Source organism: Lampetra fluviatilis, chromosome 57, assembly GCF_964198595.1.
Source record: "Lampetra fluviatilis chromosome 57, kcLamFluv1.1, whole genome shotgun sequence".
In the NCBI taxonomy this organism is placed as follows: Eukaryota; Metazoa; Chordata; class Hyperoartia; order Petromyzontiformes; family Petromyzontidae; genus Lampetra; species Lampetra fluviatilis.
Window position 1 is genome coordinate 8,776,011 of NC_136331.1, and position 121,896 is coordinate 8,897,906.

A 121,896-nucleotide genomic window follows, 5' to 3' on the forward strand; every position below is an offset into this window, starting at 1 on the left:
AGTTCTCCGCGTTGCGAATCGGCCGGTGGTAAACGTTGCGCCTTGCGACCATTTCGATGAAAGTTTTCACGATAAACTTTTGCCCTTTTGACGTCATCGCGAACGCAACGTTCGCCGTCGTTTCGCGACACGAAGAATCCGCCCGGATTTCGCGGAGCAGCGCAGACCGCCTGTTGGAGGTTGTCCCGCGGAAGTGGATGTCGCAGAACTGCCACTGAGATCCCTTCTCCAAGTGACATTTGGTTCATACTCTGCCGCTGAGAGCAATGCGCATCGCGTCACAAACTGCTGTTTTTCATTCTCAGAGCTGGACTTTAGCCAAGTTAAGTGCAGAACCCAATTTAACGCGATTTGGTTTTTTTTTATGCAGTCATCGGTGACCGGGGTGAGAACATCAACTCACTAGACTTGAAGAATCTGGTTTAATCACAGGCAGCTGCATGACATCGATCCCAGGACCTCAGCGGAAACTCGTGTTCGACTCCCTGCCACGGCCAACATCAATGGTGAATTCTAGATTTGAAGCTTTCGTGACTGCAATGATTCATATTCTCAGGTTTTTTCGGTAAAGTCACGTAGGTAAAAACATTAAAATTAATGAAAGTAAAATAAAACAAAACAAAATAAAATTCACGACGTTTCGGAGGCAACACAAGTCTCCGTCATCAGGTGGGACCGTCACAGCCGAATTAGCTGCATCAAGTGAAGCAATGATTCAAGATGTAATCCCTTATAAGCAAGTTGAAGGGAGGTGGAGGGGGGGGGGAGAGCTTATCAGGCTGTGGTAGCCAATGAATGGAAACGTATCGGGAGGGAGGAGGAGCGGTGATCAAAGACTGCACGCAGTGCTCAACACAATGAATGGAGACGTGTCGGGACGGAGGGCGAGCGGCGATCAAAGACTGCACGCAGTGCTCAACACAATGAATGGAGACGCGCCGGGACGGAGGGCGAGCGGTGATCAAAGACATCACGTAGTGCTCAACACAATGAATGGAAACGTGGCGAGCGGTGATCAAAGAACAATGAAGAGATTACTGTTAAACACTGTGGATGTTAACACTCGGTGAAGTAAATTAAAAACTCAGTAATCACTGGAAAGATGTTATTAACCACGCAAAAAAGACTTAATTACACTTTTTGGACCATCTTATCTGACAGGCACTATTTTAATTTACTTCACCGAGTGTTAACATCCACAGTGTTTAACAGTAATCTCTTCATTGTTCTTTGATCACCGCTCGCCACGTTTCCATTCATTGTGTTGAGCACTACGTGATGTCTTTGATCACCGCTCGCCCTCCGTCCCGGCGCGTCTCCATTCATTGTGTTGAGCACTGCGTGCAGTCTTTGATCGCCGCTCGCCCTCCGTCCCGACACGTCTCCATTCATTGTGTTGAGCACTGCGTGCAGTCTTTGATCACCGCTCCTCCTCCCTCCCGATACGTTTCCATTCATTGGCTACCACAGCCTGATAAGCTCTCCCCCCCCCTCCACCTCCCTTCAACTTGCTTATAAGGGATTACATCTTGAATCATTGCTTCACTTGATGCAGCTAATTCGGCTGTGACGGTCCCACCTGATGACGGAGACTTGTGTTGCCTCCGAAACGTCGTGAATTTTATTTTGTTTTGTTTTATTTTACTTTCATTAATTTTAATGTTTTTACCTACGTGACTTTACCGAAAAAACCTGAGAATATCAATGGTGAATTATATCTGGAACGGTCCTACGCTCATTCCTTTCACCAACCCGCAGTGACCAGCGTGGTGAAATATGGTCAAACAACCCCCTTGGTCGATGGGGCAAACAGAGGTCTTCATCCACCTCGGATTATCACGGTTGGCTACGTAAGGTGCGAAAGAAGTTCAACAAACATACATCCAGCAGTAGATCGACGAAGGTTTGTGAATCATTGGCGTGATCTTATTTACGACGTCCTTCTGAATCACAATGCACAGACGCATTGCACCACTCTGATGCATGCTTTGGGACGACCTTAACCCACTAGTGGATTTATAATGGGCTCTACATTAGTTTAAAATGCACTTTTGACCCCTGTATGTTAAAGCAAGTGTTGGGTGCGTCTTATCATCCGGTATGTGTGTGTGTCAGTGTGTGCACGTGTGCTGTGCTGGCCTTAATAGGTGCTCACTAACAGCACTTGCCCCGACAGTCTGTTTAAGGTTACATGGGGGATCGCTGTGTGTGTGTGACCTGTGTGTGTGTGTGAGACCAGATCTGGTTTGGGGTGCGTCTAACTTTCCGGAGCGTCCCATAATCCGGAGAATTGCGGCAAATATTTCATTGCCAATGCACAGATGCAAACACCATCGCAACGGCAAACAAAAAAGTTAAATAATTTAAACTTGTATGTACGGAACGCAGCTGGCACAAGCAAGAAATCTGCAAACAATTATGTGTAGCTGGAGTTTAAAATATATATATAATGTTCTCGTGAATTTGTTAGCCACTGGCCATCTGGAAGATCTGGAGTGGCTCTGTGCTCCACGTGGACCCGGAGTGGGGTTTTTCCTGTCCATTGCTGGGTGACAATGGCATCTGGAAGTGGGAATTGTTTGTGCATGGTGGGTTTTTCAAACGTTGCTATGTCCTATTTGTTGACAGGGCTGAGCGTTCACCGCTGAGATCCTTGGGGTTCGATTCCGGGCAACCGCCGTTGGATTAAAACCGGGTTTTATAAAGTGTAGTTTAATTGGATGCTCTAAGCCCAATCGCCAATGAATACACAAACAAAAAGCATCATGTAAAATGTGCAGCTCTGAGAATTAAAAGAAATACGTCAGTTTGTGCTGCGATAAACATTGCTCTTAGTGGCAGAGCGGCTGTGAAAGTGCTGCCCCCTTCTGTGCGTGGACCAGAGGTCACTTGAAGAATGGATCTCGGGCGTAGTTCTGTGATATCCGCTTCCACGGGCCATTCTCCCACACGAGGGGGGATGTCGCACTGCTCTGCGATATTCCAAAACTGGATTCTTTTTGTCTCGTGGCGATGCGATCTGAAAAAAACTTGTCAAAAACGTAGACCTGATTGTCAATTGGAGAAATAATCGTCACGCTGTTCATGCCTCTCAAATGAAGCAAACAGCTGACGGATGGGAGGGTTGGTGCCCAGGACGAACAGCGCCTGCCTTTTGGTTTGTATATGTATATACTGTATATATATGTGTGTGTGTTTGTATATTTATATACTGTATATATGTGTGTGTTTGTATATTTATATGCTGTATATATATGTGTGTGTATTTATATACTGTATATATATGTGTGTGTTTTTTTAGCGCTGGTGACGTTGGCAAGCCGGAGTATTCCCAGCGTAGGCAGCAAACGTTGAAGAATGCATGACCTCATCATAGGAACCACTCGGATAATGATTACTGACCCCCACTGCATGCAGTGCTCACCAGAGGGGGACCATCACTGCGCGGCTGTGCGTGTCAAGGATGTCAGGCGTGATGCACGCATTGCAATGGACCCGCGGGGGAGTTCATCACGAGTCGTGTTTAATCAGGACCTGAATAAATGGATGTTTAATTATTTTTGTAAACATGTTTTTTAAACCTCAATTATTTCTATTATTGCGCAAGATGGAAGCAGCAGCAGCAGCAGCGCTGTGAGTCGTGAGCTCCACACTCATGTTGGGGTCTCCTGCTGTGAGTCGTGAGCTCCACACTCATGTTGAGGTCTCCTGCTGTGAGTCGTGAGCTCCACACTCATGTTGAGGTCTCCTGCTGTGAGTCGTGAGCTCCACACTCATGTTGAGGTCTCCTGCTGTGAGCCGTGAGCTCCACACTCATGTTGAGGTCTCCTGCTGTGAGCCGTGAGCTCCACACTCATGTTGAGGTCTCCTGCTGTGAGCCGTGAGCTCCACACTCATGTTGAGGTCTCCTGCTGTGGGTCGTGAGCTCCACACTCATGTTGAGGTCTCCTGCTGTGGGTCGTGAGCTCCACACTCATGTTGAGGTCTCCTCGTGTGAGTCGTGAGCTCCACACTCATGTTGAGGTCTCCTGCTGTGAGTCGTGAGCTCCACACTCATGTTGAGGTCTCCTGCTGTGAGTCGTGAGCTCCACACTCATGTTGAGGTCTCCTGCTGTGAGTCGTGAGCTCCACACTCATGTTGAGGTCTCCTCGTGTGAGTCGTGAGCTCCACACTCATGTTGAGGTCTCCTGCTGTGAGTCGTGAGCTCCACACTCATGTTGGGGTCTCCTGCTGTGAGTCGTGAGCTCCACACTCATGTTGAGGTCTCCTGCTGTGAGTCGTGAGCTCCACACTCATGTTGAGGTCTCCTGCTGTGAGCCGTGAGCTCCACACTCATGTTGAGGTCTCCTGCTGTGGGTCGTGAGCTCCACACTCATGTTGAGGTCTCCTGCTGTGAGCCGTGAGCTCCACACTCATGTTGGGGTCTCCTGCTGTGAGTCGTGAGCTCCACACTCATGTTGAGGTCTCCTGCTGTGAGTCGTGAGCTCCACACTCATGTTGAGGTCTCCTGCTGTGAGTCGTGAGCTCCACACTCATGTTGAGGTCTCCTGCTGTGAGTCGTGAGCTCCACACTCATGTTGAGGTCTCCTGCTGTGAGTCGTGAGCTCCACACTCATGTTGAGGTCTCCTGCTGTGAGTCGTGAGCTCCACACTCATGTTGGGGTCTCCTGCTGTGAGTCGTGAGCTCCACACTCATGTTGAGGTCTCCTCGTGTGAGTCGTGAGCTCCACACTCATGTTGAGGTCTCCTGCTGTGAGTCGTGAGCTCCACACTCATGTTGAGGTCTCCTGCTGTGAGTCGTGAGCTCCACACTCATGTTGAGGTCTCCTGCTGTGAGTCGTGAGCTCCACACTCATGTTGGGGTCTCCTGCTGTGGGTCGTGAGCTCCACACTCATGTTGAGGTCTCCTGCTGTGAGTCGTGAGCTCCACACTCATGTTGAGGTCTCCTGCTGTGAGTCGTGAGCTCCACACTCATGTTGAGGTCTCCTGCTGTGAGTCGTGAGCTCCACACTCATGTTGAGGTCTCCTCGTGTGAGTCGTGAGCTCCACACTCATGTTGAGGTCTCCTGCTGTGAGTCGTGAGCTCCACACTCATGTTGAGGTCTCCTCGTGTGAGTCGTGAGCTCCACACTCATGTTGAGGTCTCCTGCTGTGAGTCGTGAGCTCCACACTCATGTTGAGGTCTCCTCGTGTGAGTCGTGAGCTCCACACTCATGTTGAGGTCTCCTGCTGTGAGTCGTGAGCTCCACACTCATGTTGAGGTCTCCTGCTGTGAGTCGTGAGCTCCACACTCATGTTGAGGTCTCCTGCTGTGAGTCGTGAGCTCCACACTCATGTTGAGGTCTCCTCGTGTGAGTCGTGAGCTCCACACTCATGTTGAGGTCTCCTGCTGTGAGTCGTGAGCTCCACACTCATGTTGAGGTCTCCTGCTGTGAGTCGTGAGCTCCACACTCATGTTGAGGTCTCCTCGTGTGAGTCGTGAGCTCCACACTCATGTTGAGGTCTCCTGCTGTGAGTCGTGAGCTCCACACTCATGTTGAGGTCTCCTCCTGCTGCTGCTACCACGAGGACGAGAGGCTTCAGCAGACAGAGAGTTCTCGTCGTGTTGCCATTCATCGTCAACACAGTGGTTTACTACATAGAGCGCAGTCTACCACAGTAGGTTTACTGCACTACGTATCGCTACGTGTGTTCATGGATTTATTGTGTAGTCCATTGTTTGGGTTGCATGTCCAGAATTGCACGACTGTGGCTTGTGTCTTTCATGTGTCTCTATATCGGTCTTCCCCACGTATCTCTGTGTATCACGATTGGTCTCCATACATCTCCACGTGTCTCTGTGTATCACGGTTGGTCTCCATACATCTCCACGTGTCTCTGTGTATCACGATACGGTGAGCGCTGCACTACAACCCTAGCGACCCGGGTTCGACTTCCGCTCACGGCCAATAACAGTGACGATTATCTGAACCGGTTCTGGGCCTCCCCTAGGTCGACTCAGCCTCAAACGAGTACCTGGTGCGGTGCGTGAAAACATCGCCACTAGGGAGACAAAGGCGGCCGCCCGTGGTGCTGGTCACCCATCTCCTCACGTGCCGTTCTGGCTTTCATAGGTGCTCGCTAACAGAACTTGCCCCTACAGTCTGTTAAGGCTATACGGGGGATCTTTGTCTTTTTTTACTAGACCGTCCACAGTTTGAACATCTCGTTTGCAAGGCGTTCCAGGGTGTCAGGCGACACACGCAAAGCAAACGCGTAATGAACACGTGTACACACATGTTCATTCTACAACTCATACAGTCGACGTTTATAGAATGTAAACCAAAACAACGATGCACAGCCGAGGGCATGAATCAGACAGCGAGGGGGCAATGACCTGAACACTGCCCAGCGGTCACACGCACGGACGGGCGGTGCACAGTGCACGGAGTTGCAGGGGGCTGACGGCGGTGGCTACCCCAGGGTTGGTGGACCACGCACAGATGTCGTGGAACTCCCAAATCGCACACGGGCCTCGAGGGGGCGGGGTCCCCTGGCTGGCCAAGAAGGTGGCACAGCGAAGTGCGGACGACGACTCCAGCTCCGACTGTCCCTTCTGTCATGGAATCGAGTGTTGCGCCTCGCGTCCTTGGGCTTTCACCCAAAACATCAAATCATCAACTGGCTGAAAACAATGTTCCTCCCTGCGCACCTTCAACTTAAACATTTGACCAAGTAAGGCCCCCTGAGCTATATAGCTCGTTTTCAGAAGCGACCTGGCGATTACAAATGATAGCCCAACGAAGTGGCTTACCATGTGGACATTTATAGCAGCCAAATACTCTAAACGCGTGATGTTGATTCTAAATGTGAAGGGAACAACCGGAGGACCCTGAGAAAAATGCACGCGACCACGGAGAGAGAGAAACATCGCAAACTCCAAATATACAGCAGCAGGCGTCAGGGTCCAGGGTCGCACCCACGACCTTCTGCATACCAGGCGAGGTAGTTAACATCTCCTAGCCACCTTGATGTTGATGAGAGAGAGACACACACACTCCAAATATACAGCAGCAGGCGTCAGGGTTGGGATCGCACCCACGACCTCCTGTGTACCAGGCGAGGCAGTTAACATCTCCTAGCCACCGTCGCGCAACCCTCGTGTGTTGCGGATTGTGCCTGCTGTGCGACGTGGTGAGCATCAAGGCTGCTGCTGCTGCATAACACTTCACAATAATAATAATGATGCTGTAGTTGTGTTGTGCAAGGGCGTGTTCACGCAAGTCACAATCAAGTTGAAACTGGCGGCATGCTTCATCACGCGGGACTCATGATTTGTATTTAACTGTAATTCAGCTTAGCGGGTATAGGGTGTCCTATGGATGGACTGGTCTCCTTGGTATGGGAATGTGTAATCTGCACCGCTGACTCACGCTCGCCCGATGGGGGTGATTTGAGTTTGATTGGGCGGTGGCGTGGCCATGGCCACGCCTTGGCGGCCGCCTTTGTCTTCCCCGGCAGTGCTGATTGTGTGCTCAAATTGCCCCTTGGGACTCATTTCAGGCTGAGTTGACCTAGGGGAGCCCAAAAACGCATTCAAATTCCGGCTGCCACTGTTGATGTGTGCTACGGTTCAGGGATACGTTCCAGGCGAACGCCACACACGCACAGACACACACACAGACACACACACACACAGACACACACACACAGACACATACACACGGGTGGATACTCACGAATAGACACACATTCCCACAGACACACTGACACAAACACACATACTGACACACACACTGACACACACAGACACACACACAGACACATACACACGGGTGGATACTCACGAATAGATACACATTCCTACAGACACACTGACACACACACACATACTGACACACACACTGACACACACAGACACACACACAGACACACACACAGACACACACACTGACACACACAGACACACACACAGACACACACACACGGGTGGATACTCACGAATTGACACACATTCCCACAGACACACAGACACACACACAGACACACACGCAGACACACACGGGTGGATACTCATTAATAGACACACTGACACACACACAGACACACACGCAGACACACACGGGTGGATACTCATTAATAGACACACTGACACACACACAGACACACACACAGACACACACACACAGACACACAGACACACACACACAGACACACACGCAGACACACACGGGTGGATACTCATTAATAGACACACTGACACACACACTGACACACACACAGACACACACACAGACACACACGGGTGGATACTCATGAATAGACACACATTCCCACAGACACACTGACACAGACACACACAGACACACTGACACACACACAGACACACACAGACACACTGACACACAGACACACACAGACACACACACGGGTGGATACTCATGAATAGACACATTCCCACAGACACACTGACACACGCACACACGAGGGTTTATATACACGCACATAACACGGACACATGCATGCATGCACGCATACAACATAAAAGTAAGACAGAGATTCTCAATATTGCCTTTAGCAGACTGCTGTGCCAAGTGTTGTTAGCGGGACACGTGGTGCATAGTCATAACCACTGCACCACCACTCCCCGCATGCATACAGGCAGAAATCCTCCTTAAATAGTCTTACACAGACTACACACAAACACACACATACCTACACAAACGTGCATACTTACAAACGCACACTGCTACATATACATTCAGACTCACACACACACACGGAGGCACACACACACACGTACACACTATGGGGCAAGTTTGATGACATACATGCATAAAGACCGACACACACACGGCAGAGTTCACGCACATCCGCAGCGCGCCTCTCCCGAGACTGCGCGCGCTGCACTCACTCGGCGTGCTCCACAGGGCGACTTACCTCGCCTGAACCAGAGTTCACATCTCACGAGTTCTTTCCCATGGAAATACATAAAAACACACAAATCCTTGAACGCTGCGTTCCTCTACAAGCCGAGTGGTGGTGCCTCGAGCCTGGGTTCAGCCCCGGGACTGGTGGTCTTGCTTCAATAGACAAAGATAAAGACAAAAAACCCCCGTATAGCCTTAACATACAGTTGGGGCAAGTGCTGTTAGCGAGCACCTGTGAAGGCCAGAACGGCACACGAGGGGGTGGGTGGTCAGCACCACGCCCGGCCGCCTTTGTCTCCCCAGCGGCGATGTTTTTACGCACCGCACCAGGTGCTCATTTGAGGCCGAGTTAACCTAGGGGAGGCCCAGGACGGGTTCACATAATCGTCACTGATGTTGGCCGTGAATCGAACTCGGGTCGCCGCGTTCGTAGCGCGGCGAAGCGCTGGCCACTAGACAGACACGACGCCTCCTGCACGCGTCTGCAGCTACACGTGAACCTTGACAAGCACCGTGCAGTGCACTCTGTGCTGTACATCTCACCAGGCCACGGGGCCTCCTGGGAGTGCAACGTTCAACATCAGCAGAACTCATAACACAGGTGTCTTGGGTTAATATGTCAATGTGTCGTTAAACCCGCCACCACCCGACACAGCCAAGATTGTAAATGTTGTGGCTTTGCTCTCCAACACACTACCGTTGTTGCTGTACTAATAACGAATTGCCACGTTCTGTTTTCGTGACAAACCTTACTCATTGACTGTGTCGGGTGGTGTCGGATTAACGACACATTTATATATGTATGCGATCTAACCCAAAAATAAAACTGTATTATAGATGACATTGGTCGCGAAAGACTTCGTGTTAAAATTAGCAGAACTCTGGACCGGTTTTGACGTACGGAGTCTCATCGGCATTCAGTCAGAAGATGTATTTATACTGCAGGAGGAATCCGATGAGCTATAAAGCTTTTTTTCACAGATGTCCAGTCGGGGCACGGGGTAAGAACGTTACAACAACAACAACACGATATGAGTGCAAAGTACAAGAAAGGTGAACAAATGACCCAAACACAACACAAAACTAAACCATCCCCATCCTATTTAGTTCTTTTGGTAAAGTCACGTGGGTATAAAATAAAAGAAATCACGACGTTTCGGGCGCAACACAAGCGTCCGTCACCAGGTGGGAAGGCGTGGCCTGCTGCTGAGGCAGACTGTGTTAAAACTGTTGCGCCCGAAACGTCGTGATTGATTTTATTTCATACCTACGTGACTTTACTGAAAGAACTAAAGAGTATGGATTCCTGCAGTCACGAAAGCTTCAAATCAAGATCATCCCCATCCTACCAGGCAAAGCCCACCGAGGTATTCACTTGTTGTTCAGAAGCGACCTGGCCACAAGTGATAGCTCAACAAAGTGGCCCATCATGTGGACATTTATAGCAGCAGATTAATCTAAATAATCTCAATGCATGTTTCTAAACCAATCACTGGCGGTGAATTGCCAGATGTTTACGGTATAAGCAAGGACCCTCTCGGTCAGATGTGTGTCTAAGTTAAGTCGTTGTGGAAAATATTGGTTGATCGTAAAAATATCATCAGAAAACTGGCCTCCTTCACGTATCTCTGCAGGGATACATGTGGAGGTGGCGTGTGGTCTGTGTCGCCTGATGACTTGCAGGAGAACACTCTAAATGTGCTCTGTCTCGCACTCGGAAATAAAAATGAAAAGGACACGCTTTTTGCATTTTGTAGGCACGGCTTTGAAATAGCAGAGCACGACTTAACGCGTGGCCTCGGGGTGCCCAGGGCTCATGGTGACTACTCGCCACTGTACCAGGCAAGGCCCTCTCTCTCTCTCTCGTTTAAGATATTCATTATGGTCGTGTCTGAGATATACTGAGCCAGCACGGCTGACAGACGTGGGATCAAACCCTGGGACTGGGTGTTTGTCTCTCTCTCTATATATTTATTTATTGGAGGGTTCGTGAATGGCCGTGACACCGCTCGCTTGTGCTGCCAAATCCCGGCCACGTCGCTAACACAACCAGCATTGATGATGGCCTTGATGATGATGAGTTCTGAGTATTTGTCCGCTATAAATGTCCACATGATGAGCCACCTCGCCGAGCTGTAATTGTTGATGGCCAGGTCGCGTCTGAAACAGAGCGACAGAGCTCAGTGGAAAAATAAAATAAATAGTTTAAATGGTTATAAAGTCTGAGTTAACCGTGGCTCGATTTCAAAATTCGAGCTCCCAACAGTCAACGTTTGCTGTTCAAACAGTAACATGGATATTTTAAGTGTCCTCTTTTGTTTATTTTCAGAATTCCAACTCTGTACAGCATCCTTTAAAAACAACACAACAAAACTGCACTGGCTCTGTGATAATTTAAACTGTAGAAGAAAAAAATTCCAAACGGGAACTTTCTGAATTTTTTTGTGTGTTAGCCCCCGACGCTAATGAGGCCCAATTGGGTTACTAACAATCCCCTGCAGCACGCGCTCACTGGGGGAGGGCCCGCCTTGACCACAGTTCACCTCGTTCCCTTGGACGGTGTGTTTGTAACCACGTCTTCTAGACTCATTATTTTTTGCAACACGAAACCCTTTGCTCTTGTTTATCCTGAATGCGGCTCGTTTGTTTGTTTACGAAAGTGTCAAAAAACACACCGTGAAGGCCACGGTGTGATTTTTTCTAAATGTTAAGGGTTAGCACGGAGACGTGCAAAGGGTTAGCATGGGGACGAAAAAAATCCATCGTCAGAGAATGGTACAGAATGAACCCACGATTCGTAAACAATAAAACAAAGACAAAGATCCCCCCCTCCGTATAGCCTTAACAGACTGTGGGCGCAAGTGCTGTTAGCGAGCACCTATAAAGGCCGGCACTGCACACGAGGGGGTGGGTGGCCAGCACCACGCCCGGCCGCCTTTGTCTCCCTAGTGGCGATGTTTACTACACCGCACCAGGTACTCATTTGAGACTGAGTCGACCTAGGGGAGGCCCACGACCGACTCAGATAATCGTCACACTGGTGTTCGCCGTGAGCGGGAATCGAACCCGGGCCCCCAGATGCATAGCGCAGCGCGCACACCTCTACACCACCGCTCCCCACAACAACACACACACACACAGGCACACACACACGCACAGGCATACACACACACAGGCACACAAACACACAGGCACACACAGACACACACACACACAGGCACATAAACACACAGGCACACACACACACAGACAACAACAACAACCGCCATTCGCCACTAGGTGGCGGTGACGTCACCACGACGCTTGTGCCAGGCCATGTGCACCTTGAGGCCACGTGAAGTGTCGAACGCCCGCTGGCAGGAGGTCACGGGGCAGACCCAGGTGCCACGGGTCGACTGACCGAGATGACCGAGATGACTGGCTGATGCACCACCTGTGCCCCCTACTGTACCAACTTGTTGTGCTTTATCCACCCGGCACTCCGCTCGTTGTTGTGAGCGTCGCGCCTCCGCCCTCCGTTGTTGTTGGAGGGCGACTGCCTCCAACTGCCCAGTAGCGTCCTTCACGAGCCTCCTCCACTGAGGCCGATCTTGACACCGCTGGTACCAGTCATCGGCAAGTCCACTCAGCTCCACGTCCTCCTGGAGGGCGCACACACACACACAGGCACACACACACACAGGCACACAGGCCAAACGATGCGCAGTTCCTGCAGAAGTGTATCGCCGCACCTTGCCTTAGGTAACCATCAAAATAAGTTTGAACAGATGTGACCGGCTGACAGCAGCGGTGATTCAGTGAGAAGACAAATGTGGACCGGTTTCGATGTCATTTTGACTCATCAGGTTTTGCGTATGCACTGCGGTTGTGTGTGTGTCCGTGTTTCGCTGTGCTGTTGTTGTTCACAACCAGCACGTGTTTACACTGCAGGAGGAGGAATCCGATGAGCTGTGAAGCTCTTTTTCACAGATGTCCAGTCGGGGCGGTTAAGAACGTTACAACAACAAAGAACATGGAAAAAACACGATAGGAGTGCAAAGCACACACAAATAAAACTCAACTTTCCCCTGATCACACATGATAGCTCAACAAAGTGGCCCCTCATTTGGGCATTTATAGCACCAAAATAATCTAAATAATCTCAATGTATGTGTCTAAATGTGGAGGGAAACCCTAGAGGACCCGGAGAAAAATCCGCGCGATCACAGGGAGAACACGCAGACTCCAAATATACAGCAGCAGCACGCGTTAGGGTCGGGATCGAACCCACGACCTCCTGTGTACCAGGCGAGGTAGTTAACATCTCCTAGCCTTCAGGGGGGAGGGGGCACCGGTTATTAAAACACCGGATAATTGCTCATCATTATTTAAAATAACTCATTTTTGCACATTCTTGTATGACATGTTTTTTGGTGTTATGTATATTTTGTATGAAATTGTTATACGTAAACATACAAATAGACAAAAATCAATATCCCACTCGAAGAAGTTACTGTATTTTCTGTACCGTACTTTCCTCTCCGATCTCGAAGACTCTACATGGGGTGTTGTGTATGCACGTGCAGTATTTTAATTAGGTTGTAAGTTGTGTATAATGTACCGTATACAATATTTTACACTGCAATAAAGCATAGCTACTGGTTGTTTGTCACGCATGTGGTGCCTGCCGATCGCCGGACTGGTTACGGCCTTTGGAGCGATTTTGCCGGGGCCGCCGGATAATGTTGGAATCGGGATAATCGCACAGTGACGGATAATCGATGATCAACTGGACTGTATATGTACAGACAGTCCCCGGGTTGCGGAAGACCCGACTTTGGGAAATCTGGCCTTACGGAAACGCTCCCATAAATCATGTTACAAAAAATTAAATACGCGGAAACGTTTGCGTTAGTTACGTTAATCGCAGCGCGGTGAGGTTGCGGGTGATTACTGCACAGCAGGCGTAAGGCGGGCAGCCTTACGCTTTGCTCGAGCTTCACTAGGGGGGGGGAAATGTTCAGTTTCCGACATACGGAAAATTCGGGTTACGCATCGTTCTAGGGAACCTAACCATTCCGTAACCCGGGGACTGCCCGTTTCGGGTTGCGCGATGACGTCAACGCGTTCGAAAAGAAACATCGACGTCATGACGTCACCGCGGTATACGCACATCGCGGTGACGTCAGTCCGCGCACAGAATAACAACAAGAAGCGGTGTAAAATGGCGAAAGCGGGCGCTGTGGTCCTGTTCGCCGTCTTCGCGAACGCGGCATTCGTTGGCGTCAGCGCAGAGGTGAGAACGCGTGAGACGTCAGTCGTTAAAATGGATAATCATCAGCCTTGGTTTGTTTTATTTGTTTCCCTCCCCGTCCCCGCGCTGAAATGCGCTGCCGCGTACCGTTGGACCGGCTGCGGCCTAGCGAGACCACGCTCTGGCCTGAAATGTCGGCCGGGGTTGAGGGCGACCTTAGCCGGTTAAGAGCACGGAGGCACCGGGCTTTGAGGTGGTAGCTTTTTACCTTTTAAAATGTTGCAATTTACCTTTTTAGCAATTGCGTGGTTTAAAAAAACCCCACTTATTAGGATTATAACTACGCGTGCAATGTGGTATTTGCGTGGATGTGTCACTGTGTGTGTGCGTGATTTTGGGAGCGGTGGTGTAGTGGTTAGCGCTGCGCTACGAACCCGGCGACCCGAGTTCGATTCCCGCTCGCGGCCAATACCGCTGACGATTGTCTGAACCGGTCCTGGGCCTCCCTTAAGTCGACTCGGCCTCAAATGAGAAACCTGGTGTGGTGCGTCAAAACATCACTGGGGAGACAAAGGCGGCCGGGTGTGGTGCTGGCCACCCACCCCCCTCGAGTTTGTGCCGGCCTTCATAGGTGCTCGCTAACAGCACTTGCCCCAACAGTCTGTTAGAGGCTATAGTGGGGGTGGGGTGAGGGGGTCTTGATTCGTTGATGAACGTTAAAGGATTCTACATCTCGTGCCGAAAAGCGTCAACAATGTGCCCTTGCCATCCTCGCCTCGTCCCGCAAAGCCAAGCAGGCGCTGGGGTCATCGCAGGCTTCGTGGAGGATTGCTCTGCCTGCTGTGCCTTGTACCTCGATGCCGCCCAACTGATGCTATTGCTTCATCAACCCACCCCCACTGACAGGCATTGGTATGGGTTTAAGAAAAAAAAACAATCTCTCACGGCATCAGAAGGTCCTCTCGTCCAGCAGTGAATTATGAAAGGGGATGCGGCGGCATGTGCGTGTGTTGGTGTACTGCGGGTTCTGCTCAAGCGCGATGTGCAGTGCCCGCTACGCGTTTGGTGATGTGCGCGATTCGTGTTACCGGTTGGCCATTATTTAACCATGGGGAGTGTGCACTTGTGAGATTGTCTCCTCCTTTAATCAGGCGAGTGCCCAGCGACGTTCAATTGTCTCTTGAATCTAATATTAAAGTCCTCGATTAAAACTCGCCGGAGCACATTGAGATCCTGCGTGTGGCGTTATTAACGCCCGCTACTCAACCGGCTGAGAATACATTGCAATCTTAGTGTGTTTTTTAATTCGTGTTATTTGATTGACTGGGTGGGATCACGTTGAGTTTTTGTGTTCTCTTGTGATTCATCATTCGATTTTCTTTATTATAGCCGGGTGAGTGGCATAAAGCATAGCTATCGTCGAATAATGTGTTGGTGTTATTCATGTAACCAGGTAAGATTATATTAAAATGCATTATCTTCCAGAGTTGACATCTTTATATAACCGTCTAAGAGTTTTGATGTCGTGGTCTATTGAACTGAGAGTACACGAGCAGGTCCTCATCATCATCGGCCATGGCAATCAACAGCTGGATGAACGCCTCCCCACCACGATCCTCGGAATAAATATCCAACGAAGCGCCTGCACACAAACTGATTTGACCACTCCATCTCCTCGATGATCTTGCTCTTAGGAATCGTTCCATCCTTGGCTGTTTACCGCAATTGCTTCCGAATAAATGTTCCTACTTTATTTAACCAGGTGGGCAGGTCATTGAAATTCATGAAGCTCTTACGTTGATTGACAACCTTTATTTAGCCACGTGAGAAGAGCGATTTGAGATTGATTTCTGAAATCAATGGCATCCTCAATTTAATCAGAGGTATGAACCCACGCAGACTCACTCACGTGTTGTGATTGATAGCATATTAAACAGGTGAGAGGCATATTGAGATTTATCTCAATAATTTGTGGAAATAATTGGTGTGTTTTAACCAGGTAAGAGCCCAACGAGCATCGATGTGCTCTGATTGATATCACTGGGTGAAGACTTAATTGAGATATAAACTTAAGTAATTAAATTTATCTCATCTCTTCGATGATTGATGACCATTATTTAACTCGATGAGAAGCCGTTATTAGTTCTGTTATGTCGTCCGTGTCCTTTGAGTTGAATTATTTCCAGGATGAATAACGGTACATTGAGATTCATTATCTCAAAAAATATTTACTTTACTTGACCACGAGACCCCATCTGGATTCGTATTTTTGCGATTGTGGTCTATTTTGTAAACAGGTGAAAGGTCATTGAGGTTAATTGTCTCTGTTGATTGAAGTCATTGATTTAGCCAGGTGAGAGATTATTGAGAAGCATTACCTCTCGTGATTCATGTCCTGCATTCAGCAATGTGAGAGGGCATTGTCTGTCGTGATATTATTACTACAGCGTAATCACTTTTTTGGCAACTGCGGGCTTGGGCAGGACACGTCGTTAGAAGGGATGATGCGCCAGCAGGCGAGAACAATGACGGAGTGGCAGCGAAGAGAGGCAACGATGCCCCAGGGGTGTTGTGGCGATGGAGCGATGAAATCAGTTGTTGTGTGCGGTTGCTTGGTGGGATCTCACATCACAGGCCCCATGGCTCTCGCCTCGGGGAGCCTTCATCAAGCAGTGGATTCATCATGGCTGGTGGCCAGGAGATGTTGACTACCTCGCCTGGTACACAGGAGGTCGTGGGTTCGATCCCGACCCTGACGCCTGCTGCTGTATATTTGGAGTTTGCGTGTCTCTCTCCCCGTGGTCGCGCTGATTTTTTTTCCGGGTCCTGTTTTTCCCTCCGCATTTAGAATCAACATGCGTTTATAGTGTTTGACTGATGTAAATTTGCACACAATAAGCCATTTCGTTGAGCTATCATTTATAGCCAGGTTGATTCTCAAAAGAGCTATAAATCTCAGTATGTTTTAATTGGTAAATGAAAAAAAATTGTAGTTAAAATGTGAGAGCCTATTAAGAGTCAGTAGCTTTTAAATGAGTGATGGTTTTTTAAGCAGGTGATAATCCATCATCTCTTAAATAATTATAATCGGCATCCTTAATTTAACCATGCATAAGCCAATTGAGATCCATTGTCCCTTTTGTAAGCAAGGTCTGTGCAAACCCTTTGATAGTGGCATAAATTGAATTCTCTCTGGTAGCTTGCAACGACTATTGTGTGCCAATGATGATGTCACACGCTCTTTAACAGCCTCATCACATCAGACTCAACAGCTGTGAACTGCGCAAATTGCCAAAATGGTTCGCCGTGTAATACTGTGCCCTCTTAATATTTTGCACGCAATGCATTGAAGTGAAATTCCTTGTTGGGCATCGTCTTAGTCCATCATCGTTGCTTTGCATTGGATAAAATGAGTCCTGTCACCAGCGAGGTCGCCATAAATGCACCCAATCTCATCAGATCTCAGACTGCAAACGGGGTTGACCCTGGTTAAGTGTGTACGTATGTCAACCGTGCTCATCGGAAGTACGGGTTGAATGTCCACCAGAGCTTGGCAAGTGTTGTAGGCTGCGAGCTTCTTTGGAAGTGGTGAGAGTCTTGAGTGTTTTCCCCTCGTATGCATGGGTGTTCTTCGGCCTCGTCAAGTCTGGAAATGTATTGGGTGGATGACCACCAGTAAACGTACCCGGTGTCGTAGGCGTGGGCCTGTGAGCTGATCCGAGATGGCAGTACAGCAACGAGTTTGGTCCGCAGATAGATTTAGTGCACTCGCTACTGTGAGTCTGTGGATTAAATTTATCTGTATGGAGCTTTGAGCATCGCCCCCGCCTCGTGTGTGTGTGGTCCGTTTCCTCCCACATGGAGCCAAACGCTCATTCATGACGTTTATCAAACGTTACAATTCTGGACTCTCTTGAGAACGAGTTTTGCGACTTAATTGGAATATATAATCAGCCTACTACTTATCATTATTACTACTGTGAGTCTTATATAAAACTTGCCATCCGATGGAAAGGCCAGCCACGTCACGGGAGTCACGGGAATGTGGCCACCGCAGCGTTGTCAACATTGGCGCTCACGAGACTACATTTGATGACAACACTTGGAAGTGTTTGGATAAACTTGACCCACCGCGGTTAATGATTACAATTTCCATTGCTGGCTCGGGATCAGCAGTGGAAAGTCAATGACACCCTGAGGTCATTCGTGGGGCATGGCGACACTGAAAAGCCTTGTTTTTTTTGCGCGTATTCATAATGCTTACGATCACATCAACTGGAATACGCCCGGCCTCATCATCGAAACAGCTCAGCAGGTTTGGGCCGCGATAGTACTTGGGATGAGCGACCACCGTACCAAAAAAAACGGGTACTATTGGCTGCTGCAGGTCTCTGTTGTCAGCAGGGGATAGTGCAGAAAACAATCATTCTATTGTATCTCTTGTCCCACACTTATGCCCCCCCCCACCTTCACCAAACCCAACACTGCCCGGCGTGCTGAAGTATGACAATAAACCCCCATGACCCACTCGGCGTGGGGAAGTCATCTTCCTGCAGTGGGTTGACAGGCTGACTATACATGTAGTGGTGTATGTGCGTACGTCACCGCGTGCCTGTATTACGCGATTGCTTTCAAATGATTTTGGTCTGTAGGAAGTTGTGCAAGTGCGTTTGTCTGCTCATCTCATGCACTTACAGGGGGCTTCAGGGTTCCTGCAATTATTCGCGAAAACAGCATTCTGTGCCAGACATGGGCTTTAGTGTGAAAATGTGTCAGCGTGTAGCCCTAATCAAATTAAGCATTATAATAAGAGAGAATACTTTGGCCCTCCTAGCTATTGAAAGTGCGCTGGGCGTTTGTTGTTGTCAGGTATGGTCATGGTCAAATAATCGCCCTCTACCTGCATGGGGTTGTGAGGCCCTCGTCCATAGTGACAAAAGGGTTCAACCTCAAGGTCGTGAGTTCAAATCCCAGTTCAGGATCGACTCAGTCCATCATCCATTCCTCCTGGATGTGTAAAATTAGAACCGCTTTGTGGGATTTCAGCAGTCGTTCTCTTATGGAGAGGATGGTCCCTGACATGGTATTGTGTAATTTCTACTTCTGGCTCCTCTGAGCAGGGAAACACTGAGATTGATTGTGGGATGATGATGATAATGGTGATATTAATCAATGTGATGATGGAAATGTTTGGAAAGATTGCAGCTGATTTGATCTTGTTGATTGTGATGGTAATACCATTAATAGTGGTGGTAATAATGATAACAATGCTTGTCATGTTCATGATGAAATATTTTACATTTACATGACAACAATATACATGAATATGATGATGATAATTGTTAATACATTTATGATGCTGATTATGAAGGCGATGGGAATGATGCAGTGATGATAACAATGGTAGGGGTTTAAAAATGATTGTATAACGTACATTCACATGATATTGACTGACGTGAAATTATGATGCTGATAATGGTAATCGTGAGGATAATTTAATGATGATTTCACTCTTGTTGTTGTTACAGAGCAATGCTCAAATCAACGTGCTGGTACAATCGCTCAACCAGTCCCGGCAGTTTGAGGTGAGACCACTCTTCATTGCGTTTAATTAACACTGGCACAGTTGGTGTGTCACACTCTTCATCCACCTCCATCCCAATTAGCCAGCCACCACCCACAGGCACACGGCAAAGCAGAACAAAAACACCAAGGTGCCTCTGCTCTGCCTTCTAGACTGTTGGGGGCAAGTGGTGTTAGTGGGCGTATATTAAGTCTGGTCGAGCACGTTGGTTAGGGGTTGTGGTGTGGCCAGCAACACAACAACAATAACCACCAACAACAATAACCACAGTTGCGTGACCTACAGGAGGCTTGAGCTGTTCGATGGGGATATTTGTTTTGACGATTGCTCCCAATGACTGTGTCACAGACACAGAACCAGCGACCACTGATTCCTTGGTTCAAGCTGCCGAGTGTCTCTCTCAACCCTTTGCCGTTCCGATGACGTACGTGCACTTCATCAATTTTCCTTTTGCTTCCCTTCCGACGACGTACGTGCACATCATAAAACTGAAACCGGAAGAAAAATCAAATAACTTTAATCGGTGCCGAGGCTCCCACAAGACCATGCGGGAGGGCGTGTGGCAAAGTTTGGCACCGGCTATCGTAGAATGGCGGCGGTCGTGTCGCTTCGGTTCTCTGTGGTGAGCCGCGTCTTAAAAAACAACTGCGCTACTACGCTTCTTGCACAGGTCTGAGAACAGGAAAGGAGTTGAGCGATTTGTAACGGTCAGGTCAGAGCCTCTAAGTCACTGGGGGACATTGCTCATTCTCATGACAGGCTCCATTTTATTAAAAAAAAATTATATGTAGAATGACCACTACCAGTGTATGACTACTGGTCTATTGCTGTAGTCAGAAGGTTATAGATTCAAATCCAAGTCGATGATCAAGTTGATCTATCATTCATACGTAATAATGAAAATAAATTCTAGATTTGAAGCTTTCGTGACTGCAAGGAATCATATTTTTAGGTTTTTTCGGTAAAGTCACGTAGGTAAAACATCAAAATTAATGAAAATAAAATAAAATAAAAACAAAAATCACGACGTTTCGGAGGCAACACTGATGACGGAGACTTGTGTTGCCTCCGAAACGTCGTGATTTTTGTTTTTATTTTATTTTCATTAATTTTGATGTTTTACCTACGTGACTTTACCGAAAAAACCTAAAAATATGAAAATAAATTTCAGCCCTTTGTCAATACATTGCTGAGTGAAGGCCTTCCTATGCTGTAGGAATTAAACTCGGGCTGCTAGGGTTGGGGGGTGCTAACCACTGCAGCACCACTCCTTCAATCATTCCTTGGGGATAGAAAAATATAGTACCACAATACACAGTGGGGATTGTCCTGACAAGTTATAGATTAAAAAACTTCAAGTCGGCTTTCATCCCTACTCATTTTTATTTGTTGCTCCGTAGTGAAAATTCAATATTCCTATAGCAGAGGACACGATATCAACAAAAAACCCTCGCTGACTTCCTGAAAACGGGCGCCTCCTCATATCAAACCTAAAAGGACGATGACGACGATGATTTTGAACAGCACGATGAAGGTGACGGGGTATCTTGAGTCCCCAACCAGGATTTGTCTTCTCTGCCGATTGTGAGTCAAGCTCTTTCAACTCAATGACTGTCTGGGCTGAACATTTTTTTTATCACATTTGAAAAAGAAAAATAATGGCTTCTCACGTGTTTTTGTTCCCGCAAGTCACTTAATCCAGTCAGCGTGGGTACCTGGCAGCGCCCGAGCGAACGCATTCACGTGGGGCTGTCAACGCGTTTTGAAACGTTAATACCGAATTTTTAAAAATGTAATTGCAAATTTATTTATTTTTCCCCGCCACTTGGGGTTGAGAGACAACACCTGGGGCTGTGAGGCACGTACAAAGACAAAGATCCCCCATATGGCATTAACAGACTGTTGGGGCAAGTGCTATTAGTGAGTAGCACCGATGAAGACCGGCAAGGCACACGAGGGGGTGGGTGGCCAGCACCGCACCCGGCCGCCTTTGTCTACTTCGTGGTGACGTTTACTCGTTGAAGGCCGAGTCGACCTAGGAGAGGGCCAGGACCAGTTCAGATAATCATCACTGGTGTTGGCCACGAGCGGGAATCGAACTCGGGCCGTCAAGTTCGTAGCGCGGCGCGCTGACCGCTACACTACCGCTCCCCAGGGAGGCACGCGCACACACACACACGTGTATATCGCAGCTCGGAATAAGAATAGACGATGAGAAAACGGCTCCCGTTCAGCAGTGGAATGCACTTAAATATTGTCCTTGGCACAATCAATTTGTGTCCATTAGTGTAGTTCATTGGTTATAAATTAGCAGGACATCTCATGGTGTTGGCTCACAGTGTTATGCTGAGTTTATTTACGTGTGGTGAATACCTCTTTGTGTGTGTTTGCATCTCTGTGGGTGGCCAGAAAGCCTTAGCAGCCTCCTTTAACTTGCAAACAAAAGTTGGATCCCGTCGTGCAATCAGGTCGTAAAGTAAGGATGTTGTTCCCAATATTTGGATTAAAACGAACAAAAAGTTTCCCGGCTTTAAAATTTCAGATAATGCAAATTTTTAATTGCTTCTGATCGAAAGGAAAATGTGATGTCACGGGAAGCAACGCCACTCTAATGCTGTCACTTTTGTGCTTTTCTTGCTGATGGAGGAGTCGCATGGCCATCACAGTTGTTCGCACGAAGATGTTCTAAACGATGGCGCAGCGAAACGTTTTAATCTCAAACTCATCCCTCGTGTTGAGTGCTTTTTATTTTTTGCGAAAGCAATTTGATTCCTATCGTGCTACCAGCATCCTGTCCCGAGAAGAGGTGTTTATTTAGCAGAGCAGTGCATCACCCCAGGTTGGAGATTCACTGGAGGAAGGTGATATCACGGGAGTACTCCTCAGACTCTTTTATCCACACTTTTCATTTGGCCCATAGTAAAATACTATTTTTAGAACTCGAATTTTGCCAGGTTAACGCTTTCCCGTTCCGAAGGCGTACGTACGCACGTACCCGCATTCGAACCCAGGCTCTCAGTAGTGGTCTCTCCGAGACTGTAATCGCTCAGCCACTTGGCCACCTCTGTACCGTTGGCTAAAAGGACCCTGTGATGTCATTAGCTAGTTTAACGAGAGAACATTGTGTGTGACTGGTGGCAGATTGTAAAATTTTGCAGCAAATTTGTAAATGGGGAGCGGTGGCGCAGCGGTTCACGCACTTCGCTATAAACCCAACAGCCCAAATTGGATTCCCAACCGTGACAACCATCAGCGAGGAATTATATCGGAACCATTTCCTGAGCTCCCCACTTCACCGTCGCATGCTGGCCTGCATGGCGTAAAGTTACGGTCAAACAATCCCCGTGGCCGACAAAGCGTTGGAGGCCTTCATCCATTCAAGCATATTAACGAAGGGCGCTTCGTTAATAAAGGCACTTGTGCATCATTCTTATGTCATCTGGCCGGCGGGCGCCAGTGGTCAGAGCACTCGACTTGCAATCCAAAGGTCAAAAGTTTAATTCCTGCTCGGACCCAGCTCTGCCCGACATCATAATTTTCCTTTCTTTCTCTTCTCTTTGATCTTGTGGGCTGTTGAGGCGTAACCATTGCCAACAACCGGATGTCTCAAACTTCTGCTCTGCCCTTTGCTTCATCTTTCAATTGCGGGACCGCTTCCATCCCATCCGGCGTTTGATGTCTGACGTCCATTTAGATTGTGGCCTTTCTCTTCCCCTGCCACCTCCCAAGTGTTGCCTGCGATCACCAGCCCTCCACACCCGCCTTCCATTCATCCCAAATATCAGCAGGCCTTGATTATTTATCTCTGCGAACGCAATTTTATTCCTATTGTGCTACCAGCATTCGTTCCCGAGAAGAGGTGTTTATTTATCAGAGCAGTGCATCACCCAACGTTTGCGATTCCCTGGAGGAAGGTGATATAACGGGAGTACTCCTCAGATCCTTTCAATTGTCGTCTTATCCACACTTTTCATGTGGCCCATAGTAAAATAAAAAATTTTGAACTCTAATTTTGCCAGGTTAGGCATGGACGAGTCCCCACCATAGGAACGTGGACTTGTCACAGCTGGAACAAGGCTGCTTAACGTAAGATGGCTCCATTCGAGCAGGGAGTCGGCACGAGACGCCGGTTTCCCTCGTTGCAGGCCCGGTGGACGCACGAGTGATTTCATCGGGGACACATGAGTACAGTAGTCCCCCCGGCTAACGTTTCTATTCCGCTTTACACGAAAACTCCTGTTCACCGAAATATCTGTTCACTGAATATAGGAATTAGCTGTAAAACGCATTAATTCGTTCCGAGACCATTTGACACGTAGGCACTTGCGACAGGATATTTATGATAACGTTTTTATTTTGATTAGATCGCGTAAGTATAAATGTGTCGTGAACCCACCACTACCCGACACAACCCAATTTAGTCAGGTTTGTCACATTAACGGAATGTGCCAATAGGTTACCGATTCAGCACATCGGTGTGTGTTGGAGAGTAATTCCACAACATTTACAATTTTAGTACCGTGACATTTCGCTGGTAATTGCATCCAACGTCACAGTACTCGAATTGTAAATGTTGTGGATTTACTTTTCAACACAGCGGTGGGCTGAAGTCGTCACTAATTGGCACGTGTTGTTTACGTGACTAACCTTGTTGTAAGCGGCTGTGTCGGGTGTTGACGGGTTAATGACACGTTGATATTTACACGATCTAACCCAGATTTAAAAAACGTTCGAAAACGATCGTGAGTTGACCTGTTTGAACCCAAAAAAATAGTTTCTAACATTTAAACACTCATTAATCATAAATTAACATTACAAGAACATACTGATGGATTAATATTATTAGAAACATCGTTAATTAATGAATAAATAGAGCATAACAGTTACTGTCTTGTTCTAAGAAGTTGGCTGGCTTAATGGGGTTGCAGGATACATTGAGGTAGGAGAAGATGTATTTTTGGAAGGAGAGTCTCCTTCCATTCGAACCTCTGGAGGTCCAGAACTGCTGGCTCCAGATATCGATGGCTCCAATCTTGGCCTCTTTCTCAAGAAACCGTCAAGATTTGTCTGCTGTGCCTCCTTCGCTCCTCTCCATTCACAACTTTTTGAAGGAGGGCATCAATTGGCGTCGCCGATTGGCTGAGGGATTGGCCGAAATTGGCGACCCGCGTGCATAACGTAAACATTCCACTAGACAAAATGTTATCGTCAGTCGAAACCATAGGGGTTCCTATGGGAGGCGAAACGTTGACCGACAAACCATTAACCGATGTCACTCGTTAACCGCGGGACTACTGTACATTGAAGGACTTAGCAGAGCCAGCGGTGAATGTTCCAGAGATTGAATAACGGCAGCGGGGAGAAGGAAGAGGGAGGCCACAGGAGCGTCACGAGAATTTCAGTCTCGTTTCTAAAATTGGCTCTGAAAGTGCAGTTAAGTTGCTCGCTCCTTCCTGGGAGTCTAAATTGTCAAAACTCAGGCTCAAGCGAGCGTGGGCTCACGTGCGCTGAGCCAAACGTTGACATTTTTACATTCTGCCAGCGGTCTTCAGCATTGCGACAAACACCAGCGTACCTTTTACAACATAACGATCACCAAGGTCATCATCGCTATCATCAACTCCCCACGAGAACATGTTAATCACCACTCTGGCCATAACGACAACGTGTTATCACCACTGCTATCATCTTCACCACTGAAAGCAGACTGGCCCTTTTCTTTGTGCACAAGGTAAGGTCTTTATTCCACGGCACGGGTCCACACTCTGGTTCTCGCTCTCTCCCGCAACGTCCCGAACTCCGCCTCCCGCTCCCTCTTTTTAACCTCCTCCTGGCTCCGCACTTCCTCGCCCTCCGTCTCCACCAATCATCCCTCTCTTACCCTCACCTGGCCTAACCGTCCCACCTGACGCTCACCCAACCCTCCAGCTCTTTTCCATTTTTAACATTCCGACCAATCCTTTTGCCGCCCGTGCCCTAACCGATGGGAGCGTGGAGTGTTTGCTCCGCCCTTCTTGATTACTCTGGTCCCAGGGATCGTGTGGGACAATCACCACACCACAACAATGCGGCAAAAAGTCATTGTCGTGCTGCAATGTTACGCTCCCAAGCCTCTGCTCCCCGTCTTCACCAATCCATACCAGCCTGGCGCACCGTGGGAAAATAACTCCCCGAGGCCCTCATCCAGAATTAGGGCTGTGTGCACCACTCTCCAAAGTGTTATTCGGGTTGCACCACACTACTACGTGTTGACTTGCGCGATGCCCGACGTTTCGCCCCACGTGCTGGGAGCCTCTTCAAGATTCGTGTGTATGTGTGTACATCCCCGTGCAGCATCTGAGAACGGCACTTCTGGCTCTAGAACGCACTCAAGCATAATGAGTTCAGTGTCTTCTCGTGACAAATTACAGCGGTAAATATTTGAGCCGGTCCCGAGCCTCGCCGCGGTCGACCCAACCTTAAATGAGTACCTGGAGCGGGGTGTATAAACATCGGCGCACGGGGGAGACAAAGGCAGCAAAGGTGTGTTGTTACCACCCGCCCACGAGTGTGTCCCGTCGGCCTTCATGGGCGCTTGCTCGCAGCGCTTGGCCCAACAATCTGTTAACGACGGAGCTTTACCGGGGGGGGGATCTTTGTGTGTTTGTGTGCGCGCACGCAGGTTCGTTTGGACGTGACGGTGAGCGAGGGTAAAGTCTCTGTGAACACGCATCCCGTGGGCAGCAATGTGGTGACTCGTGTGGATTGCCAGGCTGACGTGGGTATGCACGCGCACGCGCACACTCGGTGTGTGCTGAGACACCGCACTGAAGGTCGCAACGTCTCTCTTGCTACGTATTTCCCTCGCACTTGCTCCACTTGAATTCCCTCCCCATCATCATCGTCTCTTCTCCAAAGCTTCACGTTTTGGGTCTTTGGGGCTCTGCTCAGCAAATTGGTTTCAAAAAACACATGCAGGCAAAGGTCCCCCATGTAGCCTTCAACAGACGGTTGGGGCAAATGTATGTGCATCTGCAAGTGGTGTTGTGTGTATGTGTGTGTGTGTATTATATCCTCTAAATATGTATGTTTCTGCTAGAGGATCTGTATGTTATAGTGTATTACATTATCCGTATGTGGGTGTCTTGTGCGAGAGGATCTTTGTGTTCTAGTTTATTACATCGTTCGTGTGTGTGTGTCTGTGATAGATGATCTGCATGTTATAGTGTATTATATCATCTTTGTGTGTGTCTGCGACAAATGTCCAAATGATGGGCCACTTTGTTGAGCTATCATTTGTGGCCAGGTCGCTGTTGAAAAACAAGTTAATACCTCAGTAGGCTTTGTCTGGTAGGATGGGGTGAATTTCGATTTAAAGCTTTCGTGACTGCAGGGATTCATTGTCTTGGTTCTTTCGGTAAAGTCACGTAGAAGGGAAACAATAAAATAATAAAAATAGAAAATAAAATTCTCACGACGTTTCGACTGCAACACAAGCAATAACACCTGATGATGATTGCTTGTGTTGCAGTCGAAACGTCGTGAGAATTGTATTGTTTTATATTTTTATTATTTTATGATTTCCCTTCTACGTGACTTTACCGAAAGAACCAAGAATAGTATGGGGATGGTTTAGTTGTATTTGTACGCGTTTGTTTTATTTACCTTTCTTGTACTTTGCACTCCTATCGTGTTTTTGTCCTGTTTGTTGTGACGTTCTTACCCCGTGCCCCGACTGGACATCTGTGAAAAATAACTTTATAGCTCATCGGATTCCTCCAGTATAAATACATCTTCTGATTCTGATTTATGTTATAGCTTATTATATCGTTCGTCTGTGTGTGTGTGTGTCTGTGTACTAGCGGAGCTGGCCACTGATGGAGTGTCGGTGCTGCAGCAGTGGTCGTCCCCCGTGAGTCTCCGTGTGCTCGTGCTCGAGTCTCCCATCTCGGGGCAGCCAGGCCGGCCAGGCATCGTGGCCCAGCTGCAGGTGACGGACATCGACTCGACGCAGGTGAGACTGTGCGTGCGTGTTTGTGTGCGTGTGTGGTAGAATAGCGGCTCGCGCGCTGCGCTACGAACCCAGCAACCCGGGTTGGATTACCGTTCATGGCCACCAACATCACTGAGGAATATCTAAACCTGGTCCTGGCCGTCCCCTAGGTCGACTTAGCTTAAAATTTGTACCTGGCCCGGTGTATAAACATTGCCACTGGGGAGACAAAGGCGGCCGGGCGTGGTGCTGGCCACCCGCTCCCTCGTGTGCCTTGCAGGCCTTCATAGGTGCTCGCTCATAGCACTTGTCTAGCAGTTTGTGAAGGCTACACGGGGGACCTTTGTCTTTGTATGCTCGCTCACTTTCACACTCGCACACATTCACTCGCTGGCACCCCGACCCTGTTGCTCGCCTGATGGCGTCGGTCGGAACGCTGTGAGGACACCGCATCTCCTGCACGCGTCTCGACTCGCTCATTGCGGGAGACGTCACTCGGTTCTTAGAGTGAGGACACAGCATCACTTTGTGTCCAAGAATGACCCCCAGAACGTGACGTTACAGAACTACTTTTGAGTTTCTTACATTGACCGCCTTATCCACACGGGGTTGCCTTTCTATTGATTTCCAACGAAGGTTCGGAGTGTGAATTTCACGAGCCCTGTGTCTATCTGTGTCTTATTTGTCGGTCTAAAATAGAGGGGCACTTTCCCTGGCAAAAAACAACCAATTTTTTTTCAAAGGGTTGCCCGCAAACTTTGAAAACAGAAAACAGCGCTAAAAGGGCACAGACACCTACGGCACATTGCCTAACACACCGGGTAAAGGTGTGTGTGAGTATGTGGTGTGTGCGAGTATGTGGTGTGTGTGTGTGCATGCGTGGTATATTTACAAACCATGCCACCTGGGTCTGTCCCGTGACTTCCTGTTAACGAGCCTTCGACAATTCACGTGGCCTCAAAGTGCACCTGGCCTGGCACAAGCGCAGTGGTGACGTCACCGCCACTTAGTGGCGAATGGTGGCTGTCGAATGGTGGCTGTTGTCGCGTGTGCAGTGGTTAGCGCACTGTGTTACGAACCTGGCGATCCGAGTTCGATTCCTACTTACGGCCATCACCAGTGACGAATATCTGAACCGTAAATTAACAACTCGTGGATTTTGCCTTAAGCCTAAATTAATAGTCTTAGACCAGTGGCATATTGTTATTCTTGGAAATGTTTATTACAAGTCACGTGCTTAAACCGAACAAATATGTGCTCCGGTTAATGCGAAATCCACGTGATCACCCTACAGTCCAGTAGTTGCCTTATCTTTACAACAGTCGGCGGAGTTTGATTGACGTTGATTGATGTTGATTGGTGTGGCTCTGCTGTCCACATAGTTGGCCGAGTCTTCTGCGTGGGAGCAGCAAAGTTGTTATCATAGAGCACGCCCATCGAGCGGTAGATCGTTAGTATTTGTTTTAAATCGAAAGGTTAACAATCGAAATCGTCAGTTGTCCTTTAAAAACACACACAAATTTACACCCTATGTTTGGCAAAGAGATCCGCGTATTTTTTTCGCGCGAGGAAACTGAAGTCCCCGAAGAAACCCGCCACACGTCGTGTTACATTCCATCTCGCCATCATCCGGCTGGCTGCGTTTATTTTTTATTTTTACGCTTTTAGATGTTTTATCCACCAGACTCGGCATGCATACAGATTTCCACGTCCCCTCTCGAGAGATGTCGCCTTCATTTATTAACGCGCCCGAGTTGGCGAACGGCAATGGGAATGAGTCAAGCGCTCCCCCACGAATTAAATTGCTTCCCCCATGAGCCGTATGAAGGCTGGGAATTTAATACATTTGATCTTTTCCCTCTTTCCATTTTCACGTGTAAAAAAAAATGCACAACGTCCGCCCCCACCGCGAAGCTGCCGTGATACAATAGTGAGCAGCGTGCTGAACTTGCGATCCCGGTGGTCACCGATTCGATCTCCCGCCGAGGCAGTTTAAACAACGGGGGGTGAGTTTCTTAAATCTCTCCCCGCCACTGTTCGCCCAGCCGTGCGCAGTCGCCCCGCGTTTTACGCGGGTTTACGTGACGCGATTTGTTGAAATGGCGCGTTAGGTTAATTTACGCTTGTTTTTTTTGTTATGCGCGCGCTGTCATCGAAGCGACGGGCTCCAGTGCCGTGGGGCTGCGGTGTCACAGAATGTGCTGCGAGCTCATTGTTAGTGGGGGCAGCAAAGCTGAGTGGCGACGCTGCCTCGGGTGCAGCAGCAGTACGACCACCACCACAAGCGCGGACAGCAGCACCAGTCAGCATCTCCTTCTCGCGCGCCTTTCGCAAGATCTTGTCTTGTGCACGCATCTTGCTTGACGTGTTTAAAAAGCTTCTCGTTTTCCCAATTTTTTTTTGTAAATAGGCTGTTACTTTATTGAATACATGTATGGTAGTATTGTAAATATAATATGTTACCGTAATCAGTTCAATACGTAGGCGTAAGAGTGAGGTTTGATAGCTCTCCCTAACCCCAACCATTTCCTTTATTTATTATGGGGAAAATTACATTTTACTTCACGCGATTTTGAGCTACGTGCCGTTTTTCAAGAACAGAACCTCCCACGTAAAACGAGAGGTGGTCGTATAACTGGGTACCCCGCGGAGAGTTGATCGGCAGCTCACGGGTGGTGGGGTAAAGCGTGGGTGCATCTGGCCAGCATTGGTAGAGTAAAGATTTATATTCTTTGGGTTTTTCGGTAGTAGAGATTTTATTATGAGAGGCTATCTGGAACTTACGTGGTCAGCGGTGACCACGGCGAGCGACTGCAGGGATCCACCTTCGCCTACTTTCCTCCTGTTTTATATTCGCACCTCTGGGTGTGCGGCAGCGGCTGCTGTCGAGATTGTGGCTCGATTGCGTTCACGTGCAGCAGGCGGTTTGTGCGGTGAATAGCCCAACCAACAATAGATATCCGTGGTAATTTATATGGATGCCTTAATCCCCCCTCTCTCTGGTCTTTATTTGGCACGTTTTGTTCATCATCATCATCGTCGTTTAGTTGTCATTGTTGTCATCATCATTGTCGTCGTAGTTGTCATTGTTGTCATCGCTGTTGTTGGTGTGGGACCCCGGTGAGTTGGTTCCGGGCGCTGAGTTCTCTCTTGCACGTGACCTGCCCCAGGCGCGCTCTAGTTGGCACACACACACGCGCACACACACACACACGCACGTACGTACGTACGTACGGCCGCCTGAACAGGCACGGAACAATCTCGCGGATACGCTGGAAATGTGCCGCCAGTCTCGACTTACCTTACACCCTTTCATGAATACTCGTGCAACATTTACAACCGATGCAGCTGGAGAAACATTCCGTCTGAAGCGGCAGCGTGCACCACTTATCTGTGTGTTTGGCTGTGTCTGATTATCCGTGTCGTCTTGGCTGGCTGTCTCGTAAACGTTTGGCATTCTATAAACGTGCACTGCTTGAGTCGTGTGTATTATGAACGTGTGAGTGTGTGTACAACGTGTCACTGCTTGAGTCGTGTGTATTATTAACGTGTGTGTGTATGCAACTTGTCACTGCGGTTTTTTTTTCGGCGCGTGTCACTTGAAACCCTTGTCAGTGACGAGATGATCCATCTCAAGGGATTATTATTATCCAAGTGAAATATTTGATAACAGAAAGCCACTTGGCCCTTGATCAGCATTTTATTCGAGTTTATTTCTAAAGAGTCTTGAGATGCAATTGCATTTAGATGCTGTGTACACACAAAGACACAAATCCCTCGTTCAGCCTGAACACACTGTTGGGTCAAGTGCTGTTAGCGAGCACCGATGAAGGCCGGCACGGCGCACCAGGGGGTGGGTGGCCAGCACCACACCCAGCTTCCTTTGTCTCCCGAGTGACAATGTTTACACACCGCACCAGGTACTCATTTGAGAATGAGTCGACCTAGGGGAAGCCCAGGACCGGTTAAAATAATCGTCACTCGTGTTGGCCATGAGCGGGAATCGAACTTGGGTCGCCGGGTTCGTAGCGCAGTGCGTTAACTGCTACACGACCGCTCTCCTACGTGTGTGTGTGTGTGTACATACACGTATGCACTGACATTGCTGTTGTTAGCAAGCTGTGCCCACACTGAGCAATCGGTTGCGCAATCATTAGCCCTCAATCACTGCTCGACCAGGGCTCTAAGTGTCCTGGACTTGCAGTGTCTTTGTGCTGTTCGCCTTTTGGCATTCTCTGGTCTGACACTGGTGCTGAGACTTGGCCATGAAGAAGGCTGCTGCTGTCTCTCGTGTGTAGGCCAATCAGTTTCAAAGACAACGCATAACATAATTATTATTGTCAGAGCATGTTTGTTTGCGTGTTTTGCCACACGTATGTGTGGTTAATGCAGACTTCATGCCTTGCAAAAGGTATCTATTGGGTGTGTGAACATTTTAACACCTGTTTTATTGCCCGAAAGGGTAAAACCCATTTATATTTTTCATCTTGTTTGATACCGACAAAAAGGCCCCACAAATACAACTTATTCACAGCCTGCCACTGCTCTGTCACACGTCTGAGCGAGTAAATGCGAAACGAGGAAATTAAACCGACCGATCAGCCTCCTTCACGAGTGCAACACGGCGTGGGAGACGAATGAAATCCGTCGCTACAGATCGCCAAGCAGGCTCGGTACTCAAACACCGAGTCCGATTCCGTTGCGCGACTTCGGCCAACCGGTTGCAGAGAGAGATGTCCCTACACTTGCAACTCGGGTTGCATGCAACCAAGTTGGTCAGAGGTTGGTAGACTCGACTCGATGGATGGGATCGTGATGCGAGGGTTTCTAAGTCGAGGTTCCTGCCAAAGATGGGTGTCTCTCCCTCCCTCCCCGCCGCGTCGCCCAGGTGACCCAGGCGTTGGTGCCGATGCTGGAGGTGACGTTTGGAATGTCGCAGAACGAAGTGCGGCGCGCAACGTGGAGCGTGCCCATGGAGGAGAGCATGCTGTACAGCATGCCACGTGACGCGGACACCTATGGCACACTGCCCAACACGCCGGGGAAAGGTGCGTGTGAGTATGTGGCGTACGTGCATGTGTGGTATGCGTGCAAACCCACGGCGCCTGGGTCTGTCCCGTGACCTCCTGTCGGTGAGCCTTCGACACTTCACGTGGCCTCAAAGTGTGTGTATATGTATGTAGAACTTATTTCGCACTGTACGTAGGGAAACGTGCTAATCAGAGGTGCGGGGGAAGGACAACAAACTGAAGTGCACCTGAGTTTAACACGTCGGCTTTCACGAACAATCTTATCCATCATAGAGGTTTTTGGGTTAAAAGTGCAGCACCTGGCCTGGCACAAGCGCCATGGTGTCTTGAGGCCGGGTGTCAGAATCGGTGTCTTGAGACGGGGTGATAAGATCAGTGTCTTGAGCCGGGGTGATAAGATCAGTGTCTTGAGACTGGGTGATAAGATCAGTGTCTTGAGACGGGGTGATAAGATCAGTGTCTTGAGATGGAGTTTCAGGATCAGTGTCTTTAAAATCTGCTCCAGACCGCTGGTCTCTCTGTATTTAAACATACAACGTAACATCTTCACATCACCATAAATAGTCAACGGTTTAAAGCGGTGACATTTCTAATTTGATGCAGTATCGCTCTTACCGGACCGCTGAAAGAAAATTTTAACTGCAGTACGAATCTCACAAGGTTAATGCAAAATCCCGGATTAACTGTAATGACAGCAGCATACGAAGGCAGGTGATGTGAATTAAGATTTATGAGATGATTTGTGCACTACCTTAGCCATTTGCCACGGTAGGAAGAGTCACGGCTGATTAACATAAACACACAATCTGCTGCATTACATTATTCAAACATCAAGCACCTCACCATGTTTCCATGTTTTTATGCTACGGAGGATTTGCAAAAAGGCATAAACATCGTTTAATTAAATGGAGTGGTGACTGTACGGGTGTTTTAACAAAGATTTAATTGCCTGTAAGGGGTGTGTTGATTTAAATGACATGTCTGAGATCAAACAGTGAGTTTTCTGAGCATTAGGGTGGCATCTCAATAGAAGAGTGTGTGTGCTGCAAATTTATCTCAAACATTTCGAACACAATTAGTGTGAATGCATGCACACAGCAGGTTGCACTTTGAGTGAAAGTTGAAACATGGACTCCTTGAGCCGAGTCTCAAGACACTGAGCCTCGAACCCGGTCTGGAGACACCTGTGGCTCCATCAGAATCCGTGACAATTTCGCGGAACTCGGTTGCGCGTGTGCTGGGCGGCATCAAGTTGTAACTCGGGGCCCACCCCGCGCTCAAACGTAACGGAGAACCCCCCCCCCAACCCCTCGCGCGCAGAGCTGCCCGCGGGACCCCTGCAGACGACCAGCCACTACCCGATGGGTCAAGCAGAGACCACTCTGGAGGAAGCGGCCGCTCCGGGGAAGCTCCCGGAGACACCGCTGCGCGCCGAGCCCCCTTCCTCGTACAAGGTGAGAGAGGCGGGGGGGGGGAGGCGGGGGGGCGGGGGGGCGGGGGGGGCGGGCAGCGCACGCAGTCCACTCCGTAAAAAAAAAATGTTTGGGGTTAGATCGCGAAAATATGTATGTGGTCGTTATAAACCCACCACCCTCCCGACACAGGCAGTTAGTAAGGTTTGTCACTTAAACAAAACATGCCAATTTGTTACGGGTAGTGTGTTGGAGAGTAAACCCACAACGTTTACCATTCGAGTACGACACACGCACCGGCGTGCTGAACTCGTAGCGAATTGGCACGTTTTGTTTCCGTGACAAACCTTACTAATTGGCTGTGTCGGGTGATGGTGGGTGTAACAGCAATTTATATTTACGCGATCTAACCAAAAAAACTTCTTATTATTCATCATTATCGATAATATGGATAATATTGGTCGCGAACTAGCGCAGTCCACTACCAGTTTCGGACACCCGTCCTCAGTGCAGTTCGTACGTTCTCTCTCGCTCTCCGCCCCCCCCCCCCCCCCCCCGGTTCCACTCAGGCTTCCTGTGGTTCTCTCCGGTTGCCCTCTCATAGCTATAACAATTGCATACAATGAAACTGGTATTGGCCCAAGCCTTCCAAATGCTGAAAAATTGCCTGCAAATTGCTAAATTGGCGTCACGCACAGCAGCAGCAGCAGCAGCATCAACCCTGGCTTCGTGAACTTGGCATTACCCTCCTGAAATAGTCTTGAGATTCGGTGAGGCTTTGATGTGCCAGCGATTTGAGTTGCTGTGCCAGGATGTGTGTGTGTGGTTGTATACATATAGTTGTACATGTATAGTTGTGTATAGTTGTAGTGGTGAGTTCGATGCTCGCTCACGACCAGATATTTGAAGCCGTCCTGGGCCTCCCTTATGTCAACTGGACCTTAAAATGACCACTTGCTACGGTGTGTACAAACATCAGCACGAGGTGAGACAAAGATGGCCAGGCGTGGTGTTGCATGCTCTTCTGGCCTACATAGGTGCTCGTTAAAAGCACTTGCCCCAAAAGTCTGTTAATGTTATACGTGGGGGGGGCGGGGATCTTTGTCTTTTTTAACGAGTTGAATGTGTCACTGTGTATGCGTGTGTGTGTGGGGAGCGGTGGTGCAGTGGTTATCGTGCTGCGCGATGGACCCAGCGACCCGGGGTCGATTCCCGCTCACGGCCAACACCAGTGACGATTATCTGAACCAGGCCGGTGCCTCCCCTAGGTCGACTCAGCATCTAATGAGTACCTGGTGTGGGGTGCAAACATCGCCACTGGGGAGAGAGGCCGCCGGGCGTGGTGCTGGCCACCCACCCCCTCGTGTGCTGTACCGGCCTTCATAGGCGCTGTCCCAACAGTCTGTTAAGGCTCTAAGGGGGGGGGGGGGGAATCTTTACCTTTTTGCGTGCGTGTGTGTGCGTGTGTGTGCACGTGCGTGTGTGCGTGCGCGTGTGCGTGCGTTTGTGTGCGTGTGTATGTTTATGTGTGTGCGTGTGTGTGCACGTGTGTGTGCGCGTGTGTGTGGGTGTGCGTGTGCTTGCGCGTGTATGCTTATGTGTGCGTGTGTATGGTGTGTGCGTGTGTGTTCCAGCTGGTGTGCCAGCGGGCCGAGATGCTGCGCCAGGAGGTGTGCCGCCTGTGGAGGAGCCTGTGGCAGCAGGCCCTGCCGCTGGTGTGCGGCGCGGCGCTGCTCGTGGTGGTGGGGGCGCTGGGCGGCACCGTCATCGTGCTCGGCCTCCGCGTGCTGTGCCCGCACGCGCACGACAGCAAGTACGCACGCACGGGGAACACGTGTGCGCGCACGCTCGTGTACAAGCACACGTACATAGTGATATACACATAGCGACGTGTACTACACGCGCATACGACACTCGGCCACTTGTACGACACACAGCAATGTGTGGGGTCGTGTCGCATAGTGGCTGCTTTTACGTTGCCAGGGCAAGGTCATCCGCATATAAAAGAGTGCGTGGCCCGTTTGGCCAGGTTCAATCCTGGCCATGGTTTTTATAGAATCACGGGGATTTCGATGACGATGTGGGTTATGAAGGGCCTACGGTGACCTTTGCGGAAGCTTGGGAGTATTTAGCGGGATGCGTGAAGCGTGCTCCCACTTTGATCTTGTGAGGTGCGGGTTGCAGTCGCGTTGCCAGCGAGCCGAGTGGAAAGTTGCTCGCCGCTTGCCATCGATAACCGAGTGCGGATCTTTGGCGGACATCCAGTCACCGAGGCCTTCGCCGTCCACCTGGCCTACTGCATAGCCCCACCCCCACCTCGTTCGGTTGCTGTTAAAGTCACCAACGTATAGGGCAGGGATTGGTGCACATGGTGAGCGCTGGCTGTGGCCATTTGTAATTCGGGGCTTTGTACACGTTGGTTATGTGCAGCTCCCCTTGTCTTCATGCTGGTAGTGTAGGTGGCGGGAAGGCGTAGAACTCTGCGATGGAGTTATTCGCGTGTCTCTGGCCAAGCCGTGCTTTTGGTGGTAGTGGCTCGTCGTCAGGTTGTTATCCGTGGCTGTGGTAGCGACTGGCACATACGGGGCATCAAAGACGCGGGTTTCTTGATGCTGCTGCTGCGTGGGCGTTCATCACGTCGGTCAGATACTCGCCCTGCACCCGGGAGTGTCCCTCAATGTTCAGTTGAAAAAGGGCCGTTGGCGTGGCTTCGTGTTGTTGTTGCCTTGGAGACCGGGAGATCGATGGTCCATGTTGATGGTGGTGGTGTTGATGGTGGTGGTGCTGATGGCGGTGATGGTGGTAGTGGGTCTGTGTTGTTGCTCTGGAGACCAGGAGATCGATCCATGTTTGGTCGCCGCATTGATGGCATTTGTCGTGATGTTTCACTTAACAGAGTGGGACCATGATACATTCGCACAGAGTGACATGTATAGATTAGCGCATGCACACGCACACACACACACACGCACACACACACACACGCACACACACGTACGGAGTAACACAGAGGTGCGTACGTCTCCAGCAGGCCCCCCCCCCCCCGCATCGTCACACCTGTGTGTCTCCGCGTGTCTCTGCGTGTCCCAGGTTCGACTCGAAGGCGTTTTACGTGGACAACCTCCAGATGGACTTCCAGCCGCTAATCGTCGACAAGAAAGGGACACCTTGCTAGGAAGATGGGGGGAGCGCACTTTAACCCCCGAGCTGATTTCAGTGAAACCTCCCCACCACCCCTACCACTCCCCACCACCCCCATCACTCCCCCCACCCCTTGTTACTTACGCGGCCATAAGCTGCCAGCTGTCCCCCCCCCCCCCCCCCCCATCATTGCGCGCGAGTTCTCCATGCCCCTCCCGGTTGTCCGTCTCTTCTGTCTCGCTCGCGCTCTCTCGGTTTTCCTTTGAGAGCCACGCTCCTCGTCGAGAGTGGAAGTGACGATGCTGGCTCGCTGTGTATCGGAACGGTTGTGCTGTGTAACAAGAGTGATAACGATGATGATATTGACGATGTTTTCTTTCCTCGCGTTCAACATTGAGTTCATAGACTATGAATCCATTAGGAATTCCTAGGGCTTGTGCTCTTGATGCCTGAGGCTCGTAGAGCCAGATTATTGCAGGTTTATGGTTCATTGTTCATTACTAGGATGCAGTCTTGGGCTAGTTTTTAGAATGGATTCTTAGGGCTCCATGCTAATACCTGAGGCTCGTAGAGACGCACTAAGGTACTGCTTGGATTGTTAGGCATCACTGATTATTCCTAAGGCTCACATGGCCAGCTTTAGGATCCATTGTTAACCACTGAAATTCACAGAGCCAGGCTTAAGGACCTTTAGGGTTCTTAGAATAAAGCATTCATACCTAATACTCACCGACATAGAATAATGCACTTTAAAAGATTCTTACGGACCATTGGTAACTGCTGATATTCACACTCACAAATGAGGACACAATGTAGGCACACGTAGGGGTGGGTTTTTTGCACGCTTATTCCTGAGGCTCGATGGAGCCAGACGAAGGCATCCATCCCCCTGAGGGTTCAAATCGGAGGAGTTCCCCTCTGCGAAGTTTTTTTCTTTTCTTCAGCCAACGCCGGTGGCTGTCACTTGCCACACCGGGGGCGCGCGTCCCGGTCAGAATGTGCGGCCTGGGGCTTTCCATTTGGCGTTGCCGCGGCCGCCGAAATAACATCGATGGCCGTTGTGGCAGGCGTTCCACCACCCCGTGGAGTGGAATTCTCCCCGAATCTCGTTCACGGTTCTCTAAACTGGTCGTTGTCGGTGGGGACGGGTGGGGCCGCCTTGGGATTGCCAGGGGTTGTCCTCGCGACGACGGCGGGGGGAGGGTGGCCAGGAGATGGCAGCACAGCAACGGGTGCGGTCCACAGAATGAGGTCTGGCCCACTGCCTCGATTCGGTGTTGCGAGATTGAATCCACCCTCGCGGAGCCTTTGAAGGGTCGCCCGCCTCGTGCGGGTTGCTGGGTTTCTCCGGCTGCTCCGGGGCTTTCCTCCCAAGTGAAGCCAGAAACGATTCATCGTGCAGCTGGCCAGACATACCAGATTCACAGGACCCTCCCCGCTAAATGATTCTCGAGGCGCTGTGAGATGTTTTTTCCTGGGTAAATAAACTGGCATTATCCTTATTATAAAAATCTGCTTACTGTGAATATCAAATTACCGGCCCCTGTGATTGCTTATCATGAACCTGGTCAGACCGTCTTAACCCAACACGGCCATCATCCCAGCAGCACGCAGCCACTCCCGCAGCCACTCCCGCAGCCACTCCCGCAGCGCACCGCACGACGCAGACTCTGCACCGGCTCCCTCCTCACGGTGCACACCGCACGTTGAGGTCACCGTCGCATCGGGTGCCACGGTGGCTAGGAGATTTCGATTTAAAGCTTTCGTGACTGCAGGGATTCATCTTCTTGGTTCTTTCGGTAAAGTCACGTAGAAGGGAAATAATAAAATAATAAAAATAAAACATAAAAACGTCGTGAGAATTATTTTATTTTGTTGTATTTTTATTATTTCCCTTCTACGTGACTTTACCAAAAAAACCAAGAAGATGGCTAGGAGATGTTAACGACCTCGCCTGGTATGCAGCAGGTCGTGGGTTCGATCCTGACCCGTGATGCCTGCTGCTGTATATTTGGAGTTTGTGGTGTCTCTCTCTCTTCCCCGTGAGTCGCGTGGATTTTTGTCCGGGTCCTTCGGCTTTTCCCTCCGCATTTAGAATGAACGTGCATTCAGAGTATTTGTTTGCGCTAAATTTCCATGCGATAAGCCACTTTGTTGAGCTATCATTTGTGTTTGCCAGGTCGCTTCTGAAAAATAAACTATAGAGTTCAGTGGGGCCTTACCCGGTAAAACAAGAATAGTTTTAGTGCAGAGCGCCAGAGTGCCGGTGCCGGTCTGTGTCTCGCAGCAACAAGGGGCCTGGGTTCGAATCCTGACCTCTCTGTGTGGCGTTTGTGTGTTCCCTCTCGCCCTGTTGGTCTGCGTGGGTTTCCCCCGGGTCCTCCGGTTTCCTCCCATCGCCAAAATAATCAGACAAGGACATTGCTGTCGGCCAAGAGCAGTCACATGCCCAAACGTGACCTGCACATCGCTCAATTGGGATCGCGCTGCCACATTGCCCCCGACTGCTGGAAAAGAGTTGAGGCTGGCTGAGGCTTTCATGAACTATTTACAAACTTAACTATTTTTTATTTTTGCAGGTAAGGCCCAAATACAGCCACATACTCCAAACACACGACGTTGATTCTTAATGTGGAGGGAATAAACCAGAGGACCTGGAGAAAAATTCACGCCTCCACGGGGATGGAGAACACGCAAACTTCAAATATACAGCAGCAGGCGTCAGGGTCGGGATCGAACCCACTGCCTGTATACTTGGCGAGGTAGTTAACATCTCCTAGCCACCGTGGATGAGCAAACGTCGCAATATAATGATTTGAGCGCACAGCGGAGGTGAGCGTGCAGCGTGGGTGAATGTGCCGTCTAGAACAAACAAGACCCACAGGGCCTTGTTCTTGGGCTGAGTCCCCTTCGTGACTCGTGGCCGGGAGTCTCCCAGCAGATGTCCCCGTGACCCGGCGGATTGTGCCGCGTGCATCGGCGTGACCCTTCGTGGCCGCCTCGTGGCCCCGCTTAGGCTGCGGTTGCAGAGGTTGCAGTGATTTTGTTGTGATCTGGCCCTTCCCCTCCCGTTGGTCTCGTCCCCCGTGCAGTCGTTGCTATGGATATTTCTTTCATGTTTGTTTCGATGGTACGTAAACGCGCGCACGTGAAATCCGATTGCTTTTTTTTGTGTGTTTTATGGAAAGGAACCACTCGTTGCGCATGCTTGCGCGCGCACACACGCACACGTATACATGCGCACAGTATAGCCTCAAACGGACTGCTGGGGCAAGTTCTGTTAGCGGGCACGGCACACGAGGTGGTGCTGATGTTTACACACCACACCAGGCTGAGTTGGACTTACGGGGAGGCCCAGGACCGATTCGAATGTTTGCCGCTGTTTTTTTATTTGTGGTCCTGAGCGGGCATCGAACGCGAGGTTTGCCACGTTCGCAGGCGCGCTAGCCGCTGCACAAACGCACACGCACGTTCACACGCACGCTTACACGTTCACACGCTTACACGTTCACACGTTCACACGTGCGCGCGTGAGAACTATTATAAATCACAGCCCTTGTGTCACTTCACTCCTGCTTGTAGGCGTCCTCCGACACCCCATTGGCAATCATGGGGGGGGGGGGGGGGGGTTGACCATACTTCACCACGCTGGTCCGTTCGAGTTTAGTTCAGATAGCTTATATCCACACACAAATGAGTACACACAGATTCCCCAATTCGCCTTTTGATGTGTTGGGGGCAAGTGCCGATTGCCACTTTGCATGCACAAGTGTGCCCACGGACAGTATACACACACACAAACAAAGCCCCCCCGTATAGCCTTGACAGACTGTTGGGGCAAGTGCTGTTAGCGAGCAGCACCTATGACGACCGCCACGGCACACGAAGGGGTGGGTGAGCAAAACCACGCCCGGCCGCCTTTGTCTCCCCAGTGGCGATGTTTACACACCACAGCAATGTACTGATTTGAGGCCGAATCGACCTAGGGGAGGCCCAGGAACGGTTCATGTATTCACCACTGTTATTGATCTAAGCAGGAATTGAACTCTGGTCGCCGGCTTTGCAGCGCAGCGCGCTAACCACTACGCCACCGCCCTCCCACACGTGTGTAGATACACAACACACAAGCACGCACACATATGTAGATACACAACACACAAGCACGCACACTCTCCTCGGGAGCTAAGATAGGCACCGAGACCCTAGCCTTGAGTGTGTCTTGTTTTTATTTTGTTCACCAAAATCACAGCGGTTTGTTTTAATCACCGAAATGTAATTGTTGTTCTATCATCCGTTCACCCAAATTGGGCTTCCAGATGAATTTTGTCCCAGTCGTGGCTGTTTAACAAACGCAAGCCTTGGACCAGTTTGTGATAGCCACACTGCTATCATCATCATCATCATCCACGATCTTATCTGCTGTTGGATGAGGCGCCTGCCCCCACACAAGCATTCGCCGTGCCGCAGTCTTCACGACGCAACGGGCCCCGTCGTTCTGCATCGCTGACGATGCGAGCGGATCGTATCGCTTCTCATTGAGGGTAGGGGGGGCACGTGGTGGTGGGGGGGGCACGTGGTGGTGGGGCTTGGGGCAGGGCACTGCTGCCACCTCTGGGCTACCACTGTTGTTGTGTTCGTCTCGCAGAGGCCACCGCGGCCCAGGAGATGTTTTTGTTTGGGGGGGGGGGGGGGTTTAAAGGCCCCACGCGTCCGTGGTTTGTGTGGCCCGCGTTTGTCACTGGCGGGCGGGTGGCTGGGGTGGTCGGCCACGCTCCTGGAGGCGGGTTTCTCTCTTGGCTGTGTTGTACATGAGCCGGACGATGACATTACAACGGGTTACGGTTCGCGCGTAATTGTTCTCAACAACCTAAAACAACAACAACAACAAACTCGTGCACTTCTCTTGCCTAAGTGGTGTCTGTGAAAACAAACGGCTGCGGTTTGTTGGGAATTAAAAAAATAACATGTGTCACACCAAACTTCCAAAAGCCAGGGGGGGGGGTCCCCTCGTGACGCCACGGAGTTGCGAGGTTTGCGCGTCCACGCGTCGCCCGGATGAAGATTGTCGAGAGGTGTCGGTGGTGCAACGAGGAGTCGCGTGGTCGTGTTGTGGGACAGGCCGTGCCCTGCAGGGCAGTGAGCGGGCCTTGACCAGGCGGTGCTTGTCTCTCATCCATGGTCGTCGTTATTATCACCACCATCGTCATCATCGTCATGATCGTCACCACCGTCGTTATCCAAATTATTGATACAACACAAGTTCACAACAGGCCAAGCAGCCGATGCTTCCACTTAACACTGCAGGGTCGGAGGAGGCATCGACTCGTCGGGGTTGAGACATTCGGAGAGGGCCTTCACAGATGATCAGCCAGGGCAGTTCCCCTCCGCTGTGACGATGCGTGGTCCCATTTCACTTGCCTCACCAACATCTCTCTGGACATCACGCTTCGCCGAATCGTCGCCTGTAACTTGTGTTGTCCCGTTTTTCTGAGCGAGTAGGTTTATGGGGGGGGGGGTTATTTGTTTTATCTTGGCACCGAGAAGAAACGAAGCGGCCGCATTCACGATTGTGACGAGCACTTGAGTCGCGGCTCCCTGACGAGTCGTCACACGCGGCGGAGACGACGTCTCTCGCAGCAAATCGCTGCGCAGGTGGAGGTGGGGGGTCTCTTGTCTCGCCCGCTCAACTGGTTGCATGCAACCGGTCGTTTGGGTGTGAACCAGGATTGGGGCGTCTCTAAGACACGCTGAGCATGTTGTATAATTTGTTTAAGTGAACGATTCTTGAGCAGGCGATCGTGAAACGAATGGTTCATTTTTATTTGGCGTTTTGTTTTTCCGTTTCGTAATTTAAAATTTGCGTTGCGGGAGTCGGATGTTCCACGCGTTGAGGTTGTGTATTTGTTGTTGTTGTTTTTGGTTTATCAATAATGATTGCACTGGGGGGAGGGGGTGGGGGGTGACCGGGGTCACGTGATGAGGAGTTAGGTCCCCTTGTGCAACTTCGACAGATGTTCACGATGATGATGGTGCCACACGGCTTCGGCTTGCGCGGGCAGTGCTCATGACAGCTGTTATTTTGGGTTGTCAAAGCCGCCGCCACCCGACACGGCCACTTTAGCATTGCGTTACTCGTTGAGCACACCCGGTGTGTTGGAGAGTAAACCCACAACATTTACAATTTGAGTACGACGTTTCGGCACGATCGCCCGATGAAGGCTGGGTGTTGTATTTACCAGAGGGAACGTCGTGCTCATTTTGCAAATGTTGTGGTTTAACTCTCCCAAACACGTCGGTGAGTGCTGAACTGGTAACTAATTGGCAGGTTTCGTTTACGTGGCAAACCTTACTGATTGGCTGTGTCGGATGGTGGTGGTGGTGGGTTAACGACACATTCATATTTACGCGATAAAACCCAGAGTAACTTTTATTGTGAATATCTCTGGGAGGCTCAACCAGGACACACGGTGGAACTGGAAACCCTCCCCACCGTCGGTCCCTCCCATACAGACCACGCCCACACAGACCCCGCCCACTCCCACAGACCACGCCAACTCCCACACAGGCCACGCCCACTCCCTCACAGACCCCGCCCACAGACAACGCCCACTCCGTCACATGCCACGCCCACTCCCACACAGACCCCGCCCACTCCCTCAGACCACGCCCACACAGACCCCGCCCACTCCCTCACAGACCACGCCCACACAGACCCCGCCCACTCACAGACTACGCCCACAAAGACCCCGCCCACTCACACAGACCTCTCCCACACAGACCCCGCCCACTCCCACACAGACCACGCCCACTCCCTCGCAGACCACGTCCACATAGACCCCGCCCACTCACAGACCACTCCCACACAGACCCCGCCCACTCCCTCACAGACCACGCCCACTCCCACAGACCATGCCCACCCCCACACAGACCACGCCCACTCACACACAGGCCACTCCCCACAGACCACGCCCACTCCCACACAGACCCCGCCCACTATGGAGGTGTGGAGCCTGGTGGTGGCGCTGTGCTGCAACAGAAGCGGACTGCCGCGGAGTCGCCGATCGTGCAAAATGTTCAGCCAATCAAAAGCACGGGGCGTGTAGCACGACGGTATCCCAACCGAATTGGATTTCTACATCCACGGATCGATTGGCAAAGGCATCGACGCGTCGACTTTAACCCACATCGCGATCGACTTTTGAGCACGGATTGCCGGTTCGAACGGAGCGAGAACCCATACTCGTGGAACCTCGATTCGCGTACCACGAGAATAATTGATGGGCAAGGATGACGCCCCCGTGGGGAGACACCACTCCCCCCACGCCCCCCCCCCCCCTTGCGTGGCCAACATCGCTGACGGCGGTGTGCGTGGTGGTGGTGTCTCCCACGGCGCTGTGTTTGCTCCCGAGCGCATCGCTGCCAACCCCTTGTTGTTGTTGTGGGTGCCCTCCTACCTTGCTGCAGACCAGCTCAGACCGTAATGTCGGACACCCCGTGGCGCTCATACATCTCAACGTTCATCTCACAAAGTCCCATCACAAGGGAGAGAAACACAAACAAATAGACATTAACTCGTGTTTTGCCCGCATTGAAACGGCTGTTACTCCGTATGGATCTGCAAACTCCCTGTACAAGAATACGGGGCAAACCGATTGGGTTTACAGCTCTGCTGCTATCCACCACGACGATGCACCACGATAAACCTGTCAACCCCTTATCAGTGCCCCTACCTCCGTGCAGACCAATTCAGACCTTAGTGGTCACCCCGTGCCCCTTAGAAATCCCAACGTTCATCCTACAAAGTGACATCACAAGGGAGAAACACAAACAGACAGTTTTTGTTGATGCCCGTATTGAAACGGCTGTACGCCGTATGGACCTGAAAACTCAATTTCCCTGCACAAGAATACGGGCTAAGCCGTGTGGGTTGACAGGTATGCTGATAAGACACGTGTCAAATCCGGTGCAGAGTGTTGTTTTTGTTGAACCAGGTGTGTACAGCATGTGCACAAAATATCAATCTGACGCCGAGTCGAGAGATGTGGAGCCCTGGCGAACTGGGTCTTGTCCGCGTCCCAACTTTGAGCCAAGTGGCTTCGAGGGGGTTCTGAGGGTTCGAGTCCTGGCTCTGGGTGTCTCCTGCAGCCTCGAAGGAGCCCCCCCCCCCGTGGGTTGTGGCAACCGTCCGATTGAATGGCAGGCACGCGACGGACGACGCGGCAGGGAGTTTCCACAGTGGCCGTGTCGTCTTCACCGAGCCGTGGTTCACTCTTCCGACTTCCGTGAACCGGTCCCCCCTCGCCCTTCAAATGTATTCCTGGAACACGCAAACGCACTCACAAACACGCAACAACAACAAAAAACAACCGACGCATCGATATTTACACAGCACCCGGTTCTTTAATCATCATTATCCCGAAACTGTGTTTGACACAAAGATGTTTTCCTTTGCGACGTATTAAAATGTATACCTGTGTTATTATCGATGTCCGTGCTGTCGGTGGGTGAGGTGTGTTGGGTGGAGAACAGAGCTCTTGTAGACATTGTTTACAATTCCCTTGGCTACCGCTCCGTTTTCGAATGTCGCTAAGTTTAAATGGGGGGGGGGGGGGGCGGTGGTTCAGTTGCTTCTTATCAATAATGTCTCCTTCCTCCTGGAGATGTGAAGACGCGTGGTGAGCATTGGCGCGAGTGAGTTGGGGGGGAGCGGTGGGGTAGTGGTTAGCGCTGCGCTACGAACCCGGCGACCCGAGTTCGGTTCCCGCTCACGGCCAACACCGCTGACGATTATCTGAACCGGTCCTGGGCCTCCCCTAGGTCGACTCGGCCTCAAATGGGTACCTGGTGCGGTGTATAAAAACATCGCCGCTGGGGAGATAAAGGCGGTCGGGCGTTGTGATGGCCACGCACACCTCGTGTGCCGTTCCGGCCTTCATAGGTGCTCGCTAACAGCACTTGCCCCAAAATTCTGTTAAGGCTACACGAGGTGGTCTTTGTGTGGGTTTGTGTGCGTGCACACGAGACAAATATGCATCATTTGTTCACAAAAACACGCGCGCACACAAGATTACACCTGTTGGCAATGTGTATACACGGCGTGCACGCATTACGTGTATATACATTTAACACGTGTAAAACACAGCTGCCCGGCGCGCCATCCATCCATCGCCTTTCCGACCTCATAACACTTCTCTTGATTGGCGTGACCAACAAACACCTGGCCACGGTCAACTCTGTCCAAAGCACAGGCGGGTTACGTTTGAGTTTAACGTCGTTACTCTCAGCCAAAGTGAAACAAACAAACGAAATTCGGCGCGACAAATCTCGCGTCCCGTCGAGGCTGACGAGGCATCGACTTCAGTTTGTTTTTGTTCAATTCAAAAAAGCCTCGTTCACGCCGAACAATCTGTCACTGTCACTGCTGCTGTCACCTGGGTGGTACCCCCAGCACCTGCGGCAACGCAGAGGGTTCAGTCGTGGTGATGATGACCCAGCACGGATTCACTCCACTCGCTCACCGGCAGTCAGTCGCCTCATTATCACTCCTCTAGCGCTACTACCACGGCTACTTTTCCCGTGAAACTCACTCGTTGAGGACTCGTCGATATCACACGTTGTCTAATCTCATCTACGTTATGTTCAACCACCACACCGCAAGTTGCAACAACGCTCACACTCATTCATTCACCCACTCGTTTAGTCACCCACTCATTCACTCACCCACTCAATCATTCACTCACCCACTCGTTTAGTCACCGACTCACTCGACCACACGTTCAGTCATGCACTCACCCACTCATTCACTCGTTGAGTCATCCACTCACCCACTCATTCACTCACCGACTCGTTCAGTCATCCACACACTGGCCACGCTGCAGATCACCTCGCTTCTCTTTCTGCCTCTTCCCTCACACTGCTTCACTTTGGGATTCACTCTCTCCATCATCATCATCTCTCTTCCCAAATTATGACATTGCTCAATGCCACTTTGTGCCGATTGCACCTTCACGGCAGCGCGCGCACAGACACGTGGGGAACATCCCGGTCACGCGAGCACGCGAGCCCAGCGGCACAGGCGACGGTGGTGGCGATGCAAGATCCGGCTGTGGACCCCCCGTCCATTCTCCCCGACTCACTTTTACTGAAATAGCTACGGAAGAAGATGAATCCCTGCAGTCACGAAAGCTTCAAATCGAAATTTAGCTACGGATGGTTTTTAACCTCGTATACAATAATACGTTGGGCTATAACGATAAAAAAATATATATTTAGTTTAGTTACCACCATGCATTGGTTTAAGAGGAAGACAGTCTCACATCGACAGTTTTAATATAAATAAAGATGTAAAAGTTACAGTACTCGCAATTAATTTATCGTGCGTCTTGATTTCATGCCGGCCCCATCGCTCCAGGATTCCCTCGAAGGGGGAGGATCACGCCACTGTATGCCGCTCTAATTGATACGATGGCCAGATGTCTTAATCTGTGCTTGGGCCCTGGTTGACCGCAGGTCATTTTAATTAACACAAAACTCTGAATATTTGTTTTACTTATGTATCTGCTTGATTCGAGATCCCCCTTGTGCCCCTACTGGACATCTGTGACAAAGAGCTTTATAGCTTATCGGATTCTTCCAGCATATATATGATTCGATGCGTCGCATAACGCTGCCACCCCCTCCACCCGCACGGTTGCGCCCTGCGGGCACCCTTCCCTGAACCGCGTGCGCCTCCTGGCTCCGTCGGCTTCTCGTTGATCCTGCCGGCCCTGCCCCATTCAACAACACCGATGACCGCGGCGGGATGTTGTTCAACAACGTCAGGAAATCAACAAGCGGACATCGTGCCGCGGTCGTTGTTTCATTGCCAAAAGTGATTTTTATTTTTTAAATCCAGTTGCCGATCAACCTTATCGGGTGTTTTCTGGCAGGAGCAATTTTTCAAGTGAAATTAATCAAGTTTACCTGGCCCGGTTTCCACTTCACGGTGGGGGTGGGGGGGTCTCATCAGCAGGGTTGTGTGTCTCAGCCTCGTGACGAGCCAACGCTGTCACTTTGGCTCGTGCCCCGGGCACCGCGGCCTCGCGTGCGGCAGCGTCGTTGGCGGTGCTCTGCCTGGCACTCGCGCGCCTCCCAGCAGCGCGGCAATGGGTTCGAGTGTCCAGTTCGTAGCTCAGACCGGTGGTCAATCACCTTTCACTGCAGCCGTACGCCCCTTTGGTTCTCAATCGTTAAAAAGGTAGAATGTTAATAGCTACGTAGGGGTTGATGAAACAAAGTAGTTTTGTCTTCTTGGTTCTTTCAGTCACGTAGAATGGAAATAATAAAATAATAAAAATAAAACATAATAAAATATTTTATTATGTTTTTAAAGCTTTCGTGACTGCAGGGATTCATCTTCTTGGTTCTTTTGGTAAAGTCACGTAGAATGGAAATAATAAAATAATACAAATTAAACACAATAATTGTTTTATTATGTTTTATTTTGATTATTTTATTATTTCCATTCTACGTGACTTTACCGAAAGAACCAAGAAGATGAATCCCTGCAGTCACGAAAGCTTTAAATTGAAATTTAAGTAGTTTTGCTTACGTGTCCTTGCTTAATTTGTGTTGGGATGATTTTACCTTATAAAAAACATTATCGCCGTGTCTCGCACCCCCAGAAAGGTCGTCTCGCACCCCTACGGGTGTTGCGTGCACCCCAAGGCTCAGACCCACTGCTTTAGACCGACTGGGCCCCATCACCAAGCTCGTCGATCCCGCCAGATCTCGCAGACGCTGAGCGGGGCTGGGGCCGGCGACAGCGCTCGAGAATGACCATCATCACGGGCACCGCCATCACGGGCACCGCCATCACGCACGGGCACCGCCATCACGCACGGGCACCGCGCCGCAGAGGGCCGCTTCTGCGGCAGCCAAGCGGTGGGCAGCGTAGAGGGCAGGTGCCGCACGGCCCAATGTTGTACCGCACTCCTCCATGTCCCCACGCCGCCGCCCACCCAACCTGCGCTTACCGGTGCGGCGAAGCATGCATTGTTAACAACAACAGGTTTATACCCTTTTATCTGGCACCAAAACTGACACCTTTATACAAGGGATCATGTTTGCAATAACCACAACACAAGCAGTCAAAATGCAAACAAAAATAGACAACTCTGATAATGATATGCACTGTCCTTGAAGTTGATTGGTCCACACCCGAGACGGCCTTTCTTAGAGCCTAGTCTCACATGGTGTTGGACCAGATGACGCCAAAAGGCGTACAACTCAAAAACAGCGCACTATCAGAGTATTGAGACCTCCTTTGCCAATAGCAAGATATAGTAATAGGTTTTTACCCTTTTATCTGGCACCAAAACTGACACCTGTATACAAGGATCATGTTTGCAATAACCACAACACAAGCAGTCAAGCTGCAAACAAAAATAGACAACTCGTGGACTGATCCACGGCTGCTGGGTGGACAGAGGCTGGAGGATTTAAGAGACTTGACCCTGGTTGAACATGCCGCACCCCGGGGAGATCGATTCGAAGCGTCCCCCTCTATAGCGCGACTGAGCAAGTGGCCGTAACCATCGCAGCCGCCCTTTGGGTGCCCGCGGTGCCTCGGAGATGTTAACTACCTCTCCTGGTATGCAGGAGGTTGTAGGTTCGACCCTGACGCCTGTTGTATATTTGGAGTTTGCGTGTTTCTCTCTCTCTCCTCGTGGCCTCGTGGATTTTTCTCCGGGTCCTCCGGGGTTTCCCTCCACACTTATAATCAACGTCACGCGTTTAGAGTCCTGTATTTGGCTGGAGGACAGGAGGACTTCTCCACAAATCTGGCTGTCGCATGATGAAGCTAATTGTTATTACTGGCGAAACGTTGTACTCAGATGGTCAATGTTGTGGCTTGACTAGTAACGCATTGGCACGTTCTCTTTACGTGACAAACCTTACTCATTGGCTATGTCGGGTGGTGGCGGGTTTAACGACGCATTTATATATTTACGCGATCTAACGCAAAACAACTATGATGTATGTATTTGGCTGCTATACATTGTCCACGTGATACGTCACTTCTCTTGAACTATCATTTGTGATGGGCAGGTCGCTTGTGAAAAGAGCTACAGAGGCTGGGGAAATAAAATAAAAGTTTAGTCTTTTAATTTTGCAAGGTGGGCCGAGAGGAGATGTTGGGGAGCAGCAGCGCCCTCTGGCTGCCCCAACCAAGTCGTGGGCCTCTCGTGCCCCGTGCCACCGCGCAGTGCCACCAGGAGCCACCAGGTGGCGATGTCGCCCTCTGTGGCCTGGGGCGATGGCCATCGACCCGGGCACGGTGGCTGAGTCGCACAGGGCGGCTGGGGGAGTTGACTGTGGATGGTCTCAGTTGCTCAGCCAGGGCCACCGATGGCTCTTCGGTTTCGGTCCAGAGGTTTGGGTGTCTCTGGGAGGGGTTCATAGTGGCAGTGTCGTCACAAATATTAAGTCAGCACCGTTGAGATAATGGGATTTGAGCCCTGGGTCTGGGCATCTTATGTCCCTTGCGAGGTAGGGGGGGGGGTCCATAATGGCTGTGTCAGAAATATAAAAGCGCCTCATTGAGGCCCTGGGTTCAAGGCCTGGCTATGAGTGTCTCTCTCAAGGCTCCGAATGGCTGGGTCATAGACGCTGAGCCAGCACTGATGGGAGCTTGCTGTTCCCAGTCTTGAGTTTGGGTGTCTCTGGCTCGAAATGAACCTCAGCACTGATGGGAGCTCGCTGTTCCCAGTCTTGAGTTTGGGTGTCTCTGGATCACAATGAACCTCAGCACTGATGGGAGCTCGCTGTTCCCAGTCTTGAGTTTGGGTGTCTCTGGCTCACAATGAACCTCAGCCCTGCTGGGAGCTCGCTGTTCCCAGTCTTGAGTTTTGGTGTCTCTGGATCACAATGAACCTCAGCACTGATGGGAGCTCGCTGTTCCCAGTCTTGAGTTTGGGTGTCTCTGGCTCACAATGAACCTCAGCCCTGCTGGGAACTTGCTGTTCCCAGTCTTGAGTTTGGGTGTCTCTGGCTGACAATGAACCTCAGCACCGGCTTAGGTTCGAGTCCCGGGTCTGGGCATATCTCTCTCTTTCTCAGAGAGGCTCCTTCATAATCGCCGTCTGTTTATTTCCCTTTGGCACGAAGCCCAACACCGCCGGGGGATTCAAATCTCCCGGCCTTGCGACCGACCCGCGATCAGAAGAGCGATCGGTTTGGGGTGGGCGTAAGGTGCACGACAGATAATGAATTCCAGTAATCTCTCATCTGGAGCCCTCCGAACTGAACCACGCGACTGCGAGAGTGCACGAAGCAGGTTGCCGTGTTGTGAGTGAGCAGCGTTAATATATAGCTCCACACAACTATACACAACAACTGTAGCATGAGTGTCGCCAGTGACGATGCTTGGAGTTTACGTGCAGAGGTCGCCCGCTAGACTTTCATCTCCCGTCGCGGCAATTTAAGCAACCGCGCAAGATTCTCAAATCCCCACCCCCCTCACCCCCCACGGGGTCCGCTGTCCACACAGCAGCGTGGGTGGGGAGAAGTGTGGGTCACTCCCACCGATGTATCTTCAGACACCAGGGCCAGGGTGGAAGAGGAGGCCAAGTGGCAGGTTATGGGCGGGCGGCTGTAGACGCTAACTCGAGCGAGAGGGCCCTTGCCGCCGGCGTGTGCCGTGAGCGGACCACGTGGCAGGGCCCTTGCCGCCTCTGAGCTCGGCGGCCTGTGAGTGCGCCACAGTCGTCCTCCCTGGCCCCCACCCCCAGTCGTGAAACACCCCGGGGGGGGGCGGGGGGTGCGGGGTGGGTTCAACGTCCGTCTGAAGGGCGCGGAGATGTTTCGTTTTTACCCCCCCCCCCCAAATACTGAGGCCAGTTTAACACGTAGCAGGGCTTTCGCGACCAATATCATCCATAATGCAGGTTTTTTTTGGAGGGGGGGGGGGGTTAGGTCGCGTAAATCTCAATGTGTCGTTCAACCCGCCACCACCCGACGCAGCCACTTAGTGAGGTGGGAGGGGGGAGGGGTGGGGGGTGACGACGCCGAAGAGTGCGGAGGAGATGGAGGAGCGTCCGTGGACTCGAGATATTTCACGGAGCCCCCCCCCGCCCCCCCCCCCACGCCCCCCCCCCCCGCCCGTCGAGACCGCCGTGCAGAGCCCGGCGGGTTGCGCGTGGAGATGGAGCCGGCGACGTGGATCTCGCGAGCTGCGGGCGCACCGTGGATTTGTTGCATCGCAGTGGCGGCCCCTTGCCGGGGGGAGGGGAGGGGTCATCCAGCAGTGGATCGTGGGGTGGGGTGGTGGTGGTGGGGTGGTAGGGTGGTGGAGTGGGGTGGTGGGGTGGTGGCGTGGTGGAGTGGGGTGGTGGGGTGGTGGAGTGGGGTGGTGGAGTGGGGTGGTGGGGTGGTGGCGTGGTGGAGTGGGGTGGTGGGGTGGTGGAGTGGGGTGGTGGGGTGGGGTGGTGGAGTTGGGTGGTGGGGTGGTGGAGTGGGGTGGTGGAGTGGGGTTGTGGGGTGGTGGAGTGGGGTGGTGGGGTGGTGGCGTGGTGGAGTGGGGTGGTGGGGTGGTGGAGTGGGGTGGTGGGGTGGGGTGGTGGAGTTGGGTGGTGGGGTGGTGGGGTGGGGTGGTGGAGTTGGGTGGTGGGGTGGTGGAGTGGGGTGGTGGGGTGGTGGAGTGGGGTGGTGGGGTGGGGTGGTGGAGTTGGGTGGTGGGGTGGTGGAGTGGGGTGGTGGGGTGGGGTGGTGGAGTGGGGTGGTGGGGTGGTGGAGTGGGGTGGTGGGGTGGGGTGGTGGGGTGGTGGAGTTGGGTGGTGGGGTGGTGGAGTGGGGTGGTGGGGTGGTGGGGTGGTGGAGTGGGGTGGTGGGGTGGTGGAGTTGGGTGGTGTGGTGGTGGAGTGGGGTGGTGGGGTGGGGTGGTGGAGTTGGGTGGTGGGGTGGTGGCGTGGGGTGGTGGAGTGGGGTGGTGGGGTGGTGGAGTGGGGTGGTGGAGTGGGGTGGTGGGGTGGGGTGGTGGCGTGGTGGAGTGGGGTGGTGGGGTGGTGGAGTGGGGTGGTGGGGTGGGGTGGTGGGGTGGTGGGGTGGTGGGGTGGTGGGGTGGGGTGGTGGAGTTGGGTGGTGGGGTGGTGGCGTGGGGTGGTGGAGTGGGGTGGTGGGGTGGTGGAGTGGGGTGGTGGAGTGGGTTGGTGGGGTGGGGTGGTGGCGTGGTGGAGTGGGGTGGTGGGGTGGTGGAGTGGGGTGGTGGGGTGGGGTGGTGGAGTTGGGTGGTGGGGTGGTGGGGTGGTGGAGTGGGGTGGTGGGGTGGTGGCGTGGTGGAGTGGGGTGGTGGGGTGGTGGAGTGGGGTGGTGGGGTGGGGTGGTGGAGTTGGGTGGTGGGGTGGTGGGGTGGGGTGGTGGAGTTGGGTGGTGGGGTGGTGGAGTGGGGTGGTGGGGTGGTGGGGTGGTGGAGTGGGGTGGTGGGGTGGTGGAGTTGGGTGGTGGGGTGGTGGAGTGGGGTGGTGGGGTGGGGTGGTGGAGTGGGGTGGTGGAGTGGGGTGGTGGGGTGGTGGGGTGGTGGAGTGGGGTGGTGGGGTGGTGGAGTTGGGTGGTGGGGTGGTGGAGTGGGGTGGTGGGGTGGGGTGGTGGAGTGGGGTGGTGGGGTGGTGGAGTGGGGTGGTGGGGTGGGGTGGTGGAGTGGGGTGGTGGGGTGGTGGAGTGGGGTGGTGGGGTGGGGTGGTGGAGTGGGGTGGTGGGGTGGTGGAGTGGGGTGGTGGAGTGGGGTGGTGGGGTGGTGGAGTGGGGTGGTGGAGTGGGGTGGTGGGGTGGGGTGGTGGAGTTGGGTGGTGGGGTGGTGGCGTGGTGGAGTGGGGTGGTGGGGTGGTGGGGTGGTGGGGTGGGGTGGTGGGGTGGTGGGGTGGGGTGGTGGAGTGGGGTGGTGGGGTGGTGGAGTGGGGTGGTGGGGTGGTGGAGTTGGGTGGTGGGGTGGTGGAGTGGGGTGGTGGGGTGGGGTGGTGGAGTGGGGTGGTGGGGTGGTGGAGTGGGGTGGTGGGGTGGGGTGGTGGAGTGGGGTGGTGGCGTGGTGGAGTGGGGTGGTGGGGTGGTGGAGTGGGGTGGTGGAGTGCGGTGGTGGGGTGGGGTGGTGGAGTTGGGTGGTGGGGTGGTGGCGTGGTGGAGTGGGGTGGTGGGGTGGTGGGGTGGGGTGGTGGGGTGGTGGCGTGGTGGAGTGGGGTGGTGGGGTGGTGGGGTGGGGTGGTGGGGTGGTGGGGTGGGGTGGTGGAGTGGGGTGGGGTGGTGGAGTGGTGGAGTGGTGGGGTGGGTCTCCACATCTCTCTCTCTCTCTGGGGTTCCTCGACGTTTGTCGTGCGAGTTCTTCATTTGATCTGAGACGAGTTCATCAAGAGGCTGTCTTCGCCCGGCAAAACAAGTTTTCAAGAAATGTAATAATTCACCTGGTAGGATTTTCTCTTTTACAATTTGTATCTACGATCAAACCACTCACAACTACTCCAAAATCTCTGGTTGTTTCGGTCATGTCACGTAGGTAGAAAATAAAATTAATACAATTAACAAAAATTAAAAAGAAAAAAAACCCCAAAACTCACGACGTTTCGATCGCAACACCAGCGGTCGTCATCATGTTTTATATCTACGCGACTTTAACGAAAGAACCAAAGAATTAGAATTCCGGCAGTCACGAAAGTTTTAAGTCAAAACTACTCCCAACATTTGGTATTTTTCCGCAACAAAGAAAACGCAAAAATTGTTCACGACTTGATTCAACTTCTTATAATTGAAGACGTGCCCATCGGAAAAGATTCCGTTTTCTTTATTAGAAAGAACAAAACTAATTAACGTAATACTTTGTGTAGTTCAGCTCCTATCCTTGACCGTTTTAGAGTTCAGACTTGAACATCATAAGAAGCGTATCTTTTTTTCAAAACCGCTTTCATCCGAAATATCTCACAAACAATAAAATATAGAACAGTAGTTCTCGCTTTAAGTTAATTTGCGGGTTAACGCTCTATCAAACGAATTAAAACCCCGCCATGTTATACTTTAAAGGTTTCTGAATGACACCTGACACAAACATGTTTATGGGGAACTTAAAATCGAAGTTTGGGGGTTTTAAAATCAATATTCTCAGATGTTCTGATCATTCCTCTCGTTTGTGTCCTACAAGCTACCCATGTAACAAGTGCCGGCCTTCTTCTACCTTGTCGGGAAGTGTGGCCTTAGAGGTTTGTTGAAACCTACAGATTGAGGCCTTCATTGCTATGGATGTTTCTCCAGATTTCTCTGGACTTGTGAGGTTATTTTCTCTCCAAACGAATGACTCCGGGCACTTCTACGGGGGCCGCTGCTGCTGAGCTCACGCGACACGGATCTCCCATGGAAACTAAACATAGCCGGGTAACTGGCTACAGTTGCGAGATTCTTTGATGGCACGTTTGTTTAAGTTGTTTAAACCCGTTATCATTCAGATAACTGAATCATTTAAAATGATGGAACTCGACGTTCAACGTTCTAATTCAACGATTGATATTTAAACGTAAATGTAATGCAGAAAAACACGATATTATACATTATGATAAGGGTTATCTAACATTTAATGCATGCATACAACGTTACATACATTTATCTGAGTACCGATCTGGACATTAAAATGAGAAACAAAAGTCGTCAGAGAGTGGAGGTGTATACACTGTGTGTGTGTGTACACTGTGTGTGTGTGTACACTGAGTGTGTGTGTGTACACTGAGTGTGTGTGTACACTGTGTGTGTGTACACTGAGTGTGTGTGTACACTGTGTGTGTGTGTACACTGAGTGTGTGTGTACACTGTGTGTGTGTGTACACTGAGTGTGTGTGTGTACACTGAGTGTGTGTGTACACTGAGTGTGGGTGGAGGAGGAGGGAGGAGGAGGGGGAAAAAGGAGGGAGGAGGAGGGGGGGTGGAGGAGGAGGAGGGAGAGAGGAGGAGGAGGGGGGAGGAGGAGGGGAGGAGGAGGGGGAAGAGGGGGGGAAGGAGGGGGACGTGGAGGATGAGGGGAGGAGGAGGGATGGAGGAGGAGGGGGAGGAGTGGGAGGAGGGAGGGAAGTAGGAGGAGGGGGAGGAGGGGGGAGGAGGAGGAGGAGGGGGGAGGAGGAGGGGGGGGAGGAGGGGGGAGGAGGAGGGGGGGAAGGAGGAGGAGAAGGAGGAGGGGGGAGGAGGAGGAGGAGGGGGGAGGAGGAGGGGGGGAAGGAGGAGGAGAAGGAGGAGGGGGGAGGAGGAGGAGGAGGGGGGAGGAGGAGGGGGGGAAGGAGGAGGAGAAGGAGGAGGGGGGAGGAGGAGGAGGAGGGGGGAGGAGGAGGGGGGGAAGGAGGAGGAGAAGGAGGAGGGGGGAGGAGGAGGAGGAGGGGGGAGGAGGAGGGGGGGAAGGAGGAGGAGAAGGAGGAGGGGGGAGGAGGAGGGGGAGGAGCTTCCCGCCCTTGCGTGACCACGTGGCCCGCCGCGAGTCTCCACCACCACCACCCACATCATCATCATCGCCGCCGCCGCCGCTCACTCCGCTGTTGAATGGCAAACAAGCGAGAGGCAAAAAGTCTCCATCGTCGTCATCGTCACAACAACAACAACCACAACAACAACAACAAACTCCACCCCGTCCACCCCTCCCCCCCTGCAACTCCGCAATGGATACAAGCGAGTTTAGCGGCAGCTGTTTGTGATTGGCAAACTTCGCTTCGCTCCATCAGCAGCAGCAGCACTCGCATCGGCCCCGCTTACCTGGGACGGCCTTAGCCGCCAACAACAACAACAACCACCAACAACAACAACAACCACCAACAACAACAACAACAAGTAAGACGCTTCGTGTGGTCGCTTGTGGGGGTCGTGTTATTTTGTCGTCGTCCTGAATACTGACGCAGAAGGGTCGTTGCCCGAAACGTCGCCGATTACATTTCCTTTCCAGGGCAGTGATGTTGAGTTGCTTTTTCCTGTATCGTACTTGAAGTGTATCAGGCGTACGCGCGCGTGTACACGTGTGTGTGTGTTTACATGTGTGTGTACGTGTGTGTGTGTGTACACACACACGTACACAGACAGGTACACACGTACAGACAAGTACACACGTGTGTGTGTACACACACGTGTACACACACACGTGTACACACACACGTGTACACACACACGTGTACACACATACGTACAGACAAGTACACACGTGCGTGTGTGTGGGTGTACACACACACACGTGTGGCGCCCACCCCACAGAGTCAACTCTGTGCCAGTCGAATGCCCTGAGAGAGAGACAAAGACGGCCGGGCGTGCTGCGCGAACAGTGCCATGTATGGACACTCTACATGTGCGAACATAATCATATAAACAATGTGATGTGATGTCTGCAAATCAAACATGTGTGCATAATCATCTACATATGTATGTGTGCGAATATCACCGTACACGTGCATACGTCATTGTAAGTGTGTTGAACTTATTTTGCACCATACGTAGCCAACCGTGATAGGCGTCTAAAGACGAACACACGTGTACGACTTTGTACACGTGTGTTTACATACACACACATACACACATATATACACACATATACACACATATAACAACAACAACCGCCATTCGCCACTAAGTGGCGGTGACGTCACCACGACGCTTGTGCCAGGCCAAGTGCACCTTGAGGCCACGTGAAGTGTCGAACGCCCGCTGGCAGGAGGTCACGGGGCAGACCCAGGTGCCACGGGTCGACTGACTGAGATGACTGGTTGATGCACCACATGTGTCCCCTACTGTGTCAACTTGCTGTGCTTTAGACACCCGGCGCTCCGCTCGTTGTTGTGAGCGTCGCTCCTCCGCCCTCCGTTGTTGTTGGAGGGCGACTGCCTCCAACTGCCCAGTAGCGTCCTTCACGAGCCTCCTCCACTGAGGCCGATCTTGACACCGCTGGTACCAGTCATCGGCAAGTCCACTCAGCTCCACGTCCTCCTGTACCACATCACTCCATCTCTTCTCTAGCCCGTGCCGCGCTCGTTTAGCCCCCTCGATCCGGCCGAACAAAAGCTGTTGAGGCATGCGGTGGCTGGGCATGCGGGCTACATGACCCAGCCAACGCAGCCTTGTCTGCCGGAGGAGCTCACCGATGGGACTTTGTCCAGATCTTTCAAGGATTTGTGAGCTCCTCACACAATCCAGCCTGGTTAAACCCAGGATGGATCGTAGGCAGGCCAGCCTAAATGTTTGATAACCGGCGAAGATGCTCCATTAGGGGGGTCCACGTTTCGCAAGCATAGAGAAGGGAGGGAATGACTGTGGCCGAGAAGACCTGAAGCTTCGTGCGGAGCGACAGACCAGGTAGCTTCCACACAGCGTTACGCAACCGATGAAAAGTTAACGCCGCTCGACTGATTCAGAGTGAGACCTCTGCTGTTAAACTGGAGCCGATCATGAGCACACTGCCAAGGTATGGGGAACTCTCCACTCTCTCCACAACTGCCCCATCACCGATTGGGAGTTGTGGGGGTGGAGTGTCCGATGGTACAAAATACCCAGGCAGGTGCTTAGTTTTGGTGGGGCTGATGGTAAGGCCCCGCCTCTTAGTGGCACGCTCCAGTCTCAGCAGCAGCGTCTGCAACTCCTCCTCTGAATGAGCAGCTATTACTAAATCATCGGCATCCATAACGTGCTTGAGCAATAGGGAGCCATCCCTTGATCGCAACCGGGCATCGATCAGCCTCCCATTATATCTGTACCAAATGGAAATTTCCCCGGTACAGCTATTGAAGGCTTCACGAACTACGTGGTCAAAATAGATGTTAAATAATGTGGGAGCCAGATGACATCCCTGTCGCACCCCAAGGTGTACAGGGAAAGGCTCTTGACTCCCGTCCACGTAGTTTTACCCGGGCCCGCTCACCATCATGAAGGTCCTTAATGATCATGAGCAGAGGGTCAGGGACTCCGAAAGCACGAATAACAAACAAACACTCACACACACACAACACTCACACACACTAACACACACTCACACACAACACTAACACACACACTTGCACAGTGCACACCAGGCTGTTAAAGTATCAAAACGTTCACATGAAAGGTTTTGTTTTACTAATGGGCATTTCTGGTAATCATTAAAAATGCAATGTTTAATATCCAAAGCTATTAAAATGGTAAAATGTGGTGCGTAACAATGGAAGCAATTAAAATGTAATGTACATTTAAACATGAAAACAAAGAATAAAACCTAACAGGCCTAAACGATCTTCAAATGCCATATCTTACAAATGTAAATCTGCAACGTATGCCTCATGTAGTCCCTCCGTCTTGTGCAGTACGTGTGTGTTTAAATCTCTCTGAGTGTACTGAGTCAACGTTACATTGTACATGAGTCGAGAAGAGTCGCTATGTACAAGTATTGTAATGTTCATTTCTAGAGCTAAGGCGCTCTATGAAGTCAAGATACTATCTACGTGCATTAGCTTACGTGTCTGCATAATGTTGTGCTCGTTATAACTTACATTATGATTATTATATACAATTCAACTGTATGGATTGTACGTTGAACTTATTTCGCACCGTACGTAGCCGACCGTGCTAATCGGAGGATGGGTGAGTGTGTGGGTGAGTGACTATGTGAGTGGGTGAGTGTCTGTGTGAGTGTGTGAGTGACTGTGTGAGTGGGTGAGTGACTGTGTGAGTGGGTGAGTGACTGTGTGAGTGGGTGAGTGAATATGTGAGTGGGTGAGTGACTGTGTGAGTGTGTGAGTGACTGTGTGAGTGGGTGAGTGAATGTGTGAGTGAGTGACTGTGTGAGTGGGTGAGTGACTGTGTGAGTTGGTGAGTGACTGTGTGAGTGGGTGAGTGAATGTGTGAGTGGGTGAGTGACTGTGTGAGTGACTGTGTGAGTGGGTGAGTGAATGTGTGAGTGAGTGAGTGACTGTGTGAGTGGGTGAGTGACTGTGTGAGTGGGTGAGTGACTGTGTGAGTGGGTGAGTGACTGTGTGAGTGGGTGAGTGACTGTGTGAGTGGGTGAGTGACTGTGTGAGTGGGTGAGTGACTGTGTGAGTGGGTGAGTGACTGTGTGAGTGGGTGAGTGACTGTGTGAGTGGGTGAGTGAATGTGTGAGTGGGTGAGTGACTGTGTGAGTGGGTGAGTGACTGTGTGAGTGGGTGAGTGAATGTGTGAGTGGGTGAGTGAATGTGTGAGTGGGTGAGTGACTGTGTGAGTGGGTGAGTGACTGTGTGAGTGGGTGAGTGAATGTGTGAGTGGGTGAGTGACTGTGTGAGTGGGTGAGTGAATGTGTGAGTGTGTGAGTTACTGTGTGAGTGGGTGAGTGACTGTGTGAGTGGGTGAGTGACTGTGTGAGTGGGTGAGTGACTGTGTGAGTGGGTGAGTGACTGTGTGAGTGGGTGAGTGACTGTGTGAGTGGGTGAGTGACTGTGTGAGTGAGTGAGTGACTGTGTGAGTGGGTGAGTGACTGTGTGAGTGGGTGAGTGACTGTGTGAGTGGGTGAGTGACTGTGTGAGTGGGTGAGTGAATGTGTGAGTGAGTGAGTGAGTGACGTGAGTGAGTGAGTGAGTGACTGTGTGAGTGGGTGAGTGACTGTGTGAGTGGGTGAGTGACTGTGTGAGTGGGTGAGTGACTGTGTGAGTGGGTGAGTGACTGTGTGAGTGGGTGAGTGACTGTGTGAGTGGGTGAGTGACTGTGTGAGTGGGTGAGTGACTGTGTGAGTGAGTGAGTGACTGTGTGAGTGGGTGAGTGACTGTGTGAGTGGGTGAGTGACTGTGTGAGTGAGTGAGTGACTGTGTGAGTGGGTGAGTGACTGTGTGAGTGAGTGAGTGACTGTGTGAGTGGGTGAGTGACTGTGTGAGTGGGTGAGTGACTGTGTGAGTGGGTGAGTGACTGTGTGAGTGGGTGAGTGACTGTGTGAGTGGGTGAGTGACTGTGTGAGTGGGTGAGTGACTGACTGTGTGAGTGGGTGAGTGAATGTGTGAGTGAGTGAGTGACTGTGTGAGTGGGTGAGTGACTGTGTGAGTGGGTGAGTGACTGTGTGAGTGGGTGAGTGACTGTGTGAGTGGGTGAGTGACTGTGTGAGTGGGTGAGTGACTGTGCGAGTGGGTGAGTGACTGTGCGAGTGGGTGAGTGACTGTGCGAGTGGGTGAGTGACTGTGTGAGTGAGTGAGTGACTATGTGAGTGGGTGAGTGACTGTGTGAGTGGGTGAGTGACTGTGTGAGTGGGTGAGTGACTGTGTGAGTGGGTGAGTGACTGTGTGAGTGGGTGAGTGACTGTGTGAGTGGGTGAGTGACTGTGTGAGTGGGTGAGTGACTGTGTGAGTGGGTGAGTGACTGTGTGAGTGGGTGAGTGACTGTGTGAGTGGGTGAGTGACTGTGTGAGTGGGTGAGTGACTGTGTGAGTGGGTGAGTGACTGTGTGAGTGGGTGAGTGACTGTGTGAGTGGGTGAGTGACTGTGTGAGTGGGTGAGTGACTGTGTGAGTGGGTGAGTGACTGTGTGGTGTCCCGTGGAAGGACAACAAACATCCTGTTATCCACGAAACAATCACGGATAATCACGGAACAATCACGACACAATCACGGATAATGACGTAGAACTGCCTTGCCCCATCCCAGTAGCCACGGGCAAACATTGTGGGGGAAGCGGGCGAGCGGCTCCTGCGACGAAGCGCGGGTGAAGCGTGCGGAGCGCGGCGACGAGGTGGAGTGGCGACGAGGTGGAGGGGTCTGTGTGGAGGCCCGCGGCGGCCGCGACGATGCGGCGTGGCGGGTCCCCACAGGGGTGGCGGTCGGGCTGGAGGAGATCGTCGCCACGTTCACGCTAGGGATGGACGATTTGGAGAAAATCTGTAATTGCGATGTTTCTGACAGATATTGCGATTTGATTTGCGATTACATTTTTTAAAGTCAAGCTTCTGTTCAATATCCACTGCGTAATAGATTTAAAACGTGTGATGGAGCATTACCACCTGATACCATCAACATATGAACAGCTCTATATATTCTAATGCAAGGATGAGAACTTAAAATATATGAATTGCTTCCAACATGTATTTATTACAATGTTTTAATTGAAATAGAACAATCAAACATAGAACACTTGTTAAGTTAAATAAAGTGAAAATAATAAGAAAATTAAACAATTCCAATAACAAAGTAATAGGACTTTTCAAATCGCAAAAAATCGCAGCCTTTGCAATTTGCCAGTAGCATCGTTTCAAATTTCGACTTGAAATCGATTCGTCGTTCAGCCGAGTTCACGACGGGCTACGGGACGGAACTCGACGCTGCTGCGACGGGGGGCGGCTGACCGCCGTCCCCGCCACGCTCCACCCCTGCCTCGCGTTGTCCACCACCCCTGCCTCGCGTAGTCCACCACCCCTGCCTCGCGTTGTCCACCACCACGGGCACCACCACGGGCACCGCCACCACCACGGGCACTGCGCCCCCCCTCTGCTCTGCGGCAGACGCGTCTCTCGGCGGCTTCGCGACCGCCCGCGCCACCCCTTGGCTCTTGCTCGATCCGCACGCCCACAGAGGGTGCTTGAAAAATGTGAACACTTACATGGGACTATCGTTTTTAATGGAGAAAGAACGGACAGTGCACTGTGGCACGATAACAAGTGGATGTTAAGAGCTTCAGAAAGTCCAAGAGTCTCCGCTCGTTCGCCATCGTTGTCAACGCGTGGCTGGAATCTTCTCCAGGTGGTCTCCAGAGCCCGGAGGCACGTTGCTTGCGGTGCTGTTGCTAATTCTCGGAAGCGTTCACATTGTTTTGGATCAGCCCCCTGCATAGCACCCCGCGCTTTGTTCGCTCAAACGTTTATCGCTTTGCGACTCGCAGATGGCAGTGAGGTGGTTGCTCTCCGAGTGCTTCTTCACCATTCAATGTTTTGTTGTTTTTGCCTCCTGCTCTCCGGGCGCGTTGGAAAACAGAGCCGTGTCGGTGGCCGAGCGGGAAATCGCCGCGCGGGTTCCTTGGAGCGCCACCCGCCCCGGGCGCCCGCGCCGCGCTCCTTCTCGAGACGCGAGCCGCGGATCTCCTTCCGCGTGCCCTGGAACGCGTGCGGGTTCGCGTGTGCAGAGCGCGCTGCTTGCGATTCGCTTTCGCCGTTTCGCGATACGGAGCTGTCGGTTCTTCCCCCCCCCCCCAACAACGTCGCCGTGAGCCACGATCATCCGTCCACCTCCGGACGAAGGCCTCCCCTCCCCCGAGTCGTCCCGTCCGGCTCACCGCCCACGAGCTCGTTTCCCCCCCCCGCTCCCATCCCCCCCCCTTCCCCGCGCTCTTTGTCCCACGTGCGTCTGCCGAGCTGCCCGCAAGCGCCGCGCTCCGCGTCTTCCCCTCCCGGCCCCGACTCCGAGTGCGGACACCGCCCCCCCCTACCTTCCGCAGCGCTGGTTTGCGTGTCGCTTCGGCCGCTCTGCCGTGTCGTGAGAGCAAAGGTGGTGCAGTGAAGACCTTCGCCTTTTCTTTGCCACATTCCCACTGAATGCTGCTATTCAGTATGTACGTATGTACGTGTGTACGTACGTATGTACGTGTGTACGTACGTATGTTGAACTTCTTTCGCACCGTATGTAGCCAAACGTGATAATCGAAGGATGGGTGGAGTGTGTCGATGAGTGACTATGTGTATGGGTGAGTGTGTGAGTGGGTGAGTGGCTGTGTGACTGGGTGAGTGACTGTGTAAGTGGGTAAGTGACTGTGTGAGTGGGTGAGTGGTTGTGTGAGTGGGTGAGTGAGTGGCTGTGTGAGTGGGTGAGTGACTGTGGGTGAGTGACTGTGTGAGTGGGTGAGTGACTGTGTGAGTGGGTGAGTGAGTGACTGTGTGAGTGGGTGAGTGACTATGTGAGTGGGTGAGTGGCTGTGTGAGTGGGTGAGTGACTGTGTGAGTGAGTGAGTGACTGTGTGAGTGGGTGAGTGACTGTGTGAGTGGGTGAGTGACTGTGTGAGTGGGTGAGTGACTGTGTGGGTAAGTGAGTGACTATGAGAGTGGGTGAATGACTGTGTGAGTGGGTGAGTGACCGTGTGAGTGGGTGAGTGACTATGTGAGTGTGTGAGTGACTGTGTGAGTGGGTGAGTTATTATGTGAGTGGGTGAGTGACTATGTGAGTCTGTGTGTGGATGTTGAACTTCTTTCGCACCGTACGTAGCCAGCCGTGCTAATCGGAGGTGCGCGAGTCCCGTCTAACGACTTGCACTCCTGTGCCTCTTCATTTTGGTGCCGGTTCATTTTAATTTGTACTTCCTTACGATGTGTGCACATACATCACGTGCACGACAATGAACCTTCCGTGAAGCTGCTGGCCGTTTGAGTGCAGGTGCATGCAGAGGATGGATGCATCGGGCAAGCAGCTTCGAATGGCATCGATTAGGGAATGGCTGTGGATTTGTGATTACAATGAGGAGGTAGTGATGGGTGGGACGAGTGGTGTGCAGGGTGGAGGAGGAGGTTGTGATGGGTGGGACGAGTGGTGTGCAGGGTGGAGGAGGAGGTAGTGATGGGTGGGACGAGTGGTGTGCAGGGTGGAGGAGGAGGTAGTGATGGGTGGGACGAGTGGTGTGCAGGGTGCAGGAGGAGGTGGTGATGGGTGGGACGAGTGGTGTGCAGGGTGCAGGGTACAGGAGGAGGTTGTGATGGGTGGGACGAGTGGTGTGCAGGGTGGAGGAGGAGGTGGTGATGGGTGGGACGAGTGGTGTGCAGGGTGGAGGAGGAGGGCAGGTGACCGATATGGGCAATGGAGTGGCGCCCAGAGTTTGGCGACTAAAAGGAAGAGAAGACCTAAAGCCAGGCCGTGGTGGATGGTGGTCGTGCTGCTGAGTGCTTCTTGGAAGTTGGGTGGTGGCTTTGTGACGACTACGGGATGGATCTGGCAGAAGCGAGGATGAGAATGATGAGGTGTGATGACATCAGCAGAACTGGGCGCGTGTGTGGGTGTATGTGTGCCATTGTAAGTTTCCGTGTGCGTGTTTACGCGTGCGTGAATCTGCGTGCGTGTGAGTGTCTGTGTGTGGTGCTACGTACACGTAGCCTGGCACAAGCGCCGTGTTGTTGTTCTGGTGTAGTGGTTAGCGCGCTACGAACCCGGCGACCCGGGGTCGATTCCCGCTCACGGTGAAAACCAGCGATGATGATCTGAACCGGCCCTGGGCCTCTCCTAGGTCGACTCGGCCTGAAATGAGTGCCTGGCGCCATTTTGTAAACATCGCCACTCGGGAGACAAAGGCGGCCGGGCGTGGTGCTGGCCACCCACCCCCTCGTGTGCCACAGTGCCGGCCTTCACGGGTGCTGCTACTCGCTTAACGGCGCTCGCCCCAGCAGTCTGTGACAGGCTGCACGGGGGGGGGGAGGATCTTTGTCTTCGTGTGCGGGATCTGTAAGCGACGAGAAACACCGCAGAACAATCGTGCAGGTTGTAAATCTACGCGTTTCAAACAACGCAAGCAACGCGTTGCGTGGAAAGCACAGGGCACGGCCTTCAATGCGAGAGCTGTCAGCGGTTGCTTCGGGGGCAGCCCTGGACGAGCTGCCAGCAAGGGGCGCCCCGGGGGGAGGACCGCGGCACTCGGCGCCCCCCGCTGACCCCCAAACCCCGAGCGCAGGTCCAGGCTGGGCCTTTTGGGTATACCGGGGAACGTTTTTGCCCCGATGTTCCGTTGAATGCTCTTCAAGCGTCGTTGTTTTAATCAGAGGCAGAATTATTCGGTCCGTCCGTCTGTCCAGCCGGTACATTCTCAGGAATGTCGAGAAATTAATAATCATTCATATTCCCTTCGTACGTGCACGGGAATTGAAATAATGACATCTTCGTTATTTTATTTGTATTTTTCCCCTCGAATATTTTGTCCCGGGTCACCATGAAAATAAGTAACCTGCCGGTCGGTCGCATTTGACTCAAATTCATTCTCATGGTGACCTTCCGCAAGACGACCATGATGCATTTCTCCAGGCACTGCTGATGTTTTTCTGCACAATGCACAAAGGCTGAATGCCCTTACCACGTTTGTGCCTTTTGTGTATGTGAGACTGTGTGTGTGTGTGTATCTGTGTATGTGAGACTGTGTGTGTGTGTATGTGAGTATTTGTGTATGAGACTGTGTGTGTATTTGTGTATGTGAGACTGTGTGTGTGTGTATGTGAGACTGTGTGTGTGTGTATTTGTGTATGTGAGGCTGTGTGTGTGTGTATTTGTGTATGTGAGGCTGTGTGTGTGTTTGGGGAACGGTGGCGTATCGATAACGAACCCGGCCACCCCGGATGTGATGATCATCTGAGCCGGCCCGGGGCCTCCCCTGTGTGGGACCTGGTGCGGCGTGTCCACGTGTCGACTCGCCAGACACAAGTGGCCTGGCGTGGTGCTCGCCACATCACCCCCTTCGTGTGCCGTGCCGGCCTTCGCTAAAAGCACTTGCCCCAGCAGCCTGTTAAGGCTAGACGGGGGATCTTTGTCTTTGTGTGTCTGCATGTGCGTGTTGTAGGGAACTAGGGGGGTGGTTAACAAACCCCACGAACCCGGCGACCAGAGTATTGAACTTGAGCCGGTTCTGGGCCTCCCCTACGTCGACTCGGCAGAGTGCCGTGCGTCAAGTCGTCTGCTGCCAGCAGCACTGGCCCCTGCAGTCTTGTGGAGGCGATACGTGGGGGTCTTTGTGTTGCTGTGCATCTCGGCGTGTTTCTTGGAATTACACTGAGAGAGAGAGAGGAAGCGCGTGGATTAGAGAACGCACGCAAGTTGATAATGACGTCGTCACCGTCGTCATCGTCGTCATCCGCATCGCTGTTGAGAGAAGCGGATGAGGCTTGTGCAGGACGCGTCACGCCGAGGAGGGGGACGACGGCGACCGACCGTGGACACGAACGGTCACGGAGCGGCAGCCCGGCCGCAGGGAGCGCGTCCCAGAGGACGTCCGCCCAGGGGGGAGACGGAGCGACGAAATCAGTCCGCGGGCACGCACGTGCCGGGCGGATTGTTATTCAAATCGTTGAAGGCTTTTGGGAGACCTTCATCCAGCAGTGGATTGATCATGGCTGATGATGCTGATGTTACTGGCAGTCCTCGACTCACGAACACCCTCACTTAGGAACACCACCCTCACTTACTAACACCACCCACTCTCACTAACACCACCCTCACTTACTAACACCACCCACACTCACTAACACCACCCTCACTCACTAACACCACCCTCACTCACTAACACCACCCACACTCACTAACACCACTCACACTCACTAACACCACCCTCACTCACTAACACCACCCACACTCACTAACACCACCCTCACTCACTAACACCACCCTCACTCACTAACACCACCCTCACTTACTAACACCACCCTCACTCACTAACACCACCCTCACTCACTAACACCACCCACACTCACTAACACCACCCTCACTCACTAACACCACCCACACTTACTAACACCACCCTCACTCACTAACACCACCCACACTCACTAACACCACCCACACTCACTAACACCACCCTCACTCACTAACACCACCCTCACTTACTAACACCACCCTCACTCACTAACACCACCCTCACTCACTAACACCACCCACACTCACTAACACCACCCACACTCACTAACACCACCCACACTTACTAACACCACCCTCACTCACTAACACCACCCACACTCACTAACACCACCCACACTCACTAACACCACCCACACTCACTAACACCACCCTCACTCACTAACACCACCCTCACTCACTAACACCACCCTCACTAACACCACCCACTCTCACTAACACCACCCTCACTCACTAACACCACCCTCACTCACTAACACCACCCTCACTCACTAACACCACCCTCACTCACTAACACCACCCTCACTCACTAACACCACCCTCACTAACACCACCCACTCTCACTAACACCACCCACACTCACTAACACCACCCACACTCACTAACACCACCCTCACTCACTAACACCACCCTCACTCACTAACACCACCCTCACTCACTAACACCACCCTCACTCACTAACACCACCCACACTCACTAACACCACCCACTCTCACTAACACCACCCACTCTCACTAACACCACCCACACTCACTAACACCACCCACACTCACTAACACCACCCTCACTCACTAACACCACCCTCACTCACTAACACCACCCTCACTCACTAACACCACCCACTCTCACTAACACCACCCTCACTAACACCACCCACTCTCACTAACACCACCCACACTCACTAACACCACCCACACTCACTAACACCACCCTCACTCACTAACACCACCCACACTCACTAACACCACCCACTCTCACTAACACCACCCACACTCACTAACACCACCCACACTCACTAACACCACCCTCACTCACTAACACCACCCTCACTCACTAACACCACCCACACTCACTAACACCACCCACTCTCACTAACACCACCCACACTCACTAACACCACCCACACTCACTAACACCACCCACACTCACTAACACCACCCTCACTCACTAACACCACCCACACTCACTAACACCACCCTCACTCACTAACACCACCCACACTCACTAACACCACCCACACTCACTAACACCACCCTCACTCACTAACACCACCCTCACTCACTAACACCACCCTCACTCACTAACACCACCCACACTCACTAACACCACCCTCACTCACTAACACCACCCTCACTCACTAACACCACCCTCACTCACTAACACCACCCTCACTAACACCACCCACACTCACTAACACCACCCACACTCACTAACACCACCCTCACTCACTAACACCACCCACACTCACTAACACCACCCACTCTTACTAACACCACCCTCACTCACTAACACCACCCTCACTCACTAACACCACCCTCACTCACTAACACCACCCACACTCACTAACACCACCCACACTCACTAACACCACCCACACTCACTAACACCACCCTCACTCACTAACACCACCCTCACTCACTAACACCACCCACACTCACTAACACCACCCTCACTCACTAACACCACCCACACTCACTAACACCACCCACACTCACTAACACCACCCTCACTCACTAACACCACCCTCACTCACTAACACCACCCTCACTAACACCACCCACTCTCACTAACACCACCCTCACTCACTAACACCACCCTCACTCACTAACACCACCCTCACTCACTAACACCACCCTCACTCACTAACACCACCCTCACTCACTAACACCACCCTCACTCACTAACACCACCCTCACTCACTAACACCACCCTCACTCACTAACACCACCCACACTCACTAACACCACCCTCACTCACTAACACCACCCTCACTCACTAACACCACCCTCACTCACTAACACCACCCTCACTCACTAACACCACCCTCACTCACTAACACCACCCTCACTCACTAACACCACCCTCACTCACTAACACCACCCACACTCACTAACACCACCCACACTCACTAACACCACCCTCACTCACTAACACCACCCTCACTCACTAACACCACCCTCACTTACTAACACCACCCTCACTCACTAACACCACCCACACTCACTAACACCACCCTCACTCACTAACACCACCCTCACTCACTAACACCACCCTCACTCACTAACACCACCCTCACTCACTAACACCACCCTCACTCACTAACACCACCCACACTCACTAACACCACCCTCACTCACTAACACCACCCACACTCACTAACACCACCCTCACTCACTAACACCACCCTCACTCACTAACACCACCCACACTCACTAACACCACCCTCACTCACTAACACCACCCACACTCACTAACACCACCCTCACTCACTAACACCACCCTCACTCACTAACACCACCCTCACTCACTAACACCACCCTCACTCACTAACACCACCCTCACTCACTAACACCACCCACACTCACTAACACCACCCTCACTCACTAACACCACCCACACTCACTAACACCACCCTCACTCACTAACACCACCCTCACTCACTAACACCACCCTCACTCACTAACACCACCCACACTCACTAACACCACCCTCACTCACTAACACCACCCTCACTCACTAACACCACCCACACTCACTAACACCACCCTCACTCACTAACACCACTCTCACTTACTAACACCACCCTCACTCACTAACACCACCCTCACTCACTAACACCACCCACTCTCACTAACACCACCCACACTCACTAACACCACCCTCACTCACTAACACCACCCTCACTCACTAACACCACCCACACTCACTAACACCACCCACTCTCACTAACACCACCCACACTCACTAACACCACCCACACTCACTAACACCACCCTCACTCACTAACACCACCCTCACTCACTAACACCACCCACACTCACTAACACCACCCACACTCACTAACACCACCCACACTCACTAACACCACCCACACTCACTAACACCACTCGCGCGTGCCCCCGTGTGTGTAGTTGTTGGTGACTCATTGAGCCCCTTACAACAAGCGAGCCAGCATCAGGGCAATTTATGTTATTTTGTTTTCTATTTATGTTATTTTATGTTTTCTATTTATGTTACTTTATTTAATGTTTTACTATGCAGTATTTATTACAGGATTGCAAACGTACAATGTTTATACTTGGGAGTTTAACAAGGCTTCCCTTTATTGTTGAACCGTAACAAATGTGTCGTGAACCCACCACCACCCGACACAGCCAGTCAGCAAGGGGTGGTCACGTAAACAGAACGTGCACAATTAGTTACTCGTTCAGCACTAACATTTACAATTATAGTGTAGTGTATATTGTAGTGTAAAGTAGTGTAGTTTATAGTAGTGTATAGTGTAGTGTATAGTAGTGTAGTGTATAGTAGTGTATAGTAGTGTAGTGTGTAGTGTTGTGTATAGTAGTGTAGTGTGTAGTGTTGTGTATAGTAGTGTAGTGTATAGTAGTGTAGTGTATAGTAGTGTATAGTGTATAGTAGTGTAGTGTATATTAGTGTAGTGTATATTAGTGTAGTGTATAGTAGTGTAGTGTATGGTGTATTATACTAGCTCAGCACTAACCACAACATTTACAACGTGAGTAGCTGGTGACGTTTTACGGGTGATTGCAACCACCAGCATCACCGGGCGAATTGTGCCGCGACTATTACGAGGAACAAACCGCGTTCGTAAGTGGAAGGGACCGCACGGACACGTGCGGGCGTCAAAAGGGGTCGCAGGCGCAGCCCTGCAAGTGCTCGCTCACGGCACCGCTGCCAGAAGGGGCCTCCACTGTAGGTCGCTCTCTGGAGCCCCCTCTGGAGGGTGTTCACACTCCCACGCCGTGTCCCTCTGGAGGGTGTTCACACTCCCACGCCGTGTCCCTCTGGAGGGTGTTCACACTCCCACGCCGTGTCCCTCTGGAGGGTGTTCACACTCCCACGCCGTGTCCCTCTAGAGAGTGTTCACACTCCCACGCCGTGTCCCTCTGGAGGGTGTTCACACTCCCACGCCGTGTCCCTCTGGAGGGTGTTCACACTCCCACGCCGTGTCCCTCTGGAGGGTGTTCACACTCCCACGCCGTGTCCCTCTAGAGAGTGTTCACACTCCCACGCCGTGTCCCTCTGGAGGGTGTTCACACTCCCACGCCGTGTCCCTCTAGAGAGTGTTCACACTCCCACGCCGTGTCCCTCTAGAGAGTGTTCACACTCCCACGCCGTGTCTCTCTGGAGGGTGTTCACACTCCCACGCCGTGTCCCTCTAGAGAGTGTTCACACTCCCACGCCGTGTCCCTCTGGAGGGTGTTCACACTCCCACGCCGTGTCCCTCTGGAGGGTGTTCACACTCCCACGCCGTGTCCCTCTAGAGAGTGTTCACACTCCCACGCCGTGTCTCTCTGGAGGGTGTTCACACTCCCACGCCGTGTCTCTCTGGAGGGTGTTCACACTCCCACGCCGTGTCCCTCTGGAGGGTGTTCACACTCCCACGCCGTGTCCCTCTAGAGAGTGTTCACACTCCCACGCCGTGTCTCTCTGGAGGGTGTTCACACTCCCACGCCGTGTCCCTCTAGAGAGTGTTCACACTCCCACGCCGTGTCCCTCTGGAGGGTGTTCACACTCCCACGCCGTGTCCCTCTAGAGAGTGTTCACACTCCCACGCCGTGTCTCTCTGGAGGGTGTTCACACTCCCACGCCGTGTCCCTCTGGAGGGTGTTCACACTCCCACGCCGTGTCCCTCTAGAGAGTGTTCACACTCCCACGCCGTGTCCCTCTAGAGAGTGTTCACACTCCCACGCCGTGCCCCGCGGGAGGTGAGATGGCCCATGCCGTGCCCCGCCACACGCGACCCGCCCGACCGTCGACCTGTGGTGGTGAACCCCACATGAACCCCACCACCCGCGCTCGACACGGGAGGCGGCAGCCGCTGCTGATCGGGAGTCGAACCGGCAACCTGCGGATCGCGGGTCCAGCGCGGTGCTCGCGGTCGCAGAGGCAGCGTCTCCCGCGCGCGTGTGTGTGTGGTGTGTGTGTGTACGCGTGTGTGTGTGTGTGTACGCGTGTATGTGTGTGTGTGTACGCGTGTGTGTGTGTACGCGTGTGGGTGTGTGTGTCTATGTGGGGTGCGTTGGCGTGGCGGTCAGCGCGCCACGCTACGAACCCGGTGACCCGAGTTGGATTCCCGCTCGCGGCCACCACCGGTGACGATTATCTGAATCGGTCGACTCGTTCTCAGCTAAGTACCTGGTGCGGTGTGTAAACATCGCCACTGGGGAGACAAAGGCGGCAGGGCGTGTAGCTGGCCACCCACCGCCTCGTGTGCCGTGCCGGCCTCCATAGGCGCTCGCTAACAGCACTTGCCCCAACAGTCTGTTAAGGCTATACGGGGGGGGGGGGGTCTTTGTCTTTTGTGTGTGTGGGTCTGTACGTACATGTGCGTGTGTGTGCGTCTGTCTCTCTGTGGCTGCAAGTTGCAATGTGCAGATGTGCGGAAGCTCCTACAGTCGTTACAGGAAGGAAGTTCTGTCTGTGTGTGTTTATGAGTGTGTCTGTGTGTGGGGAGCGGTGGGGCAGCGGTTAGCGCACTGCGATACGAACCCGACGACCCGAGTTTCGATTCCCGCTCACGACCGATAACAGTAGTGAAAATTTGAACTGGTCCCGGGCCTCTCCTAGATCGACTTAGCCTTAAAACGAGTACCTGGTGCCGTGTGTCAGTATCAGCGTTGCTGGCCACCCATCCACCCACCCCCTCGTGTACCGTACCGATTTGAGGTGCTGATCATGATCAGCACTTCTGTGTCTGTGTGGGTGGGCTAGGGTTACGGTGAATATTCAGCGGCTCTTGAGTTGAGAAGGCAAGGACGATCTTATTTAACTTGTCATTCCAGTGACTGAAGTGTCGTCGTCGTCATTGGCATCATGAACAGCAATAGGAATAACAACAGCATGAGCAGCAGCATCATCATGAGCAGCAGCATCAGCGTCATCATTGACATCATCAGCAGATCCTTCATCACCAGCAGCATCGGTTTCATCGGAACCGCTTTTCGTGTTTAGTTTGTTGTCCTTCCCCCGCACCCCCGATACACGCGGTTGCCTACGTACGGTGCGAAGAAGGATCAACACACGTGCGTACGTCAGTGTCATTTGCAGCAGTGGTGGCATAACAGCCTTTAGCTTCATCATTAACGTAATCATCAGTGGCAACAGCAGTATCAGCAGCAGCATCATCATAAACTCCTCCATTCGTCCCTTGTACAAATTGGCTTCTGGTGTGGGAATGTGGAATTTCCACCGCATTGGCCTCTAGCTAAGAGACATGAGTCCTCCTCCATCCTGCCTCCACCCTCTTCCTCCATCCTCCTCTCTCCCCCCCTCCTCCCTCCCTCCTCCTCTTCTTCCTCCCTCCCTCTTACCCCCCTCCTCTCCCCCCCCCCATCCTCCCCCTCCTCCTCCTCTACGGTCAGGGGAGCTCCCGTGGCCGGCCCTCTCGTGCGGCAGCGATGACCCACGCGGTGTCGCCGGGGTGAGATGATCAACCACGTGGTTACATCAGGGACGTGGCTTGAATTGACGATGAACGAAATTCGATGAAAGCCGATTGTGTAATTGTTGAGCATTAGTCGGTGGCACATGCATGGCTGAAAAAACTAAGGTTTTAACGACTTTATTCCATCACCATCATGTGATGATGATGGAAATTGTGACATCGGATGGTGGGAGGCTGATAGGGTGGATGTATGGGTCTCTGTGTGAGTCTATGAATCTGTGTATGTGGGTCCCTATGTGATTCTATGAATCTCTGTGTGAGTTTGTGGGTCTCTGTGCGAGTCGATCCAGTGCTGCTGGAAATATCGCACTCCCAAGAAGGCTGTAAAAACACAAAGGAACGTACTTGGGGTTTGGTTTTTTGTGGACAGACAGATACGGGACGGATACCGGACTACAGAGGTGGGGTTGGTCTTCCTGGGACCATTGGGGGCATTGGGATATTGGGGCCATTGGGGACATTGGGCCAAAAGTCCCAATAACAAAACAAATGGGAGTGCAGGTGAACTCTGCGATGCGATGAGAAGTGTGAAGGCTGCTGCTGTGTTTGTTTTGCGAGCGTGGGTGTCCTGGGCTCGGCGGAGAAACAACAACAACAACAGCAGCGCTACCTCTGCCCACGCCGCTATCGACGCAGCGGCCGAAGTGAACCGGGGTGGCACCGCCCGCAGCTCGTTAATGTCACCGAGATAACGGCGCCAGTGCTGGCAGCGCTGCGGTGCCGCAAACATCTCGGCCGTGGGTGCGTGTGCATGTGTGTGTGTGTGCGTGCATGTGTGCGCTTGTGTGCGTGCGTGTGCGTGCGTGTGTGCGCGTGTGTGCGTGCGGGCATGTGTGTGCGTGTGTATGTGCATGCGTGTGTGCGTGTGTGTGTGTGTGCGTGCCTGTGTGTGCACGTCCGTGCGTGCGTGTGCGTGCGTGCGCGTGCGTGCGTGTGTGCGCGTGTGTGCGTGTGTGCGTGTTGTGCGTGTGCGTGCGTGTGTGTGCGTGTGTGCGTGCAGGAGGGAGGGAGGGCTGGGGGCACGGTGGCACTTATCGTGCGTGTGTGCGCGTGCGTGTGTGTTGAACTTCTTTCACACCGTACGTAGCCGACCGTGCTCGTTCGGTGGCGCAGCGGTTAGCGCAGCGGTTTACGGGGATGGTGAACGTCAGTGGCGAGTCTGTGAGTTCGTGTGGTGGGGAGCGGTGGCGCAGCGGTTAGCGCACTGTGCAACGACTCGAGTTCTATTTCCCACTCATGGCCACCACGATCATCTGAACCGGTCATGGGCCTCCCCTGGGTCGACTCCTTAACACTTGATGCGAAATAAAAACATCTTTGGGGAGACAAAGGCGGCCTGGCGTGGTCCTTGCCACGCCACCCCCTCGTGTGGCGTCCCGGCCTTCACAGGCGCTCGCGAGCAGCACTTGCCCCAGCAGTCTTGTTGAGGCTACACGGGGGATCTTTGTCTTTGTAGTCTGTGTTACGTGCATTTGTATACACGGTAGAACCCTCCTTGAAGATGGCCATTGGTCGTTAAGCTTAATCAGTTCCAATAGCATCGAAAGTTACCGCTTCTCACCCAAACAATTGACTTTCTAAGATTTAAACAAGGCATATGAATGCGTAAAGATACTAACAACATATAAGCATACTAAAACACGGTTAATCAGTGCAACACTTTATATTCACTGTACCTATAACAGCTCGTCGTTAACAGGGGAATGATATTCTTGGTTGTTTCGGTAAAGTCACGTAGAAGGGAAATAATAAAACAATAAAAATGTAAAACAATAAAACAGGGGAATGGTTGGTAAGCGAACACATTGGGCTCTATGGATTAATTACACTACACTATACACTGCATTACGATACACTACTATATGTTACTATACACTACACTACTATACACTACACTACTATACACTACACTATACACTACACTACTATACACTACACTATACGCTACACTACTATACGCTAGACTACTATACGCTACACTACTATACACTACACTACTACACCACTACACTACACTATACACTACACTACTATACACTACACTATACACTACACTACTATACACTACACTATAAACTACACTACTATACACTACACTATACACTACACTACCATACACTACACTACTATACACTACACTACTATACACTACACTACTATACACTACACTACTATACACTACACTACTATACACTACACTACTATACACTACACTATACACTACACTATACACTACACACTGTGCTCTATGGAGGCCGAGCGATTAGTCGTGATCAAGGGTAGACAGGTGTGTGTGTTTACGCGTGTACAGATAAACACGTACACATCTCTATGTGTTTGCGTGTCCTGTGTATGTAGCCTGTGCACGTGCAGTTGCGTGCGTGCATGTGTTCACGTGCGTGCGTGTGTGTTCACACGCACGCACGTGTGCGCTCGTTTGTACGTGTGGATGCTTGGGCGTGTGTGCGCATGTGTATGTTTGCGAGTGTGCACCTGTGTGTTTGTGCGTGTGCACACGTGTGCGTGTGCGCGTGTATATTTGTGCGTGCATGCGTGTATGTATGGTTTCGCGTGTGCGCGTGTGTACGTGTGTGCGTGTGCGCACGTGTATGTATGTTTGCGCGTGTGCGCGCGTGTATGTATGTTGCGTGCGCGTGTGCGCGTGTGTGCGTGTGCCCACACACAAACCCCTAGCCCGCGAAGCGTTTGTAGCGGTCGGACAATTTGAGCCAAATTTGGCTTTCTGAACAGAAATAGCAGCGCAGATGACAGATCTCGGGTTTGGTTCGTGTTGTGCAAGTGAGCGGGGGAGAAAATGTGACTGTTCTCGAATGCAATCTGCCTATTTGCGTCCGTCGTTGTTAAGGCTCCCCTTGCGGTCTGCCGACCGAGCGAGTCGCTTTGTGCAAGTTGTTTTTTATTCCACGGCTGGTTTTTTTCCCCCACTCCGTGGAAAAAGAATGAAAAACGACCGGGCCGCGCTTTTATTTTGACGCCGATTTTTTTTTCAAACGCCGCGGCAGTTCGCTCGCTTTGAGCTTCGAGTGAATCGGCCCCCCGGAGGAAATCTGACAAATTGGCCAAAGGGGGGGTGGGCTAAATTCAATACCTGGCGCAAAAGAAAAACCGGAGCTAAAAAGGACTCGCCTTGTGGGCAGTGACGTCGCAACAATCCCGTCGGGTGGTGGAGGGTCCACGAAAAATAATGGTTGGCATTAAAACCACCGCCGCCGCCACCGCTACGTTTCCCAACTCAAACTCAGACACACTCGTTGTAGTTTAACACCTAGCAGTAGTAGGAGGAGGCTTTCGCGACCAATCTCATCCGTAATTCAGGATTTTTGGGTTAGAGCGCGTAACTATATAAATGTGTCGTTAAACCCGCCACCGTCCGACACAGCCAACTAGTGAGGTTTGTCACGTCAACAACGCGTGCCAATTCGTTACCACTTCAGCACCACCGCTTGTGCGTTGGAGATTAAACCCAGAACAATTCCAGTACGAATGTTGTGGGTTTACTCTCCAACACACCGGTGTGCTGAACTAGTAATGAATTGGCACGTGTTGTTTACGTGGCAAACCTCACTAATTGTCTGTGTCGGGCGGTGACGGGTTTAACGACACATTTTACATTCACGCCGATTTAACCCGTAACAAAACCTCTGTTGTGGACTCATCGTAGCGACGGCTACAGAAACCTGCGTTTTAAGTTTAAAACCCGCACGACCCGTAATGTGCGTATTTTGGGTCAAATTGCGTGAGTAAAGTTCCAGCGTCGCGTACGTATTGTTGCTGTCGTCGTCGTACGCCCGACGACCTGGCCGCACGAGTGAAGACGTCACGCGAACCAACGTGGCCATCGCAGCGGCGAGCGCTCCGGCAACGCCGCCGCTGCGATGCCGGGGAGCGAGCCACCGTGCCGGCAGCGCGGCGCCATCGGGGGGCTCCCGCCGGAGTTGTGCGGCGCCGTCGGGGGGTGGAGGAGGGCCCGACGACACGGCGTGAGCATCGCACTCGCGTGGCCATCAGGGGTGTGTTGTCTACGTTTGTTGTTGTTGTGCGTGTTGTGTAGATTGCGGAGCGACCCGAGTTCCTTTCTCACGGCCACCAACTACCAGTGGCGATTGTCTGAACCGGTCCTGGGCCTCCCCTAGGTCGACTCAGCCTCAAATGAGTACCCGGTGCGGTGTGTGAACATTGCCACTGGGGAGACCAAGGCGGCCGGGCGTGGCGCTGGCCACCCACCCCGTCGTGTGCCGTCCCGGCCTTCGTAGGTGGTGCTCGCACCGATGAAGGCCGGCACCGCACTTGCCCCGACGGTTTGTTGAGGCTATGGTGGGGGGGGATCTTTGTCTTTGGTGTACGTGCGGTGTGTTGTGACGTGAATCGCATCGATCTCGAGAGCCACACGGTTCAATGTCTGAATCACCGTGGGTGGCATAGGCGCACGCAGCATGTGAGCACACACTTCCGGCGCCGTGGTGTCGTAATCCGTCCAGATCAAGGCCGACTGAGTCCGCAGGACTCATTCTCACGAGGGTCCTGCACCGGATTGTTTGACCTGTTCCTTTTAAATGGAAACTCCCCCCCCCAACCCCCGCTGGTATTCCTGATGAACATAAAACAATGCCAAAGGGGCCGGTACCTGGCTAAATACACAGGGGCCGCATTCGTGAAAGATACATGCAATAGCCTGCATGTCCACAAGCGCGCGTGTGTGCATCTGTACACGTGTGTGTGCATCTGTACACGTGTGTGTGCATCTGTACACGCGTGTGTGCATCTGTACACGCGTGTGTGCATCTGTACACGCGTGTGTGCATCTGTACACGCGTGTGTGCATCTGTACGCGCGTGTGTGCATCTGTACGCGCGTGTGTGCATCTGTACGCGCGTGTGTGCATCTGTACGCGCGTGTGTGCATCTGTACGCGCGTGTGTGCATCTGTACGCGCGTGTGTGCATCTGTACGCGCGTGTGTGCATCTGTACACGTGTGTGTGCATCTGTACACGCGTGTGTGCATCTGTACACGCGTGTGTGCATCTGTACACGCGTGTGTGCATCTGTACACGCGTGTGTGCATCTGTACGCGTGTGTGCGTCTCTGTGACCGTGGTGACGCGGGGAGCGGCGGTGCAGCGGTCGGCGCGCCGCGCTGTGAACCCGCATGTCCGAGTTCGAGCCCCGCTCACAGCCGCCAACAACGGTGACCAATATCTGAACCGGTCTTGGGCGTCCACTAGGTCGACTCAGACTAAAACGAGTACCTGCTTTGGTGTGTGAACATCGCCACTCGGGAGACAAAGGCGGCCGGGCGTGGTGCTGGCCACCCACCCCCTCGTGTGCCACAGTGCCGGCCTTCATAGGCGCTACTCGCTAACGGCACTTGTCCCAACAGTCCGTTAAAGGCTACACGGGAGATCTTTATCTTTGTTGTATATGTGTATGTATCGTACACAATACTGCGGGCGTGTGTTTGTGTGTGTATTAACACGCTTGCGCATGTTCTGCCCTTTTATTTGAGTCTAGCAGCTGATAGAACCTGATCAAGGAAGGCATGTGGGAATGTGTGTGTGGGAGGGCTGAGTCATCAGATTAATATCACGGAAAAACTTAGCACTTAAAAAACATTTTTCATTTTAATTCATTTCCCCTCTCCACTTTGTGTACAGGCATGTGTCGAATGCTTGTGTGTGAGCGAGCACGCGTGTTTGTTTTTCCTCTAAGTGCACCTAGCCTGGCACTAAACAACCGCCTTCCATCGCCGCCACTCCCCCAGCGATTGACCCCTTTCACTTTTGTGGGAGTTGATGAACTACGAATTCAGGAAGGCTGGGTTCAACCCCTGCCTGTGACTGGTATCGCCACGGCCAATAGGACGGGTTGCATATCTGAACTTGGTCTGGACCTCCACGAGGTTAACTCAGCCCAAAAACGATTATAGCACCCCAAAGGGACGTGCCTCATTATCTCGATAGATCTCCAAAGCTAAGCGGGGCTGGCCTGGCTAGTGCTGGATTGGCCAACTGCCTGGGAGAATACCCAAGGATGCTTGGGTTGCGAGCTGGCGCAGGAGATGGCCGGACAAGGAATGGATTCTTGAATCCACCTGTGCGGAGCGTTGAGCATGACCCCCTTATTCGCGATGCGAGAGTTTGTCCTGCGTCTTGCCGGGGGGCCTCGTGAGAGCTGAGTGCTGAGACTAGCTTGAGGGCTTCCCGGACGAATTAATGGGACGAGAGTCACGAGATCCGACGCGCCCAAATGGGCTCTCACCTGCTCAAGCGAAGGGACGTCGGCACGCAAAGTCGACACTTTAAATGTACGGCGAACGTCGCCGGAAGCTCTTACCGTGCGCCTGGCACGAACTCTTACCACGTGTTGGGCCATTTATTTCTGTGCATTTTTCGTAATCGTTACTTAACCTAACCGGGACCGAGACACGTACAGGCCCGACTTCCTCTTTCAGACGGCGACACGCTTCCCAACACTGTTGAAATCGGAGCGAAATTACGCAGAAAAGTCTCATCGAGCGCAGATGCACATCGAGCGGGGAGACGGCGCCGCCTGTACGGAACTGGTCGAGTCACAGCGGGAACAGGAGAATGGGCCGCGAGTCGAGCACAGGACGCGTGCGCTCCTCTTTACACGCGGGAGGCGGGGTGGCGACACAAAGCATTGCGCTGTCTGCGATTCGTGTGTACCTCCCACGCAATGCTGCCTCGCGGTGAAATTGTGTCCACAAGTGGGCCGTGTGTGTGTGTGTGTTCGTGTGTTCAGTGTGCGGGGAGCAGCGGTCGTGTAGCGGGTTGGCGCGCTACGCTACGACCCAAGTTCGATTCCCGCTCACCGCCACCGCCAGTGACGATTATCTGAACCGGTCCGGGGCCTTCCCCTTGGTCGACTCGGCCTCAAATGAGGGCCTGGTGCGGTGTGTAAGCGGGCGGGCGGGCGTGGTGCTGGCCACCCTCCCCTGTGTGCCGTGCCGGCCTTCATCGGTGCTCGCTCACAGCACTTGCCCCCACAGTCCATTACAAGCAATGTGTGGGGGGGGGGGGGTCTTTGTGTTGTGGAAGTTGAAACTCCCAGTGGGTGACGTCTAAAATGTCCGGATTGTAAGATGAGGAACGTACACGTGTGTGTGTGTGTGCGGGTGTGTGTGTGTGCGGGTGTGTGTGTGTGTGCGGGTGTGTGTGCGTGGATCTGTACGCGTGTGTCCGGGTGTGTGCATGTGTATGTACGTGATAGCAGTGTAGCAGTTGGCACATTGCGCTACTGAACCCGGCGACCCGAGTTCAATTACCGCTCACTGCCAACACCAGTAACGATTATCTAAACCGGTCATGGACCTCTCCTAGGTCGACTCAGCCTCAAATGAGTACCTGGCGTGGTGTGTAAGCATCCCCACTAGGAAGACAAAGGCGACCGGGCGTGGTGCTGGCCACCCCACCCCTCGTGTGCCGTGCCGGCCTTCATCGGTGCTGCTCGCTAATAGCACTTGCCCCAAACAGTCCGTGAAGGCTAGATGGGGGATCTTTGTTTTGAGATGATGGCAGTGGGTCAGCAGTCACTGAGTCCTGCAGGGACAATTTTTTCCCATCAGTGTCAACAACTCAGCTCCCAGAGGATGCGTTTGTGAATCAATGTCTTGAGACCGGGTCTCAGGATCATTGTCTGGAGTTGAGACCGGGTCTCATGGTCAGTGTCTGGAGTTGAGACCAGGTCTCAGGGTCTCAGAGTCTAGAGTAGAGACTGGGTCTCAGGGTCTCAGAGTCTAGAGTAGAGACCGGGTCACAGGGTCAGTGTCTGGAGTAGAGACTGGGTCTCATGGTCAGTGTCTATAGTTGAGACCAGGTCTCAGGGTCTCAGAGTCTAGAGTAGAGACCGGGTCTCAGGGACTCAGTGTCTAGAGTAGAGACCGGGTCTCAGGGTCTCAGTGTCTAGAGTAGAGACCGGGTCTCAGGGTCAGAGTCTAGAGTAGAGACCAGGTCTCAGGGTCAGAGTCTAGAGTTGAGACCGGGTCTCAGGGTCTCAGTATCTGGAGTTGAGACCAGGTCTCATGGTCAGTGTCTGGAGTTGAGACCAGGTCTCATGGTCAGTGTCTGGAGTTGAGACCGGGTCTCAGGATCTGTGTCTTGAGATCAACTATCAATCACAGCTTTAAAAAAAATGTACAACCCTTGGTGAATCTACTGCTGGATGGAGACTTCTCACTGGGCCTGTCAGGGCCGGTGCAGCCTGCAGCTTGGATACCGTGCAGCAGAATGTTTCAATGTGCACGGGGAACTTTGGCGTCGTGCGTGTGCAGTCACTCGATGGTCTGCTGCTGGGCACGACGAGAGGGCTTCAGCAGGGAGGGAGTTCATGGCGGTTCTCCTCTTCCTCTTCCTCCTCCTATACAGTTGAATGGGCGCAGACAACAGCGGGTTTACTGTGCGGGCCGTAGTTTGGGTTTCATGGCCACAATCCCACTATGGTGGATCGTCTTTAATGTAACGCTTTAATTGTCTACGTCTATCTCCGTGGGTCTCTGTGGGTTTACTTCATGGGTCCGTAGTTTGGGTTGCATGGCCACAGTTGCACTACTGTGGCTTGTGTCTTTAACTTTCCATTTACGGAGGAGATGTGCGCGCAATGGCCTGGCGGCGATTCATTCATTAATTCGATGTTTTTTTTGAGTAAAAAAACCTCACCCCCACTAAAGAGGGCGGCGCAATACATCAACAGTGTTAATTAAACGAAGGTAGTCCTCCCTATAAAATCAAGACACACGTAAAAAAATATATCAACATGAAAAGCTAAAAAGAAAAAACGAGTCTTGTCGAGTTTCCTGAACTGTTTGGTGCTCGGAGCCAATCTGAAGAGAGCTCCACATCTGACGCTCCACACTCGAGAAGGCCCCTGCCACTACTGCCCAGCGTAGAATGAAACATTGTAGCGTGTCCTAAGCAGGGCCTGGCCTGGCGAGCGCAAGGTGTGTATCTACCAGACGTCTGGGGTGGGGGGGGGCAGACAGGACTGCGGGTACTGAGGATCAAGGCCGTTTCGAGCTTTTGTAAGTCGCCGCGTGCGATGGCTCACTTGGTAGACGGTGCACATCGCGGATGATTGGTTTCAAGCGCTCAAGACGGCGAAGACGTCTAAGCACGCAGGCAGCCGCATTCCCGCACCGGCCGGAGTTTTCCCGAGCCAGCACAGTCTGGGTGAACCTATCTGCACATGGCGCAGATGGGACCGGCCTGAACGATCACCGCCAGCTCCGCCACGTCTCTCTCTACCTGGTGTGGGAGCGTGCAACGTTGAACACCAACCCGGGACCCAATCGGACCCAAGCTTGGTCGACTCCAGGTCGAAGCCGGTCATAGAAGCTCGCTGGGGACAGCACCGTAGCAATAGAGTCGCCCATTGAAGGGTGCATCGCACGGACCACCTGGCGCTTGTGATGGTGACGCTCGTGATGGTGACACTCGTGATGGTGACGCTCGTGATGGTGATGCTCGTGATGGTGAAGCTCGTGATGGTGACGCTCGTGATGGTGGCGCTCGTGATGGTGGCGCTCGTGATGGTGACGCTCGTGATGGTGGCGCTCGTGATGGTGGCGCTCGTGATGGTGGCGCTCGTGATGGTGACACTCGTGATGGTGACGCTCGTGATGGTGGCGCTCGTGATGGTGAAGCTCGTGATGGTGACGCTCGTGATGGTGGCGCTCGTGATGGTGGCGCTCGTGATGGTGACGCTCGTGATGGTGGCGCTCGTGATGGTGAAGCTCGTGATGGTGACGCTCGTGATGGTGGCGCTCGTGATGGTGACGCTCGTGATGGTGACGCTCGTGATGGTGACGCTCGTGATGGTGGCGCTCGTGATGGTGGCGCTCGTGATGGTGAAGCTCGTGATGGTGACGCTCGTGATGGTGGCGCTCGTGATGGTGACGCTCGTGATGGTGGCGCTCGTGATGGTGACGCTCGTGATGGTGGCGCTCGTGATGGTGACGCTCGTGATGGTGACGCTCGTGATGGTGACGCTCGTGATGGTGGCGCTCGTGATGGTGGCGCTCGTGATGGTGACGCTCGTGATGGTGACGCTCGTGATGGTGACGCTCGTGATGGTGGCGCTCGTGATGGTGACGCTCGTGATGGTGGCGCTCGTGATGGTCGCGCTCGTGATGGTGACGCTCGTGATGGTGACGCTCGTGATGGTGGCGCTCGTGATGGTGGCGCTCGTGATGGTGACGCTCGTGATGGTGACGCTCGTGATGGTGACGCTCGTGATGGTGACGCTCGTGATGGTGGCGCTCGTGATGGTCGCGCTCGTGATGGTGACGCTCGTGATGGTGACGCTCGTGATGGTGGCGCTCGTGATGGTGGCGCTCGTGATGGTGACGCTGGTCATGGTGGCGCTCGTGATGGTGACGCTAGTGATGGTGACGCTCGTGATGGTGACGCTCGTGATGGTGACGCTGGTGATGGTGGCGCTCGTGATGGTGACGCTGGTGATGGTGGCGCTCGTGATGGTGGCGCTCGTGATGGTGGCGCTCGTGATGGTGGCGCTCGTGATGGTGGCGCTCGTGATGGTGGCGCTCGTGATGGTGGCGCTCGTGATGGTGGCGCTCGTGATGGTGGCGCTCGTGATGGTGGCGCTCGTGATGGTGGCGCTCGTGATGGTGGCGCTCTGGCAGCGTTGCTCCACCCTGTGTTCACCAGCGACGTTGCTCCGGGTCTGAATGAGAGAGTCTAGGATGGTGATAGCAGCAGCAGCGTGATCCCAGACGGGTAACATCGTGCGTGTGTATATATAATAACTAAATATACAAGTGAACACCACTTTGACATGTATTTCCGATGACAACAGAGGGGGGGGGTGCATGACTGCTCGGTGTGCGGACGTTGCGCTGGATATCCGGACGCGCTCCGGTGGGCAGATGCAGGCCGGGCGGCAGGCGAGGTGGCTCCTGGAATCGCGTTGAGCAAATTTTCTCCAAAAAAAAAAACAACTTCCATTTATCGTGAAATGTGATTTTTTGTTTTACTCTGCTGGCGAATTTCTTGCGAAACGCGACCTCAGATAGGGAATTGGAGGTTTTTTGTTTCGCCCAAAGTTGTGTGAGCAGCTGGCTGTGAAACTGACACACGCGCACACACACACGCGCGCACACGCACACACACACGCGCACGTGTGCACCCACGGCGTACGCACAGAGACAAAGCTCCCCTCTCACCCCTCCCAGCGTGTGAGCCCACGCAGGCTGTTCGGGCGAGCGCCGTTTTCGAGTAGCACCCACGAAGGCGAGCACGGCGCACGTGGCGGTGTTGTGGCCAGCTCCCGCGTCCCGCCTGCCCGCCTTTGTCTCCCCGGCGGTGACGGGGCGGTGCTCTTGATCGTACTGAAACGAATTGAAATCCACTGCTCCGGTCTCGCTGAATCACGCGGAGTGTTTCGCAACGTTGCAGAGCAAGCGAGCGAGCGCTCCGATCTCGAGATTAGCGCCCCGCAGCGAACAGCTCTTGGCGAAGCGGAGGGACGAGGCCGAGCGGTCAACTTGTTCACCAGGTTGAGCCCACTGCGCTGTCCGCTCTTGTTCAGAGGCAACCTGGCCACACGTGACAATAGCTCATCATCGAAGTGGCTGATCCCATCACCTTCATCACAGTGGCTGATATCATCATCACACGTGGGAATTTATAGCGGCAGCCAAATAATCTGAGTGTCGCGTGACGATTCTCAATGCGGAGGGGAGGGGGGGGACCCAAGAGAACAATCCACGCGACGACCGCCGCGGGGGGAGCGAGAGAGAACTCACAAACTCCAATTAAAGAACAGGAACCGCCAGGGCCCCGGATGGAACCCACCTCCCTCCTGGCGCAGCAGGCGAGGGGAGCTGCAGGCGTCTCCTCGCCGCTGCGGTGCCCACGTGGGACGGGCCCTCCGGAGCGCGCGGCGTTTCGTCGTCTTCCGGAGCCCCGTTCCTTAACACGGTTGGGGAGGGGGCAGCGGGGTGGGGGAGGTCCCCGGTAGCGTGGCCGTTCGTGAAGAACGCAGAACGGGCGACCGCTGGGAAGGGTGAAGGGTCACCGGCCTCGTCCTCCACGCTGGCCGGGCGTCTCCGTGGGGGGGGGGCGACGTCACCCACGCTTCACCCCACGACGCTTCACCCCAGCGCGACGCGGCCCCGCGGGTAATGCCCCCCACTCACGCTGGCTTGGGTGGAGCAGGGAGCGAGGGAGCGTTTTAAGAAACCTGCGCAGTTTGTTTCCACTTTGCCTCTCCGTGGAGATGGGGTTGAACGGGCGGCGTGAGCGACACCCAACCCTGGCAACGCCGGGGCGCTGTCAGGGTTGGGTGTGGGGGGGCTGGAATCAAGCAAGGGGGGCAAGAGATATGCAAAGGGAATATTCAACATTATGCAAATGAGGGCTTATTTGTGGACACGCTTTGGGGGCGTTGGGGGGCGTAGAGAGACCGGGCGATTGGTTCTCTCCCATCAAAGGGAACTTTTCCTCTCCTCGCGCCAGCGCGTGCGCCAGCGCGTGCGCCAGCGCGTGCGCCAGCGCGTGCGCCAGCGCGTGCGCCAGCGCGTGCGCCAGCGCGTGCGCCAGCGCGTGCGCCAGCGCGTGCGCCAGCGCGTGCGCCAGCGCGTGCGCCAGCGCGTGCGCCAGCGCGTGCGCCAGCGCGTGCGCCAGCGCGTGCGCCAGCGCGTGCGCCAGCGCGTGCGCCAGCGCGTGCGCCAGCGCGTGCGCCAGCGCGTGCGCCAGCGCGTGCGCCAGCGCGTGCGCCAGCGCGTGCGCCAGCGCGTGCGCCAGCGCGTGCCACCGTGCAACCCTGAACTTCTCCGCAGGCAAATCGCGGACAATTGCCGTGTTTAATTTTGGGGCGTTCGTTACAATCGCAGAAAACAATCGGCGGTGTACGAGGGATCGTGGGTGTAGAGGGCGGCTGCCCCGTGTGTCTGACGCATGCAAGCCGTGGACTTAGAAAGAAAATTGTTAGCAACTTATTTTTATTGTACCCAGGTAAGGGCCCAATGCACCTTTTTTTCCGAAGCGACCCTGGCCATCGCAAATGATAACTCGATGGAAGTGGCTTATGATCTCGTGGAAATCCATCGCAGCGGCCAAACACTCTGAACGCATGATGTTGTTTCTAAATGTGTAGGGAAAAACCGGAGGACCCAGAAAAAAATCCACGCGACCACGGGGAGAGAGAGAGACACGCAAACTCCAAATATACAGCAGCAGCAGGCGTCAGGGTCCGGGATCGAACCCACAACCTCCTGTATACCAGGCGAGGTAGATAGCATCTCCTGGCCACCGTGGGTGTGTGTGTGAGTGGGAAGACACCTTGACTTTTGACGTTGTTTTCCACTGTTTTAGCAGTGCCTCGTGTGGGTGGAAGCCACCAAGGTTATCGGTGGCACAGCCGGTTGGGAACCCGCAGACAGAGGTACCCAGATATCACCTGGGGCTGGTAGGCAGCAGTCTCTGTCGTTGTGGCTTCGTGTCAGTGACGTGACCGTGATGAACCCTCTGAGAGAGAGAGAAGAGCGACATCCAAAACTCGATAGGGGAATTTTTTTTTATGAAACGAAAACCGCAACGCGAGCGGCTGCACTGAAGTGAGTTTCACTTCTCGTGGAAAGCGGGAAAAAAATGGAATCGAAATCTGTGCCGGCGTGGATTTCTGCGGATTTCATCTCTGTTTGAGCACGAGAGCGGAAGAAACGGCGTCGCCGCCCGTGACGTCTTCCCCACGGGCCCACGGGCCGCTCCGGCCCCGACGCCTCCGGCCCCGACGCCGATCATGGCGAGGATGGGAGTCCCCGAGGTGCCACCGTTCCATCCTCGCCCGGCTGGCAGAGTAACGGCCGGCGAATTAGACCCAATCATTGGACGCGTCCCATTGTTCGGCGGTTAAGTTTGTGGGCGTTCATTTATCACCCGAGTGGGTTCAGCGCTTCGCGACGGCCGTGCTAGATGTGTTAAGCAAAGCACCGCTGGTAACGCACGGGTCAAGCCCTGCATCCGCGTGGGTCTCTGAGTGATGTCACAAGGGCCGTGTTCGGGACACTGCACCAGCAATGTGGAGTTTGTGGGTTCAAGCCCTGGCTCTGGGTGTCGCTCCAAGGGATTAATAATGGCCGTGTCAGAGACACTGAGCCAGCAACACCGAGATCCTAGGTCTGGCTCAGTGTCTCTTTCTCCCTGGCTACACAGTTGACACATCCGTCAAGGACCACTCTCTCAGTCTCATCAACATCACCGTCACCCCCGCCGCCTGGCTTGAGGTCTTCTCCTCTCTGCGCCACTCCTTGGCCCATCTCGGTCACCTGCCCTCTTTCTCCACCCTGCACACCACTCGTCCCACCCATCACCACCTCCTCCTCCACCCTGCACACCACTCGTCCCACCCATCACCACCTCCTCCTCCTCCCTGCACACCACTCGTCCCACCCATCACCACCTCCTCCTCCACCCTGCACACCACTCGTCTCACCCATCACCACCACCACCACCTCCTCCACCCTGCACACCACTCGTCCCACCCATCACCACCTCCTCCTCCCCCCTCCTGCCACGAGTCTTGCCACGGCATCGCCTCTCTCAGCGGCGACTCCGCCGTGGCGAAACGCTCGCTCCAGACGGCAAGTTGGTGAATACGTTGGTTGATTGTCATTGTTTACACAGGCTGAGCGCAGTTTGTTTTACTTGCGTACTTGATGGACGCTATTGTCGTAATTTGCCCTTTATTCGAGTGTGAGTAATTCCTTTGTAATTTGATCCCCCCCCCCGCCACCACCATACGAGGACGAGGTTTTGTGTTGCTTTGACGCTAACTCTGGCCGACATCCAGAGCTGATGCCAATCGATTTGGGATAATTGCCAGCGGGAGCACACAAAGACAAAGAGACCCCGTATAGCCTGCGGCAGACCGTTGGGGCAGGGGATGGCACCGCACACGAGGGGGTGGGTGGCCAGCACCACGCCCGACCGCCTTTGTCTCCCCAGTGGCGATGTTTACACACCGCACCAGGTACTCAGCTGAGGCTGAGTCGACCTAGGGGAGGCCCAGGACCGGTTCAGATAAGTGGGAATCTAACTCTAGGTCCCAGGTTCACAGTGCAGCGCGCTGTTCGCTACGCACACACACAGACACAGCCACATAGACACACACATAGACACACACACGTAGCCACATAGACACACACACGCAGACACATAGACACACACACGCAGCCACATAGACATACACACACGTAGACACATAGACACATAGACACACACACACGCATACACACATAGACACATAGACACACACACAAAGCCACATAGCCATACACACACAGCCACATAGCCACACACACACATAGCCACACACACACACAGCTACATAGCCACACACAGCCACATAGCCACACACACACAAAGCCACATAGCCATACACACACATACTTAGCCACATACACACACGTAGCCGTTTACACACACACAAGCACACTTAGCCACATACGCACACGCACGTGCACGCACATACCCACGCAGATGTGTGTGTGTGTGCGTGTAAATGGACACACGACCACATACACGCATACACACAAACACACTATTACCCAAACATGGGTCAACAGTGTATAACTCATACCATACACACAAACACATGTAAACACACAAATGCAAATACCCACACCAACACACACCCACGCATAAATAGCCACACAGATCAATACACACAACAACAACAACAACAGCTGCCATTCGTCACCGAGTGGCGGCGATGTCACCACGGCGCCTGTGCCAGGCTAGGTGCACCTTGGAGCCATCACTTGCAGTGTTGAAGGCTCGCTGTCGACAGGTCATGGGACAGACCCAGGGGTCTTGGGTTGACTGAGATGACTGCAAAGACACACACACACCGACCCGCACAGACACACACACAGACACACACACGCAGACACACGCACGCAGACACACGCACGCAGACACATACACAGACACACGCAGACACACACAAAGACACACAAAGACACACGCAGACACACACACAGACACACGCACACAGACACACACATACGCAGACACACACACAGACATCCAATTCCAGATATTTCCCGAATTCGCCATGAGTTGCCCAATCGTCCCCGGGCCTTCATTGCGAAAAGGAAAGTGTGGAAATGCGGGGGGGGGGGGGTGACGCAAGACAATCGTGTTTCTCCGTGGGATACCAACCAAGTGCAGTGAGATCCAGTGTGGAGATCCAGAGTGGAGTGAGATCCAGAGTGGAGTGAGATCCAGAGTGGAGTGAGATCCAGAGTGGAGTGAGATCTAGAGTGGAGATCCGGAGTGGAGCGACATCTCGACTGTCTCTGGCCAGACCCAGGGGACGCGTTGTGGCTCTGTGCAGGTGAGTGGTGGCGTCAGCACGTCGCGTGGCTGTGCGTGGGTGCCCACAGCTCGTCTTGAGCCGCGATTGCTCCGTTGGGGGCGGAGGTGGGGGGTAATTTAATCTTCAGCTTCTGGTTTTGACGGCGATTTTACCCTCGCAGTATTTTCTATTCCTCGTGCGAGATTGCGTTTTTTAAAATATATATTTTTTCGCTCGTAGCTACGCTCTTATTTTTAATATTTGTTTTGCGTCTGTCGCTTCTTTTTGGTGGCGACCCCTGGGTCCAAACGGCTCATCCGGGTCTCCTTGCGAGTCTGCCCCGCGCCGTGCCCGTGGGGAGCGTGGTTATTTTGGCCATGCTTCACGCCGGTCGGTGCGGGTTTGCCGAAAATGCCGGGCGACGTAGACGGACGTGGGAGCGTACGAGTACGGTGCCACGGCGGATTTTATGGCTGCGCCGCGAGGCCAATAACAACAACAACAGCAGCAGCAGGAGCAGTCATATTGATCGCCACCTGTTTACCCGGAAGCCTGTCGGGAATTTCGTGGCAGGAGGGGAAGGGTGGGCAACTTGGAGTTGGCACGCAGAATGCGTGTGGCAGGAAAGTGCTGCAGGTGAGGATGGGAAGAGGCAGCGACGGAGGTTGGGACAGTTGGAGGGGCGCGGACAGGTGACCAAGCGGGCTTGGCACCCAGAGGTTGGCGACCAAGCGGGGGGGGGGGGGTAAGAGCTTTAGCCAGGTGGTGGTGGTGGTGGCACCGCGAGGTCGTCGCTGGTGACTGAGTAATCCGCCGCCAACTCGGCAAGTGAATCATTCACGAGCTCGGCGCCCCGTGGCGTTGCGCCGCTACGCATCGCCGCGCGTGCGCCGCCGCGCCGCTCCCAGCCCCGCGGCCGCCCTGGTCAATAACCGCGGTTGTACAACGGCCACGTCTCATGGCGGACGCTGCGAGAAACGGCAAATAACTTTAAATTGGGAAACACGGCGGTGGCGGCAAGTACCAGCGGCCTGCGTAGCCGCGACGCATCCGTGAGGCACGGCAGCGCCTTCACGGCAGCGCCTTCACGGTAGCGCTGGCGCCCTGGGATCAGCCGCTCGAGTACTCGTGGTGATCGGATGTGAATGGGGTGTGTGGGTGTGTAAATTGGGAACCATGGAGTTTACATTGAGATCGTCGACAGGGCCTGTGTGTACGTTGAACAACTTTAGCACCGTACGTAGCCAACCATGGCAATCGGAGGATGGCTGAGTGTGTGGGCGAGTGACTACGTGAGTGGGTGAGTGACTGTGTGAGTGGGCGAGTGACTACGTGAGTGGGCGAGTGACTACGTGAGTCTATGTATGTATGTTGGACTTCTTTCGCACCGTACGTAGCCAACCGTGCTAATCGGAGGTGCGGGGAAGGACAACAAACTAAACGTGCATGGGCTTACGTCGAGATCGAGCGCTAACACATCACCAGCATTGTTGTGATCATCGGCTTACATAGGGCCAATAGGGTTACATCAGGATCATAGATTTTCACATAACACACAGTCTACCAGAACGCAACAGCTGTGCGAAATGGTTAATGGACTCATTCAAATTGCATTGGGTCGTTTGATTGTAGCGGTCAACTTGCTCGTGCTGTTGTATGAGGATCCCGAGCTTGCAGCCGGTGTGTTGTGGACTCGTCGCGTTGCGAATCCAGGAACCCTCCAGCCTCCGCGGGGCACCAAGCCTTTGGCTCGTGCCGCTCACAGCCAGCTGCGCCACCGGTGGAAATTCCACATTCCCATGGCGGTGACCGTGCGAGAGGGCGCGTGGTGCCGGCCACAACCCCCCACGTGGGCCGCACTGAACCGTGGGGTATGGCGGGCGACGTGACGTCGACTAAACTGATTGTTATTTATTCCAGGTAAAGCCCACTGAGCTCCGTCGCTCTCTTTCAGAAGCGACCCGGACACAGACGACAGCTCAACGAAGCGGCTTGTCATCGCGTGGACATTTTATAGCAGCCAAATATTCCACTCGTCAGGGTTGTCACGTAAACAGAACGTGCCAATTCGTCACTAGTACAGCACGCCGGTGTGTTGGAGAGCCAAGCCACGACATTTACAATCTGAGTACGACGTTTCGCCAGTAATTACAACCAGCTTCATCAGGCGACAGCCAGATTTGTGGAGAAGTCCACCTGATTATACAGCAGGCGTCAGGGTCGGGATCGAACCCACGACTTCCTGTATACCAGGCGAGGTAGTTAACATCTCGTAGCCATCGTGGCGCCCCCTAATGTGGGTTATGGGGTGGGGGGTGGGAGGTGGGGGGTGGGGGTAAAAAGGGAATTGTGGGGTCCCTCCGAACGGGCGATTGGGGTTTGGGTGCGAGCGGCGATAGTGGCGAGATCAGTTAAACGTTGGGGCCTTGCAGTGTCGCGATAAAATGAACACGCGCGCACACGCACATCTGCAGCTTGGGGGAGGGGGCTGAGGGTGGGGGTCACGCAGCTCCGCAGACCCCGGCAGAAGTCGCGGAGAGATCCCCGCCCCCGCGGCGTCGCGCTCGTTGGCCGCCACGCCGCCGGGGTCGGGGTCCTCGCCGCCGCCCGCGCCCGCTACGCCCTCGTCCGCGAGCGCCAGCGGCCCGGCCGCTGCGGGCTCCAGCTGCGTTCGGTCGGATTGCCGTCGGGGGGGGGGGAGGTATTGGGACGCCGGCGTTTGAACGCGTCACCTCGTTAGTAACGTCGTCGTCGTGGTTTGTTGTTCGTGCCGCGTGCCTCCCTGGAGGGCATCTGGAGGCACGGGAACGAACGACGCGTTTGAGATGATTGCTCCGTGAGGAAGCCAGAGGACAGGCCCCAAAAACACACTCCCTTGCTAAAACACTTGCCCAACCACTCGCTAGCCAAACCACTCGCTAGCCAATCCACTCGCCAGCCAAACCACTCGCTAGCCAAAACACTCGCTAGCCAAACCACTCGCTAGCCAAAACACTCGCTAGCCAAACCACCCACTCAGCCAAATATCTCTCACCCACCCATTCATTCACCCCCCCCCCCTACTGCCACCAACTGACCCACCAAACACTCACTTACTCATTCACCCACTCGGTCATCCACTCCAACCACCCCACCGCTCGCTCGCTCGCTCACAATCATCGTAATCATTGATTGCCGTCGCGATGCCGCGCCCTCTGCGCGCAGTCCGTCAGCGCATCGGCGAGCCCGAGACAATAACCCGGCAGGGGAAGTTGACTGCGGAGCAAATGGAAGCGTTGGCGAGCGACTCGGGTGGGAGACCAGGCCCATAGCAACAAAATAGGAGGACGGCGCTGAGCAGCCCCTTGTGTGCCCTGTCCGCTTCGCTCGAGCTCGGGCAGCACAAAAGGCGCGCAAACAATTATTGGCAACCGAATTTGTCATTGGGAATCCTCAAATGGTCCACGTTTGTTGTCACGGTAAACGCTTGGATTGGCGTTGGAGTGGACGCGTCACGGCGACTAGGGCCGCTGGTCGAGAACGACCACGGAGCGGCGGCCGAGGCACGGAAGGCGTCCTGGAGGAGAAGGGGCTGTGACAGTCAGCTCCCCAGTCAGCCTCCCAGTCAGCTCCCAGTCAGCTCCCCAGTCAGCTCCCCAGTCAGCTCCCCAGTCAGCTCCCCAGTCAGCTCCCCAGTCAGCTCCCCAGTCAGCTCCCAGTCAGCTCCCCAGTCAGCTCCCCAGTCAGCTCCCCAGTCAGCTCCCCAGTCAGCTCCCCAGTCAGCTCCCCAGTCAGCTCCCAGTCAGCTCCCCAGTCAGCTCCCCAGTCAGCTCCCAGTCAGCTCCCCAGTCAGCTCCCCAGTCAGCTCCCCAGTCAGCTCCCCAGTCAGCTCCCCAGTCAGCTCCCAGTCAGCTCCCAGTCAGCTCCCCAGTCAGCTCCCCAGTCAGCTCCCCAGTCAGCTCCCCAGTCAGCTCCCCAGTCAGCTCCCCAGTCAGCTCCCAGTCAGCTCCCCAGTCAGCTCCCCAGTCAGCTCCCCAGTCAGCTCCCCAGTCAGCTCCCCAGTCAGCTCCCCAGTCAGCTCCCCAGTCAGCTCCCCAGTCAGCTCCCCAGTCAGCTCCCCAGTCAGCTCCCCAGTCAGCTCCCAGTCAGCTCCCCAGTCAGCTCCCCAGTCAGCTCCCCAGTCAGCTCCCCAGTCAGCTCCCAGTCAGCTCCCAGTCAGCTCCCAGTCAGCTCCCCAGTCAGTTCCCCAGTCAGCTCCCCAGTCAGCTCCCCAGTCAGCTCCCAGTCAGCTCCCCAGTCAGCTCCCCAGTCAGCTCCCAGTCAGCTCCCCAGTCAGCTCCCAGTCGGCTCCCAGTCGGCTCCCCGTGCGTAGGGAAAGTGCCGGGGTGGAGGATCGTCGCGTCGCAGGATCGCGAGGGGCAGCGGCCGTGGTGGCTTGGGGTGGAGGCCTTCGTCCAGCAGAGGATTGACCGTGGCTTGCTGCTGCTGGTGGTGAGGTGGGGAGCGGCAGCGTAGCGGTCGATCGCTGTAACGTAGACCTGCCTGCGCGGGGCTTGCCTGGGTGGCAATGTATAATTGTGTTACTTTACCGCAATCGGTAAAACATTTACATCTTGCACTTTTTTAAAAAAAAGTCTGGCACGCGTTCCCTCGGAGTCAGCGCCCGCGAGTGAGCGGGGCCTTAACCTCGCTGCATTCCAAGTTCCCGCTGGCACCAGCGGAGGCGGAGACGGTGGCGCTGCGTCCGGGACGTCGCGAGCACTGAATGCAGCAGTCTCTCGGTTAACGGGTGTTTTAAATCCGCTCCACGAAAACTACTGTCAACCGAAATAACTGCTCATCGAATATAGGAATTATCCGTTCAAATCATTAATCCGTGACATAAAGAGACCTCATAAATGGGCGTTGCTGATTGGCTGAGGGCATGGCTCAGCCCCACCTATGAGCGCTCGGATTGGCTGAAATTGACGCCCCGCGTGCATAACGTCAACACGGCGCGAAACCACGGGCTCCTACGGGAGGCGAAACGTTAACCGAAAAACCGTGAACCGAGGGCCTGCTGTAATCTGTGGGTGCTGAGGAGGTGCACCTGGACCCAGGGTCCGCGGGCCCTGCGGGCTCCGCCGCCATCGTCGGGCCGGGCCTGGGGTCGGCAGCCTGCTGCCTCCAGAATAAAAACCAATTTACTTCAATCGCTCCGTTACAGTCTGCGGCACAGGCGCCCCCCCCCCCCAGTGCGTTCCTAGAAACCCCGACGACGACATCGTCTTCCCCCCCCTCCACAGGCGCGACGTTACCGCCTCTCGGTGTTCAACGAAATGTACGGCGGTCCAAACCCCATTGTGTGAAAATCTATGGGACCATTTTCCAGTATATAAAAAAAAAAGCATTAGCATTGTTAAAGAATTACTAAAGGGGGGGGGGGAGGGCGGGAAATACTAAACCGACGCAGTTGATTCTATGACCTATTTCGATTTAAAGCTTTCGTGACTGCAGGGATTCATCTTCTTGGTTCTTTCGGTAAAGTCACGTAGAAGGGAAACAATAAAATAATAAAAATAAAACATAATAAAATAATTATCACGACGTTTCGGCCACAAAGCAAGCAGCCGTCCTCAGGTGAAGAACAGGTCTGTCAGACACTGTCTTCCCGACAGACCTGTTCTTCACCTGAGGACGGCTGCTTGCGTTGTGGCCGAAACGTCGTGAGAATTATTTTATTATGTTTTATTTTTATTATTTCTATCACCTATGTTGTTTAAGTCAGAATGTGTGTTGTCAGAATCTGCTGCAAAGCCCACTGCTGTGTGTGTGTCTGTGCACAAGTAGATCCATGCGTGTGATGGGCTCTCTTGTCTCTTGAAAGGTTGCCGACTCCTGGGTTAGGCCTATTAGGCAAGGTTAGGACTATGGCGAGGGTCAGTGCTGTAGGACTATGAGTAGGGTCAGTGTTGTAGGGCTATGGGTAGGGTCAGTGTTGTAGGGCTATGGGTAGGGTTAGTGTTGTAGGGCTATGGGTAGGGTCAGTGTTGTAGGGCTATGGGTAGGGTTAGTGTTGTAGGGCTATGGGTAGGGTCAGTGTTGTAGGACTATGGGTAGGGTTAGTGTTGTAGGGCTATGAGTAGGGTCAGTGTTGTAGGACTATGGGGTAGGGTTAGTGTTGTAGGGCTATGAGTAGGGTCTGTTGTAGGACTATGGGTAGGGTTAGTGTTGTAGGGCTATGGGTAGGGTCAGTGTTGTAGGGCTATGGGTAGGGTCAGTGTTGTAGGACTATGGGTAGGGTTAGTGTTGTAGGGCTATGGGTAGGGTCAGTGTTGTAGGGCTATGGTTAAGGATATGGCTGGGGTTAGGTGTAGTGGTAGGGTTAGATAATGTTTTCGTTATGGCATAGGAACGTGGAATTTCCACAGCTATCTCAAGGCTTGACGGATTCCCCTCCCGTCGCTGCCGCTGACCGTGTAACGCCGGTGATCGTGGCCCGAGTCGGGAGGCGTTCCCCACGCGCCTTGCCGGAGAGAGAACGTGTTCGAGCGGGGCGCCTTGCCGGAGAGAGAACGTGTTCGAGCGGGGCGGTAGTCGAGCCAAGCCGCGTTGGTGTCGTGCGGCCACGGTGACATCTCAAGGGATCAGCATCAAGGAGTGGCAGGCGCGGGAGACCTGGGTCAGGCGCGATATTTTCTCGGAGGATTTTTTTTTGTGTCGCACCAAACTGAGTGACGAGAACCACCTTGGATCGAGGGGAAGCACCCACGGTTTACCCCACCGCGCACGTGACCTGCCGGTCGACCGTTGTCCACCCCTTCGCGCCGCCGGGTGGACAGAGGCGGCGGTGGGTCGTGGAGGGATTCCAGAACCTCGCCCCCCACCGTGTCGATGGAGTCGAGCCGGCGACCTCCGGATCGCGAGTTCGGTGCGGTGGAAAGCCGCCCCCCTGGCTTGACATTCACCCACAATGACAAGATTGAACCACGTTGCCGTCTCTTTTAGCCGAACCCTCCTGGTTGACCAGGACACCCGGGGGCAACCGGGCCGAGACCCTCTGGGGAACCCGCGTGTGCAACCATCGCGGCAGGTGAAACCCGGATTCAAACCCAGCCTCTCGGCGGCGGCGGCGGCGCTCTAACCCCCGGGTCACCCTCGGCCGGCGTCTTCATTTAGGAGGCTGCTTCTTTTCAGACCACGCAGCTGGCCTGGAACGCGGAAGGTCGGGAGAGAGGGATTCTCGGCGTGAGTTGGCAGTTTGTTGCGCGCGCGCGTGTGTGTGCGTGTGTGTGTGCGCGTGTGTGTGTGTGTGTGCGTGTGTGCTCGCACGCACACACACACACACACGTGGCCACAAAAAACACACGGTCATCCCAACTCGGATGTCCCAAGGTGGGGTCACGGCTGACTGATTAACTTGCCTCTATAATCGAACTCGGGAGACAAAGTCACCGGGGCTGTCTGCCCAAACAAACTATCAGAAGTATGTTTTGTTTTTCCAGGTGAGGGCCCACTGAGCTGTATCGCCATCACAAATGATAGCTGAACACAGTGGCTCGTCAGTACGTGGGAATGTATAGCAGCAGCCAAATAACTCCAAAATGCTTGACGTCGATTCTAAATGTGGAGGGAAAAAATGGAGGACCCGGAGGAAAAATCCACGCGGCCACGGGGAGACCGGGCAAAATACAAATATACAGCAGCAGCAGCAGGCGTCAGGGTCGGAATCGAACCCACGACCTCCTGCGTACCAGGCGAGGTAGTCAACATCTCACCACTCGTGACACCCCACATCGTGAGGAGGATAAGAAGGAGATAAAAATATCTCACAATATCACCAGAGGGGTGTCATCACGATTAAACGTCTCGATTAGGCAACAGACAGAACAATCTTGCGACGTCCCAGGAAGAGTTCTCTAGAAAGTTCTCGGGGCGACGGGAGCTGCTGCCCCCTCCTCACCCAGAGGAGGGCCCCCAGGGGCCGCCAGGACGGGTGGTCACCCCTGCCCCCCCCCCCTGCCTGCCACCCGTGCCACTTGAGGCGGTCGGGACGGTTTCCACTGCATCCACAGGAATCCATCAGGCGAGAGGACAACCCGACGTGAGACCCAATCCCTTTCAGATTTTGGTTTTGGTTTCACACCGGCGATAGCGATCCCTGTGTCACCCACTCATCCTCAACACCACCCCCACTGCCTCCGCCACCACCACCGCCACCACCATCGCCACCCCCACCACCACCACCGCCACCATCGCCACCACCGCCACCACCGCCACCACCGCCACCACCATCGCCACCCCCACCACCGCCACCCCCACCACCGCCACCCCCACCACCGCCATCGCCACCCCCACCACCGCCACCACCATCGCCACCCCCACCACCGCCATCGCCACCCCCACCACCACCGCCATCGCCACCCCCACCACCACCATTGCCACCCCCACCACTGCCATCGCCACCACCACCGCCACCACCGCCACCACCATCGCCACCCCCACCACCGCCACCACCCCCACCACCGCCAACAAGGGACAGCAAACAACGCTTCTGACAAGTCATGCTGAGAATCCCCACACCACGTGACTGGGGGGCTCACGGTGGGCAGGCCGAGCCGGGCGTGACTGGGCACAATGCGGGGAATGTCCCCCCCCGCCAACCCCTTGGCTTGGCAGCGCTCACAATGCACGCCCTACTGTACTGCACGGTCACCGACTGACTTTCACTACCCCCCCCCTGTTAGGTCAGGTTGTTGTTGTTGTTGCAGGGTAGTCGGCTGTTTGCTAATAGCGTGCACTGTTGGCCAATAGGATGCACTGTTTGCAAATAGTGTGCACTGTTTGCCAATAGGGGTGTGCTATTTGCTAATAGGGTGTGCGGTTTGCATATAGAGGTGTGCTGTTTGCATATAGGGTGTGCTGTTTGCATATAGGGTGTGCTGTTGGTTAATAGGGTGTGCTCTTTGCTAAGAGGGTGTGCTGTTTGCTAATAGGGTGTGCTGTTTGCATATAGGGTGTGCTGTTTGCATATAGGGTGTGCTGTTTGTTAATAGGGTGTGCTCTTTGCTAAGAGGGTGTGCTGTTTGCTAATAGGGTGTGCTGTTTGCATATAGGGTGTGCTGTTTGCATATAGGGTGTGCTGTTTGTTAAGAGGGTGTGCTCTTTGCTAAGAGGGTGTGCTGTTTGCTAATAGGGTGTGCTGTTTGCATATAGGGTGTGCTGTTTGCATATAGGGTGTGCTGTTTGTTAAGAGGGTGTGCTCTTTGCTAAGAGGGTGTGCTCTTTGCTAAGAGGGTGTGCTGTTTGCTAATAGGATTGTGCTCTTTGCTAATAGGATTGTGCTGTTATTCGCACTAATCGCTGAACAAGTTTTGTTATTCCGCTTACTTCGGGATGGCCTCACACCGAGCCTCACGACTCGTTTTCAGGAGGGCCCTGCCAAGATTTCCCAGTAAGGGGGGCAACGCTGCTGCTTCTGCTGTTGCTGCTTCTGTTGTTGCTGCTACGGCTGCTTTTGTTGCTGCTCTGTGTGATCCCAACCGAGTAACCTGCAGGGAATTGTTTAGCGTTGGCGATGTTTTTGGGGGTCAGCACCGGCCACGTCTCAGAACCGGGAGAGAATCCCGACACCGACAGTCGCCCGCGGCGAGAGTCCAACCGGCGCTTCTTGTCGCGCGGCGCGAGAGCGGCCGCTGCAGTGCCGCCCACGCTGGGGTCGCCCGCTCGAGGCGTTGCGGACGGAGCGGTAGCGCGGCGGTGAGGGAGCGGTGGCACGGCGGTGAGGGAGCGGTGAGGGAGCGGTGAGGGAGAGGTGAGGGAGCGGTGAGGGAGCGGTTAGGGAGCGGTGAGGGAGCGGCGACGCGAGTTCGGTTCCCGACCGCGGCCGGCGTAGGTGGCGAGCGCGGCCCGGCCCTTCCCCCCAACCGCTCCCACGATACCCACGCACTGACCGGTCTGGTGAAGTATGGTCGACAAACACCCTTCGTGGTGAGGGGGGAGGCCTTGCTCCCCTGGCGCATTGAGAATGGCCGGCGTTTATCTGAACCGTTGCGCTGCCGCGTTGACGTGATTGGACTCAAATATATCCGCGGCTCCATTGTGGACGGGCTACAGCGCTGCGCTGTTGCAGTGCGATCAACCTGCGCCCGGAACGCACCCAGACTGTGCCCCATCTCCATCTCGCCACTTCTCGGAAGCCAAAGCAGCGTTGAGCCATGGATAGCGGCGCTTCGATGGGCGACCACCACGCCTGACGGGGCGCTAGCGGCTTGCGGCGCTGGTGGGGCTACGCGGCGGGCAGCAGAGTCTGTTGGCCTGTACTTCTACGCTTCCCACGTCTGTGCTTCCCCTGCCGTCGCCAAACCTGCGCTGGCCGGCGCGGTTAAGTTGTGCTCAACTAACCCCTCAACCGGGCCCTCATCCAGCAGTGGATTTGACAAACGGGGGGGGGGGGGGGGCCACACACGATGGCAAATGTACGCTGGGTAACCACGGCACCGGGAAACCGCCCAGAGCTCCCCTGTCGAATGCTGCAATGTCGCGTATCCGACTCGCTGGGGGGGAGGGTGGGGAGATGCATGTTGAACTTCTTTCGCACCGTACATAGCCAGCCGTGCTGATCGGGGGTGCGGCAGAAGGACACCAAACTTAACAGGAAAAGCAGTTGTAAAGAAATGAGTTTCCAATCTCGATTAAAAAGTGCGTATCTCCAGTGGTTTGCTAATATCGGAAGGAAGAGCATTCCAGACGGCCACATAAACGCATCTGAAAGCGCCGCGCGATGCGGTGACCACCGCCTTCGTTCGATTGCTGAGCCAAAAGCCGCCGCTGCGAGGATGGCCGGAGTCACGTGATGGTTTATGCTTGTTGACGAGATCCTCGAGGTGTCGTGGTTCATTTGTGGCGAGCGCTTTGTGTGTGTAATGAGTGCCACCTTATAACGTATTCGCTCGGCAACCGGAAGCCGACGCGGCTCAGCGAGCACTGGACAGTCGGATACGCGAACGCCTCTCACGAAGTGACCGTTGACACCCCCAGCGCGTGTTGCGGATACCGGAGCGTCCGGGGCGGTTACGCTGATCGGTTGGGGGCTGGGGGGGGGGCGAGCACACGATGGTTCAGATGGGCGACGGTGCTCCGTAAAGTGGATGCCACAGCGGCCTGTTCTCGTGGTTAAAGTCGAGAGCATTTTCTCAGTTGTTGGGTCCTCAAGAGGGAGATGGAGCCGCATGGATGGAGAGGGCGTGCCGGTCTCTCTCGCCGCTCTTTCCCTCTCTCCCTCTCTCTCCGCGCCAAGCGCCGGCGATTTTGGAACTTCCGAGTGGTTCTGCGGCTGAGAGAATGATTCAGCGTGAGTCATACACATCTTTTAAATGCCTCGTGGTTTGTATAGGAACCCGAAAACATCCCACGCGAAAAAAAAACAACACACAACGACCGGCGGCCGCTTCCCGGGCCGTTATAGAAACGTGTGGGGCACAGCGCAGAAGACGCGCACACGCGCACACGTGCACACGCACACACGCGCGCACACACGCACGCGCACACGCACACACGTGCACACACGCGCGCACAGGCACACGCGCCAGCGCCAGTGGGGGGTGGCGTGGGACGCACCGCTTCACCGTCGCCTCCGTTGTCATTGCGCCTGCGAAGGAACTCGCTGAGCATGCGCGATCCCAACCATGTCGGATGTGGAAAGCCAAGCCAGGTCGAGCCCTGTGGATGATGGTGCTTTGGATGGATCCAGTGTGGGGGTGCTGGCCCCGAGTGGGATAACAGAAGAGACGTGGACGAGAGATGGAGGTGTAAACAACTGAAAACGAAAGCTGTTTTTCTTTTTTACCGGGTAAGGCCTCACTGAGCTATGCAGCTTCTTTTTCAGCAGCGACCCGGCCACCACAAACGATAGCCCGACGAAGTGGCTCATCGTCACGTGGACATTTCCAACAGTCAAATATCCTAGATGCGTGATGTTGAGTCTACATGTGGAGGGGAAAACCAGAGGACCCGGAGAAAAATCCACGTGACCACGGGGAGAGAGAGACACGCAAACTCCAAATATACAGCAGCAGGCGTCGTCAGGGTCGGGATCGAACCCACAACCTCCTGTTTACCAGGCGAGGTAGTTAACATCTCCCAACCACCGCAGCACCCTTGACCTTTAGGCTCACAATCTTAAAAGAGCCGCGCACTACTTGGGCCCTCGTTTCTTTAGCCACTTGGCCATCCTAGACAATGTGCGGTGTGTTTCGGGGAAGTTTAGCAATGCAAGGGTGAGCGCGCAGACTCCCAATATACAGCAGCAGGAGTCAGGTTCGGGATTGAACCCACGAGCTCCTGTATGCCAGGCGAGGTAGTTAACATCTCCTCGCCACTGTGGTGAGATGATGAGAGAGATGTGGAACAAAGATAGCGATGTAGAGAAATAGCAGAGGAGAGATGGAGACAAGAAAGTGGTGAGAGATGCATTGGGTGTTTGTGGTTGAGTGTTTTGTTGGTTAGGATTTAAATTTGAGCTGATATCTGCTTTTTCCAATGCTTTTTTTATGAATCTGGGGGGGGGGGGGCCTGAGCTACTTGGGGCCCTGAACTTTAGCTTCATCTGCGTGTGGGGGCGTGCGGTCACCATGCACGCCAGGCTGCTGCTGTCGGCTGCTGCTCAGTGCCGGATTAAGCTAGTGCGGGCCCGTAGCGTATGTAGCTACTATGAGACATCTCCTTTACCAGTGGCAAAATATAATAATAGGTTTTTCTTTCAAATGAGATGTTTCTTTTTGTTTGCATTTTGACTGCTTGTGTTGTGGTTATTGCAAACATGATGCCTTGTATAAAGGTGTCAGTTTTTGTACCAGTTTAAAGGGTAAAAACCTATTTTCATATGTAGCTACTTTTGCAACAAGGATAATCCGGCACTGCTGCTGCTGCTGCTGCTCCGGCTTTAGCTACGTGGAGTGCATCAGACCAATAATGCAGCAAAGCCCATTGCTGTGCCGTACTTCTATGCCCCCACTGTCCACGCTCCCTGTGTCCACGAACCCTCGTGTGGTGAAGTACGGTCAAACGACCTTGACGTGCTGCACGGCGTTAGGGAGATCCTCATCCAGCAGTGGATTGGCAGAATCGCTCTGCCTGTACCATAGGTGCAGGAAATACCAGAGCGTGCAGGAAATACCACGGTTGACTACGTACGGTGCGAAAGAAGTTCAACATGCATAAACTACACCCGACATACTACTCTGAACTACCCACTACACTTTACACGACACTACTATACACTACACCACGATACCGATTTGAAAACAAATTTATTTAAAACTGCTTTTTTGTGTTTAGTTTGTTGTCCTTCCCCCACGCGTCCGATTTGCACGGTTGGCTCTGTACGGTACGAAAGAAGTTCCACATACACACCTCCATACTGTGCGGTGGAGTGTACTTCAGAGAGCCTGTGATGTCCAGTGTAAGGGTTCGCCCATTGATGTGCTTGTGTCAGAGTGAGAATCGGGATCTTTGTCAGCCAGTTTAAGATGTATGCGCGTGCGTGCGTACGTTGAACTTTTTCGCACCGTACGTAGCCAACCGTGCTCCACTCGTGCCGGCGAATAGCAGGTTGGATACGTATGGTGCAAAAGGAGTCCCAACGTACGTCAGAGGTAGGAGGCCAAACACCCTCCACGAGAGGCGGCTGTCCTAGGGAGCCTCTTCTTGTCCGTGGAGGCCCCTTGGGCGGCCGCAGCGCTAGTGGAGCGACCGCAGCGCTGTGCCGCCTGCACCAAGTCGCGCCCCTCGGGTCGCTGCCGCCCCCCCGCCTGACCGCGTTCTCCCCCCATGCGTGGCGCCGGCAGGGCACGGGAGCGACGTCATGTCGTCGCCGGCGCCGGCGCCGCCCGCCTTCGTGTACGAGCGCCCCGGCCACGCGGCCGACGTGCTGCGGCGGCTGGACGAGCAGCGGCGCGACGCGGCCAGCGCCGGCTCCTCCGCCGGCGGCCTGTGCGACGCCAGCATCGCCGCGGGAGGCGGCCGCTTCCCCGCGCACTGCGCCGTCCTGGCGGCGTGCAGCGACTTCTTCAGCGCGGCGCTGGCGCTCCCGTCCGCCGCCTCCTCCTCTCCTGCCGGCTCCGGCGCGACGACGGCGACGACGACGGAGCGGCCGCCCGACGTGCGCACGTTCAACCTCCCCGCCGAGGTACGCGGGAGGATGGAGGGGAGTCGAGGTGACTGTAATTGTGGCATCCAGGTCTCTTCTGCAAATCAATAAGTTATCAAATCGTTTGTACGTTTGGCTATCAGGAAGGCGCTGTGTTGCACGCATACACGCGCAGCCTGGAGTAGTTTCACGGCAGGGGACCATGTTGCTAATTGCCGTAATCCAATTAGGAATTTAAGAGTTATTTATTTTCCATTGGCAGATTTGGACGATGACGCCGGCTTGCAAACGTGGGCCTCCTCTTAGAACAACGCCACCGGGGGGGGGGGCTCTGTGACGGCCACTGGCGTCGTAACACCGTGCACCCGCCGGCGTGAAGCCAGGGCCGGCCTGCCGGGCTGAGACTGGCGAATCTTCGCCCTTAAGTGGCAAACAAAAATCCTCAAGTTTAATTGAATTATTAAACAGGGCAGGTAATTAACGGAAGTTTTAATTTAAGTGAACAAGAACCTACTCGGTGGGGGGGGCGGTGGACGGCAAACGTCCCAATTTGGAGTCATTAAAACCGCGTGAGATGGGAATCGAAGGTCGCTTCAAACAATGCGACTTTAGGCGTTGCAATGAGATCTGAACTTAAATAAAAAACACTTTTTGTTTTAAAGGGTATAAACACAAAAAATACGGAAATACATCTGGGAGGGAAAACCGGCATGAGAAACGGCGAATGTGGGGGGGGGTGGTGGGTTGAGTGGGGGGGCCGTGGCGGTAGGGGCCTCGCGAGTGTGGGAGTTGGGAGTTGGGCGGCCTGTGAGTCAGGCTTCCTGAGGCCACCGCTGCCACCGCTGGCTTTGGCCTCCCGCCAGGTTTAACCCCAAACCTCCCCCCCCCCCGCCCCCTTGCGAGCGTCGACAACGGAACAGTTGGCCGACTGCACGCACAGCGCCCTCGGCCCCCTTCATCCAGCAGTGGAGCTCTCCGCAGAGTCGATCGGGGAGCCCGCCTCGTGGAGATTCGCCGGAATCTCCCGCGCGGCACTCGAATTCGAGAATGAAGTGCGTACGAAACGTACAAATCTGGTGACTATTTGACTTGCATCAGAGAGCTGGACGACGTCGCCTAAATAGTCACCCAGACCACCTTCAGTCACCGCCGCCGCTTGAAGTCACTGCCGCGATCCGGGAAGTCGTCGAGTTTGTTGTTGTTGTTGCTGCGCCATTCTTTAAACCGTCCTGTGGCGAGCGAGGTGTTTCTCTTAACGGATTCACGCCACGCGCCCCCCCCCCCCGACCTCGCGATTCGAGGAGGGAAATTGTCCCACCGATTCCGTGGGGAATTGTCCACGATTCTGGAAAACACGACTCGACGTTTCCCGTTCAGGAACGGAATCTGTTCGACCGTTTTTCTTTTTACCGCCGAATCTCTTTGCACCCTCCGATTCGCTCCGTGAGTGAAACTGAAGGCACGTCGTCGGACTTTTACGGCTACGTATGTGTGCACGTATGTTGAACTTCTTCCGCACCGTACGTAGCCAACCGTGCAGCATTAATCGGCGGGCGGCCGATTCCAACCACGAACCTCCACGGCGAGCGGTGAACCAGCTCCCGTTGGGCAGTGCGGCCGTCCGAGGAGCGGTTGGCGCTTGTCGCAGGCGCTCGTTGTTCGAGGCCATGCGGCCGCCCTGGTTGGTGCCGAGGGGCGACGGGCTGTCCGCGTCGCAGCAAGCATCCCGTGCTGCCGCTTGACAGACGTAAAGCCATGTGTTGCAGCGTCACGGGCAAGATTTGCTCAATTCTAAGAGATCGACAGCCGCAGAAATGACTGGATTGGTTAAAATCACATCGCGACATCGCCCTCTGCCGTGAACCCGTCTGTCAAACACAGCAGCGCCTTCCTTGTGATGATAGCTTGTTTTTCAAAAATAAATATTAGCGCAAAAACAGATTATTAGCATTATTATTACGTGAATGTCCATTGTTGTATTTGACAACAACAAAAATCTGGCAAATGTTTGGTGAGACCTGGTCTGCGAGCTGCCGCGGATTTCTCTGCGATGGCGCGGGTTTTGCCGCCGGCAGCATCATCCCCACGGGCGGGGGGGCGGGGGGGCGGGGGGGCGGGCGGGCGGGGGAGAGGAAAATCGGGGCTGGGAATTTGGCGAAGATGCAAAACACCGCGGCGTGTCTCATCCTCACGGACGCGGGATGCTCCATCCATCTCGCACGTCATCACCGCACGGAACAAAAACTTCACGCCCGTGGGTTGCCGAGCTGTTGTCACCATGTTCAAGCCCCGGGGCTGGGTGGTTCTCTTGGGGGGGGGAGTTCATAATGGCCGTGTCGGAGATACTGAGCCAGCCCTCTCCAAAGGGCCTGGGTTCAAGGTTCAAGGCCTGGGTCTGGGTGTCTCTCTCTCAAGGGGTTCACAAAGGCCAAGTTGGAAACATTGAGCCAGCACTGCCACCAAGCGGCCTGGGTTCAAGGTTCAAGTCCTGGGTCTGTTGTGGTCACTGTTTCTGTATCAGATGACACGAACATTTACTCTCATATCGGGAGCCCGTGGTTATCTGCTGCCCTCTATCGTGTGGTCCAGGCTACGCTGTGGCATTGTAGAAGTTTTGTGCCACCTTAGGACCCTTTCATGAGTGAGAGTGTCCTTTGCCGATTGAACAGCTGGCGGTCAAACCAACGTCGCTTCAAGAAAGACCGATTCTGCCGGTGATACGCTGAATGTCAAAAAACCCGGTCCAGAGCTTTCGCGTGTTCAACGCGGCGCCGCCGCCAATGAGTTGCTTTCTCAGCAGGCCATGTGGCTAATGGAGATGTAAAAGTAAAAAAAACAGACAAAACTTGCATTATCTTGTGGAGAGACATATATTGGAAAGTGAGGGGGTGTTCTTTCTTTTTTGCGTGGACCAAAGGTCACTTGGAGTTGCCTCGGGAGGCAGTTCTGCGACATCCGCTTCTGCGGGATGACCTCTTAACACGAAGAAGGGGTTTTGCGAATAGGAGAGTCACAAGAGACACAACGCCCCGCAGTGCGATCGGAAGTAAAATTGCGTGGACAAATGACAAAAAAAAGCACATTATATATTTTTATTTTACGAGGTGTAAAGGGCCCACTGAGCTACGTAGCTATTTTTCAGAAGCGACAGGGCTTTCACAAATGATAGCTCAATGAAGTGGCTTATAATTCAACAAAGTGAATAATTATTGTTTGGAAATTTATAGCAGCCAAATACCCTAAACGGCCATAATGTTGATTGTGGAGGGGAACAACCAGATGACCCGGATACACAGCAGCAGGCGTCTGGGTTGGGATCGAACCCACGACCTTCTGTATACCAGGCGAGGTAGTTAACATCTCCTAGCCACCGTGATGATGAGGAGAGAGAGAGAGACACGCAAACTCCAAATATACAGCAGCAGGCATCAGGGTTGGGATATACAGCAGGCGTCAGGGTCGGGATCGAACCCACGACCTTCTGTATACCAGGCGAGGGAGTTAACATCTCAGAGCCACCATGGGGCCCTAGAAGAAATGTACCGTGAGTGTAAATCCCCTCTCGCCCCCCCCCCCTCGCCCCCCCCCCCTCGCCCCCCCCCCCTCACCTCCCCACCCACTCCCACTTGGCTCTTGGCAGTTTTCCCCTTCGTTGCTCCGCAGGCCTGGAATGGGGTGGGGGGGTCACACGTCTGGAAAGGCAGCACGGAGCAAAACTTCGTAAGCAGCAGAGACTTAAGACAAAGAGCCCCCGTGTAGCCTTAACAGACCGTTGGGGCAAGTGCTGTTATCGAGCACCTGTGAAGGCCGGAACGGCTCACGAGAGGGGTGGGTGGCCAGCACCACGCCCGGCCGCCTTTGTCTCCACAGCGGCGATATTTTCACGCACCGTACCAGGTGCTCATTTGAGGCCGAGTCGACCTAGAGGAGGCGCTCGCCGCTGCACCACCGCTCCCACACACACACAGACACACATCCTGTTTTGAAGGCAGCCATGGTGATGGGTAGCCGAAGCAGGAAATGCTTCGCAGTCTCCCGGTGCCGCCCACCGCCTCACGTCCTCGCCGAGCCGCGCGTCTCAAACGATGCGGCCGCCCCCCCTCGGCGCGGAGGGCGGCGGCGGTGGAGGTGGTGGTGAGCGGTGGTGCAGCGGTTAGCGCGCTGCGCTTCAAACCCGGCGAGCTCAGTTGGATTCCCGCTCGCGGCCAACATCAGTGACGGTTATCCGAACCGGTCCCGGGCCTCCCCTCGGTCGACTCGGCCTCAAATGAGTACCTGGTGCGGTGTGTAAACATCGCCACTGGGGGAGACAAAGGCGGCCGGGCGTGGTGCTGGCCACCCATCCCCTCGTGTGCCACAGTGCCGGCCTTCATAGGTGCTGCTGCTCGTTAACGGCACTTGCCCCAACAGTCTGTTAAGGCTACACGGAGGATCTTTGTCTTTGTTTTTTGGTGCCGCCCCGGCGGCGGTGTCACGTGGGGGGGGGGGGGGGGATTCGATTCGTTGTCGTTCGATTTCACCTCCTGACGTGACGACTTGAAAAGGTTGTGTGAAATGACAAGAAATAACGACACGTTAAACACAAAACTACAAGGGTCTGACATCCGCAGCACCCTTGCAAGCGGGGGGGGGGGGGGCGCCTCACGTGCACGGTGGGGCGAGTCTCTTGGATCTCGCCTCAGCCTCTGTCCACCCAGCCGTGCCTAGCGGACTCAATCTCGGCCTATGTATACGTGTGCGTTGGACTTCTTTCGCACCGTACGTAGCCAACCGTGCTAATCGGAGGTGCGGGGGAAGGACAACAAACTAAACACGAAAAGCAATTTGAAAGAAATGAGTTTGTCAACCTAGATGATGATTTAAAAGTGCCATAGCTCCCAGTGGCTTCATAATATCGGGAGGAAGAGCGTTCCAGACGGCCGCAGAAGCGCATCTGAAAGCGCCGCACGATGCAGTGACCACCGCCTTTGTTCGAGGGCAAAGCCAAAAGCCGCTGCTGCTGCTGCGAAGACCCGCAGACTCACACAGAGACCCACAGACTCACACAGAGACCCACAGACTCACACAGAGACCCACAGACTCACACAGAGACCCATAGTCCCACACAGAGACTCATAGACTCACACAGAGACCCACAGACTCACACAGACCCATAGTCCCACACAGAGACTCATAGACTCACACAGAGACCGCAGACTCACACAGAGACCCATAGACTCACACAGAGACCCACAGACTCACACAGAGACCCACAGACTCACACAGAGACCCATAGACTCACACAGAGACCCATAGTCCCACACAGAGACCCATAGACTCACACAGAGACCCACAGACTCACACAGAGACCCACATACTCACACAGAGACCCATAGTCCCACACAGAGACCCACAGACTCACACAGAGACCCACAGACTCACACAGAGACCCACAGACTCACACAGAGACCCATAGTCCCACACAGAGACTCATAGACTCACACAGAGACCCACAGACTCACACAGAGACCCACAGACTCACACAGAGACCCACAGACTCACACAGAGACCCATAGTCCCACACAGAGACTCATAGACTCACACAGAGACCCACAGACTCACACAGACACCCACAGACTCACACAGAGACCAAAAGACTCACACAGAGACGCATAGACCCACACAGAGACCCATAGACTCACACAGAGACCCATAGTCCCACACAGAGACTCATAGACTCACACAGAGACCCACAGACTCACACAGACACCCACAGACTCACACAGAGACCAACAGACTCACACAGAGACCCATAGTCCCACACAGAGACCCATAGACTCACACAGAGACCAACAGACTCACATATAGACCCACAGACTCACACAGAGACCGGCAGACTCACACAGAGACCGGCAGACTCACACAGAGACCGACAGACTCACACAGAGACCGACAGACTCACACAAAGACCCACAGACTCGCACAGAGACCGGCAGACTCGCACAGAGACCGACAGACTCAAACAGAGACCCATAGACCCACACAGAGACCCACATACTCACATAGAGACATGTAGACTCTCTGCTCCTGAACAGGCTCCACACCTTCTCCTCTGCCCATTACCGACTGAACACGTCCTGAGATTCACTCAAGTTTTACTGGGAAAGAAAAGGGCACGCTTCAGGTGTTGTTACATTTCATTTGGCTGAGGTGATCGGTTGACCCCGAGGTGATAACGCTGAACCAGCAACGCTGAGAGCCTGGGTTCAAACCCGGGCTACAGCCCCTCAGCTGCGATTAAACCAGGCGCTCAGGTGCGGAGAGTCGCTGGTTGGAGCCCGGTCACCACTGACGACCGCACAAAAAAAACCATTGCATTGAAAAACAAAAATTAGCTTTACATATAAAAAACGAATTACACTTCAGTTTGCCTCCCAGTGTGTGGATGGAAGAGGTCACATGGGTAGCTCTGAGATCAGCGGCTCTGTGGGCTTTCTCTCACCCAGAGGGACGCACTGCTCTGCGAGGTTTCTAATGAAATGTAACGCTCGGGATGAAAATTGGGGGTAACAACAAAATATAAAAAAACACGTAACAGAGGATTTTCTACCCCCACAGTGTTGTGTGAGAGCAAGCAAGTCACCTTTACCTTCCACCAGGGGGTGAGAATTCGAGAGAGCCGGATCCTCCCGTCTCATTTGAAAGGAGCGAGAAACGGTCTTGACGTTTGCGTCCATTGAAACCTGCGATCGTTCCCCCCCCCCCCCACGACCTCTGCGTTTCCGTCAGGTCACCGTCAAAGGCCTGGAGCAGATCCTGCACTTTGCCTACACGGGGAAGCTGTACCTGAGCCAGGACAGCTACGAGGACATCCACCGCACGGCCTCCGTGCTGCGCATCCGCACCCTGGAGGAGGCTTGCTTCCGCTTTCTGCAGCAGAAGCTGGGGGGGAGGACTGACGGGCAGGAGCCCGGCAAGGCCCACGCCTGCGGCCCAGCCGAGCCCTTTCAAGCCTCTCGCCTCCCCTGCTTTCTTCCGGAGAAAGTTGCGAGCAGCAGTAGCAGCAGTGGTGGCAGCAACAGCAGCAGAGACGGCAAAGTTTGTAGCGGAGGCCTGAGGCACACGGATGACGGAGAGCCGAGCAAGGCCCAAGCCTGCGGCTTAGCCAGGCCCGCTCGGGCTGCTTTCGACCCCTGCTCTGCTCCAGGTGACGGCAGCGGCGGCGGCGTTTTTAGCCGAGGCTGGAGGCGACCGGCCGATGTCTCCCCGCAAAGCTCCGGCCCGTTTGAGCGCTGGAACGAGGGACGCTCGAAGCGAGCGGAGACGGTCACCGCGGGCCGCTGGTCTCCGCTGGAGACGGCTCACGCCTTTGACCCCCCGCGGGGGCCTCTGCCCCTCCTCCGCTGCCCGCTGCGTGACATGGACACCTCTTGCCGCGTCATCGTCAGCACCATTCGCACCGGCGGCGACGGCGGCCGCCTTGGGAGAGATGATAAAGCGTCCGCAGCGGAGTCACGCAGCGACGTGGAGGTGTTCGAGGTGGAGCCCGGGGCGCGGCTCGTCACCGCCGCAGCAACCTCCGTCGTCGCCGCGGCCCCCCCGCCGAGCGGCGCGGCTGGCCCGGCAGAGGCCGAGTCGCCGCGCTGGGCCAGCGACAAACGGCGCCGGGATGTGGATGCCGCTCCCGGCCCGCTGCTCAAACGCGGCTGGGGTTCACGCGAGTTCGGAGATTTCGGCAGCGGCGACGACGGCGGCTTCGGCGGCTTCGGCGGCGCGGCCCCGTGGAACGACGACCGCCGGGCGGCCGCCCCCCTCGCCGCGGACGACCGCCGGCCGCCTCCGGTGTGCCCAAAGTACCGGCGCTACCAGGTGGCCTGCAGCAACCAGGACGGCGCTGCGTACCGGGGCGTCATGTCGGGGTGGTGGGCCCCGAGCGAAGAGACGAGGAAGGGGGTGGCGGGCGACCGCGCGGCCGCGGCGCCGAGGGACGTTGCGCCGTGCCGAGCGGAGGGCGCCGGCTTCCGGGCGTCGCCTCCGGCGCCCGCCCGCGACTCCGCGCCGTGCCGCCCCGACCCGCCGTTGACCCCGGCGTGGACCGGCGTCGTCGGGGAGGTGGCGCCGGCGGCGGCTCTCGACCGAGGCGAGATGCGGTTCCCGGCTCGTTGCGGCGGTTCCCGGCCCGGCCCGGCGCTCGCAAGCAGAGCCGTGTGCGGACGCGGATTTGTCGGGCGTCTGGACATGAAGCGCGTGGAGGAGACTGAGAGAGAGGGGGGGAACGACGCGCGGGAGGAGGAGGAGGAGGAAGAGGAAGAAGAGGAGGAGAGGAGGAACGAGCAGGAATGTGAAGGAGAGAGAGGAGAGCGTCGGGGTGGCGGGATCAGCTTTGGCAGCGACGTGGGAGGAGGGGCGCGGGCGGAGAGTGGTGCGAGGAGCGAGGGTCGCCCGAGCGCCGTCACCGCCGACGCGAGCTCCTCTCCCGTGAATCTCTCCACGTCTTGCCGGTGAGCGAATTCGGTTTCATTCGTTCGCTTCCTGAAGAAGCTCCCTGGCACGATGCCTCGTTCCACGTGTCACGGTGTCGGTGTGTACCAGATGATGACTCTCTCATCCACGCCGTGCGCACTCACCACACTGCAGGTCATAACAACTCACTCACTCACCCACCCACTCACTCACCCACCTACTCACTCACCCACTCACCCACCCACTCACCCACTCACTCACCCACCCACTCACTCACCCACCCACCCACTCACCACCCAACCAGCCACCCACTCGCCACACTGCAGGTCGCTCCACTTCTCTTTCTGCTTCCTCCCTCGCACGTCACCCAACCTCCTATAGTATTCACCTGACACTCTTATCTATTACATCTTCAGTTAGTGCTGTTGGTTGCTAGCCACTTTGCGGTTCGGGCCCTTGGGCCTGCTGCACTTGGCAAACGTGGCTCACGGGGAGCCGACGGCGGCGTGGGTGTTTGTGCGAGCGCCGTGTCACCGCCCGTCTCCCGTGTTGGGTCTCAGGCTGCCCGCCCGCCACACCAGCGGCAGCACCGCCCCGGCCTCCTCCTCCTCGCCGCTCCCCGCGTCTCTGTCCCCGCGTCTCCCCGCGGCCACCCCCATCGCCTCGTGCCCCGTGCTGGGCCCACAAATGGAAGCGGCCGCCGTCTTCCTCCAACGCTCGCTAGGCCTCCGCGTCAGCTCCACGGCGACCTCCTCCCTCGCTCCGGCGTGGCTACCGACACAACCGACGCCGCAACTTTCTCCGCTGCCGCCGTCGCTGCTGCAACCGCAGCCGCCGCACGCGCCGACGACGGCGATAGCGGCGGCATTGGGCGGTGGCTGTGCGGTGCACGGGGACAGCGCGGCCTTCAGTTCGTCCGGCGAGGACTCGTACTCGGACGACAGTGACTCGTGCGCATCCAAACCCGACTGCCCGGAGGTGAGCCTGCGCCCTGCTTGCTGTGCTGCCAGCCCTGGTCCCCAAACTTCACCCGCACACTGTGTACCTTGAACTCCTTTCGCGCCGTACGTGGCCGACCGTGCTAATCGGAGGATGGGTGAGTGTGTGGGTGAGTGAGTGACTGTGTGAGTGGGTGAGTGACTGTGTGAGTGGGTGAGTGACTGTGTGAGTGGGTGAGTGACTGTGTGAGTGTGTGAGTGGCTGTGTGAGTGGGTAAGTGACTGTGTGAGTGGGTGAGTGACTGTGTGAGTGGGTGAGTGACTGTGTGAGTGGGTGAGTGACTATGTGAGTGGGTGACTGTGTGAGTGGGTGAGTGACTGTGTGAGTGGGTGAGTGACTGTGTGAGTGGGTGAGTGACTGTGTGAGTGGGTGAGTGACTATGCGTGTGGGTGAGTGACTATGTGAGTCTGTGTGTACGTTAAACTTCTTTCGCACCGCGCCTAGCTAACCGTGCTAATCAGAGGTACGGGGGGAAGGACAACAAACTAAACACTAAAAGCCGTTTTAAAGAAATGAGTTTGTCAATCTAGATGATGACGATTTAAAAGTGCGTAGCTCCGAGTGGCTTCCTATCATCGGAAGGAAGAGCGTTCCGAAAGAGTGTTCCGAAAGCGCCACGCGATGCGGTGACCGTCTGATAACCCTGAGCCACCCCAAAGCCTGAGCCCAACTCCGACAGTGACCGGGAAACAAACAAGAGCACAGACCCTGACGCCAACCGTGCACCGACACGTGTAACCCTTCATGGCTGCAATCCCTCGTCACGCGCCCGCGCTTGACGCCGACACGAACACCGACTCAGATCTCAACACCAGCGCTATGTAACTCGAATGCTACCCGTGACCTTAACCCCAACGCTAACCCCAACTCCAGACGCTGTGCTAACAACAGCCCTGCGGTTAATCCTCCTGCACCGTGAACCCTGACCCTTGCGCTAACACCTCGCCCTCACCTGTCAACCCGTACGATTCACCCCGCATTCTTGTACAGGGAAATTGGGGTTAGCGCCACGCTGCCCTACGAACCCGACGACCCCGGTTGGATTCCCGCTCACGGCCAACGCCGCCGGCGATTATCTGAACCGGTCCAGGGCCTCCCCTAGGCCGACACTCAGCCTCAAATGAGTAACCTGGTGCGGCGTGTAAAAAAACCATCGGCACCGGAGAGACAAAGGCGGCCGGGCGTGGTGCTGTCCACCCACCCCCCTCGTGCGCCCCGTGCCGGCCTTCATCGGTGGCTGCTCCACGCTAACAGCACTTGCCCCAACAGTCTGTTAAAGCCACACGTGGTGTGTGTGTGCTTGCGTGTGCGTGTGTGTGTGCGTCAGGTGTCGCTGCCGTTTCCCGTGGCGGGCGTGCCCGAGATGTCGCGCAACGAATTCCAGGCGCTGCTGCGGCGCCACGCTCTATCGGCGGCGCAGCTGGAGCTGGTGCACGACGTGCGGCGGCGCAGCAAGAACCGCATGGCGGCGCGGCGTTGCCGCAAGCGCAAGCTGGACTGCATCAACGGCCTCGAGGGGGACATCCGCAAGCTGGTGCGTCTGTGTGCTGTGTAGGTGTGTGTGTGTGTGTGTAGGTGTGTGTGTAGGTGTGTGTGTGTGGTGTGTAGGTGTGTAGGTGTATGTGTAGGTGTGTGTGTGTGGTGTGTAGGTGTGTGTGTGTAGGTGTGTGTAGGTTTGTGTGCTGTAGGTGTGTGTAGGTGTGTGTGTGTGGTGTAGGTGTGTGTGTGTAGGTGTGTGTGTGTAGGTGTGTGTGTGTAGGTGTGTGTGTGTAGGTGTGTGTGTAGATGTGTGTGTGTAGGTGTGTGTAAGTGTGTGTGTGTAGGTGTGTGTGTGTAGGTACACCATAGACCCAATACTGCCCCTGCACATTAAGCAGTCCCCTTCCCTTAGCCTCCTTCCCTTCCTCTTTTAAATCCTCGCCTCTTCTCTATTGCCCCTCCCCTCGCCCCTCCCCTCCCCTCGGGACGGAGTGGAGACTCCTATCGCCCTTCCGTGGTCCCTGAGTCGCCCCCTCTACCCTTGCACGCCCCTGCCAACTAAACTATTCTCCTGTGCTGCCACCGTCTTTTGAAACGACGTTCAGCACCTTGAGTGAAGGCTCTCTGTAAACATCACATAAGATGAAGTGTAAAAAATTGGACCGTTCTGCCAGTATCAAAGTATGAACAAAACAAGAATAGTTTATTCTTTACCCTTTCTGGCAATTAAAGAGGAGGTGTTAAGATGTTCGACAATATTTGATGCATTGTCTTTGAAACTGACCGCCCTACACCACAGACAGCAGCAGCCTTCTTGATGGCCAGGTCTCACCGCCAGTGTCAGAGCAGAGAACGCCAAAAGGCGAACGGCACAAAGACACTGCACTATCAGGGCAAAGATCAGCTGTGTGCGTGTGTGTGGCAGAGTAGGGGGCACAGGTGGTGCATCAGCCAGTCATCTCAGTCATCTCAGTCAGTCGACCCGTGGCACCTGGGTCTGCCCCGCGACCTCCTGCCAGCGGGCGTTTGACACTTCACGTGACCTCAAGGTGCACATGGCCTGGCACAAGCGTCGTGGGGGTGTCACCGCCGCTTAGTGGCGAATGGCGGTTGTTGTTGTTGTGTGTGTGGGGGAGCGGCAGTGTATCAAGAACAAACATCGGTGCTGCTCGCTATCCGCACTTGCGCCAACAGTCTGTCAAGGCTGCACGGGGGAACTTCGTCACATTTCACCATCGCCATCCTCGCCGCTTGCCCCTCCCCCCTCCCTCCCAGGTGTCGGAGCGCGAGCGCGCGATCCGCGAGCGCGAACTCCTCACCGTGGAGATGGCCGCGGTGAGGCAGAGCTGCGCCGGACTCTACCAGACCATATGCAGGGAGGTGCGCAGCTGCCCCGAGCACATGCGCCTTCTCGGGCCGTACCTCCCCGCCGCGGTTCCGGACACCTCCCTCCCCAACTCCACCGCCGCCGCCGCCGCCTCTGGCCGTGCCCCGCTACCCGAGGTAGCGGTGCCCGTCGCGCTCCGCCCCGACCCCCCCCGCCCCGTCGCGACGGGCGAAGTGCCGCGGCCCGGCGAGAGGAGGAGGGGCGGTGGCGGGGACGGCGGAATGGCGACGGTGGTGGTGCAGATGCGAGCGATGGAATGGTCCACGCCGTCGGGAGGGGGTCGTGGTGGGCGCGCTCGCCCCGGGGATGGTGGGAAGGTGGCGCAGTCCGACGTGGAGAAGGACGCACAGGATCATGGGAAGGGAAATGGCGATGGTTTTGCAAGATTGCAGATTAGCGCTTCGTAGGTTGATTTACCCGAAATCGCGATGCTTTAGGCTGAAGAGCGTTGAATAGGTGGTTTTAAATCGCCATGTTCATCTTCACGTTTTATGAGCATATTTTTATACGATGGAATAGACTTTTGGACCAAACTGGCACGTGAAAGACACATTTTTTGTAAAAAAAATTTTATTAATAGGGTGCAAAAAAAAGCACGTGGCAAAGAATCTTCGCGCTTAAAAGGTGACGGGCGTTGGACACACCCCCACATCTGCTCGCAGCCCTGAGCCAGCGGTTCCAATTCCATGTTCCTGTGACGGGGGTCAGTCAAAGACTGTTACTGAATTTTGTTGACCCTCGAGGGATGATGATGATGGTGATGGGCTGAGTCAACCTCCAACTGGAATTTTGCGATTCATGACCTGCTGAATTTAACTTTTTTTTATCAACGGTGTTAGCAACGCTTACACGCAAGAGATCAAAAGGAACATTAATGATCTTGGGCCACTGGGGGCAACATTCCTCATTCCTATGGAAGGGCCCAGTTTGTCCGTGTTTAAAGGAACTCGTCAACTCAAGCACTCACCCCCTGCAGCCTCTTACTGGACTAACGCTGCTGACGACGACGATGATGATGATGATGGCGATTAAGAAGCCACGTCCTGTATGGGAATTGAACTTATTTTCCTCACAGTGCGAGGTGAAGAGGAGGACGTTGCTGCCACAGAGGTTCCGTCACGTTGAGCAGCGCAGTGGAGGTCCGCTGGTTCTCTCCGGCACGGCAGCTAAAACTCTCTAAACTCATAAAAAGATGTTGTATTTGACCAGGTGAGGCCCACAAAAGCAACCTGGCCACAAATGATAGCTCAACGAAATGGCAAATGTGGAAATTCATAGCAGCCAAATACTCTAAACGTGTGATGCTGGTTTTAAATATGGAGGGAAAAACTAGAGGACCCAGTTAAAAATCCACGGGGAGAGAGAACACGCAAACTCCAAATATACAGCAGGCGTCTGGGTTGAGATGGAACCCACAACCTCCTGTATACCAGGCGAGGTAGTGAACATCTCCTAGTCGGTGTGCAGCAGATGGGCTGCGCCACAGTTGTGAGGTGGGCAGGTGGATCGTGCCGGGTGGAGTGAAGCGTGGGTCACTCCTCGCCTCTTCCCAGAAGGCCTCGCCAGTGTGCAAGAGTAGGCCAAAATACCCTCCAGGGTGGCGCTACTCTTCTGAGATGCACTATGGGTATCGATTAAAGTATTAAAGGTATTTTTTTAAAGTATGTTTTGATGTTTTTATTTTTGTGTGGTAATGTACGTGATAATGGACCAGCCATATGCATTCTTTTGTAAATTCCGTTATAAGTTATTCATGAAATCCACACACACACACAGAGCCATACTACCTACAGACGCTGCACATCAACGGAATTGATTTCTATTTCACCTTGTGGGGCGAGAAGCGTGGAAGAGTAGGCCAAATACCCTCCACTAGAGGGCCTCTGGAGCTCCCTCCAGCCGAGGCCCTCCTGCCAGCGGTGGCGTGAGCCAGCGGTTGCGGGGCTGCGCCTTTACTCCTACACGGACTAAAAAGGGCTAGGCGGCTGAGCAGCAGAGGTTGGACTGCACTTCTATGCGTTCCCCGCCTTCATCAACCCTCACTCACCGGCGTGGTGAGGTATGGTGACCACTCCGGTGAGTGTGGGGGGGCCATTGTCCATCATGGCATCGACAGAACGGGTTCTGTGCACGTGCGTGTGGCCTTCAGCGTTAGCCAGTGGTGGAAATTCCACATTCCTATGGCGAGGATCAAAACAATAGAGCGAGAAGTGTAGATATTGCAATAAATGCTATGCCAGTATTACAATGATGAACGTTACGTATTTTGTTTTGAATCGAGGGATTGAGGCCAGCGTTGTAAGTTCTGCTGCATTGCCACTCGCTCGGTAATGTAACACACGGGCCCACCCACCGTTGTGTTATTTGCAGCTGCCTCTTTGTGTTCCGTTTGGTTGTCGTTTCCCGCCTGCTGCTCCTCCGTTCAGCACGGTCGGCTATGTGCGGTGCGATAAAGAAGTTCAACATTCGTCGACTTCCTCTGTGCGAAGCGAGCGGTCATTCCACGTTATCACTGACGGGTGTCCGGTCCATCCACAGGACGACCCATTCTCAACTCCCCACGAACTTGGTGCTAATAATTTTATCGACACTGGATGACGACAACGACGAGGGTGTTATGATGATCGATAATGGTGAAGGCGATGATGATGACAGTGACGACGATGTCGATCATTATGATTATTTTATTATAATGATTGTTTAATTATAATGATTGTTTAATTATAATGATTGTTAAATTGATAACAATCGCGGTGGGCTGCGTCCACAACTCACCTGGATTTGAACTCCACGACCTCCCAGTGGTTGAGTGACGTCTCTCCGACGCCGGTGGCATCCCCCCTCCCCCCCCATCCCTTGTGAACCCTGGAAGTTGTTTTGTCTAGAAAATGGAATCACTGAAATGCTTGCACTATAGTATCACGGGGCTTTAGCACGCGTGATGCCCTTCCGAAATACGTTGCTCAAAAGATTCGAGTTGCCTTTAGCAGTGCACTAACACACACACACACAGATCCCTTTAGCAGTGCACTAACACACACACACACACATCCCTTTAGCAGTGCACTAACACACACACACAGATCCCTTTAGCAGTGCACTAACACACACGCACAAAGATCCCGCGTCTAGTGTAAAGCTCCACTCGGTATATGATGCCGAGGGTTGGACTGGAGTTACCCACCTTATCTTCACTTACACACAACGTTGCCCACGCAATGCACGCACATCGTCACAAAGTGGCGGTGATGTCCCCGCGGCGGCGCTTGTGCCAGGCTAGGTGCACGCGTAGACTCTCGCCGCACGCTCAAAGATGTTGTTACTGGTAGCTGCAAGCATTACGCGACCGTGTTGTAATTGTGGATAGGGCGGCAGCTGCGACGCGGAGGGGGAGCAATGACGAGGAGGCTCTGAGCGACTTTGCTGTTTGTTTTGGTGCAGAAGTGACGTTTGTAGCGAAGATCTGAAACCGCAGGACACGTGACTAGCCTGCTCTTGCCTCTCATCCCATACAGAACCCTCGTCCCATACAGAACCCTCGTCCCATACAGAACCCTCGTCCCATACAGAACCCTCGTCCCATACAGAACCCTCGTCTCATCCCATATAGAACCCTCGTCCCATACAGAACCCTCATCCCATATAGAACCCTCGTCTCATCCCATACAGAACCCTCGTCTCATCCCATACAGAACCCTCGTCTCATCCCATACAGAATCCTCGCCTCATCCCATACAAAACCCTCATCCCATACAGAACCCTCGTCTCATCCCATACAGAACCCTCGTCTCATCCCATACAGAACCCTCGTCCCATATAGAACCCTCATCCCATACAGAACCCTCGTCCCATACAGAACCCTCGTCCCATACAGAGCCCTCGTCCCATCCCATACAGAACCCTCGTCTCGTCCGCCACGGCCCCTCACAGTCGCGCCCTGTCCTGCACCCCCCCCCCCCCCCCCCCGTAGTCTGGCTCTCTGGGACCAGCTGCCTGTCCGCCTCCCGCGCGATCTGAGTCTATTCACCAGGTACACGGCGCGAGGCTGTCCGCCACCGCCGCTCAGGGTGGTGTGGGCTGTGTGGGCGGTGTGGGCTGTGTGGGAGGTGTGGGTGGTGGGGGTGGTGTGGGTGGTGGGGGTGGTGTGGGTGGTGGGGGTGGTGTGGGTTGTGTGGGTGGTGTGGGCTGTGTGGGCGGTGTGGGCTGTGTGGGTGGTGTGGGTGGTGGGGGCTGTGTAGGTTGTGGGGGCGGTGTGGGCGGTGGGGGTGGTGTGGGTGGTGTGGGTGGTGGGGGTGGTCGGGGTGGTGTGGGTTGTGTGGGCGATGTGGGTGGTGGGGGTTGTGTGGGTGGTGGGGGCTGTGTAGGTGGTGGGGGCGGTGTGGGCGGTGGGGGTGGTGGGGTGGTGTGGGTGGTGGGGGTGGTCGGGGTGGTGTGGGTGGTGTGGGTGGTGGGGGCTGTGTGGGTGGTGTGGGCGGTGTGGGCGGTGTGGGTGGTGGGGGTTGTGTGGGTGGTGTGGGTGGTGGGGGTGGTCCCCTTGGGGTTAAGCCGAGGGGCTGGGTGCGTCTCTGTCGCCGGCTTCGTCACGAGGCACCTCGCCGCCGCCGAGGGCTCTGGGTGCTACCCCTGTTGCTGGGCGTATTTGTTTCCCTCGGAGTGGCGGGGTGGGTTCTGAATGGCCTTGTCAGTGCCACATTTGCTGCCATCCGCCACTCTATTCTGGGCAGCCACCCACCTGTGGTCATGGAAGGTTTTAATTTGTCATCCTTGGGCCGTCACCCAATGATTGTACTGAGCAAAACACCGTGTCATGTACATTTCTTTAAGGATGATTTATGGG

The 121,896-nt window shown here is 53.9% G+C and overlaps 2 protein-coding genes across 2 annotated transcripts; both read left to right on the top strand.

Moving 5' to 3' along the window:
- Window positions 1-14,066: 14,066 nt before the first annotated feature.
- On the top strand, window positions 14,067-43,163 carry GINM1 (glycosylated integral membrane protein 1). Its single transcript, XM_078880448.1, has 8 exons — window positions 14,067-14,186; window positions 19,673-19,729; window positions 26,390-26,489; window positions 27,570-27,721; window positions 32,589-32,748; window positions 34,051-34,184; window positions 35,777-35,955; window positions 37,233-43,163. The coding sequence occupies exons 1-8, from the start codon at window positions 14,115-14,117 to the stop codon at window positions 37,315-37,317; spliced, it is 939 nt and encodes a 312-aa protein (XP_078736574.1). The 5' UTR covers window positions 14,067-14,114; the 3' UTR covers window positions 37,318-43,163.
- A 13,916-nt stretch (window positions 43,164-57,079) lies between these two features.
- LOC144950335 (uncharacterized) lies at window positions 57,080-120,135 on the top strand. The gene is made up of 6 exons (XM_078880449.1): window positions 57,080-57,104; window positions 104,451-104,791; window positions 111,521-113,232; window positions 113,755-114,172; window positions 115,521-115,727; window positions 116,948-120,135. Exons 2-6 carry the CDS (start codon window positions 104,468-104,470, stop codon window positions 117,464-117,466), a joined length of 3,180 nt encoding a protein of 1,059 aa, XP_078736575.1. The 5' UTR covers window positions 57,080-57,104; window positions 104,451-104,467; the 3' UTR covers window positions 117,467-120,135.
- Window positions 120,136-121,896: the final 1,761 nt, after the last annotated feature.

Excerpts from the sequence above, each read along its gene's own strand:
- GINM1 (XM_078880448.1), top strand. The coding sequence starts at position 14,115 with ATGGCGAAAGCGGGCGCTGTGGTCCTGTTCGCCGTCTTCGCGAACGCG. Across the intron at positions 32,749-34,050 it reads GCCCAACACGCCGGGGAAAG|AGCTGCCCGCGGGACCCCTG; the intron begins GTGCGTGTGAGT and ends CCTCGCGCGCAG. Across the intron at positions 35,956-37,232 it reads CCGCACGCGCACGACAGCAA|GTTCGACTCGAAGGCGTTTT; the intron begins GTACGCACGCAC and ends TGCGTGTCCCAG.
- LOC144950335 (XM_078880449.1), top strand. The coding sequence starts at position 104,468 with ATGTCGTCGCCGGCGCCGGCGCCGCCCGCCTTCGTGTACGAGCGCCCC. Across the intron at positions 104,792-111,520 it reads CGTTCAACCTCCCCGCCGAG|GTCACCGTCAAAGGCCTGGA; the intron begins GTACGCGGGAGG and ends CGTTTCCGTCAG. Across the intron at positions 115,728-116,947 it reads AGGGGGACATCCGCAAGCTG|GTGTCGGAGCGCGAGCGCGC; the intron begins GTGCGTCTGTGT and ends CCTCCCTCCCAG.